The 144179-nt window shown below is 44.6% G+C and overlaps 2 long non-coding RNA genes across 2 annotated transcripts; one reads left to right on the top strand and one right to left on the bottom strand.

Moving 5' to 3' along the window:
* Positions 1 to 26812: 26812 nt before the first annotated feature.
* LOC307203057 lies at positions 26813 to 31680 on the bottom strand. Its single transcript, XR_013833114.1, has 2 exons — positions 31563 to 31680; positions 26813 to 27160 (listed from the first exon to the last, which is right to left on the bottom strand). It is a non-coding gene; the product is annotated as an uncharacterized lncRNA (long non-coding RNA).
* On the top strand, positions 29699 to 90937 carry LOC307203058. The gene is made up of 3 exons (XR_013833115.1): positions 29699 to 29834; positions 71346 to 71462; positions 90804 to 90937. It is a non-coding gene; the product is annotated as an uncharacterized lncRNA (long non-coding RNA).
* The last annotated feature ends 53242 nt before the right edge of the window (positions 90938 to 144179 follow it).

Below are 144179 nucleotides of genomic sequence, written 5' to 3' on the forward strand. Positions count from 1 at the left end.
AGATGAATTAATTATTGTAGTGGTCTTCTCTTCCTTTTGTGGCATTTTTGTAGGCACAGCTCTAGGCTTTAAAGCGCAGTTTGAGCAGTTTTGTGTGTGTGTGTGTGTGTGTGTGTGTGTCCCACACTTTCTCTGGGAAAGCCAGTGTTTTACTGCTGAACTGGAGCAAATGGCAATCAAATTTTCCATGGATTGCTGTTTGCTCCAATTCAGCAGTCAAACAAATTGAAATCATAGTGTTTTCTCTCTCCCATTTCTGTTTAGAAAAGGGTTCTCTCAGGAAGAGAGGTGCAGTGAGAACAAACTGTGATTCTCCCCCACTTTCTATAAAGAAGTTCTTTTGAAAAAGCAACCTAGCACAATAGCCTCAGGGATTATTTGAACTTTAATAGGTTTCTTACCCAGCGGTGCGGGGTCCTTGTCTCCCCAACTTTCAAACTCATTGCCCACAAAAAAAGAAAACAAATTAAGAGAGGAAACAGCAGATTTCTGTTTTCCCTTCCCAAAATGGTAAAGTCTGTTCTTGCAGGAAAACTGCTACACCTATCTTTCTGACATTTGACAGACTTGCAGAATCGATCAACCTCCACATTTAATCTGCCTGAAATTTGAAAAGCTTGGGTCGGCCAATTGGTGTTAAAGAAGGATAGAACTTTCTTTATGTATGCCACAACAGCAGCAAGAATACTTATTGCAAAGTACTGGAAGACACAAGATCTACCCACCCAGGAAGAATGGCAGATGAAGGTGATGGACTATATGGAACTGGCGGAAATGACTGGCAGAATCCGAGACCAAGGAGAAGAGTTGGTGGAAGAAGATTGGAAGAAACTGAAAGTTTATTTACAGAAACATTGTAAAATTAAGGAATGTTAGAAGGATGTTGGAATGAAGCTATGTGGTTTTAGCAGAAATGATATAAAGGATTAAGTAAAAATGGATAGTTAATTGGTGAAAGAAGAGAGTGTAAAATTACAGTATGTTAAGATAAATTATTAGGATAAAATCAAAGATGGAAAGGATTTGCTGAAATATCTAATTGCACTAGAATACAAAAAAGGGAGGTGTGAGGAGGTCAAGGAAACAAGCAAATGAAAAATAAGTTATGGGAAGGTTTGATTTGTTTTTTTCTTTTTCTTTTTTCTTTTTTCTTTTTTTCTTAATTGTTTGTATTTTTCTGGGTTTTTTTTATTCATGGTGATGTATTGTCTTGTTTTTTCTTGCTTAATTTAGTGTTTTCTTTTTGTAATTTTTAAAACTGGTATAAATATTATTTTTTAAAAAAAAGAAATTTGAAAAGCTTGATCTTCTCTTGAAGGCGCCTTTGCCTGCAAATTTCATTCACTTGTGTGAAAACAATAGACTCTCCATTATAGTCAATGGGAGTTAAACAGAGCTTTGGATTTAGTAGAACAGGTTTGGACCCAAATAATGAATTCAATTTGAGTGACACAGAGCGGATCTGAAACAGATTGGGCTGCTTCCGAACACTACAGATATAAGGAAAATCTTGTGGTTGCTGTACAATCTTAACAAATACTCTCTTAGTTCCATATCCAGGTCAAAAGCCAGACTGGAATGACCCACAAAACCAACACCATCCAGATGTCCCCATAGCTGCAGCATGACCTATCTCCTCTTTTGCTCTTTCCAGGCAAAAGCCTTCTTCTATTACCAAGGCTATTTCCACAGTATGCATTAGATCAACCTCAGGAGCCTGACAGCAAATGGATTTCCCAGTTCCGAAAGTGGCTTTCGGCTCCGCAATGACTTGCTAATTCTGTATTGGGTAAGAAATTTTGTATTTGCAGGGGTGGAAATTGTTTTTGATTTTCCCCTCTCCTTACTCTACTCATAAATCAAAATTGGCTGAGGGACTTTGCTCAGTCTTAAGGTCAAAAGGGGAATAATTCAGAAAGTTTGCAAGGGAGCAGACGGGAGCTATAATGGAAAAATTGCTGCGAAGCCCATAGATATGGTTGAAAATATATTGCCATTTTGGAGCTTGATGTCTGACAAGAGGCAATGCAACACAAATAGTAGCATCGCCTATAGGTAATACTGTAGGTTTGGGGAAGACTTGGTGTAGAGGTGGAGGAGTTGAATGGTGGGACCTGGGTAGGGGTAGAAGCATTTCCAGGGGAGATCTGGTGACCCTTTCCCAGCCACATCTCCTCCTGGACAACCTTCTGGGACCACATGCCAGTGGTGGTTCAGCCAAGAAGCAAAAGTGTGTAGAGTAACAGTTTTGTGTTTTTACATCAAACAGGTTTGAGGCTGAGCTGGAAATATCAGTAGGTCTCCATTGCAAAGAGGGGGCGATGCTGATGGAGTCTCCTTGCACGTGAAAACATCCTCTATTTGAAGGGCTGCCTGGTCCAAGCCCAGTTTAAAGAGAAAACAGAGCAGGCGTCTTGATGCTGGCCACCAGCAGTGGCCATCTGCATAACAGACAGAGCAGGAACACTGGTCTCTTGGACATTTCCACTGACTATGGTGAGATGTACTGTATAGTATAGGGATCAGTGCTATTTTTCTTCAAAAAGTGGTACCAGAACTCACTAATAATAATAATTTATTATTTATACCCCGCCCATCTGGCTGGGCTTCCCCAGCCACTCTGGGCGGCTTCCAAAAAAATATTAAAATACTGTAATACATCAAACATTAAAAGCTTCCCTAAACAGGGCTGCCTTCAGATGTCTTCTAAAAGTCTGGTAGTTGTTCTCTTTGACATCTGGTGGGAGGGCTTTCCACAGGGAGGGCGCCACTACTGAGAAGGCCCTCTGCCTGGTTCCCTGTAACTTGGCTTCTCGCAGTAAGGGAACCGCCAAAAGGCCCTCGGTGCTGGATCTCAGTGTCTGGGTAGAACGATGCTCCTTCAGGTATACTGGACCAAGGCTGTTTAGGGCTTTAAAGGTCAGCACCAACACTTTGAGTTGTGCTCGGAAACGTACTGGGAGCCAATGTAGGTCATTCAAGAACGGTGTTATATGGTCTCGGCGGCCGCCCCCAATCACCAGTCTAGCTGCCGCGTTCTGGATTAGTTGTAGTTTCCGGGTCACCTTCAAAGGTAGCCCCACGTAGAGCACATTGCAGTTGTCCAAGCGGGAGATAACCAGAGCATGCACCACTCTGGCGAGACAGTCTGCGGGCAGATAGGGTCTCAGCCTACGTACCAGATGGAGCTGGTAGACAGCTGCCCTGGACACAGAATTGACCTGTGCTTCCATGGACAGCTGTGAGTCCAAAATGACTCCCAGGCTGCGCATCTGGTCCTTGGTCCTTCAGGGGCACAGTTACCCCATTCAGTTCTCTTATAATGGCAGTGGTGCCCACCTGAGAGATGCCATAACTGAGTTCTGGTGAGTTCTGGCTGAAAGGAAGCCCTGATCGTGATTATGTCTGATTTTAAATCTCTGTGTGTATATTAGCACATGTAAATCTGTCCTCTTTTGCCCTTCTTTTTGCTGTGGGGTGGTTGGTGAATAAGTAGCAATTCTCCAAACCCTTCCTGCCTTGCGAGATATGATGCTTTTTGTTGGGTTGTTGCTATTCAAGTCGCAGAATCACTTTTCAGAAGGGGAAGCTTCTGCAGACTATGGAGAGTGTTATCCCAGCATTGTGAAAACCTGGGTCTTGCTATTGATATAAATAGGACTCCCCCCCCCCCCCCCCAGTTCTGGCTCCTCTCAGGTGGGCACCATTGCCATAATAATTATATATATATATATATATATATATATATATATATATATATCACACCCTCCCCAGCCAAGACCAGGCTCAGGGCAGCTAACACCCAATATTAAAACAAATTGATTGAAATACAACTTAAAAGCAAGATTAAAATACAACATTAAATCATTAAAATACAGCCTCATTTCAATGGAAACTAAAATCAAAAACTTTTTGGGGGATGAAAACGTCAAGTCTTCACCAAGGCTAACTTATAAGAGAACAAGGGAACTGTTCCACATCATTTTTTCCTAGAAATATTATGGATAAATTAAGTGAGCCCACTTTGCCATGTGACTAGATCTGGTTCAGTCCTCTCCAGGTAGAGTTGGGAGAGATTCCTGCCTAGAACCCTGGAGAGTTGCTGCCAGCCAGAGAACACAATGCTAAGTTAGATGGGACAATGGTTTGACTCCGTGTCAGATGGCTTCCAGTGTTCACAGTCCTTGCTATAACATGTTCTCAGAAGTAAGTTTCACTATGTTTAATGAGGCTTATTGCTGGTTAAGTGGGCATAGGATTGCAGCCCTAGACACTTCTCCATTTTACAGCGAAATGATGGGAGTTAAGAACCAGCTGTCTCCCCCCTAGCCCCACGCTCATCTCATCTCATCTCCATAACTGCCCAAGATGTCCCTTTTACAACCAGGCAGGTGAATGTCGGATCTTTAATGCAACACGTAAGTGACAGTGGCTGCGGCTAAATTACAACGACCCCTCTTGAAAGGCACAACGTGCTTTCTTTTTTTATTACGGCTACTGTAGAGTTTAAGATGAACTTTTAAAAAGCAGGTAACACTCGTGGCAAACCTCCTCCCCCAACCACCCAAAAAGCTCTCTGCTTAAACTGTTTTTGTGTTTAATGTCATCATGCCCGAAGGACTGGACTTGGGTAAATGTTAACATTAATATGGGATGGCATGCTAGATAAATAAAATTTATGAATGTCATGATGGCTACTTGGAGAAATGGCTTTGGAGAGGATTAGAAACTGATGTGGCGGGCACGTTAATCAGGAGCTACCGATCGCAACAGCCAGGAACATAATCTCCACATTCAGGAATGCCAGCTGTTGGAGGCAAATGGCAAGGGATTGGCAGGAAGAGCATAAGAAGAGTCCTTGATGGATCATGCCAAAGGCCTATCTAGTCTAACATCCTTTTCTCACTCTGGCCAGTCTGCATGTGAAGCCTCCAAACAGGACCTAAGCACAGGTGCACTCTCCTTACTTGCAAATCCCACAGCTTGGGAACCTCTGTCTTGCTGAATTTCAGGCACCATTCAGGGACTGATTAGATGAGGAGGAGTAGTAGAAGCTGGCTGACTCCCAAGGAAAGAACTGTGATGTCCTGGGACTCGGGCTCGGACTCGGAGCCAGAGGAGTCTCAGTCCGCACCGGATCCTTTGCCTCAGGCAGCAGCTGAACCAAGTCTGGGGCCTGATCCTGAAGAGGCCCAGTCTTCACAGGTTCCCCTCCAACAAGCACCAGCTGGGCCAGTCAGGGGCCTGTGCCTACCCTGGCTCCAGATGCGGGGATTACCTCGTTGCCTTCAGCCGGGCCATCACTTACAGCTGCTCTGTTACCAGATGGGTCAGGAGAGGCTGAGGCGGCCTCTGGGTCTAGCAACCCACCGACTTCTCCTGAGCTGCGGAGACTGAGGTCGGAGAGACCAGGGTACTCGCAGGAGCAGTGCTTGCCTTCGGGCGAGACAGGGAGGTGAGTCGCCGGGGAAATCAGGACTGGCCGTTACCCTGATAAAAGGCTGCTGGACCCTGCCCCAGGTTGTGGGAGCAACATTGCTGTTTGCCAGAACATACCTGTGATCCTGTGCCTGACTGACTCCTTCTGGAACCCTTGGATTTGGGACCAGAACTGGAGCATATTACTCGGGTTACCCCCGGGCCCAGCACAAGAACAGAGGATAGGATTTGGATCCTGTTCCCTGGTGGTGGGAAATTGGCCACACCCCAGAGGAGGGGGAAGAACTGGGAAGTACTGGAGGCTGGGAGCTTGCGGGATAGGGGAGAGGAGGAAGCCGGCAGGTGCCCCATCTCAGAGCAAGGACAGGAACCAGGCTTGGCAGTTCTACCGTTACACAGAATAAAAATCCAAACATCCATAATTTAAGATAAAACAATACTGTTGAAATATAAACACCCATAATTTCAATATGCAAATAAAACAACCTCATTAAAACAACACAGCAGGAGAGTCAGGTTGAGAGAGCAAGGGAACGCCTGTGTAAACAGGTGAATCTTCAAACGTTGCGAATATTCAGCACCCTTCGGGGGATGGAGGAATCTGTCAGTTCCATTTTCTCTCAGCTTTCATTTTTTCAGTCTTGTTCAATTTGCCCCATTTCCACACCAGTTTGTGAAGATAAAAAATCGAGTGCACATGATTTTTTTTTTACTAATTTCCATGTGTGTTGCTCCTAATATTTTTGTACACAATTTTGCAAAATATACTTTTTTGGAAGCACTTTTCCCTAATAGAATGCATTTTTTGTACGTTATTTTCACCAATGTATGCATTTTTATCGACAATTTCTTGTAATATATGGATTTTTGCACACATTTTGAGGTTGAAGAAACGTATCATAAAATTCAGAAAAGTGCAAATTTCGAAAGGTAGCTGTTTTTCAGTTTGTGTATTGGTTTAGTCAGTGGAAATTACCGTATTTTTTGCCCTATAGGGTGCACTGTCCCATAGGGCGCACCTAGTGTTTTTTTTTTTTGGGGGGGGGGAAATAAAGGAAAAAAAATACCCCCCCCCAGGCACGGGGCTGGGGTGGGGGAAGCCCGAGCTTCCCCTGACCCCAGCCCCCAGAACAGGCTGCTATCCGCAAGCCTAGGGAGCCTGGCGGGAACTCCCTCCGGTCTCCCCAGGCTTGCGGATATCTGCCTGAAGCCCGGGGTGCGCTGCTCAGCGCGTCCCAGGCTTCAGGATGCAGGCTGCTAACTGTAAGCCGGGGGAGCCCGGGGGGAACTCTCCAGGCTTCAGTGAAAGCCTGCATTCACCCCATAGGACGCACACACATGTCCCCTTCATTTTTGGAGGGGAAAAAGTGCATCCTATAGGGCAAAAAATACGGTAGGTAGGTTCTCATAAAAAGACAAACGTAATGAATTCTGTTCTCTGGCTGTTCCCAGCACCTTTACTAAACTCTAATTTTCATGACTAAGAACATAAGAATAGGAGAGAAGATTTATAGAGGACTAAGCATGTAGGGGAAGGTTTGCACCCTCCTTTTGTTGCTTGGTCTGCTCTTTTGGTTAGCAAGAGTGTGTCTGTGTTTTTTGCTCATCATTTTGTTTGACCTTTATGATATCTGCCTGTGCTGATAACTGTGTGTGGTGACAATTCCCCACTGTAAGGGTAGTGGGCCTGTTTGGATGGCCTTCCCATGGAGACTAATGGAAACTGATGTCTTCCTGAATGCTCTGGAGTGGAGCTCTTTCTCCAGTGGAGAAAGCTGGCAATCCTGTTGAAGCCTCACTGTGGAACAGCAAGCAATAGTCAGTTGACACAATCGCTTCTGAGCATCCTCTCTGATGCTGTGGGGCCCAAGCAGCACCTTGATATTCTGGGCACCTCTGGGCTGTGAAGCAAGCTGGATGTCAGGGATGTGGCTGAATCAAATGCCTGGGAAGAGTCTGACTCTGGCAATGAAGGAATGCCAGTACAGAGGGAGCCAGAGTCTGACTCTGGAGACGAGGGAATGCAATCACAGGCAGAGCAGGAGTGGGTCAGTCATCAAGAGTTCCCAGATTCAGAACTGCAAAGCTTGCAGGCAGAGGGAGAGGAGGAGATAGATGGCATTGAGGGAGTTGCTATGCAACCAGGAGGGAGGCAGCATTTAGAGGGCTCTTCTTTTGAGAGAGAGGTGGGGGAGTCCGCCCACCTCCCCGAACCAGAAGAGCTGAAAAGGTTAAAATGCAACGGAAGTGCAAGAGAGGAAGGACTGGACTTTGGCACCCTTCGTGCTGCGAAAGGGGCGGAGACTCAGAGTGACCAACTCATAGCTAAGAGTGGCAGGCTCGGAGCCGCTCTCTGGATGTTAATGGTAAATAAACGTACCATAAAACTGCCAGATACTCATTAATTCTTATTGGAGCTTGCTTGCCTGCCTGAGATCATTACACTGGATGGAAACTAGAGCGCAAGTGGTAAAAGTCTCTCTCTGAAGCTAACCAAATGTTGGTTAGAAAATAATAATAATAATAATAATAATAATTCCCCAGCCACTCTGGGTGGCTTCCAACCAAATATTAAAATACAGTAATACATCAAACATTGAAAGCTTCCCTAAACAGGGCTGCCTTCAGATGTCTTCTAAAAGTTTGGTAGTTGTTGTTCTTTTTGGCATCTGGTGGGAGGGCGTTCCACAGGGTGGGCGCCATTACTGAGAAGGCCTTCTGCCTGGTTCCCTGTAACTTGGCTTCTTGCAGTGAGGGAACCGCCAGAAGGCCCTCAGAGCTGGACCGTAGAATGATGGGGGTGGAGACGCTCCTTCAGGTATACTGGACCGAGGCCATTTAGGACTTTAAAGGTCAGCACCAACACTTTGAATTGTGTTCAGAAATGTACTGGGAGCCAATGTAGGTCTTTCAAGACCGGTGTTATGTGGTCTCGGCGGCCGCTCCCAGTGGAAGTGAGTGCTGAAAAGGAGGCTTATTTTGCAGCTTGGATTGAATCCTCTAGTATCCACCTGGCAGAGTTATTTAAGAGATTCTGGTGCTTACGGGCTCCCATGGGGGACGGGGGGACGGACTCTGGAGCATCCGAAGACCCACTATAATCAACTGGCTACACACTTTGAGGATAAATTCACTCAATTTCAAAGTGTTCTTGGCACTGCACTTGCTGTAGCTCAGGTTAGATAAATATATTTTGTATGAATGGCCCTCTGTAAGAAAATCCAAACCATTGATTAGAGCAATTCTTGTGTAAATGCTTTGTAATTTATGCGATAAACACAGTGATTGTGTGGATGTTTTAAGGAAACAAAGCTACATTTCTCATGCGAGGTGGCGGCAATGATAGATCTGTACAGTACTGGCAGCACGGAGAAGTTTTCCAGAATGAGGTCTGTGTGCAGCTAACACAGGAATTTGTTCAGGCTTAGTTGGGTGTTCTGGTTGGAAATGTCAACACCAACAAAGAGTAATGGTTGGATGTGTTGGGGGGGGGGCAGAGAAATGAACACATCAGCTACCATATGGCCAACGCATTGCTCCGAGTTGTGAGTTGGGATTAATCCTTCCTGAACTACAATGCAAACACAGACAAGAGATGCTCTCGGAAGGAAAAAAAAAGAGACAGAAGGAAAAAAAGGGCTTGATCACAGAGCCACAAATAGACAGGCTCAAAAGCTCAGCCAGCATTTTGGCTCTCATAAGTGTGGCCTGTTGGCTTTCTCTGAGCTTGTGCTGCTGTCTTGTTTAATATTCTCATGCCAGCAATGCCAGATGCAATTAACCTGATATGTATCATTTAGGTGCCTTGCCAAGCTTTCCTCCATTAGCAAGTGTCAGACGTGGAAAGGTCACTACAGAATGCTATTCAAAAAAGAAAACAAGCAATGCTGAGGCAAATATCGGGGAGCTGGAGGTGTAATATGTGGAAGCAGGTAGGCAAAAACTAGGTTGGAAGGACTCTATCATCTATCTATCTATCTATCTATCTATCTATCTATCTATCTATCATCTATCATCTATCTATCATCTATCTATCTATCTATCATCTATCTATCTATCTATATCTATCTATCTATCTATCTATCTATCTATCTATCTATCTATCTATCTATCATCTATCTATCTATCTAATCTATCATCTATCTATATCTATCATATACCTACCTATCTATCTATCTGGAGCTGGAGGTGTAATTGGTGGAAGCAGGTAGGCAAAAGCTAGGTTGGCAGGTCTATCTATATCATGGGTAGGCAAACTAAGGCCTGGGGGCTGGATCTGGCCCAATCACCTTCTAAATCCAGCCTGTGGATGGTCCAGGAATCAGCGTGTTTTTACATGAGTAGAATGTGCCCTTTTATTTAAAATGTATCTCTGGGTTATTTGTGGGGCATAGGAATTCATTCATTCCCCCCCCCCAATATAGTCCAGCCCCCCACAAGGTCTGAGGGACAGTGGACCAGCCCTCTGCTGAAAACGTTTGCTGACCCCTGATCTATATCTATATCTATCTATCTATCTATCTATCTATCTATCTATCTATCTATCTATCTATCTATCTCTATCTCTATCTATCTATCTATCTATCTATCTATCATCTATCTATCTATCTATCTATCTATCTATCTATCTATCATCTATCTATCTATCTATCTATCTATCTATCTATCTATCATCTATCTGTCTATCATCATCTATCTGTATCTATCTATATCTATCTATCTATCTATCTATCTATCTATCTATCTATCTATCTATCTATCATCTATCTATCTATCTATCATCTATCTATCTATCTATCTATCTATCTATCTATCTATCTATCTATCTATCATCTATCATCTATCTATCTATCATCTATCTATCTATCTATCTATCTATCTATCTATCTATCTATCTATCTATCTATCTATCATCTATCTATCTATCCAGTCTGATGTAGTGGTTAGAGTGGTGGACCAGCACTGGAGAGACCCAAGTTCAGATCCCTACCCATTCATGAAGCTTGGACCCATCACTACGGGCTCATCCACACTTCCCTATGATTTCTAGTCATGGGTGGGGAGCGGGCAGTCCTGTGATCTAAACCACTGAGCCTCTTGGGCTTGCTGATCGGAAGGTCGGTGGTTTGAATCCCGTGATGGGGTGAGCTCTCGTTGCTCTGTCCCAGCTCCTGCCAACCTTGCAGTTCAAAAGCACACCAGTGCAAGTAGATAAATAGGTACCGCTGCGGCGGGAATGTAAACGGCATTTGTGTGCCCTTTGGTTTCTGTCGCGGTGTCCCATTGTGCCAGAAGCTGTTTAGTCCTGCTGGCCACATGACCTGGAAAGCTGTCTGTGGACAAATGCCAGCTCCCTCAGCCTGAAAGCAAGATGAGCGTTACAACCCCATAGTTGCTTTTGGGGTCCTTTACCTTTTACCTTTTCTAGTCATGGCTCTGAGAGGTTCTTTTGTCCTGCTGCTTCCCCTGGGAAAACCTACTGTTTCCACCTGAATTGGAACAAATGTCCATCAGGCTTATTGCAGATGGATGTTTGTTTTGATTCAGCAGTAAACTGCAGGTTTTCCTGGGGGAAAGGACAGGAGAAAATGAAAACCTCTTGGCCCCATGACTAGACATCATGGGCAAACAATAAATCATGGGACAAACAAAGAAATCATGTGACAAACAGAAGTGTGGATGAGTGCTATGCCTCAGTTTAATTTATCTCACAGTTTTGTTTGAAGGTAAAAATGGGGGAGAACCATCACTTAATGCTTAGCTGCTTGGAGGAACCATGGGAGATGAAATAAATTCATATCTTTGCATTTCTATTCTCATTCTTAAGGTTTATGTGCAGCTTCACATGTCTGAGCCTTGAATGAACTATATTTCTTAGTGTTTAGAAAAAGTGCTGACTTGTTTGCAGAAAGCTTGTGTGGAGGTTAGACTATATTCTGGTTTAACTGAGCACTCATCACGATTGGTTTATGGGGTAGTCATATGACAATGAACCTGTTAAGTTGTGGGTGAACATATCAGACGACACAGCGATTCTTCAAACAGCTCTTGTTTATTCACAGGCCAGAACAGAACAGAACAGAACTGAAGGGTTCAGCCAGCCTGCTTATATAGAGCTCCAGTACAACGTAACTGTAACAATTTTCTAAAACTATCCAATCACTGAACGTCACTTTCGATCCCTTATTTGCATAACTATCTACAGTATCCCCTTGCTGGCCCAGGGTGAGAACTTCAGTACATAACAGAACCTTCATCGTAATTTGCTTGCAGGGTGAATAGACATCTTCCTATTTCATCTCACACTTTTCAGCGCATTTCCCAGTTACTTTCCTAACCACAAAAACTTACTTTAAAAAATCAAAGAAGTTGATTTGTTGAGGGTAGGGTGACAGAGTGCTGTAACCCACTTTAGGTGTGCAAACCAAATTTCTGATATGAATGCCCTTCTTACAAAACAGTGACAGCCTGGAGACCCACTTCCTTCAAAAATGGCACACCAGACTTGGTCCTTTGAGAGGCGCTGTTGTTTATTCTGCTGAATGAGGCATTGGACACCAGTCCTAAGGTCCTTTCCTGATGGCTCCAGGGTTGTGCCTTTGAGAATCTATGGCTCCTCCCTAAAGAATTAGCTTTGGTGGGATTATCAGGCCCCTTTGAACCCAAGAATTGCACGTCTCCAGGCTGTGTTCCCGCTGGCAATCGGATCGACTTCAAACAGTTCTGCCACGCTGAGCTCCAAAAGCAGGACAAATCCTTCTGTTCGCTCTCGTCTTGGTTTCTCCCCCTTTTATGCTTTGTACCTCATCTCAGAAGATTTAACAGCCACCAGGTTTTTGGCTTTCATGCCTGTGTGAAGGTGAGGGAACAGGCACGCTCGTCTCCAAGATGAATAAAGACTCCGAATGGAAATGGTGGCGGAGGGAGGAAAAAGGGAGAAAATGAGCAAAACAGGCGAGGAAAGAGGAGCAATGGGGGGAGACGTGATTGCTTAATTACACTCTGAACTTTTATCTGCAGAGCCTTGGATCGCACCCTAATGAAAGCAAATGGCATGCAGAGAGGCATGGTGCAGATGGAGACCCAGTACAAACAGTTCTGGGCAAGTGATTGCAAGGATGTGTGTGTGTGTGTGTGTGTGTGTGTGTGTAAACTTTTCTAGGGTGTGCATGGGAAAAGGTAAGGATTTCCAGAGCTTCAGAAAGAACGTGTGAAATTCTGGTAGTAACAGCTTACAATGGTCATTGGAACGTGGGCTGCATTCCCATGACAGGGTCAGTGTGGCATCAGGATGAGAGTGTTAGTCAATATGGCAGACCAGGGTTCAAATCCCCCACTCAGCCATGAAGCTTACTGGGTGACGTATGACCCGTCGCTCACTTTCTGTCTAACACTGAGGGTTGTTTTGAGGATAAAATGGGAATGCAGAGAATTCTGTATGCCATCTCAAGCTCCTTGGAGTAAATGTGGGCTAGAGATGTAATGAATGAATGAATATAAATAATAAACAATATATTCCATTTTCACAGTGTTAATTCTCACATTATCTTTGGGGTTTCCACGCAATGGAAAAGCCATTTCCAGGACTTTAGTGACCATCTACATCAGTTCTGAGAATTTGCTGTGTGAAAGGTATGATCTGAAAGATGCGGGAGGCTGAAGTTCAATAATAATAATAATAATAATAATAATAATAATAATAATAAATTACTTATACCCCACCCATCTGGCTGGGTTTCCCCAGCCACTCTGGGTGGCTTCCAACAAAATATTAAAATACAATAGTCCTTCAGATCTCCTAAAAGTCTAGTAGTTGTCTTTTCCTTTGACATCTGGTGGGAGGGTGTTCCACAGGGCGGGTGCCACTACCGAGAAGGCCCTCTGCTTGGTTCCCTGTAACTTGGCTTCTCATAGTGAGGGAACTGCCAGAAGGCCCTCAGCACTGGACCGCAGTGTAATAATAATAATAATAATAATAATAATAATAATAATAATAATACATATAGAAATAAAAAAATAAGGCTCAAACTTGATTATTGTTTCTGAACTGATTAATGTGTGCTATAAACTTTAATACAAATTAAGTGCAGTGTGCAGCATAAAAAGTCAGAAAGAGTATAACCCTGGGCTTATGATTGTTTATAAATGATAATGAAGGAATTGAGGGGATGCCTATCGCATTTGCAGATGACACCAAGCTGTAACTAATTCCACAGAAGACATAACCAGGATGCAAGATGAATTTAACAGATTGAAGAATCGGGTCCAAACTAAGAAAATGAAATTCAGTAGAGGCAAATGCAAGCTTCTGCACTTGGGCAGTAATAAATGGCTGCACAGATATAAGATATCTTGCCAGCAGTACATGGGAAAAGGATCTAGGGATCTTGGTGGACCACAAGCTTAACATGAGTCAACAGTGTGATGCAGCAGCAAAACCAGCTAATGCTATTCTGGGCTGAATCAACAGAAGTTTGGTGTCCCGATTAAGGGGAGGAATAGCATCGCTCTGTTCTGCCTTGGTTAGACCACACCTGGCGTACTGTGTCCTTCTTAGATATTGACAAGAAGGATATTGAAAAGCTGGAACATGTGCAGAGGAGGGTGACCAAGATGATCAAGGGTTTGGAAACCAAGCCTTGTGAGGAACTGTTGGGGGACCTGGGTATGTTTAGCCTAGAAAAGAGGAGACTGAGAGGAGACATCAGAGCCATCTTCAAATATCTGAAGGGCTGTCCCATGGAAGATGGAGCAAGCTTGTTTTCTTCTGCTCCGGAAGACAGGATCTGAACCAACGTATTCGAGTTGCAAGAAAGGAGATTCTGATTAAACACCAGGAAGAATTTTCTGGCAGTAAGAGCTACTTATGCAACATCCCCCAAAAGAGGCCTGTTTGTATATAATGTGCATGTGCTGATCTATAGTGGATATATGCAGATTTAGAAAGAACAATGATCTTTGAAGTTGAAATATGGGGGGCGGGGAGGAGAGACTTTGTCCGGATGACCTTTGTGCCCAGGTGTTAACTGTGGATGGGCTGCTTCATGGCCCCTGCTGTGGGGCTGTTTAGAAGTGTCTTTGAGAAAGAAACGAGATGCTACACCAGTGCTTTTGTCTCTAGAAAAAACGGTGCTGTTACTCTGGGTGTTTGCCCTGGGCCCAAAATTTCCTCGGGGCCAAGAAAAGAATTACATGTAAAACAATTACATGTTTTACTGGAACTTCATTAAGATCTTTGTATATAGTATATAGTTCTTACTGTCAGGAGCTCGTCCTACTCTCGAGTAGGACCCTGGCAGAGACACATGCCCAACTGGCATGTTCCAGGAGTACCTCCTTCAGGTCAGGACCTCGTCCTACTCTTGAGTAAGACCCTGGTAGAGACACATGCCCGACTGGCATGTTCCCTCCCTCCTGGTCAATCATTCGGGAGCTTCAAAAGCTTTCTTCGGCCTGAACATCACAGTGACTGATGCCAACAGACATCGGCACACTTAGGGATCCACAGAGTCTGCGCAGTTTGCGTGACAGACCTCAGCAACTCAGCATTTTGGCTAATCTACTGTATTTACTTTATTTACATATAAACACACACAGAGCACTGCAACATGGCTCCCTCTCTCTCTAGCATCAGATAGCAAAGAGAAAAAGAACAAAGGACAATAGTCCCACTTCACAGAACACAGTAGCACAAATGTCCTGTCTCCATCACGTCCCATTCTGTGGAGTCAAAACATACACCGTAATATGATAGACAACAATCCCATGACTGCAGTCACGGAGCAGGAATTCTAACAGTGTAACCCCATCAAGAGCAGGCCATCTGGTCTAGGAACCAGAGAACAAAGGAAGAGCCCTGCTGGATCAGGCCAAAGGCCCACCCTGTCCAGTATCCTATTCTCACAGGGCCCAGCCAGTTGCCCATGACAAGCCTCAAGTTAGGAGCTGAACGCGACATCTCTCTTCCCGTCTGTGATTCCCTGCAGCTGATATTCAAAGACAACAATCCCATGACTGCAATCACGGAGTAGGAATTCTAACAATTAAATGACTTGCTGCAACACCAGACCTTTTTCTGTACTCTCAGCACCTGACTGTGCATGCTTATTTTCACCACAGGGTCACACCATCCAGCAATCTGCCGGGAAACAGGCTCATGCCTCTAGTGTTTTTTCTTTTTCTTTTTAAAGAAAAAAAGTGCAGGTACTCACCATGAAGTTGTTACAGTAACTGCCACATTTTTAACTTTTTGGGGGGAAGCTGCCGGTACTGTGTACCCTTGCGTACCCCCAGAAAAAAGCACTGTGCTACACCGGTAGGAATTTGATCGTTGGGGCCAACACAAGGAACTTGGGGGTCCGTGTGGGGCTGCCCCAGATGCTGCCTATTGGGGACTGCACTTGGAGCATCTCAGTATTCTTTCTCTGGACTGGGCTTGCCTATCCAGGCTAGCAAATGGGGGCCTTCCTGGACAGGTAAAGGTAAAGGAACCCCTGACCACTAGGACCAGTCACGGACGACTCTGGGATGGCGGCTCTCATCTTGCTTTACTGGTCGAGAGAGCCAGCGTACAGCTTCCAGGTCATGTGGCCAGCATGACTAAGCTGCTTCTGGCGAACCAGAGCAGCACATGGAAACGCCATTTACCTTCCCGCTGGAGTGGTACCTATTTATCTACTTGCACTTCGTGCTTCCGAACTGCTAGGTTAGCAGGAGCAGGGACCGAGCAATGGGAGCTTACCCCGTTGTGGGGATTCGAACTGCCGACCTTCTGATCAGCAAGCCCTGGGCTCTGTGGTTTAACCCACAGCGCCACCCGCGTCCATCCTGGACAGGTAGTGCTGCATAAAAGCTTCCTGTTGAGGCTGGGGCTTGGCCTGAACAACAAAGCTTCCTTGGCTCTTATGTGTTTCTGTTTGCTCCTTGGTGTGGACTCCAGAGCTCTTGCCCCTGGCTCACCTCTGACAGCTGCTGAGGGCTTAGTCTTGGCCGTTCTCTGTTTTTTCTCCATTGCCTTATATGATCTTTATGTGCAGCTGGTATATCTGATATTTAACTTGCCAGGAAAAAGGGGTCCTGTCCCCCCCCAAGTTTTTAAAATGACAGCCAGCTAGCAAGGGAATAAATCAAGCTAACTAGTAACATGCAGGACCCTCTTCTGCATTCATCTCCACCTGCTGTAGAAATGTTTCGCCTCTTACTTAGCCAGATACAAATTAAAAGCAACAACAATCCAGCCTCCCTGTATCAGTTCACTCGGCTGAATTCTGCAGACTGTTGAGAGAGAATTACATTTTGTAGCCGTTGTGTCTTCTAATTGAGATGTCTAAATCGCTTCGAGCATCCTCAGTTGAAAACCAATTAATACATATCGCACTCAAAACAGCCCTTTTTGTTAAGGCTCAATTAAGGGAGATATAATGAGGCCATCCCAGGTGAAACTCCTGGCACATGTTGTGTGTTCTCCATTTTGAATGATAGCTGTGACGTGCAGGCCGGCTTTGAACTAGTTTTTTGTCTGTCACTCACGCCCGCAAAAAACCCTATAGGCGCAGGCATAAATGAGAACTTGATTGACTTTTTTAAAGCTGCCTTAAATAAGAGATGAAGTTTAGTTAACTTCCTTATGGGCATGGGAAAGCGATGATTTACCTTTGCAATGCTTCCCATGTCCGTAGTCCTAGCAGACTTCGCTGAGATATTAGCAGTCGCTGCTTTGGAATCATTCTGACCCCTACACAGTGGTTTCCGGCAACCACAGATGTATTTAATTTTTAATTACTGGTGTGGCAATTTTTGTTTCTGGCTTAGGAGTGTACTGAGCTGAATTGAGGATCTTCTTCTTCTTCTTCTGATTTCTTTGGCGATCACTCATAGCTGAGTAAGATTGTCTTCCATAAACACGGTTTTAACAATGAGTCCATAAGTGACACTGGAGGCCAATTCTGGATCCACACGTCCTTCCACAGTGGGGACATAGGTTTCCGGACGGGAGTTGATCACGGTCTGGATTTGCCAAGTGTGCCTTCCTCCTAGCACGTTTCTCCCTTGCGTCCTGAGTTCGAGTGTCTTCAAAACCCACGACACCTTTGGTCAAGGCTGTTCTCCAACTGGAGCGCTCGCAGGCCAGTGGTTCCCAGTTGTCAGTGTTTATACTACATTTTTTTAGATTTGCCTTGAGAGAGTCTTTAAACCTCTTTTGTTGACCACCAGCATTACACTTTCCATTTCTAAGTTCGGAATAGAGTAGTTGCTTTGGAAGACGATCATCAGGCATCCGCACAACATGACCAGTCCAACAAAGTTGATGTTGAAGAATAATTGCTTCAACACTGGTGATCTTTGCTTCTTCCAGTACATTGGCATTAGTTTGCCTGTCTTCCCAACTGATGTGTAAATTTTTTCGGAGTGTATTGAGCTGAACTGAGGATTATTCACGTGATCTGTCACTTAGTTCATTTAGGAAATCATTTCTGGCTTCGCATTTCCAGCTCATTTCTTCACAATATGTTATAGCAAAATACCTGTGGCAGAGGCACAGAGTGCGAGTGGTGCAGTGGCACCGGGTGCGTAGCCGAGGAGGGCACCTTCTGAGCGCTTGCCTAGCTTCTGGAAGGTTGTGTGAGGGCTCTGGCAGGGTCCTAAGTCCCCCTGCCTCCTTCCCAAAGCTGGCCAAGTGCTTACCAGACTTTGGGGACGAGGGAGGCTGAAAAAGGTTCCCTACCTATGAGCTAAAATCATGAAGCTGTCTTCAGCCTGACCAGCAAAAAAGCAACCGCTCCGTGGTGAAATGCCACTTCAACTGCTATTTACTAGGCAGTCACCTCCATCTCTCTGGTGATGTGCACAATAGACAGGAGCAATTAAGTGATACTTTGCTGAAATGCTCCACAGACACTGGCTGCAGCTGCTGATAGCTTGTATGCAAAAGAATGGCATTTTGAGCCACTTTCGAGAATGGTATTGCTTTACATCTTGCATTATGTATCATATTTGCGGCGCATAATTCTGTGGCAATAATGCCAGGCGCACAGAGCCTTGAATTGAATGGCACTTTGCTTTTTTGGGGAGTGGGTGGGGAGAGGCATAGTCAAGATGGGAAGAATGCTCCATGCAGAAGATAATGGTCCTGATGATACCCTCTCTTTCAACAAGCAGCTGCATCATCATGATGTTATTTAATGTCATATATATGATGAGCAGTATAGCATCTGGGACTCTCCTGACTGTAAAATTGTGATTTTTTCCCCCTCTCTTCTGTGCTTGCTGAATTTCACAACTGTTGAGGGACATGCTTCTCTTTCGCGGCAAAGTCCTTGGGGTTGAATACAGCCCCCCAACCAAGCCTCTCTACCTGCCCTCCAGGACTCACCCAAGTGCATAGCCCCTCCTCAGCCAGTGTTAGGCTTCGGGGAATTCTATCCCTCCCTCTGGTGGCAGCAAGAAGCAAAAAACAAAAATGAAGAAGAGTTCTTACTAATGAGTTTATTCAATCATCACAGCGAGAGACAAGGAATGCAGTCTGCCTTCTGTTAATGGTGTTGTTCCAGCCGAGCTCCTTGCCCCTCCCTTCCTAGCAACAGCACTTCCCCTCACGGTAGCCGCCAGGGGTTAATTGTCTCTGAGTCCTTTGCTCTTGCTCTCTCAATGGACGCTGAGTTCTGGGAGAAGGGGGCTCAGAAATACTCTCCAGTGATAATGTGTCAGCTGGCTGCTCTGTCTCTGTCTCCCCCCTCCCAACACCTCCCAACTCTTCTTTGAGAGCCAGTGTGGTGTAGTGGTTAAGAGTGGTAGACTCATAATCTGGTGAACCGGGTTCGCGTCTCCACTCCTCCACATGCAGCTGCTGGGTGACCTTGGGCTAGTCACACTTCTGTGAAGTCTCTCAGTCCCACGCATCTCACAGAGTGTTTGTTGTGGGGGAGGAAGGGAAAGGAGAATATTAGCCACTTTGAGACTCCTTTGGGTAGTGATAAAGTGGGATATCAAATCCAAACTCTTCTTCTTCTTCTTCTGTTCACCTCTCTCTGAGCTGTGACCTTCCTCAGACCACTGCTGTAATTCAATATTGCCTTCCTCTTCTCTGGAAGCAACAGAAGAAGGGCGGGTGATCTCCCTCATTCCTCCTCAATCTCATCACCTTCAGACCAGTCCCTGACAACCAGTGATAAAGCCAGGGCAGTGTAGCAGTTAGTGCTGGTAGAGGGTTCAAGTCCCCACTCAGCCATGAAGCTCACTGGGTGACCAAGGGCCAGTCACTTACTCTCAGCCTTGTGAGGATAAAATGGGCAGGAGAACTATGCATGCTACGTTGAGCTCCTAGGGGGAAAGCTGGGATTTAGATATAGTGAATAAGCAAACAAATAAGCTACACATCCTCCTGGCTCTGCTTCATGTCCTACTTGAATGCTTTTGCCTGGCTGGAATGCAGCCTTGAATTCTGATCATGCCTCTTGCTTCCCGGGATGGAGGATAGAGAAAGGTGTGTGTGTGTGTGTGTGTGTGTGTGTGTGTAGAAACCAGCCTATAGTATAAATGTAACATTTGCATTAATTGCTGCACCCACTATTGTCTCTAGCCCCACCCACCACTTGTGCAAGGTCACCCAGAGGAGTATACAACCTTCAGCCTGAAAAAAAAGAAGAAAAAGTTTCCTATGGAGACCCGGTACCTACAATTCACAAGAAAAGGGATGCTGTAATTCAGAAAGGTCTGAGTCTGAAATCCTCTACCCTGATAGGCTCACTGCACACAATGGGCATGTCAGTAGCTAAGCAGTAGTCAAATCATGGGTGTGGCTCTTGCTGGATGACACCACTTTGCACCATGAAGAAAGAATCATCTGAGACATCATCTTATGTATTACTGTTATTAAATTTATATGCCCCCTAATATTTATCACATTTATATCCCACTTCACTTTTAGAGTTGCTACAGTGGAATCCCTGATGTGGACATTGTGCAGTGTAAAAATGAATTTGCTCTTCACCTCAATAATGAGTTTCAAAGCTTTGCTTGAAACAGAATTTAAATAGTAACAAAATAAACATTGGCAAAAAATAAGTAACACATTCCTCTTAAACAAACAAGCAATGTGTTCTTGTCATAGTTAAGTCCATAAAACAGTTGAATAAATTTCCTCTCTCTGGTCCCAGAGAGAGATCCTAAGCAACTTGCTTCTTTATCATCTCAGAGCTTAGCTTCTGCTTCTGGCTTCATTGCTGACAAAGACTTAGGTCTCAGGTTTCATCTTCTTGCTGTGAGAGATCTGTAGCTCAGGTAATGACTCATCATTTAAGCTAAAGATTGAAAGAGAAACATCCAACCTTTTCTGCCGCATTTGCCAGAATGAAACCTCCTGTGCCTAATGCAAACTTCTCTTTGCAAAATGTTTTCAAACACTATGTGTACAAACATTATATCTTTTGTGTATTAAACTTTTATCTTTAACACTTTCAAGGGGGTGTACATTTTCCCCTCCTCATTTTATCTTTACAAAAAACTTATGGGGTGTTAGGCAGAAAGACTTCAACTTTTCCAAGGTCAACCTGTGAGCTTCATGGCTAAATGGGGATTCAAACTCCTGACCTCCCATATCCTAGTTCAACAGGCTAATCACTACCCCCACACTGCCAAAGCAGGCTTCTAAGAAGTTCAGAAGCATAAAAGCCCATTGCATACACATTAAAATACACATAATTAAAATACACAGTAGAACAATCTCATCAAAACAAGAGTAGGGAAATTGATCTGTCAGTCACATTGATGCCATAGTCATAGTTGTTTTGCCAGCATGCTCTCCTTTTCTTTGGGGCACAATATGAAGTAGCCTGCAGATTTTGAGTCATTATCCTTCAGATGTTTTGCTTCTTCACATAAGGGTAAGGAGGTCTAGATTTTTGTAAACATGCCACAGTATTTAACTAGTGGTTGGTAGAGGTAAGGACACCTGCAAAAATTGAATTCTGGGAATTCCAATGGGAACTTACCTGAGCTACACCTGCTGGACCAAATTGCAGATTGGAATGCAATTTTCCTTTGGTTTTTACACGTCTCCAAATATTGTGATACAGTTATTAGCTTAAAAAGCACTGTCTAAAATGATAAAATATGTTTAGAAATGCATTGAGATTAAATATTATTTAAAGACATAATTGTGATGAAATATAGATTTGAAAATAAATTCTTCTGCTGATTTTTTTTAACAAAAAAAAAAAAAAGCAGAATAATATAGAACCAGTCGCAGGAATGAAAAAGTGTAAAACAAACATAAGCTGGAAACAAACTGCTCTGTGTATCCCTAAAACAGGAGTATTTTGAGGTGGTTTAATTTCTCAACACATTTTTTGTTTCAAATATTTCGCTTTCTATTCCTTTGAATTGCACTCCTATTATTTTCCAACTTGTTTTCTTCCTCACAATTGATTTCAAACGTAGATCCAGGCGGCCGTCTGTTCTTGGCGCCGTCTGTGTTTTCCATCCAAATGTCATGACATTTTCAGGCGCTCTGCTACCTGCCCTACTCCTTGAGGGCATCAGATCTGAGAAATTTCAGATCAATAGAAGAAAGGGCCCTAGTTTTAGAGGTCCTGTTTTATACATGTCAATTTCACTGCACACACACACTCCCCTGCCTTTCTGTGACCTGTACAGGCTGTTCCAGAACAGCTTCAAATTTTCATTCCTATAAAAAAAAAGAAAAATTGAGAAGCAATGTGGTGCCATGGATAGGGTATTATACCAGGACTGGGAAGATCCTTCTTCTAATCCATGATGAACCATGGAACTCATCATTGTTATTTCAGCCTAGCCTACCTCATAAGGTTGTTGTGTGGACAAAAGGTGGAGGCTATGTGTGGAAAATTCTGTACCTCACCTTGAGCTTCTTGGAGGAAAGATGGCCTACAAATGTAATCAATCAATCAATCAATCAATCAATCAATCAAAATGTGTTGGCCTTCCCCAAAAGTGACACTGCATTTTCACACATGGGTCCACAATGGCCTTTGTGATTTTTGCAACTGTGGGATTTTCCAAATGGTCAGCTTGCAGACCAGCACAGAGGTGGGCAACCTGCAGCCCTAGGAAGATAGGTGACCCTTGGCTTAAATCCACAGATCATGAGATAAAAGATCAGAGAATTGAAAGATGCTCCTCAGCAAAACTCCAGAAGCTGCCTTATACTGAATCATATCATTGGTCTATCTAGTTTGGTATCATCTACACCAGGGTTTCCCAATGTTGGGTCGCCAGTTGTTTTTGGACTACAGTTCCCATCATCCCTGACCACTGGTCCTGTTAGTGAGGGATGATGGGAGTTGTAGTCCAACAACATCTAGAACCTCAAGTTTGGGAAACCCTGATCTACACTGATTGGCAATGGCTCCCCAGGATTTAAGAGAGGAGACTCTCACAGCCCTACCTGGAGATCTGGAGAACCTGGGACCTTCTACATGCAATGGAGATGCTCCATGACTGGACATCTGCTATGCCCAACCTCTTGCCCAACCAGATGTTGGCTGGGTGATGATGCTGGACTGTTGTTCATATAATAATGGCATTTCTTTTTCTCTCTCCAGTCGGTGCAGTTCATATAATTCTGAAGACATCCTGCGCACAACAAGTTGCCCCTCCTTTTCTTTCATTCCCTTCCCCACTCAGATCTGCAATCGCTATTCAAAACAACCCTTGTTCCTTTATGTGGGACACTTATCTGTAGCTCCAAATATGTGATTTTTTAAACTTCAGAAACAGGAAACCACAGATATTCATTTCATCTCTCCGTCTCGGGGCCTTTAGAGACTTGCACAACCGGGAGCTGCATATCCAAATACATGTTAGTATTCTGCTCATGCCAGCATCTTCCCCAAGGATAAAACCACAAGAAATGAAATGTTGCAAATGGCCCATATTCTTGCTAAAGGAGCAATGGTATAGATCCTGCGTTTGTTGATTCTCTCTCTCTCTCTCTGTCACACACACACACACACACACACAGTTTTTGAGACACAACCCAGTGGCCTTTTATTTAACTGGTTGATTCTACCTCTCGTAAGAAGAGTTATTTGTCAAATGCATGCAGCTTCTTTCCAAAGACCTTTCACTTAAAGCACATGAGAAAGCTTGACAGTATTCTTCTTCTTCTTCTTTAAATTCCATCTGCTCCTTCTTCATTTAAATATGGCGGCTGTTAATGTGATATGCCATGTATATTGTAATTGGAACGTCCAAAGTGCATCATTAAAACCATAATTTTTATAACTTTTTAATGTAGCACTTAAAGACATAAGAAGCTTTTCACAAAATGATAAAATGAGCAAGTTCACTTCCCCGTATTACCGATGGGTTACTGAGATCCAATTTAAGCACTGCCCTTGCAGACTCCCTTTTCTCCTGTGACAGCACAGGGGTGGGGTTGTAGCTGACCTCACTTTAGAAGGAGGCAGGATAATGCACAATATCTGCAGGCACCCATTATGTCTATACCCAGGCCATCAGTGGGCAAAGTCATGAGTGTATAAAGACAGAGTCTCAAAGCTGCTTAGTTTGCACTCCCTGAAACAATACATGAAGAAGAAGAAGAAGAAGAAGAAGAAGAAGAAGAAGAAGAAGAAGAAGAGAAGAGTTTGGATTTGGTATCCCGCTTTATCACTACCCTAAGGAGTCTCAAAGCGGCTAACATTCTCCTTTCCCTTCCTCCCCCACAACAAACACTCTGTGAGGTGAGTGGGGCTGAGAGACTTCAAAGAAGTGTGACTAGCCCAAGGTCACCCAGCAGCTGCATGTGGAGGGGCGGGGAAGCGAACCCGGTTCACCAGATTACGAGTCCACCACTCTTAACCACTACACCACAAGGCTCAGTTACACCTCAAAATTCACACTACTCCAAATGTTGCAACACAGTCTTCCAACCCTGCTGAGATATATTACGGGAAAGTGTGCATAAATATGAAGAGATTAGTGAAAATGAAATACGAAAATGCATCATACCAGTGGAAACTGCTTGCATGGTCACCCTGGATTTGCCATGACCAAAGGGTACACCAGCTATCAGAAGGCTGGATGATACTAGCTCAGAGGCATTCAGAACACCAAACTGCCATGGAAATTCTGGAAACTGGTCAGCCGTATATGCTTTGCTGCTGGACGCCAAATGAGGGATTAGATGCGGGCAGGGAGTGAATAGCTGAGGAAATTCTATCCGCTGGGCTGTAAATAAGAAGAAATGACTGTGGAGTATTCCAGCAGCCACCTCCTGAGCTCTTTCCTCCATTCAGACTGCTGAGAGGCTTTTAAAAGCCCACCACCATCCTGAGAAGGCACTTGGTATTTCCCTTTTTGTCTGGCACGGGGAGCAGGCGGGGAAAAGCTTTTGAAACTTCTCAGCAGCCGGAAAGATTTAAGTGGGCATCCTGGTGGCGAGAGTAATTTTAGCTCCCCTGATTATAATTGGCAGAAGGATGAAAAATGCTCTTTAAAAAACGAGGTTCAATGGCCCAAGCCTATTTGACTGATATTTAATGAGATGTCCACTGGATCTTACAATAAGTGACTAATTGTTAATTATAGACTTGCCAAAGGTGATCTTTTACTGCAGCTCTGCAAAACTGAGCTTGGAGAGTCCAGTTTAGCAGCCTTTCTAATGCCGCTGGGAAAAGAAAAGGCTGCGAGGAGGAAAGAAGCACAGAGGTTCTTATTTATTCTCAAAAATCTTCATGCCTCGGCACAAATGCAAAGGAGCTTCCCCCCTCCTGGACTAGCTGGGTCTATTGAGTGACTCTGCAGTTCTGAGGCCACAAAGTGTTCAATTCCTAAAGCTGGTGGAAGGCTGGTTGAAGAGTCGAGGGAAGCAGGGTGTCACTTAGCTGTCACTCAGGTTAAGGACCTCCTGGTCTCTTATATCTCTGCCTAGCAGAGGGGGACGCAGGTGGTGCTGTGGTCTAAACCACAGAGCCTAGGGTTTGCCAATCGGAAGGTTGGCGGTTCGAATCCCCACGATGGGGTGAGCGCCCGTTGCTCAGTCCCTGCTCCTGTCAGCCTAGCAGTTCGAAAGCACATCAAAGTGCAAGTAGATAAATAGGTACCGCTCCGGCAGGAAGGTAAACAGTGTTTCTGTGTGCTGCTCTGGTTCACCAGAAGCGGCTTAGTCATGCTGGCCACATGACCTGGAAGCTGTCTGTGGACAAACGCCGTCTCCCTTGGCCTATAGAGCGAGATGAGCGCGCAACCCCAGAGTCATCCACGACTGGACCTAATGGTCAGGGGTACCTTTACCTTTTAGCAGGAATTTTAATGCTTTTATGATGGCTTTTTATTGTTTTGATTCTCTGTATGGTACATTTTTCTGCACACCGCTTAGAAATCATTGTTATTGATTAGCTTTATTAGATTTATATACCGCCCTTCATCAAGAGATCTCAGGGCAGTTCACAAAATCAATCCAGACTAAATAATCTGGAGTCCCAGATCAGATTCCCAAGCACTCTTGTAAAACTGCGCCACACTGCTGTACAAAAAGGCAACCCATCAAGGCTCCCATTTTACAGATGACAGGCACTCCGAGGGGGGAGTTCTGAGGAAGGGGAGAAGGTCCACCCCAGGTACCATTCCAAAGGGGTGTGTGTGACAAAATGCCGACCCCCAATCAGCTGCACCCCCTGGGACATGCGCCATGCCCCGTTATGTACACCGTGCACCACACCCCCTGGGATGCATGCCATGCCCCCTGGGACGAACTCCGCTCTGGGTACCAGAGCAGGTTGCTTCGCCTCTGCTGAGATCAATAGACCTAAGTAGTAAGGGACAACAAAACTGTTGCCTGAGCGATCACCTCAATTTATTGAGAGAGCACAGCAGCCGCATCAGAGCCCAGGAGGTCTCTGGCTGGAAGAGACAAGCCATTGCCCTGACTCAAGGCAATGCAGACAAACAGATATATTGTGCTTGTCCATATAATCCTGTTTTGTAACACTTGCTGCTGACAACAGGTACTACTATGCCATAAGATCCATTGTCTTGTGGTATGTACAGTTATTTATTGTTTGATATTATTTTTGCTGTAAAATGTGTGAGATCATGATATTGTATTTATTTGCATTACTTAGTGCTTTAACTATCAATGAAGCCTAGGATGGCGAAACAAGGCCAATATTCCGGAAATCCTTGTCTAGACTCTGTGAAAGGATTTTGTGGAACTGTAACAAACCTTTCATGTGGATTGTTTGGACTTTATGAACAGACAGGTGGAATAGACACCATTACACAGATGGACCTTATGCATGAAATTGACTAGAGAATGATCTGATGCACTGGGTCTTCTGCTTTGTTCATTTGTTGAACTTTATGAGTTACTTCTGTTGAAATTTACAATCAATGAATAGTATACCTTATTTATTTAAGAACACAGCCAGTTACATCTTGTGTGTTTATTGGCGATGCTTTATGTGACCATAGGTTGGTTTGCTGTTGTTCTCTTTTCCTGCAAGCACCAGCCTACAGCCACCCCAGGCAGCACTCACTGTGAGAGCCAGAGAGCGTGAGAGGTTCAGCTGCATGGTCCAGTCCAGGGCCCCACATCGCATGAAACCAGCGAGCTGTGGGCATGTGCGCAATTTCAGTGAAAGAAACACATTGGCAACCTGGCACTGCTGTTTCCTCCTTGTGTATCATCATGCGTTGGCCGTTCATCATTCATGCTAACGATTAAGCAGTATATAAATGCCTGAAATAAAGAAAATAAATAGCAATAAATTTGCAGAGGAGGCCAGCTGGCAAGGAAGGTACTCAGCACCACTGCAGCTGCCCCCCTGCCCCTTGGTATCCCAGACAAAAGCACCCCAGGGGCAGAAATCCACTAGTGCTGTTGTATCGGTGCATGGTAGGAATGGGAACCTCCTTGTGCCGGGGGCAGCTGGTGAGTTGCACATATATATTGAATTTTGCAATAATAATAATAATTTATTATTTGTACCCCGCCCATCTGGCTGGGTCTCCCCAGCCACTCTGGGCGGCTTCCATAAAACCCAAAAATACACTAAAATATCACAGATTAAAAACTTCCCTGAACAGGGCTGCCTTAAGATGTCTTCTGAATGTCAGGTAGTTATTTATTGCTTTGACATCTGATGGGAGGGCGTTCCACAGGGCAGGCGCCACGACCAAGAAGGCCCTCTGCCTGGTTCCCTGTAGCTTTGCTTCTCGCAATGAGGGAACCGCCAGAAGGCCCTCGGCACTGGACCTCAGCGTCCGGGCAGAACGATGGAGGTGGAGACGCTCCTTCAGGTATACTGGGCCGAGGCCGTTTAGGGCTTTAAAGGTCAACACCAGCACTTTGAATTGTGCTTGGAAACGTACTGGGAGCCAATGTAGGTCTTTCAAGACCGGTGTTATGTGGTCTCGGCGGCCGCCCCCAGTCACCAGTCTAGCTGCCGCATTCTGGATTAGTTGTAGTTTCCGAGTCACCTTCAAAGGTAGCCCCACGTAGAGCGCATTGCAGTAGTCCAAGCGGGAGATAACTAGAGCATGCACCACTCTGGTGAGACAGTCCGCAGGCAGGTAGGGTCTCAGCCTGCGTACCAGGTGGAGTTGGTAGACAGCTGCCCTGGATACAGAATTGACCTGCGCCTCCATGGACAGCTGTGAGTCCAAAATGACTCCCAGGCTGCGCACCTGGTCCTTCAGGGGCACAGTTACCCTATTCAGGACCAGGGAGTCCTCCACACCAGCCCGCCCCCTGTCCCCCAAAAACAGTACTTCTGTCTTGTCAGGATTCAACCTCAATCCATTAGCCGCCATCCATCCTCCAACCGCCTCCAGGCACTCACACAGGACCTTCACCGCCTTCACTGGTTCTGATCTGAAAGAGAGGTAGAGCTGGGTATCATCTGCATATTGATGAACACCCAGTCCAACCCCCCTGATGATTCTCCCAGCAGTTTCATATAGACGTTAAAAAGCATGGGGGAGAGGACGGAACCTTGAGGCACCCCACAAGTGAGGGCCCAGGGGTCTGAACACTCATCCCCCCCCCACTTTCTGAACACGGCCCAGGAGGAAGGAGCGGAACCACTGTATGACAGTGCCCCCAGCTCCCAGCCCCTCTAGACGGTCCAGAAGGATGTTATGGTTGATTGTATCAAAGGCCGCTGAGAGATCCAGCAGAACTAGGAAACAACTCTCACCTTTGTCCCTAGCTCACCGGAGATCATCAACCAGCGCGACCAAGGCAGTTTCAGTCCCATGATGAGGCCTGAATCCCGATTGGAAGGGATCCAAATGGTCCGCATCCTCCAGGCGTGCCTGGAGTTGTTCAGCAATGTAGGAACGTGGGTGGAGCTGTGGGTTAAACCACAGAGCCTAGGATTTGCCAGTCAGAAGGTCGGCGGTTCGAATCCCCTTGACGGAGGTGAGCTCCCATTGCTTGGTCCCTGCTCCTGCCAACCTAGCAGTTCGAAAGCACGTCAAAGTGCAAGTAGATAAATAGGTACCACTCCAGTGGGGAGGTAAACGGCATTTCCGTGCGCTGCTCTGGTTCGCCAGAAGCGGCTTAGTCATGCTGGCCACATGACCCAGAAGCTGTACGCCGGCTCCCTCGGCCAATAAAGCGAGATGAGCGCCGCAACCCCAGAGTCGGCCACGCCTGGACCTAATGGTCAGGGGTCCCTTTACCTTTACCTTATGCAATTAGTTTGTGTAGGGTCCCACTTTTTTAATTATACAACTCTTTGGCTGGCAAGGGCTATTGGGTAAGCAATAAAGATTTTTTTATTCAGCCTTCAGGGGATTTCAAACTGTTGCATTCTGCTAACACAGCCCTCCCCCAAGAGAATCCTCCACTGTGCAATCCCTGGGGACAGAGCTATAATCTCCAGGGTTTAACATTCAATCCCTCTTTCCCAGGGAACTCTGGGAATTGTAGTCCTATCAGGGGAATAGGGTGTCTCCTAACTGTCAGCACCCTTAATGAACTAAAATCCCCAGTATTTTGGGGGGAAGCCACTGCTGATTATAGTGACAGGATACTGCTTGAAAAGTATAGTGCAGAAGGAGATCACAACTCTTCTCAGTATCTGAATACAGAGAGAGGAAATCTTTGTAGAGGACTCAAGTGTGCTTCAGTCTCTTTGGTTTAACCTTCCCTCTAATACTCAGCTCTCTTTTGTCTCCTGTAGCTTTATTTAATTCTCTTTCTCCCTCTTCCCAATTCCTCGCTTCCTTTATCACTGTTCCTGTTCCCTTCCTCTAGGCCTTCGCCCCTTCAGCTCCAAAGAAAACGATGAAAGAACGAATGAGACACCAGCAAGGCAGGCGTCAAACATTGGCGTGCGGTTTTCCCATCCAGAAGAGGACACAAAGAAGATGAACTTGACTTCTTGGACTCCCGTCACTGTGGGCTTGTATGTATTTAGAATTTAATTTCTCATTACAGAAGCAAATGCTCAGTTAATTATTCATAGGGCCACCTGCCTCCCTCCCCTCTACATTTTGCATTTGAATGTCCTTTCCAAGGATTAAAGATGCATGGCTTCCTTTAGCATCTTAATCCAGTTAAATACAATAGTCAGCAATAATTGTTTTCCAGGATATTGTTCTTGGTTTGTTCATTGGCTGGTGCCGCAGGCTTTCATGGAGGCTATATATATATATTTCCCCTGAAGTTTGAGAGGTTCTATTTAGGAATATAGGAAGCTCCAACTGGAGCGCTCTCAGGCCAGTGTTTCCCAGTTGTCGGTGTTTATACCACATATTTTTAGATTGGCCTTGAAAGAGTCTTTATATGCTTTCCATTTTTAAGTTCGGATTAGAGTAGTTGCTTTGGAAGATGATAATCAGGCATCCGCACAACATGACCAGTCCAACTAAGTTGAAGGTGCCATTGGCTTTGAAGACGCTCAAACTCAGGACGAAAGGGAGAAATGAGCTAAGAGGAAGGCATTCTTGGCAAACCCTCACCATGATCAACTCCTGTCTGGAAACCTATGTCCCCACTGTGGAAGGACGTGTGGATCCAGAACTGGCCTCCAGAGTCACTTACAGACTCACTGTAAAAACAGTGTTTATGGAAGAGAATCTTACTTCGCTAGTAGTGATTGCCAAAGAAGAAGAATAGGAAGCTGCCTTATACTGAGAGTCAAACCACTGACCCATCTAGCTCAGTACTGTCTACACAAGACTGGCAGTGGCTTTCCAGGGTTTAAGACCGAAGTCTCTCCCAGCCCTACCTAGAGATTGAACCTGAGACCTTCGGCATCCACCTTCATTCCTACGTAATCTGATATACCATTGGACTTACTCCTAGAGGGATGCTTCAGTTAATTAAGGCTGCAACCTTATAGGGTGTGTGTGGGATGTTAGGGGAGGGGTAGTACCTCTGGTGAGGTACATGTCATTCTCTTTTTGGGATTGTTTGTCCACCCTGCCCTCATCTCCTACCTGTGGCTCCTAGAAGCTGTCAGCGTGTAACAACGGCCACCCCCCGCCCCCGCAAGAATTGGCTAAACCAGGTGAGGGTAACCGACAGGTTTGGTAAGTTCAAAATGGGTTTACTCACAAACTCTCCAAAGGTCAGATTTATGTGCTTTTCCATACAGCATTCAGAAGAAGTGCACAGGCAGTAAAACTTTACAGTGGTGAAAGTTACTGAATTATTGGTATAGGAGCTCTAGAGGGCTTGTAAGAGCCATGTGGTCCTTCCCAAAGTGAGCTAAGCCTGGCAGGACTCTATGGTGTTAACCCCTTTAGACTTAAGTATGTTACTTGTATGTGGCTGGTTATCCCACAATAACTACTCCATTATTACATAACAACAGTAAGCAGTCCATACAGTAGAACATTGGAAGCTGGCTTATACTAAGTCAGGCCCAAAGGCCCACCTAGATCAGTTTCCAACATTTGGCAGTGGTACTCCCGGGTTTCAGGTGGAAGATCGTCTCTGTCCAACCTGGAGATGCCAGGGATTGGACTTGGGACCTTCTGCACACTTGCGGTATGGATACTTGTCTGAAAACAATGCATCTTGCATAGTTGCAGATGAGATGCACAGTTGCTCAAACAGCTGCATCTCTTACAGGAGGTCATTCCAGAGACCTATATAAAAAAAGCAGCTCTTCCTGTGACTTCACTACCTTCACTGAAACAGTAAGAAGCAGGACTCTTGAAGATGATCCCGAGAGGAAGACGCGCCGCCTTGTAAGCATTTCACACACCAAGGAACCCCAGCAAACGAGCCATGTGTCTCTTCTGAAACAAAGAACATTCCCTTAAAAAAATAAGGGACATCTGGCAATTTCTACTTGGCAGTAAAAGTTACCACATTGTGACAGCAGAGCATCAATCAGCGGCGACTGACTAATGATGTGATTATTCACATTCAGTTATTGATAGGCGTGCTTAGTGCACAGAAGGAACGAGGCTCGAGGAGAATGATAAGCAGTGGCAGAGGGACATGGCACAGGAAAAGGTGCGCAGGATGAAAACTATGGAAGCTGTGGAAGATAAGGGGTGTGGAACATCAGACCACAAAGAGCAGGAGGAAGAACAAGAGTATGCCTTCCATCAGGAGTTGTGAACAGATGGCTAGGTCTAACCTGCCCTCTCCACCTCAAGCATTTTGAGGTGCTCTGCTAAGGGTTGCAAGGGAAGTGGAGAAAGCAAATAGGCCACACCGGGTGAGGCAAGCAGGTGAAGTCCAGACAAAGTCAACGCAGGGCTATTTAAGCCAAGGAGGGTGGAATCTTTTCCACCCCAAGGATTGCATTCATTCATTTTTAAGCAATCTTCCAAGGACTACATGCCAGTAGTGAGGAGGGAGCGGGGCAGAGGGAAAAGTAGACCGAGCAACAAATCAAAATCTTATCTTTGTCTCTACATATAACCCTCACCCAGACAAACAAGAGTTCAAGGACACATTCCACCCAGGCAAAAGCACTTGGATTATGAAGCAAGGCTGGTGAGGGGAGGATAACGAAGCCTGGAGGGCCACATTTGGGTGCTGGGCCTGAGATTTCCCATCGATAATCCAGGCAGATGGGCCCTACTGGCTAGGGCTTGGAAGATGCAGTCTCAGTCAGGGGCTAGGCATGTCTGAGGCATTATGTAGGCAGACAATTCCCTTCTGCAGTATGCCTATCTCCCTGAGGAGCTGGCTGTGTTCCCTTCACAGAGTTACTATTCCCAGAGTTCCCTGAGAAGAGGGATTTGTTGTTGAAGCACTCTGGAAAATGTAGCTCTGTGAGGGGAACAGGGGTCTCCTAAGAACTCTTGGTACTAGGGGTAGTGCATTCTGCTTTCAGGCCTGAGTGTTAGGAATGTCCTACTCACGTGTGGGACCCTGGCAGAGACACATGCCCGGCTGGCATGTTCTCTCCCTCCTGGTCGATCATCCGGGAGCTTCAAAAGCTTTCTCCAGCCCAAACATCTCAGCGACTGATACCAAGAGGCATTAGCACACTTAGGATCCTGCAGAGTATTAGCAGTTCGCGTACAGAACTCAGTAGCACAGCATTTTGGCTAATCTACTTTATTTACATATAATACACTCGGAGCATTCTGACTTAGCTCCTTCCTCTTTCTCATCAGACAGCAAAGAGAAAGAAACAAAGGACAAAAGTTCTACATTCCGGAACACAGTAACATAAACACCCTGTCTCCATCACTTCTCACTATGTGGAATGAAAGCATACACCGTCATGTGATAGACAACAATCCCATGACTGCAAACATGGAGCAGGAATCCTAACACTGGGATGCTGTCCAACACTGCCACTACCACCCTTACCTGGGTTGTGTGGCAGCACCTGCAAAGCACAAAATTTGAATATGCTCATTTATGTCTTAATGCAAATTGACTTCAGCTGCATCAAAGGTGCTAATTCCAATAGATAATTACAGCTTGTCATCAGCCTCCCAGGCCCAACTAGCTTGGGAGGCTCTTGTTGCCAGCTGGGAATACAGTGAACATCATTAACTACCCATGGCGTCATCACTCGCAAGACTCTCTCTCTCTCAGAGCCAGTGTGGTGTAGTGGTTAAGAGCGGTAGTCTCGTAATCTGGGGAACTGGGTTCGCGTCTCCGCTCCTCCACATGCAGCTGCTGGGTGACCTTGGGCTAGTCACACTTCTCTGAAGTCTCTCAGCCCCACTCACCTCACAAAGTGTTTGTTGTGGGGGAGGAAGGGAAAGGAGAATGTGAGCCGCTTTGAGACTCCTTAAAGGGAGTGAAAGGCAGGATATCAAATCCAAACTCTTCTTCTTCTTCTTCTTCCTGTGAGACTGGTGTTCTTGGAAGTGCAGTGCACCCCAAACTGCGGTGTAGGACTTCTCCCAATGATGGAGGTGGCACCCAGTGTCAGTTTACATTTCTTAGTACAGAAAAATTTGATCTGATGGGTAGAGATCTTTCCTGTTCTGCTTAGTTCAAGAGGGTTCTGGAAGGTTTCTTTCTATGTGAAAGAAACAGGCAGAAGGTTTTTGATGCTTGGGTTATTCCTTCTGGGAAGCTGGTTTAAACTGGTTCTGTTATCTTTCTGACAAGGTCATGCTGACTGTAATAGTCGGGCCAGGAGGAGCCTGGGTTTCACTTACTTTCTCTTTCTATCTCTTTCTTCTGGTGTGGTCTGTTCTGTATGCTTAATGTTAAGGTTTAGTCTATAAGTATTATAAGTTAAGCTAAGTCTGCTGCAACTGGATCTTTTATGGACTGTGCCAATCCTGAATGTATTCGATTTGTGACCATTACTCTCATTCGCCTTCAGTAGCAGTAAAGCTCTGCTGGATGAGGAACAATTGCCTCTGGCGTATTTTTGGGAACTCTGCAACATATTTAAGTTTTTTCCTCCTCTGGACAACACCTAGTTTTCAGTGATAAGACAGAGAACCCTTCCTCCTGCATTCCAGCCTCCCCTCCTGGTGTGGCGTTGACCCCTGTTGCTAAGGAATCTGTCCTCTGTGTGGATGGGGAATGCCAAAGACCTGGGAGGACCATCTCGCACTTCCTGGCCTCTTTGCGCTATGGGGCAGGGTCTCCATCCTGCCTCTCAGGTCACCCCACCAACTGCATTCTCTGCATCCTCCTCCTTTTCATCACCTGCCAGCAACTGCAATCTTAGCCCTGAGCCTGTGAGGCAGATTAGTGAGAATCCGGAAGCAGCTGCAGGAAAGAGTGCTTTGCTTTGACAGATCTAATTTATTTGTTGAAAATCTGAAAGTGGGAACCTGCTTTGCCAGGAAATTCCTCCAGGTGATATTTTTTAAATGCAGAGCCTGCCTCTAAATGGTGCGATGACTGAATTGGTGTTAGAAACCTGAAGAACACGAACATGGTTCTCCCAGGACAACTGAAGCAAGCAAGCAAACAAATTAATTGTTTAAGTGCTTTACAAATCTCTCCATGCAAACTGTTGAGACAATGTAAACATCTACCTCCCTCTCCTTGAAGTTTTACAGGCAATTAATTTAATTGGTTATGGCTGGTCTCATAGCTTCTATTATGAACAAGAGCTATTCATTGCAAAGGTCAAGGGTAGTCTTGCAGTATATTAGCTGTAATTCTCTGAGGCATAATTTAGTTATTTATGTTGTAAGTTGATGTGCTTTGAGGTTCCTTCGCTATTGCTCTTTGCTACCCTTATACAGGATTATAGATATGTTACAACATTGCACACTGCAATGCATTGCTTATCTAAGGTTGGTTATTCTCATATTAACCAGACCTGCTATTGAAATCTTCATTAAGAAGATCTGTCCAGAGCTCACACCACCACCTTATGAACTAAGGTGGGTGGCAATGAGAGACAAGCATCTTCTCAGTCATGATTCATTGTTTGTGATACTTCTAATGTCCCTCTGGTTCACTTTTTGATGGCTTCCAGACACCACTTGAAAATAGGGATGAGTGGATCAGTCACTTTCTGGGCCTGGTAAAATTCACATTTATTTATTTATACATAAATCAGTTCCATACCATTCTCACTTTAAAGTGCTTTTGGGTAGGGTTCCCCCCCCCCCCAGCTGAGAACTATATTGCAAAATTCAGGGAAAGTGTGAAATCTGAAGGATAATTATGTTTGGATCTGTGTATTCGTCCAGGAGGTGGCGAATCAGGTTGCTTTGCTTAAAACCATTGTTTTTGAATTTATTGTAAAAAACGATCCCTCCCCCATGCCCCCAGAGTGGCTTAACCATCAATCTAACTTCCAGGGGGCCTTGGAAATTTTAGATGTGTGAGGGGAATGGGATGTCTGAAAAACTCCATACTTTTCTTTCTTTATTATTTTTTTGTTACATTTCTATACCACCCTTTCTTCCGAGTATGTGTATGTTATGCCACACTGGCTCTTAACAGATTAGAATTCCTGGGATCCTTTGGGAGAAACCATGACTGTTTAAAGTGGTATGGTGCTCCTGCCCACCTATGACTCCTATAAATGTATTTTTGACCACCACCTAGGGACGCGGGTGGCGCTGTGGGTTAAACCACAGAGCCTAGGACTTGCCGATAAGAAGGTCAGCGGTTCAAATCCCCACGACGGGGGTGAGCTCCCCCGTCTTCTGCCAGCCTAGCAGTTCGAAAGCACGTCCAAGTGCAAGTAGATAAATAGGTACCACTCCGGCGGGAAGGTAAATGGCATTTCCGTGTGCTGCTCTGCTTCGCCGGAAGTGGCTTAGTCATGCTGGTCATGTGACCCGGAAGCTGTACGCTGGCTCCCTCGGCCAATAAAGTGAGATGAGTGCCGCAACCCCAGAGTCAGCCATGACTGGACCTAATGGTCAGGGGTCCCTTTACCTGTACCTTTAGGGACTAGGGCAGCATGAACTGGCTGGACGAGGGGTATAGCCAAGACTGGGACACACTAGGGCTACGTCCTAGGCCAGTGATAGTAAACCTTTTAGAGACCAAGTACCCAAACTACAACCCAAAACCTACTTATTTACCGCAAAGTGCCAACACGGCAATTTAACCTGAATACTGAGGTTTTAGTTTAGAAAAAGCAACAACTCATACATTAACATCTTTTGTCTTAAAAGAAAAACACAATAACAGAGCTTTCAGTGATACAAACAACTTTTTTTTTGGAAAGGTAAAAGTTTGCATTTGGCATGCTTTTGAACAATTAATGTGATTTTTGCTGTTGTACGCATGCTGATAATTTGTCTAACATTGCTGAACTCAAGCCAGCTTCCTCCCAAGTAGGAACAACAAACTAGCGGGTGGCCCTGGCGCATCAAAAGTCGAGGCCTGGACAGAGCGGCAGTTTCCCAGCACGAGCCCTCCTCTCCTCCTCCCAGCATGGCCTCGAGGGTGAAAATGGTGCCCTAGCAGTGCTGGGACCATGCTGGAAGCTGCCAGGAGCCTCCTGCAGTGCTGGAGCACCAGTTTCACCCCCTAGCTATGGCCCGGCTAGGGCAACAGCGCACGTGCCCACAGAGAGGGCTCTGAGTGCCCTCTCTGGCACGAGTGCCATAGGTTCACCACCACTGTCCTAGGTCTTAGCCTGATCCTTTTATTCTCCCTCCCAAAGTGCTGACTCCACCCCTCTCTGACTTGCTGTCATTTTAGCCAATCAGAGAGAGGCTCCAGCCCACTGGTGGAATTCTCAGGCACTGCATCACCAGACTCCAGTATCACATGCCACTGTAAACATATGGTATAGATGGGACAGGGTGGCGCCGTGGTCTAAACCACTGAGCGTCTTAGGCTTGCCAATCGGAAGGTCGGCAGTTTGAATCCGCGCGACCGGGTAAGCTTCTGCCAACCTAGGAGTTCGAAAGCACGTAAGTAGATAAGCGTAAAATTGATAAATTGATAAATTGATAAATTGATAAATTGATAAATTGATAAATTGATAAATTGATAAATTGATAAATTGATAAATTGATAAATTGATAAATTGATACTGCTGCGATGGGAAGGTAAATGGCATTTCCATGATGTGGCGTTTGCCCGTTCTTTCGGAAATGTCTGTACAGGGAGAGAGAAAGGGTGAATAGGTAGACCAATAGAAAAGCTCAGAGGCGGAGGCTACCTGTTTTTAAAAGGCTTAGCCAGAGGTTTAGACAGTTGGGAAAAAGCAGCTGGAAGACAGATGGAAATAGAGAGACAGTTAGTGCAGTTGGTTCTTGTGTGAGGGGAGGTAGAAGAGTGGGACTGAGTTAGAGACAGGATAAAATAAGACTAAGAGGGTAAAGGGTAACAGCATTTCAAATGCATTTAAAGTTTATTTGTGTTTGCAATAAACTCCAATCTTCGTTGTTAACTTGAGAACCCGACTGAGACTAAGTGTTTTACCGGGGAGAACCTGATTGGTGGCAGCGGATTAGTGGTGTACGGGTCAATAGTCCATGAAACGACCGGGGGCTCCGTACAAACGCCACACATGTGCTCCGGCTTCCATCACGGTGTTCTGTTGTGCCAGAAGCGGTTTAGTCATGCTGGCCACATGACATGGAAAGCTGTCTGTGGGCAAACGTCGGTTCCCTCGGCCTGAAAGTGTGATGAGCGCCGCAACCCCATAGAACCACTTCCGCCCTGCAGAGGAGGTGGGATTGAGGATGTCACGGCCCCAGCCCCCACGCAATTGGAGGAATCCCCGGCCGTGTCACCCCCTGGCCAGCCAATTGGCTGGCTTTGGGGGTGTGGCCCGCCCAATTTAAACACAGGAACAGCCGGGGATCTCCCTCTTTTCCCACCTACCAGCTGTTCCTGTCCCCCCCGCCCTTTAAGCTTTTCGTTCCTTGACCTTGCTATGGACCTCTGTTGGTCGCCATTAAGGGGCCTGGTAGGAATTTTTCCACTTGGCAAATTGGCACCGGCCACTTGGTTTTTGCCTGCCTCGTAGCAAATCATCACAACTTTCTTAGTATTGGCGGTTAGGCATTGGTAGTGGTATTGTTATGTAGATGGAAGGGGGGAGGAAGCACCATCACCTCCCCCGCATATTGAAGGGTACTCCGATAAAGGATTCTGGGGGGTGTGGCCCTGTCTAAAGCCTATGGAGGTGAGGGCCTAAGGCAGGCCCCTGAGGGGTGACCCCGGGGAGTTCCTAGTTGATGTGCATCAGCAGGACTTTCCCTATTGGTGGTTAACCCTTCCTGGACTTCAAGCAAACTGGCTGAAGCTGGATAGTCTGTTAGGACCAATGCCTAAGCCAATAACGCTCATCACCTGTAACCAATATAGTTGTGGCCATATTTAGCCCATTAACCTTAAATATCTGTGTCATGTGTCTTTATTTCCACTGGGGGGGGGGCACGGGAACTTGCCACACAACCACCTTTGAATGGACTTAACCGTCCAGGGGTCCTTTACCTTTTTACCTTTTGTGGTATAGATGAGGCCTTAGTCCTCAAGCACCCCTAAAAAATTAAGCCCCATTGAACAAAGTGGGATTTATTTTTGAGTAGACATGAATAGGTTTGCACTGAAAGTCTGGAATGCTAAACACAGTGGAGTGTAAGCCCTATTGGATATAGTGGGGCTGCTGAGTAAATAAGCATAATATTGTAAGAGTTATATCCGGCCTCGAAGAATGCTGTTGGTGGCTAGTAGCTATGCTGGCTATCTTCTACCTGCACTGTCTGAGGCAATATGACTCTGGATACCACTTGGGTAGGGTTCTGTTCCATTAAGGACCTGCTTTGGGGCTTCTCATAGGTCTCACCGCTGTGAGAAGAGGATGTTAGACTGCATGGGCCATTGTTTTGCCCAAGCAAGCTCTTCTTATGATCAGTCCGCCCTAATGAATTCTCTCTGCAATGCACTTCCATTGAAACACTGGGTATAGGCCTCTATTAGCTGTTCTGTTCAATGTCAGGTGCAGTTCTTTAATACTGCTTGATACTCCATTAACAGCGTACAACTGTGAGGTTTTCAGAGTCTGCCAATATACTTCTCTTGTGCTGCAACCAGCTGTTGAGGCAGGATTTGAACAATTTAGATTTTTCCTTGTTGTTCACAGACTAAGGAAGTGCATAAACCATTTTAGCAGGAGTTCTGCTAACAAGCAACAGCTGCCAAGGTAATGAGTGTGTTTAAATAACCAGATTGATGTAGGAGGGGCTCTCTGTCGACAGAGAAAGGAAATGGGGAGGGGGAAAGTAAAAAAACAAAAACGCCATGGAGCTTGACAGAGTTGCTGGTATGTGGTATAATGCATAGGAAAGACCACCTTATCAACATGAGGGCTCATTTAAGAAATGTTCAGTTTGGTGGAAAACAACTTGCTTCGTTTGCCTGTTTTTGGTGCATGCTTTTAATTGAAATGGATATAATTTGAGTTATTGTGTGAAAGAACTGGATACTTATGAAAGGTATAGGGGGCTGAAAAGCTAAGGCTCTGCCTACCTAGGTTGAAGTTAAGAGTGGGGGAAATCTGTCAGTTTCAGTTGCTTGTTTTTCCAAACCACAGAGCCTGGGACTTGCCGATCAGGTCGGTGGTTTGAATCCCCACGACGAGGTGAGCTCCCGTTGCTCGGTCCCTGCTCCTGCCAACCTAGCAGTTCGAAAGCACGTCAAAGTGCAAGTAGATAAATAGGTACCGCTCTGGAGGGAAGGTAAATGGTTTTTCTGTGTGCTGCTCTGGTTTGCCAGAAGCGGCTTAGTCATGCTGGCCACATGACCTGGAAGCTGTATGCCGGCTCCCTCGGCCAATAAAGCGAGATGAGCGCTGCAACCCCAGAGTCGGCTATGACTGGACCTATTGGTCAGGGGTCACTTTACCTTTACCTTTGCAACAACACAGAGTGCCCCCCCATACCCCATGTGCTACTTTGCTGCCCTCACATGTAGTGGAAGATCCCTATTTGCCTCTTTCCATCAGAGAAATGTTGGACAGCATGGAGTTATGCAACTCCCGAACCAAGGAGATACGTAACTATACAGCTTTTAAAAGATTTTCTTTTGGTAATCATAGGGGCAGAACTACCCAAACTGTACAAAAAATTATTCATGTATGCCACTACAGCAGCAGGAATTTTACTTGCCCCAAAATGGAAAGAAGACGAAGTCCCAGCAAACGACGAATGGATGCAAAAACTTGCGGAATATGCAGAAATGGAAAAACTTACCGGAAAAATAAGAAACCAAGAGAACAAACTTTTGGTAAAAGAAGGGAAATGGTTCACTAAATATTTACAAGCTGTAAACAGATAAGAAAATTGGCAGGATTATTGTAATAACCTGCAGTTTTATAAGGGTATATATTTAAAGTAGATGGATAAATGAGCAAATTAAGTTAATTTGGATATGCAGAAAACATTACAATAAATTTAAGGAACCATAGAAAGAGGGGGAAGGAAGTCAAGTTTTGAAATGCTAAAGTGATTGTAAAATTATTGAAATGTATAAAATTGAAAATCATAAATAAAAATAAAATAAACAAAAGTAAAAGATTTCCGAAGGCAGCTCAGCCCTGTATAGGGAAGTTTTTTAATGTTTCATGTTTCATTAAGTTTTTATATATGTTGGAAGCTGCCCAGAGTGGCTGGGGCATCCCACTCAAATGGGCAGGGTATAAATACCATTATTATTATTATTATTGAATTGGGCATCAGAGAAATGTTGGAGGTTATGGAAAAGCTTCCCCCTGCTTTAACTGGGGGTTATAAATAACAATTGGGACTAGTGGGGGGTTAGCACCCCAATGCTGCTACAGTGAGCTTTTATAGTTAAAAGAAAGGAGAAAGTTTTTTGTTGTTGTTACCATTTTATTAGATTTATTACCTGCCCTTCATCAGCAAGTCCCAGGATGGGTTGCAACAATTTAAAATTCATATTTAAGAGCAGCTCAGACAAATGCATAAAATGCAATCTAATTTTATTATACAATTGAAAATGAGTGACTATTTCGTGTCCCTTCTCCCAGTCCCTTTGCCATTACTGGCTATAACACGGGGAGGTGTGGGCTAGTTCGTTGCTTATGGGTTGAGAACATCGCCTACATCGTCTCTGAAAGTGAAAGAGTGAGAGAATTGTTTCCAGAAAAACTGAAATTTTGAAATGTCCCTAACACAGTGTTTGAAACTCCCATTGTTTTAGGCGCATTTCACGAGAGGGAATTTCATTATACCAGTTCAGCCTACCTGAAGGAGCGTCTCCACCTCCATCGTTCTGCCTGGACACTGAGGTCCAGCGCCGAGGGCCTTCTGGCGGTTCCCTCATTGCGAGAAGCAAAGCTACAGGGAACCAGGCAGAGGGCCTTCTTGGTAGTGGCGCCTGCCCTGTGGAACGCCCTCCCACCAGATGTCAAAGAGAAAAATAAGTACCAAACTTTTAGAAGACATCTGAAGGCAGCCCTGCTTAGGGAAGCTTTTAATGTTTAATAGCTATTGTATTTTAGTGTTTTGTTGGAAGCCGCCCAGAGTGGCTGGGGAAACCCAGCCAGATGGGCAGGGTATAAATAATAATAATAATAATAATAATAATAATAATAATAATAATAATTAGCGTGAGCCATTTCTGAGCTCTGGGTGCAGAACTGCACCTAAAATTTCAGATTAAAACTGCAGAGTGGAAGGAAAGGAGAAGCTTTTTCTGCCTCCCCACTTCCAGCTACTCTCTGAAGACTGGAGAACAGACACTCTTAAGAATATTAGGGGGGTAGGCAGGGGAAGGGCTATACCACATGAAAAATGAACATGAATTTTGGCTGCAGTTCATTCATTTTCAGCTTTGTATTCTTGTTATAAAGAAGCGCACCTAGACATTCTGTTGTTGTGCCCATAACCTAGGTTTAGGGTGACATTTAGCTCCTAGCTTTCATATCTCAGTTTCTAACACTGCCCTAATGGGAGTAGATCCTTGCTCTGAGTCCCTGTGACTCAAGTTGTACAGTCATACCTTGGGATAAATACGCTTCAGGATAAGTATTTTCAGGTTGCGCTCCGCGGCGACCCGAAAGTAACGGAGTGCATTACTTCCGGGTTTTGCTGTTCACACATGCGCAGACGGTTGAAATTACATCACACGCATGCGTGGAAGCGGCAAATGTGACCCACGCACAGATGCGCAGTCACGTCTTACGTTCTGTTCAGGATGCGAACGGGGCTCCAGAACGGATCCCGTTTGCATCCCGAGGTACTACTGTATTCCAAAGATGGGAAGCCTGAGGCCCTCCAATATGTTGGTGCACTACAACTCCCATCAGCCCCAACCAGCAGAGCAAATGCTCAGGAATGGTGGGAGTTGTATTCTAACAACTTTTGGAGGCCTGCAGGTTCTCAACACCTCCCTGATTCCAATCTGATTTCAAATGCATGATGACTTGGGAAGGGAGCCGAAGATGATTGTGAAGAGAAACTCTGATATGGGATAGATTACTTTTCTTCTGCTAAGGCTGCTGCTACATAACTAGATTTTTTTTTTATATAAAAAAGGAGGGAGAGTTTCAGAATAATGTCTCTGTAAACTGTAATTTAGATAGTTGCAAGCTGTGTCCTGCAATCAGCAAAATTATAGGCACACAATTACTGTTTTCTTTATTAAAGTTTCAATTTTAATGTACTGTGGAAAAACTAATCATTTCCTGTGAATAGCATCACCCACTTTACCCAAAAACTATTTGTGTTGAGTCAAAATTAAAATGTGCGCTGTTCTTCAGGCTTCTGGTTTGACAGTGTTGAGGGGGGGGGGGGAAAGGGCTGATTTGTTTTATTTTTATCCAGCCTTTCCTCCAAGAGGTTGAGAGCGCCATGTGTGGTCCCCTCCCTCATTTTATTCTTGCAGCAACTGTGTGAGGTAGGTTTGGCTGAAAGAGCATGATTGCTGAATAGAAATGTGAACCTTGGTCTCCAGAGTAATAGTATATCCACTACAACACACCGACTCTCAGAATGGCAGGCTCTTTTAAGGGGATCAGTATTTTGGGATCTCAGGGAGATGTAGAAGGAATGGAACAAATCAGCCAGTGTAATATTTTCCCCTGACTTTACTTGGCCTGACACAGGTCATTTTCTTCCACTTTGTGATGGCCTGGGACTCGGGCTCAGGCTTGGGCCCAGAGGAGTCTCAGTCGGCACCGGATCCTTTGCCTCAGGCAGCATCTGAACCAAGTATGGGGCCTAATTCTGAAGAGCCCCACTCTGCACAGGTTCCCCTGTAACAAGCACCAGCTGGGCTGAGTCAGGAGCCTGAGCCTGCCCTGGCTCCAGATGCAGGGATTACCTCGTTGCCTCCAGCTGGGCAATCACTTACAGCTGCTCCACTACCAGTTGGGTCAGGAGAGGCTGAGGCAGCCTCTAGGTCTAGTAACTCACTGAAATATCCTGAGCAGCAGAGACTGAGGTCTGAGAGAAGGAGAGACCTGAGTACTCGCAGGAGTGCTCACCTTCGGGCGAGACAGGGAGGTGAGTCACCGGGGGATCAGGACCGGCTGTTACCCCAACAAAGATAAATGGCTGTCGGACCCCACCCTAGGTTGCGGGAGCAACATTGCTGTTTGCTAGAACCTGCCTGAGACCCTGTGCTTGACCTAGCCTGGTTTCCTGCCTTGTGTCCTGCCTTGGCCCTGTCGGACTGACTCCTCATTTAATCCTTGGATTCGGGACCGGACCTGGACCACATTGCTTGGGTTAACCCCCGGGCCCAGCACACACTTCTTCTTTCCATTGGTTTGGGTTCTACTCTCTGGAGCAGCAGCAAACAAGCTTGCTCCATCTCCCATGTGATAACCCTTAAAATATTTGAGGAGGCAGCCATCTTCAAATATGGGAATCTAAAAGTGTAAGAGCCTGTTGGATCAGCCTAGTGGCCTATCTAGTCCAGTATTCTATTCTCCCAGGATTTGAGCACAAAAGCACTCTGGTTTCTAGTAGAGGCAGTTTTAAGGTGGCGCAGCCAATAAGGTTGCACTGTGTGCCACACTGCAGGGTTCCCCAGAACAATGCTGTAGAATGAAGTGTGAGAGGTGAATTTTAGCCTCATACAGGGCACCACTATTTGAAAGCCCAAAGTCCACTGCTGTTTCCAGCGACTGGTATTCAGAAGCATTAGTGCTTCCGACTGTGGAGGCAGAACAGACATCATGGCTAATAGTTGCAGGTAGGTAGCCGTGTTGGTCTGCCATAGTTGAAACAAAATAAAAAAAAATCCTTCCAGTAGCACCAGTCGGTCTCTAAGGTGCTACTGGAAGGAATTTTTTTATTTTGTTTTGATCATGGCTAATAGGCACTACTAGACCTTTCCTCCATGAATTTGTCTAGTCGTCTTTTGAGATTAGCCCCACCCAATGGACCAGAATGTGGTCTAAACCTCCCTTTAAATCCATATCAGCGAAAAGAAAAGAACTCACTCTGAAACTCACTTACAGATGGTACCTAACACCACAGAAACTGGACCTAATACGTCCAGGAACCTCACCCAAATACTGGAGAGTTTGCAACTCCACAGGCACATACCTCCACATGTGGTGGGAATGTCCCCAAATTCAACAATTCTGGACAGCAATCATACAACAAATATGCAAAATAACCAAGCAAGTATTAGAAGTCGCCCCAGAACTGGCCCTACTAAACAACTTCCAAGATAATAATGCCCACTCACATCATAAAGAGCTCACAACCCACCTGCTCTCAGCAGCCAGAAGCATCATAGCCAGACACTGGAGAGACCTGTCAGGAGTAAGCATGGACCAATGGTATCAAACAGTATGAGAAACAGCCTTATTAGGAAAACTAACCAATAAAGTGAAACTGACACAGGGACAAAGGGAAAAAGATGTCTTCACCCTGGTATGGTTCCGCTTTATCACATACACAGCCTAACAAGATAACAAGAATCTGCTGACAGCATACGAATCAATATGCCTAACCTGATCCAAAAACACACACGCACCCCACTCTCACACAAAAACAAACCTCACTACGGCCAACCAAATACAACCAACCACACACTAGGCTTCTCCCCAACTTCTTTCACTACCAAGGAAATACAACAAGCGAATAGTAAGAGAACCCACACAAGTGACGCTGACACAAAACAACCACACATACACTAAGTAGAAGTATTGCCATCCCACCCCCACCCCACTCACCATTCCCCCTCCCCCTCTTTACCCCTCTTTTCTTCCTAACCTAATACTGTATGTAATGCTAATGTCTCACGACAAATGAAACTGATCTGTAGAAAATGCAATTTGAAAAAAGAGACAATGCACGTATTTTTGTAAACTAAGAAAACTTTAATTAAAAAAAATATATTTTTTAAAAATCCATCTAGATTGGTGGCCCTCGCTGCCTTCTGCGAAAGTGAGTTCCACAGTTTAACTATGCCCTGCTTGGTGAAGCGCTTCCTTTTATCTGGCCTGAATCTTTTAAAGTTCACCTTCATTGGTTGAAATGCAACTCCCTTGCTGGGTTTGGTCGCTATTAAAAACAACAGCTTCCTTGTTCATCTACTGCAACACCTCCTTCCAAAAAAACGGATTCATTTCTTAATGCATTTAATTTTCCAAGTGGATAGAGGGGCTTTCCACTCACTTGTTTGCTTTAAAGAGAATCAACACTGTTGACAACATAATTGGTGGTAATTGTAGTACTGTGTCAGTTTTAATAAACTGCCCAACTGGAAAAAAAAAATGTTTTACAGATACAGCCATTTCCTGCATGTCGTAAATGAAGCCTTCTATATCCTTCAATACCAGCCTCTTAAGACCACTGCTTAAAAAAAGAAACCCCTACTGCGCTGCATATATGTATGTGCGTGTTCCCTGCCCCCACCTTGTTAATAATAGAGCTGTCATATCTAATAAAATATGAAACAACCATCCAGGGAAATAACACAAGTGATAGATAGCACAGGGCTGATTTGCTGGGCCGAGCGAGCACAGAAGCTCAGTGGCTCAGAATGGGATCATAGAATTGTAGAGCTGGAAGGGATCCCAAAGGCCATCTAGTCGAACCCCCTGCAATGCAGGAATCTCAGCTAAAGCACCCATGGCAGATGGCCATCCAACCTCTGCTTAAAAACCTCCAAGGAAGGAGAGACCACATTCTCCCGAATGAACAGCGGAAGAAGGTTCTTCCTGACTGGAATCTCCTTTATTGTAACTTCAAGCCATTGGTTCAAGTCCTCCAGAGCAGGAGAAAACAAGCTTGTTCCATCCTCCATGTGACAGCCCTTGAGATATTTGAAGATGCCTTTCAGTCTCTTTTCCAGGCTCAACATACCCAGCTCCTTCAACCGTTCCTCATAAGGCTTGGCTTCTGGAGACCCTTGATTGTCTTAGCTGCCCTCCTCTGCATGTGTTCTAGCTTATCATTTAACTTTGGGAAGGTTTAGGGGCTTCACAGGCAGTGATGATGCCTGACCCCTTGGATATCTGTTCAACAGCCATGAGTCAAATGGAGATTAAGTTGTGCTCCAGCAGAAGTTGCCTTTGATTATTCAGTCAATGGGCTTTCCTTACACCTAAGACCTGATAGATCAGTAGCAGCAGCAGTTGGGTGTGTGTCACACACGGCTAACCACTGTGGTGCCCTTCAGATGTTGCTGGACTACAACTCCCACTAGCTACAGCCAACAGGCACAATGATCAGGGGTGATGGGAGTTGTAGTCTAACAACATCTGAAGGGCACCACATTGGCTGATCAAAGGCAGCACTACTGTATTTTTTGCTCTATAAGACTCACTTTTTCCCTTCTAAAAAGTAAGGGGAAATGTGTGTGCGTCTTATGGGGCAAATGCAGGCTGCGCAGCTATCCCAGAAGCCACAACAGCAAGAGGGATTGCTGCTTTCACTGCACAGTGATCCCTCTTGCTGTTCTGGCTTATGAGATTCAAAATATTTTTTTTCTTGTTTTCCCCTTATAAAACTAGGTGCGTCTTGTGGTCTGGTGCGTCTTATAGAGTGAATAATACGGTATGTTTTGGACAACTGAGTAGCAACAGAAGGTGAATTCCGATGGGTCCGTTTCACTAGGCCGACGCAATGAGCATTGCCACAGCATTGCCTCAAAATGCAAACTTTCTTTTTGCCAGGACAGGATCTAGCTCTGAAAGCAGCTGAACTACAAATTGTCAGATTACAAATTGACTTAGCTCAGTACCCTCTACTCTGACTAATAGTGAATGTTAAGAGTTGCAGATGCAATTTTTTCCAAGCCCTGCCCATCGATGCCAGGGACTGATCCTGGAACCTTCTGCATGCAAAGCTTCTGCTCCTAGCACCAAACTGCAACCTTCCTATGGTCCACTGGAGTTCTCTAAGGACAGTGCCAATTGGCTAGTGCCTGAGATGCCATGAAGCCCCACACATCCACAGAGCCAGTTTGCAACTTCTAAATAGTGTGTGTGTACGTGTGTGTGTGTGTGTGTGTGTGTTTAGCAGTAGTGACCAAACTCGGCCCTCTAGCTGTTTTGGGACTACGTTTCCCATCATCCCTGACCACTGGTCCTGTTAGCTAGGGAAGATGGGAGTTGTAGTCCCAAAACAGCTGGAGGGCCAAGTTTGGCCACCACTGGTTTAAAGCTAGTGAATGAATGATTAAATGAAAAAATATCAGGATAAGCCGAGATATTCCAAAAGCCCCAATGGTGACCCATTTCAGATCACCTTTCAGACCAACATTGGCTCCCAGTACGTTTCCGAGCACAATTCAAAGTGTTGGTGCTTACCTTTAAAGCCCTAAACGGCCTCGGTCCAGTATACCTGAAGGAGCGTCTCCACCTCCATCGTTCTGCCCGGACACTGAGGTCCAGCGCCGAGGGCCTTCTGGTGGTTCCCTCACTGCGAGAAGCCAAGTTACAGGGAACCAGGCAGAGGGCCTTCTTGGTAGTGGCGCCTGCCCTGTGGAACGCCCTCCCACCAGATGTCAAAGAGAAAAATAACTACCAAACTTTTAAAAGACATCTGAAGGCAGCCCTGTTTAGGGAAGTTTTTAATATTTAATGTTGTACTGTTTTTAACACTTGATTGGAAGCCGCACAGAGTGGCTGGGGAAACCCAGCCAGATGGGCGGGGTATAAATAATAAATTATCATCATCATCATCATCATCATCATCATCACATCACAGGATGGAGATGCAGTGGATGAGAACAGAGAGAAAAGGCCTGCTTGGTAGTGGCACCCAGACTGTGGAATGATTTCCAAGAGAGGCTAGCTTGGCACCTAGCATGATGCTATTTTGGTGTCAATAAAATACCTTATTTATTTCCCTCCTTTTTTATTTTTTAAAAAATGCTCTTATGCTGCTTTCTGCATTTTACGTGTTCATTTTATTTCTGCCTACTGCTTTCATGATGCTTTCTATACTGTGGTCTTTTGCTGTTTTCCTTATCTTGTTTTATTGCAATTTTAACTTTCTGTAAGCAACCCTGGGCACCAGTTAAAGGGAGAGGCATAAATCCCGAAGTAAATCAAGAGCCAAGAATTCGCTTTTTTTTTTTTTCTGTGCTGCTGCTTGTGGTTCATGTTTATGGTCGGTGGCAGCAGGGGAAGGGCTGTAGCCCAGTTGTATAGCATCAGCCCTGCATGCAGGAGATCGCGAGTTCAATCCCCGGCATCTCCAGGTAAGCCTGGGAAAAGAATCCTGTCTGAAATTCTGGAGGGCTGCTGCTAATCAATTGTCTGACCTCTGTAAGACAGCTTTCTATGTTCCTTGAAAGGAAAAGGAGGACTCGGTGTTGCTAAGGACAGAAATGCCGTCAGAGCCTCTGGTGCAATGGAGGACCTTCTCTACAGTATCTGTGGCATAATTGTCCATCCTATTTCTTCTTCCTTTCCCAGCTCCTATCTTTATAATTAGACCCTTGAGGAAGGATCATTACTCAGTGGCACGAGGTGTTTCTGAATGACTTCCTTTTGACTAGAGTTGCCAGGGACTGAACTGGGGAGGTGGGTCTTCTGCATGCTATGCATGAACTCTGCCGCTGAGCTTTGGTCCTGCTCAACCAGAATCAGAACATGCTTCTGAACCTACTGCCAGTCAGTTTAACTGAGTGACTGAATTGCAGCATGATAAAATAAGGGATAGTGATGTATGGAAGTGAAAGCTGGACCATAAAGAAAGCTGATCGCCGAAGAGTTGATGCTTTTGAATTGTGGTGCTGGAGAAGGCTCTTGAGAGTCCCATGGACTGCAAGAAGATCAAACCTATCCATTCTGAAGGAAATCAGCCCTGAGTGCTCACTGGAAGGACAGATCCTAAAGCTGAGGCTCCAATACTTTGGCCACCTCATGAGAAGAGAAGACTCCCTGGAAAAGACCCTGATGTTGGGAAAGATGGAGGGCACAAGGAGAAGGGGATGACAGAGGATGAGATGGTTGGACAGTGTTCTCGAAGCTACCAGCATGAGTTTGACAAAACTGCAGGAGGCAGTGGAAGACAGGAGTGCCTGGCGTGCTCTGGTCCATGGGGTCACAAAGAGTCGGACACTACTAAACGACTAAACAACAACAACAACAAAATAAGGCAGTCCCTCCCCACCCAAAGGTTAAAATTCCATAAACCACCATGTCCTCACTAGGGATAGAAGAACAATTTTGACTACCCAAGCTTCCCATTCCAATCTTAAATCCAGTTCTTCACATTACTGGAGCAGTTCGCATCATGAAAAAAAATATCCTGCATTTTAGTGTGATTTTCTTCCAATAAACACATTTCTTTTCGTTTTGACTAATGTGCATATTTCTGAAAGCAATTTCTCCTAATGCAGCCTTTCTGAACCTGGGGTTGCCAGATGGTTTTGGACCAGAACTCCCATTATCCCTGACTACTGGTCCTGCTAGCTAGGGATGATGGGAGTTGTAGTCCATCTGGGGACCCAAGGTTGAGAATGGCTGTCCTAATGTGATGCATTTTAGTTTTTTATTTCCACTAATGCCTTCATTTGAATGCACACTTATTACCTAATATGTACATGTATGTGAACATTGTCTGGTTGGAGAACTGCACATCAAGATTCATAGAATCATAGAATCATAGAATCATAGAATCATAGAATCATAGAGTTGGAAGAGACCACAAGGGCCATCGAGTCCAACCCCCTGCCAAGCAGGAAACACCATCAGAGCACTCCTGACATATGGTTGTCAAGCCTCTGCTTAAAGACCTCCAAAGAAGGAGACTCCACCACACTCCTTGGCAACAAATTCCACTGTCAAACAGCTCTTACTGTCAGGAAGTTCTTCCTAATGTTTAGGTGGAATCTTCTTTCTTGTAGTTTGGAACCATTGCTCCGTGTCCGCTTCTCTGGAGCAGCAGAGATAAGTGAGAAATTCGAAGGATTGGCTGTGTTTCAGCTAGGGTTGCCATATTTTAAAAAGTATAAACCAGGACACCCCAAAAGTTGTTGAGTTTTTTAAATGAATGAATATTGGGACAAGAGCCACATTTCAGAAATTCCTCGCGGACATCACTTCCGCCTTTGAAATTCCAGTAATCTCCAGGAAAATTCCGACATATGGCAGTCCTAGTTCCAGTTCTTGTATCATTTTGGAAATGGAGAATTTGATACATCTCCCTCATCCCTATTCCTCACTTCCTTTGCAATCCTAACAATGCTTTCCTACTCAGAAGTAGGAAAGGTAAAGGGGACCCCTGGACAGCTAAGTCCAGTCTTAGGCGACTATGAGCACTCATCTCACTTTCAGCCCGAGGGAGCTGGCATTTGTCCACAGACAGCTTTCCAGGTCATGTGGTCAGCAGGACTAAACTGCTTCTGGCACAATGGAACACCATGACGGAAACTAGAGCACACAGAAGTGGTGTTTACTTTCCTACCACAGCAGTACCTAGTTATCTACTTGTACTGACATGCTTTCGAATTGCTAGGTTGGCAGAAGCTGGGACAGAGCAATGGGAGCTCACTCCACCGCATGGATTCGAACCGCCGACCTTCCAATCAGCAAACCGAAGAGGCTCAGTGGTTTAGACCACAGCGCCACCCACTTCCATACACAGAAGTAAGCCTCATTAACTAATTCCCAGGAAAGTGAATTCATCTTGCAGAGCTCTTGTTAGATTAAACCATTTGCAAACAGGCATTGCTTTAGTACATTACTGAACCCCTCGCACAGCTTCAACTCCGCCTGTTTCTGGGTTTACTTCAGGAATTCTTCATCTTGTACTGGCAAGATGTGAACTGCTGCATTGCAGGCTGGGCTGCCTGAGGCTCCTGGTAAGTGATGTCAGATCTTGGGGCTTCAGAGCTTCCACCTCCAAACCCACCAGACATGGCATGCCCATGAGTGTGCCCCATAGTGGAGCCCACAGCCACATAGGGATGGCCATCTGCCCGGGGGCAGGAGAAACCACTGCAGAGGCAGGGGCAGGAATGGGGGTCTAAGCAGACGTCATAGGAGGTGCACCGCTGGCAGGGGGGACCATCTGAGACGTCCTGCTCCTGCTTTCCCTCAGCATGGTGGCAATAACAGGAAGGTGAGTTAGGATTGCGGCTGTAGGTTACCTTGAAATGATTATATTATTGTGCGACCAATTGTCAGGCTTCGGGGAATTGGCTTCCTCCCTCCGTGGCAGTAGATAAGAAGATCAAAGAAATGAACATTTTACCAGTTAGAAACTTTTAAAATCCCAGCAAGAGAACAGAGAACACTTGTCCTAGAAATGGCAATGCTCCCAGTTAAGGATTACACCCCTCCATCCCTATTAATCTACATCACTGCTATGTCTTGTAATCTGAGCTTGTACCCTCTGCGCTTGTTGGGACTTTGCCTACATGCAGCTTCCCACAGAAGCAATTAAGGAGTTGGCCGAAGGCCAGGAAAACTGAGCAGAGGGAGTTATTCTGCCTAGAGAGATGGAACCTTGGATACAAGGTCACCCATAAAGGCATGATGACTCATGACTTTCCTGCGTGTGTGTTGGTTGGTTGGTCAGTGGTTGTTTGAGAGTTAGTTGGAGTTTGTTCAAAGAGAGTTACGATCCGAGCCTGTATCCTGTACAGTGGTACCCCGGGTTACATACGCTTCAGGTTGCAGACTCAGCTAACCCAGAAATAGTACCTCGGGTTAAGAACTTTGCTTCAGGATGAGAACAGAAATCGTGCAGCGGCAGTGCAGTGGCAGCAGGAGGCCCCATTAGCTAAAGTGGTGCTTCAGGTTAAGAACAGTTTCAGGTTAAGAACGGACCTCCGGAACAAATTAAGCGCTTAACCTGAGGTACCACTGTAGCAGCGTCTTGTTCCTGCTTCATCCTGCCAGCTTGCAACCGACTGCATCTGGACAGTCTGTGTATGCTCTGCAATATTCAACAGCATGTTCTGTTCTGAGACTTTCTGAGCTCTTTGTGACTTTGGGGGGATTGGAGGAATGCTGTCCAACGACTGCGAATCTGTTACCCCTCTCTCTTCCAGTGTTTCTTCTCCCAGCTGTTCCCCATCCAGTATTTCCCAGCTTCTGCCTTCTGAACTAGGCCCCTCTGCAAAGCACTATTCCAAATCTATACTGCCCTCCTGCTCCTGGGAAGATTCAGGAGCAGGAGCAGGGGGAGGGGTGGCCCCCACCATTCCTCCTCTGTGCAGCCCTCCTCAGCACGGTCTCTTACACCAATACATCAAAGAGTCTATCCTGGGAAGAGCTTTAAAATACATATTTTGCACCAAATTCTGCACCAACAAAACAGAAGTAATCCTTTATAAATAATGCCAGTTTGCCCCTGCAAGTGCATCAGTCTATTGAACAAATAAGTCCACTTGCATAAACATTCACCTAATAGCTGATCTATCCTCTCCACCCAACAGTCTGGTTGGCCAGTAGATTATGACTTTTTTTACTATTGACAATCTAGCAAAACTTGCCAGCTAAGAGTGCATATGGTACAAGATCACAGGTTCCAAGTACAGTTTTATCACAAATGCTAAGGTAAAGGTAAAGGTACCCCTGCCCGTACGGGCCAGTCTTGACAGACTCTGGGGTTGTGCGCCCATCTCACTTAAGAGGCCAGGGGCCAGCGCTGTCCGGAGACACTTCCGGGTCACGTGGCCAGCGTGACATCGCTGCTCTGGCAAGCCAGAGCCGCACACGGAAACGCCGTTTACCTTCCCGCTGGTAAGCGGTCCCTATTTATCTACTTGTACCCGGAGGTGCTTTCGAACTGCTAGGTTGGCAGGCGCTGGGACCGAGCAGCGGGAGCGCACCCCGCCGCAGGGATTCGAACCGCCGACCTTTCGATCGGCAAGTCCTAGGCGCTGAGGCTTTAACCCACAGCGCCACCTGCGTCCCATATCACAAATGCTAATGATCCAATTATCCAGCATATGAAAACGCCAAGATCCAATAAGCATAAAGTAAAAAGGTCCTATTGATTTGCAACTTTCCCCAAGATAATGGTCGACAGCATTTATTTACCCGCTATGCATGGAAGTGCAAGGGGGGAAAATTAACAGGTTAACAGCCTGTTGGGTGCAGTACGGTACACAATTATACCGAACATAATTGTTGCCATATATCATACAATATGCATTCAGTTCCTCTGGAGGGCATGTTTCTAAATCAGTGCTGGAATGATGCTTTCAAATCAAACTTTCAAGAGCATTGGATGAGCAGATGGCCTGTCAGATGTACGTTGGATGCGGAGCTGGGACAAATAATCTTTATTAAAACTGAGTACCTATAATAGACTGTCGGGCACTTTTTCATGTTGGGTTTTTCCTCTCTCATCCTGAAATGGTTTTTATGATTGTTAATGCACAGAACTTGCAGTGCTTGCCTGCTCAATAGCAGGAGCTAAGAGACTTGTGGGGGCTGCTGGGCTTAGATGTGGGAGTGCTCAGCTGTGTAGGACATGGCGGGCTCTGCTGCGGTGGAGGCATCCAAGCAGAAGATGGATGGCTAGCAATCAGGGATGCTGTAGCTCAGGGATGGGGAACCTGTCACCCTGCAGATGCCTCTGGATTGTGACTCTTCTCATCCTTGATCATTGTCCATGTTGTCTGGTGCTGATGGCATAACCTCCAACATCATGCATCCCAAAACTAGGAAGCACACCTTTCTGTCCATGCTCCTGTGTGAGATCACAGAGCCCAAAAGATGTGTTTTTTCAGAGCTGTGTTCACACGGTGCCCAAAAATGCATGCTTTGGGGCACCATGAGAGATTGAAGCCCTGAAAAAATCTCTTTTTTTTAGGGGGGAAATGTGCTTTTATCTGGGTGAGAACTTAGTATGAAATCACGTGAGATCACAGCACCCAAAATGGCTGCCGTGCTCTCATGTGAGAAAGCAGGATGTCCTATATTTTCCAGGATACTTGTGGGGCATGTGATGGGAGTTGGAGCCCAACAGCATCTAAAGGGCCACAGCTTCCCCTTCTGGGCTGTAGGCTTTTGCTCCTTCTCCTCAGTTGTCGCCACCTGTCAGGGGACTGTCAGGGAACTGCCATCGGAAAGGCAGGAGGTGGAGGGGCTCTCAGAAGTCAGGAGAGACTCAGCAGCGGAGGAAGGCACCAGCAGGGGGAGAGTGGGAGATCAGAGAGAGAGAGAGACGAAGGAATGGCTCAGGGAGTCTTCCAGCGATAACAGCGGAGAAGTCTCAGGTCCTCCCATAGGTACACCCACTCCTCGCCGGAAACTGTCGCGCCGAGAATCCAGACGACGCGTTTCCGTCAAGGAGCTTTTATGCTGGAGTAGATTCCGTAAACGCCCACTGTCGGAACCTGCCAGCGACTAAGGGAGCCATGCTTAAGGGCTCCGCTAAAGACAGAGTCTTGCTAAGCTGAGCAAACTCTGAGGGACTAAGCTTTTACGCACAAGCAGCTCATCATCCCATCACACCACCCAAAATAGTGGAGCAAACGTCAGTTCCCACTGGGACTGATGCCAGCATCCATTTGATTTAGATCTATCACTTGGCCATGTGTCTTGAGTATTCACCGCCATTTTAATTTACCAGTAATGGCTCTGGGAATGGCTGCTGGTGCAGCTGTTTCATTCAGTGCTTTTCTTATGCCATGTGCCATCCTGCAGCTATTCAGGAAGCACAATCAGATCCATTGTAAAATTGCAAATTATATTGAACATTCTCCAGTTTTTTCTTTCCTTCTTAAGGTAACTGCTATGATCCACTTACCATCATAACTTTCTTTAGAAGCCAGTGCAAGGCACGTCATTCCAGAGGACAGGAATATAGTGTCCAACAGGAGGTAAAGAATGGGAGGCACCGGTGGTGATGCTTGGTGGAAGGGTAAGCATCACAGATGTGCAGGAGTTTCATCTGGTTTCATCGGTAAATTGCTGGGATATGGGACCTGTAGTTTGAAGTGCTGTTCAGAATTCCTAGTGCCGGGCTGAAGAAGGGGGTTCCAGGGAGGCATGACAGGAGAATTCAATTACATTTGCATTTAAAGGTGGACATGTTGTTGTTGTTGTTTAGTCGTTTAGTCGTGTCCGACTCTTCGTGACCCCATGGACCAGAGAACGCCAGGCACTCCTGTCCTCCACTGCCCCCCGCAGCTTGGTCAGACTCATGCTGGTAACCTCGAAAACACTATCCAACCATCTCGTCCTCTGTCGCCCCCTTCTCCTTGTGCCCTCCATCTTTCCCAACATCAGGGTCTTCTCCAGGGAGTCTTCTCTTCTCATGAGGTGGCCAAAGTACTGGAGCCTCAGCTTCACAATCTATCCTTCCAGTGAGCACTCAGGGCTGATTTCCTTCAGAATGGAGAGGTTTGATCTTCTTGCAGTCCATAGGACTCTCAAGAGTCTCCTCCAGCACCATAATTCAAAAGCATCAATTCTTCGGCGATCAGCCTTCTTTATGATCCAGCTCTCACTTCCATACATCACTACTGGGAAAACCATAGCTTTAACTATACGGACCTTTGTTGGCAAGGTGATGTCTCTACTTCTCAAGATGCTGTCTAGGCCTGTCACTGCCCTTCTCCCAAGAAGCAGGCGTCTTTTAATTTCGTGGCTGCTGTCACCATCTGCAGAGATCATGGAGCCCAAGAAAGTAAAATCTCTCACTGCCTCCATTTCTTCCCCTTCTATTTGCCAGGAGGTGATGGGACCAGTAGCCATGATCTTCGTTTTTTTGATGTTGAGCTTCAGACCATATTTTGCACTCTCCTCTTTCACCCTCAATAAAAGGTTCTTTAATTCCTCCTCACTTTCTGCCATCAAGGTTGTGTCATCTGCATATCTGAGGTTGTTGATATTTCTTCCGGCAATCTTAATTCCGGCTAGGGATTCATCCAGCCCAGCCTTTCGCATGATGAATTCTGCATATAAGTTAAATAAGCAGGGAGACAAAATGCAGCCTTGTCGTACTCCTTTCCCAATTTTGAACCAATCAGTTGTTCCATATCCAGTTCTAACTGTAGCTTCTTGTCCCACATAGAGATTTCTCAGGAGACAGATGAGGTGATCAGGCACTCCCATTTCTTTAAGAACTTGCCATAGTTTGCCATGGTCGACACAGTCAAAGGCTTTTGCATAGTCAATGAAGCAGAAGGTGGACATACCAGATTATAATAAATAATAATATTTTTTTATTTATACCCCGCCCTTCCCGGTTCAGAAAACCAGGCTCAGGGTGGCTAACAACAAATTTAAAACACTTAATTGATGCAACAAAAAACAGCATAAAATACAGTATGAAAAGTAAATAACAGTAATTTCAGAATTCAAAAATCAATTCAGGGGGAAAATCCATCCAATAAACTTTAAATGATCACCAGGGCTAGCTGGCTAAATTAGTCCTTTTTGGGCCAGCGAGGAGACCAGGGGAGAATTAGCTGTGGGATCCCAGAGCGGGTAATCTTCATAAAAAGGGGAGGGGGAGGGAAGGAAGGGGAATAAGAGATCAGGCAAAGTTCAAATTGAAAGCCAGGTGGAATAGCTCTGTCTTATAGGCCCAGCGGAAGGAAGTTAAATCCTGAAGGGCCCTAGTCTCATGGGACAGAGCATTCCACCAGGTCAGAGCCATCACTGAGAAGGCCCTGGCCCTGGTGGAGATAATCTGACTTCCTTAGGGCCCGGGACCTCTAAACTGTGATTATTCATGGACCCTAAGGTCCTCTGTGGGGCATAGCAGGAGAGGTGGTCCCATAAATACGAGGGCCCTAAGCTTTCTGAAACAATACGTGAACTAGGACACAGCCACCCCTGCAAATTCTCCAAATTTCACAGTGCAATTCTCCAGCCAAGTACAAAAATGCATATAAAAGGCTAAACCATATATTAGTGAAAATAGCATTGAAATGCATTCTGCTGGCGGAAATCACTTTGCAAAAATCTGTATATTATGCAAAATTGCCTACAAGCTTCTGTGTACAGTGGTACCTTGGCTCTTGAACTTAATCCATTCCAGGAGTCCGTTCGGCTCCCGAAACCATTCAAAAACCAAGGCATGGCTTCTGATTGGCTGCAGGAGCTTCCTGCACTCAAGCAGAAGCTGCATCAGATGTTTGGCTTCTGAAAAACGTTTGCAAACTGGAATGCTTCTGGGTTTGCGGCGTTCAGGAGCCGATTTGTTCAACAGCTAAGCCGTTCGAGAACCAAGGTACCACTGTATTAGGATGATGTGTGTGTGGTGTGGGGAGCTAAGCAATGGAGAAATGTGGAGAACTGAATGTAAGATGAGAGGGAAGAGAGAGAAAATTGACAGTTTCACCCTCTCTTCTCTTGAGCAATAGGGTGCAAGTTTCCCAAGCTGCTGGATAGCCTGGACTATGGCAAGAGATTCATCCTGTCTGGTAGACGCCTGTATTGATCCTTCTCCTCCTTCTCCTCCTCCTCCTTCAGAGGGAGAAAGGTGGTCTACCAGTGAGGAGAAGCCTCTCCCCCTGAACTGTCATGCCAACACTGCCTTGAGTTCATATCTCAGTGGAGCCCTGGCTCCACCGAGTGGACTTTTTCAACCCCTGCTGCCCAAATTGAGCTGTCAAGAAAGCGAATGAGATAAAAAGGATTATGGATGGTGAAGGTTTTGTGCATTTTCACACATAGCACTGAAAGCACCCTGAAGTGCCTCTCCCACTGTTTTCATAAATGCTGTTAATGTAGTGTGGAAAGGGGAAGGGGGAGCCATTTTGAAATGAGAAGCGCATTCTAGCCAACATAGCTTTTTAACATTCATATTACAGAGTCAGGAAAAGCAAAGAAAGCACTCTGAGTTTTATGAGTGGAGCTTTATGAGCCCAAAGGGAATGGATTCTCACTGTGAAATGAGCTTTTACTGGGATCGATCGAGAAACCCCCCATCTTGACTTACATAATCCATGTAACAAGCTTGTGTGAATAGACGGAGCCATAATCAGCGACCGTTTCCTCCAGTGCCATTATTTTAATTCTAGCAAGCAGGTGGAGGTTAAGTTCACTCTATTGTTCTATGATACGATTAATTCCTTTCAGATTATCTTTCTGGGGCAATGCATGGACCATGCAATTCAGCTCTACACATGACAATGAACGAAAAAGCTCTTTCTAACCCATCCATATTTTTCCAGAACAGATGTCAGGGCTTAGCTGAGGAGTCACCCATATTTGGGGACACATTTTGGATTTTATTTATTTCATTTCATTTCATAAAATTTATATACCACTTGAGATATATATATATATATATATATATATATATATATATATACACCGTATTTTTCGCTCTATAACACGCACCCGACCATAACACGCACATAGTTTTTAGAGGAGGAAAAGAAGAAAATTCTAAACGAAACAGTGAATGTATGATTTTTGTGGTTCATGCTGTGGCCACAGACATGTGATCTGACGGTGAATTTGGGATGACCCAGTGCAAAAATCCTGAGGATCCATGTGGATCCGTGCTTTGTAACCACATTTTAAGTGGGGAGGGAAGGAAAAGCACTGAAGGGACAAGGAGCACACGTGGGGAGTGTGGAGAAGGTTGCTGCTAATAATGCAGAAGAGTGGTATAAGGGGAGAAGGCTCCTCTCCTCTCCCGCTTTGCTCCTTCTCTCCCACCTCCCCGGCTTAGCGAGCTGAAAAACTTTGCTGCTATTTAGCTAGCTGAGTGGGGAGGAGAGAGGGACAGAGAGCACTGTTGCTTTAAAGGAGCCAACCAGACAGGAGCCGCTTACATTAGTGTAAGCGGCTCCTCTCCTCTCCCGCTTTGCTCCTTTAAAGCAAGCCGGCTCTCTGTCCCTCTCTCCTCCCCACTCAGTGGCTCTTCTCCTGCTTTGCTGTTTCAAAGCGAGCCACCGAGGAGGGAAGGAAGGGGGACCATGGATCCTCTGCTCACGACTGCAGCAGATCCCCCCACCATCTGCAGGCATTCGCTCCATAACACGCACAGATATTTCCCCTTACTTTCTAGGAGGAAAAAAGTGAGTGTTATGGAGCAAAAAATACGGTGTGTGTGTGTGTGTGTGTGTGTGTATATATATATATATATATATATATATATATATAAAATATTCCTCAAAGTGGTTTACAAAAGGAATAAAACTCTAACATTATCAGTAAAAAAAAGTTACAAACAGCTATTTAAAATATTAAAATGCTCATTGAAATAAACAATAGGCTAAAAATTGATAAAAGGCAAAGGCAAAACCAGGGGGCAAGATCAAGAAGCCATCAAAGAGTTAGGGGCAAGAACAAAGTTTTTGAACAAGTCAGGAGACAGGACTGAAGAAGAAGCTCAACCCAGTGGCATAGCATGGGGGAAGGCATAGCGGTGGTTGTCCCAGGCGCAAAATTCTTAAGGGTGTAAAATTCCTACCCTTGGTGCTGCCTCAATACAGCTGTGTGGTGTAGTGGTTAAGAGCGGTGGACTCGTAATCTGGTGAACCGGGTTCGCTTCCCCTCTCCTCTACATGCAGCTGCTGGGTGACCTTGGGCTAGTCACACTTCTCTGAAGTCTCTCAGCCCCACTCACCTCACAGAGTGTTTGTTGTGGGGGAGGAAGGGAGAGGAGATTGTGAGCCGCTTTGAGACTCCTTAAGGGGAGTGAAAGGTGGGATATCAAGTCCAAACTCCAACTCCTCCTCCTCTTCTGTTGCTGGGCTCCACTGAAAATGGCTTCTCCATATGAACCAGAAAGTGACCTCTGCAGACCATGGAGCAGCTCTTCTTCTCTTATCTCTGTGGCTGTGATCTCCTGAGTGATGCAGACACTGTTAGGCAATTGAATGCGCATGTGTACTCCGTCCATTTCCCTCACTCTGCGTGCCCCTCATATAAACAAAGCCATAGCAAAGACGAAAGATGCAGGTAAACATGCAGGGAGGCCCTGAGCGAGGAAAAATGGATGGGGGTCACACACATGCACTACTGTGCTTGAGAGCAGCCATGAGGCCTGTAAGACAGAGCAGCCCTGCCTTGGAGACCACTTCTTGGGTGGTGGAGAGGCACCCCTCTGGCCGCTCCTCTTAACACCTTCCAAGCACAGCACACAGTCCACAATCCAATTCTTGCCTTGCCCTGGCCACTGGCAACCCACGATATGCCACTGGCTCAACTTCATAGGAAGTCCTGCTTGGGCACACTGAGTCATGCTCAAGGTGTGTGGGCAGATGTGCTAGCAGTTTTACTGCAGCACCATTGGCCTGGTTACTTTTTCTCTTCTGATAAGGTCGTTGCCTAGATACCTAATTGTAGCCTCTGCTTGTTACACGGCTTAATTTCTATGCATGTGTAAAGCTAAGACCTGTGGACTCTTATTGTTGTGCCTGCTGTTGCTGTGACCAAGTACAAACTGCCTAAAACATATTGAGTGCTACGGCTAATTGAAGAAAACCCAGTAACAACCCCTGCCCCACATTCTTCCCTCACTGAGTGAAAAAAAGCGGACTTCTGCAAAAGGCTACAGTTGTAAATCTCAGCTGGGGTTTGTACAGTAACCTAAAATCTCTCCCACCCTCATTGCACCAGTCCCGAAGTTGACAAGCATTCTGAATGCTTAACAGGCAAAAATGTTCATGCTGGCTGGCAACATCGAGTCCTCCTGCAGCTGTAGTGTATGGTTTTCGGCTGCTGATAATTTTCTACGTTCCCTTTGTCAACAAACCCGGAAGAGATGAGTCATAAAGGAAAGGAAGCATTACACAGATAGTAACAAATGTCGCATTTTCATGTAGGGTTGTTCTGCGCCCGCCTACCTTCAAGTCTCCGCAGTGTTTTGCAGTTTAAAATCCATATTGTAATGTAAGATTTTTATTAAGGCTCTCAAGGAAGGAGAGATGGGAAACAAGAACAAAATCCCGCACTGCGCCTTTACAAACTGGCTTGCCCCCTCCCCCAGGAAGTGTACAGAGACATGCAGAAATTACTTATATAATTCCTAGCTCTCCCCATCCTTCATACACAAAATACTTGTATTAATGATGACAAATCTGTCACTTTCTGCTCCTCTCTGGCCCCATCTGCCCTATATGTTTAAGGCATGTCCAACTTTCAAGAGACTAGATTCAGGTAGGTAGGCGTGTTGGTCTGGCGCAGTCTAAATAAATAAATAAAAATAGTCCAGTAGCTCCTTAGAGACCAACTAAGTTTGTTCCAGGTACAGTGGTACCTCGGGTTACATATGCTTCAGGTTACATACGCTTTAGGTTACAGACTCTGCTAACCCAGAAATATTACCTTGGGTTAAGAACTTTGCTTCAGGATGAGAACAGAAATCGTGCTCCTGCAGCGCGGCAGCAGCAGGAGGCCCCACTAGCTAAAGTGGTGCTTCAGGTTAGGAACAGTTTCAGGTTAAGAACGGACCTCCGGAATGAATTAAGTACTTAACCCGAGGTACCACTGTATAAGCTTTCATGTGCATGCACACTTCTTCAGATACTTCAAGAGACTGCAAACTACTTCCACTATAAAACTGGCAGGGATTATGTTTCTTTAGGGGCGTTTGGAGCCTTTTTCATGTTCTCTTCTGTGCAACCTTCTGAGGGCCATATGCCAGTGGTGGGAGTGGCCAGAGGCAAAAGTGGGTGGAGCAATAAATGTTACCTTTGTAGAGTTTGGTAATTTCTACCCAAGCAAGTAAGAGGCATGATTAGAGTTCAATGCTCCAGCACTGAAGGATGTTATGATGTAGGGCTGGGGAGGGCTGTGGCCTGGCGATAGGTTGTGTGGCCTGGGGAAGACCTGGAGAAAGTCAGACAGAGAAGTCTAGAGGCCCACATTTGGTGCCCACACAAGGTTCTCGACGCATTGATACAGATTCTGAAATGGACAACAGTGATGGTCATTATTGATGCATCTTCGCACCATGAAGGCGTAGGCTGCATTATGGCATATTTCATCTGAATTCATCTTGTTGTCTTTGCCTGGTTCCCTGGGCAAAATGGGAACTTAAATTCTCTGGAGTCCTCTGGGCAAGCGTTGACATAAATATGCAATGGTTTCCAATTGTTTAGCACTAATTAGCTTGATTAATTTTGGAGAGGTTCTGTTTCCCATTAAAGGGTGTCTCTCTTGGTTAATTACAGCAAGAATGGACCAAGGAGGGTAAATTAATGTGATCGGCATGGAAAATAAATAAGAAATGGTACACAGTGCATCTCTCAGCAAGGCCAGAGTTTTCTTAAGAGACCAGGAAGTTCAAGGGAGAATGGTCCACTTTGATTTGTTTATATGCAAATCTGTTTTCTTAATTGGCTCTGATTTTCAAAACACACTTTTTGCAGATTTTCGCTCTTTTTTTAACACACCAGGACAAGACGCTTAAACAAATCTGGATTATGCTGTGTACCATTGGGGCCAATAGGGCACTGCCCCACCAACCTCAGCCGGCCCCCATTTGCTTGCCTTCTTACAACTATCCTGGCTACTAGTTTCCTCCTCTTCAACTTCTGCGTTGCCATTGTGGAACTCAGCTGGGAGGGAGATGGGGACAAGAGCAGAATAAGTTGCCTCTGCCTGTCATTGGCTCTGGTACTGCCTGTCATTGGTTATAGCTCCCCCTGCTGTTGACCTCCCTGCCTTCTACCCTACTGATCCCAATGAATGTCCACAATTACTGTTTGAATTCCTCCTCCCCCTTAATTTGTTGCTTCTGTTCTAAATCAGGAAAAGTCTGCTCAATATTGCGGCCAGTGATAACGCCGCAGTAAACATCAGAAATGCCTTTATAAATATGATCTAAGAATTTAATTGCCTCCTTTGTACTTTAATCTTATCTTCACACATTGAAGCCATGCGCATTGTATATTTCTGAACCCCAAAGGACAGCTTTTCATATGGCATTGTGGAGTAGGGCATTATCACTCGGAACCTGACAGGCCTGGAATGCTTTTCTGTCAGCCGATGGGCTAGGAAGTTTGTTATTAATTATGGAAAAGGCATACATACATAAAAAAGGAGGTGGTTTGCACAAGGCAGTTCTGAATCCTGAATTATAATTAAATTGGGGCTGTGTGGCAGGGGCGGGGAGAAAAAGCCTGATTTGCCATGAATCAAAAACAAAGTGTAGTTACCCTGTAAGGTAGCAATACACAATCTGCACCACACACATTTTCAAAGCTCTAAGTTCCCCCAAAAGCAAAGCTGCAAATTAGTAAAGAGGGACCATTTCTGGATTGAAGTAGATGCAATTTTAAATGTGTACATGCATTTAACATCTCTAGGCATCCCATCTCCACCCAGTGATGGTGGGAATCAGGGCTGCAAAAACGACACATGGGGAGGTGTGTGCGTGTTGAAATAATTTATTTGATTTTCAAAAAACATAAACATGCAACAAAACCAATTCCAAATCTAATTATTAAGATTACTCTGAATTGCCTGACTTCCCCCCATCCCTTCCATGGATCCTATTAATCCTATTTTCAACTGCATATCAATACTTCTCCATATTTTTTTTTTTTAACTTCCTAGGTATTCTATACATTCTGTTAATTACAAGTGTGTTTAAATCCTGCTAATGTTTTAACCTGCTTACAATAATTTTGTATGTACATTGTAAACGTTTCCCATTATTTTAACAAATTCTTATCTTCTTGGTTCCTGAGCTTCCCAGTTAGTTTTGCCATTTCAGCATAGTCCATCCATTTGGTTTGCCATTCTTCCCTGGTCGGGATTGTCTCTTCTTTCCATCTCTGAGCTAGTAGGGTGTGTGTGTGTGTGTGTGTGTCAACCCTTCCTTCTTTTGCAGTGGTCCTGATGAATACCACCCTTAAGGAAGGAAAGTTTGGAGCTCCCATGTGTGATTTGGAGCCCTGATAGTGCAGGGCTTCTGATGATTTGTTGTTTGTTGTTGTTTAGTCATTTAGTCGTGTCCGACTCTTCGTGACCCTATGACCAGAGCACGCCAGGCACTCCTGTCTTCCACTGCCTCCTGTATTTGGTCAAACTCATGCTGGTAGCTTCAAGAACACTGTCCAACCATCTCGTCCTCTGTTGTCCCCTTCTCCTTGTGCCCTCCATCTTTCCCAACATCAGGGTCTTTTCCAGGGAGTCTTCTCTTCTCATGAGGTGGCCAAAGTATTGGAGCCTCAGCTTCATGATCTGTCCTTCCAGTGAGCACTCAGGGCTGATTTCCTTCAGAATGGATAGGTTTGATCTTCTTGCAGTCCATGGGACTCTCTAGAGTCTCCTCCAGCACCAGAATTCAAAACCATCAATTCTTCGGTGATCAGCCTTCTTTATGGTCCAGTTCTCACTCCCATACATCACTACTGGGAAACCATAGCTTTAACTATATGGACCTTCTGATGATAAGAACACACAAAGAGCCTGCTGGATCAGGCCAATGGCCCATCAAACTCAGCATCCTGTTTCCACAGTGGCCAACAAGACACCTGTGAGAAACCTTCAAGCAGGACCAAAGCATGAGAGTGCTCTGTCCTCCTGTCCTTTCCAGCAACTTGTGTTCAGAAGCATCACTGTCACCAAGAGCATCGTCATATTTGGCTAGTAGCCATTGAAAGCCTTATCCTCCATGAATTTGTCCAATCCACATTTGAAGCCAGTTTCTAAAGCCTCTTTTAATGATGATGTGAAGAAGCCAATGCATATTCAGATGAGCACATGTGGGGTCCAACTTCAGATTTTCCACGCAATGTGCAGAAGCTGAGACAGCAGAGATATCTGGAACAGCAATACTGCGCATTGCATCAAAAAGCAGGAGGGTTTCTGATGAGGCCTGATATCACCTTGGTACAAGAGGAGGAAGGTGCTAGCTGGATCTCGGTGGATTCAGGCATCATCCCTGAAAATGTCAGTATTGCTGCCACCAGAACATCAATGGTCAGATGAAATCAGAGGCCAAAAGAGTTCTGCCTAGTACTGTGAAACTTCTGAGTATACCTGCATGCTTTCTGTTTCTTGACATTAGCAATGCTAGAAAGCACAAAGGTGGGTATCTTTCTTCCTGTGGAAGAATGACTGTCCTTTCAATCTCCTGATATCTTTTGAAGAACCTTCTCTTAAGGAACAGGCTCAGTACAGCTCAAGATCAGGCTTGCCACTATCAATGCATGCCAGTGGCCTTTCTCGAAGATTGACAGTTGTTAACAAATCCTCCTGCTCTGAATGTCTGAGTCATGCAGCTAGAAGGCAAACAAGGCAGATATATTACTCTTTCCTAGGCAAAGGAGGTCAGCTAAGGTTGATTTTGTGAGCTGAATATGGATGGGTTCAGTGAACCCTGAAACAAGCCTTTGAATTGATCCTTGATCGCTGTCGAAATTTGGACTGATTACACACGAACTTTTTCTGCCTGTATACATAAAAATATAAGGTTGTTGTCATGCCACAGTTTGTGTGGCTGCATCTCCCCACTCTGTTAATGTGGCTGCAGTGAGGTTTAATGGAGGTGGGAGGTTTAATGGAGGTGGGAGGTGCTTCACTGAGTGGTTTGAAAAACTGCTCTTTGAAGCACCTGTCTCCTCTGTTAAACTGCTCTGCAGCAGTGGTTAACAGAGGGAGCTAGGTGCTTCACAAACTACTCTGTGAAGTACCCCACCCCAGTTAAATGCAGCTGTGGGAATCAAAAAACTGCTCTCTTAAGAGCCACCCCCTCATTTAAAAGAGGGTGAGGATTGTGGCAAGCTGGGAGGAGGTTAGGGTGAGTTGGGAGGTGATAGGTGAAATCTAAAGGGAGGAGCGTTTGGCAAAGCAGTTGGTGTATGGGGTGGGGTGTTTATGAATGGAGTGAGATGGGGCAGAAGCCCCCAGTTTCCTATATGGAGGCAGGGAGTGAAATGTAAGGTGCTTCTAGACTGTCACTATCTTGTAGAAGAAGTTCAAGTGCACACTGGAAGTTGAGCTTTGTGCAATTAAAGTAGATTAAAGTATTCTGTTACCCTAGGGCAACAAATCCAGTTGGGTTTGTTTGTTTGTTTAAATGACATTTTGCAGTTAGGAAAGTGATGGGGAATAAATGCAGAACCACTGCTGTGCTTTTTAAATTATACACAAGGGAACAAGAGTACAAAGGAAATGCCAAACACAGATCTAGCACATAGTGACAAATTGCAAAGATACTGTATGCTAAAACATGGGGAAAGAACAGAAGACAAAAGATGCTGAAATTAATTGGGGAAATTGGGGAAACAATTAGAATATAGAAAGTTAACTGAGACGCTGCTTCCTTATAAGATTGCTAGAGATGAAATAAAGAAATGGATCCCAACTCTCTCTCTCTCTCTCTCTCTCTCTCTCTCTCTCTCCCTTCACTCACCCACACAGCATCATAGAAAGAAGGATAGACAGTTTGCTGCCATAAATGATATTTTTTATCTAAATTGTTTGGGGTTTAAATATCTATAGGTGGGTGGGTGTTTGCATGCATGTGTATGTATAACTCTATAATAATTCTAAATAACTACAGAAATGACATTAATAATAACATTCTTTAAAAAATGGAAAGTGCTAAAAAAAGATGGGTGCAGGTGTTTATGTATATATGAATGTATGCGTCCATAACGGGGAAATGCCTTGAAAAGAGTGGGGTGAATGCAAGTTTCACAGCAAGATGTGTACATATTCTGTAAACAGATCAGAACTAATGCTCAGCAAAGTTTGGATGTAATCTAACCTCCCCTTAAGCCTTGTGCAAGCAAATCAGGAAGTGTGCTCAATGATAAACTGGTTGCCTGGAGGAGCTCTAAAAATCATGGAAGCACATGCTACTGGTGCACTCAACCAACTCCTACCTTCCTGCCTTCTTCATTCCATCCGGTCCAGGAGGTGGCACTGACTGTTGACTTCCTCCTCCTTAGTCTCAGTGTTTACCTTGTAATCCTTAGCAGGGAGGAGGATGGGGACAAAACTAGAAGTACTTGGCTCTGCCTATCATTGGCTCTAGCGCCACCTACTGTTGGACTCCCCATTTTCCACCCTACCAATCCCCATGGAAACCAGCCACTACCGTACAGCCTCTAAGGAGGAAACAGTGACAAGGGTATTTAAAGGATTGGCAAGGAATGAACTCATATCTGCTGAGTGCATATTTATTTGGGTGGGACTTTTTTAAAAAGGTTGATGGTTAAATTTATTTTGTTACTGGTAACTAATTCTGCTTTAGAATTACATTGTAAGCCAAGGGACAGATAATTCTGTGAGTTTCCCCTTCTCTTAGTTTCTTATTTTTCCAAGTTTAGTTCTATACATTTTCACATCAGTTTGCATTTTTTTTTAAAGTCCCTGTGAGAATTTGTTAGCCTTTAAGCATGCCTAATATCCACACTTTTGCATGGGATTTTGCCTAATACACACATTATAGCAAACAATTCCCCCATATGCAATGCTTTTGTGTGTGTTCAATTTTCATTAATGTATGCATGTTTGCCCAAATATATACCTCTTTATTCACACTAGATTGGAGAACGGCAGTCCAGTTTTGAAGGCTAGCTAAGTTTTGGTTCGTGTATTCTTTCTTTCAGGAAGTGTGAATTGGGTGGGTTCCTACTGCAATGCTCTTCTGCCAAAAGGGACAGAAGTTCTTTTTGCATTCAAACAAGGCAACAAAGCACAATGGGTCTGTTCTTTACTAAACAGGTTTTATTAATAGGCTGTGTTATTAATAGGTTGTGTCAAAGCAAAGGAGAGCAAAGGCAGAGGACTTATATCTCTTCCTTTGGCTGCTGGGAACTCCTCTGAATGGACATGGATATGTCTCTGTAGAACCAGTGTGCAGCTCCATGCCAGCTGCATTAAAGTTCTGACTGACAGAGGTGTTCTTGGGATTTATAGGGTTACATGTATCACACCACTGGCTTGACAACATTTATATTAAGACTAGCAGGTGTGTCCTATCCAATGTGCCATTGTGGGACTCTGTTAAGGCTTATCTGGAGATTAAAATTCCACACATCTCAGTGTTTAATTAACTGTGAGAGAATGATATTGCCTAGAGAAACAAGACAGAAAGAGAATTAACTACTTAAAGGCTACACAATCCACAGGAACTTGAAGCATGGTTGCGTACCTCCTAAACCCCTTCAAAAATCATGGTCTTCCATGATTTGCCAATACAAATGTGAACCGAGCCAAATTCCTCCCCCATCTCCTGAAGAGCGAAGTGGTGGAAAAGTGGGACACAAATATTTCAAATGAATAAAAAAATAACAACAGGAGCCTTGACAGAAGGCACATTCTCATGATATGTCTAAAGGAAATACCATATTTTTTCGCCCCATAAGACGCACCTGACCATAAGACGCACCTAGTTTTTAGGGGGGGAATGCAAGGAAAAAAATATTCTTTAAACGGAGCGCTGAGCAGAGCGTGTATGCATCCCAGGCTCTGCTCAGTGCTCCCTTTCACGAGCCATGTGGTGCATGTGTGTGGCGCTTGCAGGCTTTTCCCTGAGGAGGGAGAAGGGCAGCCCATGTCACCCAAATACATTATTGAAACCTTCTAAATCCAAGATGTCTGTGTTTTCAAGAAGCAGCCATTCTTTCAGCCAACAAAATGCAGCTGATTCATAGTAAAGTTTAAGGTCTGGCGTATTTGTGGTATGATAAGGTCAAAGCACATAAAGCGTTTAAAAATCATATTGTTAGGAAAGCATTGTTTAATGTTTGGACAAGATATAAGGACTTACTTGAAAATAAAACCCCAAGGTGGCTGTCACTGATGGAAGCGAAGGCTCAGAAAAAGCTCAATATGGAGGCCAAATGGCCGAAATATTGGGAAATTTTGGAACAAGAGGGAGATAAATTAAAATTGCAGAGCTTTGAAAAACTAAAAAACAAAGTGCGAGATTGGCTTCATTATTATCAAATAATGGAGGCATATAATTTGGATAAGAAAATTGGCTTCCAGGTGGAAAAATAAAAATTAGAAACAGAACTGTTAGATCCCAAAACTAAGATTTTGTCAAGAATGTATAACTTGCTGTTGAAATGGAGCACTCAAGATGAAATGGTGAAATCTGCTATGATTAAATGGGCTCAAGATGTTGAACACAACATTATGTTGGCTGACTGGGAACAGTTATGGACCACAGGTATGAAGTTCACGGCATGTAATGCCTTAAGAGAGAATATTATGAAAATGATATACAGGTGGTACATGACACCAGTCAAGCTTGCTAAAATATATCATTTGTCTGATAATAAATGTTGGAAATGTAAAGAGACTGAAGGAACATTCTTTCACCTTTGGTGGACATGCCCAAAGATTAAGGCTTTCTGGGAGATGATCTATAATGAAATGAAAAAGGTATTTAAATATACTTTCCTGAAGAAACCAGAGGCCTTTCTCCTGGGCATGGTCGGCCAATTGGTGCTAAAGAAGGATAGAAATTTTTTTATGTATGCTACAACAGCAGCAAGGATACTTATTGCAAAGTATTGGAAGACACAAGATCTACCCACCCGGGAAGAATGGCAGATGAAGGTGATGGATTACATGGAACTGGCGGAAATGACTGGCAGAATCCGAGACCAGGGAGAAGAGTCGGTAGAAGAAGATTGGAAGAAATTTAAAGTCTATCTACAGAAACATTGTAAAATTAAGGAATGTTAGAAGGATGCTGGAATGAAGCTATGTGGTTTTAGCAGTAATGTTATAAAGGATTAAGTAAAAATGGATTGTTAACAGGTCAGAATGTAAAGTTACAATATATTAAGATAAATTAGTAAGATAAAAACAAAGAAGGAAAAGATTTGCTGAAACAACTAATGAACTAGAATACAAAAAAGGGAGGTGTGAGGAGGTCAAGGAAACAAGCAAATGATAGATAAGATATGGAAAGATGGATTTGTTCTTAATTGTTTTTTTTCTTCTGTATTTTGTATTTTCTGTTTTCCTTTTTCTTTCTTTTTTATTCTTGTAACTTTTTGAAACACCAATAAATATTATTTTTTTAAAAAAAGAGAAGGGCAGCCCATGACTGATGGGTTGCCCTTCTTCCTCCTCAGGAAAAAGCCCCCAAGAGCCGCACACACGCTCTGCGCTTCTCTTTAAAGGGAGCATGGCTCTTGCGGGCTTTTCCGGGAGGTGGGGAAAGGGACAGAGCTAGGGACAGAGTTAGGGGGCACAAATTACTTGCCTTGCCCCGGGTTAGGGGGCGCAAATTACTTGCCTTGCCCCGGGTTAGGGGGCGCAAATTACTTGCCTTGCCCCGGGTGCTGACAACCCACGCTACGCCGTTGGCGGGCAGGTGGGAGTTGAAAATTATTATTTCCCCTTCCAATCTCCATATAGATTTTCTAATCTTACTCCTCCACTGGGGAAATCTAAGAACTTTTATCAATTACCCCAATAATCAATTCATCAAGACACTCTTGCTTGCCACCCTGTTGTTCTCGGTTTCAACTGAATTATTTTGACATTCTTAAAGCAAACCTAGAAATGTCTCCCTATCAGGGAAAGCAAAAGCAAGAAAGAGCAACGTAGTAAATAAGACATGGAGAGAGATTTGTGAAACGCCAAGTGGTTCAAGGGAAAGACAGGTGACACGTTTCTCATTTCCTCCTGTCCCATCTCAATATACTTTAGCAAGTGAACCATATTTTTGCCATCAGCAGTCTCCATCTAAAGGCAGCAGCATGCTCTGATCAGTGATCCTTTTTTCTGCTTTTTATTGTGTAGAGCTCAAAGAAGAAAAACAAGAGAGAGAACCAAGGATTTCTTCTAAGGAGGCATCGTCCAGAGTACACTCCTCTTGGAATTGGCTTATTGGTTAAAGAAATCAACACCTTTTATCAGGTTTGTATTCTGGGAGGGAGTAGTGATCTATGGAAGTGAGAGCTGGACTATAAAGAAGGCTGATCGCTGAAGAATTGATGCTTTTGAATTATGGTGCTGGAGGAGACTCTTGAGAGTCCCATGGACTGCAAGAAGATCAAACCTCTCCATTCCTAAGGAAATCAGCCCTGAGTGCTCACTGGAAGGACAGATCCTGAAGCTGAGGCTCCAATACTTTGGCCACCTCATGAGAAGAGAAGGCTCCCTGGAAAAAACCCTGATGTTGGGAAAGATGGAGGGCACAAGGAGAAGGGGACGACAGAGGACGAGATGGCTGGATAGTGTTCTCGAAGCTACCAGCATGAGTTTGACCACACTGCGGGAGGCAATGGAAGACAGGAGTGCCTGGTGTGCTCTGGTTCATGGGGTCATGAAGAGTCGGGCACGACTAAATGACTAAACAAGAACAACAATTCTGGGAGGGATTCTATCAATGGATCTATTCACACATACACATGAACCCGTATTTTTATACCCCTGTGCACAAAAGTACGAATTTTGAAATCTTTAATCTGGAGATGTTTGCAGGTCACTGCAGTTATTGCACAGCTTTACTGCCATTATAGAAACATCAGTGGTGACTTGCTCACTTGCTGACATCTCTATAATTAAGATATATATTAACACAAAAGGATGGGCTTTGGGAATATAATGGCTTGAAGCTTCAGTGCAGAAATATAGCAAGATGGTTAGTTCTTACATGTTGTACAGGCCGCTGATTGTGGACCATAAGCTGATTCTTAAACAGCACAGAGATAAAAATAGATGGAGGCAGAAAGATTGCCCAAAGGAACTAGGGAAGATTCAGTGGAAGCCTAAACACACAAGGAGGAAGGGGGGGGGGAAAGCTCAAATGCAAATGAAGTCTGTTTGGACTACATGAGGGTTGAGAGACAGCAAGATTAGGGAGATAAGAGAGGCAAATATCAGATAAAGAAGAGAGGTGATAATAATTGCCAATCCCAAGGGAGGACAAAGAAAAGTGATTTCCTGAGTTTCCTCATGAGCTGTGGTGACCTGGTTGCATCTGTGTTTCTGCTAGTGATTCAGTAGATTTGGGTGGAGATTCTTTACACTCAGTGGAGACAGTTAACTGCCTCTACTTTCTGAAAGAATACCTGATAGGCTCAGGTAAGGATGAGATGATCGACTCCATTTTGTTTTCAGGGGTCATCATTCTTGATAGGTAAATCCATTCAGGAGGACAAACCTTTCAGATGACTTATCTGCATTTGTTTACATACCCCCATCTACCTCTTACCAGAACCCTCTGTATTGTATTTCCTGGGTCTTTTCTCCTGAATCACCTCCCCAAGCGCACCTACTTCGATTTTATCCAAGCCACTTTCCAAGTCCTTCATTTTAACCTCCTCTCATTGGTCAGCATGCCAGCTCATCTAAACACATTTTGAGATCCCCCACAAGCCTCTTTTAAGACCGAGTTTTAGCATCAGTTGCTTGCACATTACCCTGGCCTTCTGAACAACCTCTCCAAAAACATATTTAAGTCTCCACTGCGCTGTATACACAAAGATTGGCCTGAGCTCAACACTTGAAACCCAACTTTTCTATCATCCCCACCCCAGCGCACCATTTCAGGGGTGCTTTGGCCAGCAGTAAGAGAGGTAAACTTTGCAACCTTGGTTCATTTTAGTTGTCCTTTTCTTATCCTTCTTTTGCTCAATGATGTGCATTCTGAGAAGGAGCCACAAAGACCAGCACACAATATTTGAAAAGTCAAGACACTGTGGGTTTATATAATAGCATGATGCTACTTGCTGTTTTATTATTTTCCTTCCTTATAATTCCTAGCATTGACTTTGCCTTCTTTATGTTGAAAACACACCAAGTTGACATTTTAGAGGTTCTAGAAACACAGGATGCAGAAGGCTAAATTTGGCAAGTTATTATTGCCTTACTTCCCCCCCCCCCCTTACTTGAGGGCATGAAGATCTGTCCCTTTATAATACATCCGAAACATTATCCAGTATCCATCTTCAGTGAGGGTGTCTGTCACAGAATGTGCAAAGGAGGGGGAGTGAGAGTTGTGGCAAGGCATGTTGTGGAGAGAGTACCAGGGGCCAGAGAAAGCTAGAGAGAGTGGAATAAAGGGCCACATTCAGCCCTTTAGCTTGAGGTTACCTGCCTCTGAAAATGTGAAAGAAGGAAGATGATTTCACATCCTCTTTCACCCCTGACCCCCCTTGTAATGATCAGTTGAAAGTTTGACTTTTTTCTTTAACTTTCCCACTTGTCGCTACTGTGCTATCAGTACACCATATGTGTACTGTTTTGCTCTCATAATGTCGGCTGGTTAATGCAGGGTGTTTTAAAATCAGCCGTCTCTTTCAGCTGGCAGCCTGATTGCAATCACAAAGGAGTCAAGAGTTCTCCATCCCTTCCCTCCCCACTGGCGCCCCTGCTCCCCACATCCCGCATTAACAGTTTAAGGCAGCAATCCTCTGCTCACTTACCTGGGTGTAAGCCCCAATCAACTTAGTGGAACTTACTTCCGAGTAGACAATTGTGCTGAAAAATTTCTGGTTGAGATCTTGACCTGAAGAGCTTGGATTCACCATACACTTCTTTACAGAGAGGTGGGTCCTGCCTCTGATCAGGGCTAGCAGTGTTCGAATGGGCACCATTAGCTCTCCCTTTTGAAGCAGTTCAATCTGTATGGTAACACATCCTCATCTCATGTTGAACGCAGTTGTAACGTAGCTAAAGCAACTAGCCATGATAGCTGTATTCTGCCTCCATGGCTGGAGGCAATAATGTTTCTGAATACCAGCTGTTGACAACCACGGGAGAGGAGAATGTTCTTGTGCTTGGGTCCTATTTTGGGGTGGTCCACAGTCATCTGCTTGGCCACTGTGATAACAGGATAACAGGATAACAGATGGGCCACAGTCATCTACTTGGCCACTGTGATAACAGGATAACAGGATAACAGATGGGCCACTTGCCTGATCCCGAATGCTCTTCTTATGTTTTTTTTTTTTTTTAAAATATTTATTAAGATTTTCCAAATACAAAAATGCAAAAGTAATAAACAATATAACATATATCATAACATATTATCAAAACTTCTTTGGACTCCCTCATGTCTCCCGCTCCCACTTGCATCATTACAAAACTTTTTCCAGCAATTTATCAACTTATTTACATTCTTAAGTCTTATTCATTTAATTTAGTCTGATAATTCTCCAAAAAAATTTATATTTTCCTCAATCTCATTTATCATCCAAATTACGTCTAATTTAGTGGTGCTCAATTGTTTATGATCTGGCATCCTTCTTAACATTCAAACCAAATTACAGTGTTTTTGTAAATAAATCCTGAATTTCTTCCAGTCTTCTTCAACCCTCTCCTCTCCCAGGTCTCGGATTCTGCCGGTCATCTCTGCCAATTCCATATAGTCTATCAGTTGCATCTGCCATTCTTCCAGTGTGGGTAGATCTTGGGTTTTCCAATGCTTGGCGATGAGTATCCTTGCTGCCGTTGTTGCATACAGGAAAAAAGTTCTGTCCTTCTTTATCACCCTCTGGCCGACAATACCCAGGAGGAAGGCCTCTGGTTTCTTAGGGAAAGTATACTTAAATACCTTTTTCAGCTCATTATATATCATTTCCCAGAAAGCCTTCACTCTAGGGCAAGTCCACCAGAGGTGAAAGAATGTTCCTTCAGCTTCTTTACACTTCCAACATTTATTATCAGACACATGGTATATCTTTGCAAGCTTGACTGGGGTCATGTACCACCTGTATATCATTTTCATTACATTTTCCTTCAAAGCATTACATGCAGTGAAGTTCAACCCAGTGGTCCATAACCTTTCCCAGTCTTCAAACATAATATTATACCCAATATCCTGTGCCCACTTTATCATAGCCGATTTAACCATTTCATCTTGTGTGTTCCATTTTAACAGCAAGTTATACATTCTTGAAAGTACCTTAGTCTTAGGTTCTAACAATTCTGTTTCCAATTTCGATTTATCCACCTGGAACCCTAACTTTTTGTCATTTTTAAAAACTTCTTTAATCTGAGCGTAGTGTAACCAGTCTCACACTTTATCCTTCATTTTCTCCAAACTCTGCAATTTCCAGTTGTCTCCATCTTTTTCTAGTATTTCCCCATATTTTGGCCATTTGGCCTCCATATTGGGTCTTTTTCGGGCCTTAGCTTCCAGAGGTGATAGCCACCTTGGAGTTTTATTTTCCAATAAGTCTTTATATTTTGTCCAGACATTAAACACTGCCTTTCTGACAATATGGTTCTTAAAGGCCTTATTGATCTTAACCTTGTCATACCATAAGTATGCATGCCAACCAAAAGCATTGTTGAAATCTTCCAAATCCAGTACGTCAGTGTCCTCGAGAAGTAGCCAGTCTTTTAGCCAGCAGAAAGCTGCGGCCTCATAGTACAACTTTAGGTCTGGCAGGGCAAAGCCCCCTCTTTCTTTCACATCGGTTAGTATCTTAAACTTAATTCTGGGCTTTTTGCCCTGCCAGACAAACTTAGATATATCTCTCTGCCACTTCCGGAAGCACTCCGTCTTGTCCACAATCTGTAGTGTTTGAAACAAAAACAACATTTTTGGCAATACATTCATCTTGATAGCAGCAATTCGGCCTAACAAAGAAAGTTTCAATTTTGTCCAACTGTCTAAATCTCTCTTAATTTCTGACCAACATTTTTCATAATTGTCCTTAAATAAATTCAGATTTTTTGCTGTTATGTTTACCCCTAGGTACTTTACTTTTTTAACCACATTTAATTCTGTCTCTCTCTGAAACCGTTCCGACTCTGTATCTGTCAAATTTTTCCCCAATACCTTGGTTTTCTGTTTGTTTAATTTAAATCCCGCCACCCGACCAAAGTCTTGAATCAATTGTAATGCTCTTTTTGTACTAGATTCTGGCTCCTGCAAGGTCAAGACTAGGTCATCTGCAAAAGCTTTAAGTATATTGTTTCGCTCCGACCTGAATTCCTTCCACCAACCGGTCCCCTCTAATCATATTCAAGAGCACCTCCAGAACCGAAATAAATAACAGAGGGGAAATAGGGCAGCCTTGTCGTGTTCCTTTTTCAATTTTAAACTCTTCTGTAACCACATTGTTAACTATCAATTTAGCCTTTTGTTCTGAATATATTGCATCAATCCCATTCTCAAAACCCCGTCCCACTCCCATTTCTTTTAAGTTTCCCTTCATAAATTTCCAGGAAATATTGTCAAAGGCCTTCTCTGCGTCTATAAAGATTAACACTGCTTTTGTATTTATATCTGTTTGCAAAAGTTCCAAAATGTCAATAATGTTCCTTGTGTTAGCAAACAAGTGTCTACCTGGGAGAAAGCCCGCCTGGTCCTTATGAATTACTTCGTTTAAAACTTTTTTAAATCTACTTGCCAGAATATCTGCAAATATTTTGTAATCCACATTTAAAAGAGAGATGGGACGATAGTTCTTAAGTTGTGTCTTATCAGCTTCCGATTTTGGTATCAATGTGATGAAAGCTTCTTTCCACGATTCTGGCGCCCTCCTTCCCTCCATAATTTCATTGCTAACCTCCATCAGTGGTTGTATCAGGTAGTCTTTTAGTGTCTTATAATACTTGGAGGTCAGCCCATCTGGTCCTGGAGATTTGCCCAGTTTCATGTTCTGAATGGCTTGTTCAATCTCTTGTCGTGTTATTTTACAGTTCAGGATTGATCTATTTTCTTGTGACAATTTTGATAGTCCATTTTTCCCCAAAAATTGTTTAATCTCAATCTCATTTTGCGGCCCTTGAGTATATAATTTTTTGAAATATCTTTGGAAGCACTTTCTAATATCCGCAGGGTTCTGGATGTTTCTTTCTTCAATCTCTAAATTTGCAACTGTATTTAATTTTTGTCTCCTCTTCAACTGCCAAGCTAGCAGTTTTCCACATTTATTCGCCGATTCAAAAGTTTTTTGTTTCATTAATTTAATCTTCCACTCTATTTCCTGGTTTATCAATTTAGAATATTGTGCTTGATGAAATTTAATTTCTCTCAACGTCGGCTGTGACTTCGGATTTAATCTTAGCTTCTTTTCTAGTTCTTTAATTTTCTCCAAAATTTTATCTTTCCTCTCATTTTGTGTCCTTTTCTTTACAGCATTCTGTTGTATCAAGAACCCCCTCATCACTGCCTTGCTTGCGTCCCAGATAATTCTTTTTTCCACCGTAGTGTTCATGTTTATCTCAAAATAGTCCTTTAAAGCTTTTTGGGCCTTCTTGATAATCTCCTGATCTCTAAACAGGTTGTCATTCATCTTCCATCTAAAGGAGCCGGTTGGTATTAATGTCATATCCATCTTTACTGCGTTGTGGTCGGAGCAGGTCTTTGGGCAGATTTCCACCTTCTTGACCTTGGGTGCCAGACCTCTAGATATCCATATTTGGTCGATTCTTGTCCAAGTCAGTTGGGCTTCAGAGAAGAATGTTCCCTCTCTTCCCAAGGGGTTCTTCGTTCTCCAAATGTCAATCAAGTCCATATTGTCAGTCATTTCAAAAAAAGTCTTTGGTAGTCTGGCTCTTCTTATGTTTTTAAGGCTTAAGTTGAATGTGAACTTACCTGGAAGTAGGGATGGGTGGGGGGGAATGGGCTTTGGTTTGCATTTTAATGAGAAACTACTTAATTTGCACTTTTTGAATCATTGTGTGAATCAAAATACAGCCACACTTTGAAACTCATATTTCACCAAATTTTGTGACGCGGTTCTCTGGCCAAACAATGTATACAGAAAAGTGAATGTTATGGGAAACGTGTGTATAAAAAAATGCATTCATACAAATATTCACTATGTTAGGGCAAATTGCTTGCAAAAATCACATTGAAATGCCGATGAACTTTTGAAAAATGCAAATTGCTGCAGAAATGTGGAGAGCTGGACTTAAGATGGAAAAAAAATGGGAAACCAAAAGAAATAAAAATGACAGATCACAGGGAGTTGCACTAGATGACTTTCTGGGTCCCTTCCAACTCTGCAATTTTATGTTTCTATGATTCATCCTTAAAGGTAAAGGTAAAGGGACCCCTGACCATTAGGTCTAGACGTGACCAACTCTGGGGTTGTGGTGCTCATCTCGCTTTATTGGCTGAGGGAGCCAGCGTACAGCTTCTGGGTCATGTGGCCAGCATGACTAAGCCACTTTTGGCGAACCAGGGCAGCGCACTGAAACGCCGTTTACCTTCCCGCCGGAGCGGTACCTATTTATCTACTTGCACTTCGACGTGCTTTCAAACTGCTAAGTTGGCAGGAGCAGGGACCGAGCAACGGGAGCTCACCCCATCGCAGTGCTTTGAACCGCCGACCCTCTGATTGGCAAGTCCTAGGCTCTGTGGTTTAACCCACAGCGCCACCCGCACCCCTACAATTTTATGTTTCTATGATTCATCCTTACCTCACAGTAAACTCCATTGAATTAAGCAGGATAACCTTTCTCATAAAACATGCATGGGATTGGGCTGCAAATGAACATGGGGGAATTTTTGTTTGTTTCGCTTCCCAGTGGGGAATCCTGCCCATCAGAAAAACTGCCTGCAATGCTGATGGCAATATCAGTTTGGCTTTGTCATCCTCTGTTTGTAAAAACAAAAGGCTAAGATGTGAGCTGCTGAGGGAGTACTATTGGATCTCGTCTTCAGACAGGTTGTCTTGATATCAGCTGGATATCAAAAGACAGCTCAAGGGAGCTTGCATTGGGATTCTGGGTATGCCACAACTGACCTATTGATAAGCAGGAAACTACAGCTATTTCTGTTTGTTTTGCTTGCTTCATAGCATGCAGACAAAAGTACAAATATTGACTCAAAAGTGAAAGGGGGGGAAAAGCCATCTGTGGCCAGGCCTTTTCTCTCTTTTCTTTGGGGAGACTGTGTGCAATCATGAAGAGAAAAATTGAGTAAGCGCCTTTCTCCCCCTGGTAAAAGATAGAGACATTGGACAGTAACCAGGGGACCATCTGCTTCATTTCTTCATTCATCATTAGGCACGACTGTGAATCCAACACCAGTAGACAATGAGGCATGGAGAAGCCATTTGCAATAGCCAGTTGATGGAAAGTATTTCAAGGGCAAGGTTCTAGGAGAAAACATTGGAGACGAGTCAGACCAAAATCCTTGTGTTGCTTACAGAGCCATTTCTGGATCCATAGAACCGCACCGCAGAAAAGTAAACAGGGAAGCTGAAACAAGGAAAAAATGGATAGGAAGACAACTTTAAGCATCATCATCATCACCATCATCATCATCAGTGCTTTTTCTAAAAAATTGTTTAGGGGTTCTCTCATTTTGACTCAAGAAAATCACCATTTTATAGTTCAAATCAGGAAAAATAAACACAAATGGACAAAAGTTCAAAGATTCACAAAACATTTAGAGGCATGTGTACTCCTGCATCCCCCCAGAAAAAAACACTGATGATAATAATAATATAATTTATTATTTATACCCTGCCCATCTGGCTGGGTTTCCCCAGCCACTCTGAGCAGCTCCCAACAGAATATTAAAACCACTATAAAACGTTAAAAACTTCCCTAAACAAGACTGCCTTCAGATGTCTTCTAAAAATCAGATAGTTGTTCATTTCCTTGCCATCTGATGGTAGGGCATTCCACAGGGTGGGCGCCACCCTCGAAAAGGACCTCTGCCTGGTTCTCTGTAACCTCACTTCTTGCAGTGAAGGAACTGTCAGAAGGCCCTCGGAGCTGGACCTCAGTGTCCGGGCTGAACAATGGGGGTGGAGAGGTATACTGGGCTGAGATCATTTAGGGCTTTCAAGGTCAGCACCAACACTTTGAATTGTGCTTGGAAACATCCAGGGAGCCAATGTAGGTCTTCCAGTACCAGTGTTATATGGTCTCGACAGCCACTCCAAGTCACCAGTCTAGCTGCCACATGCTGGATTAATTGTAATTAAATTTATATACTGCCCTTCATTTGAAGACCATAGGGTGTTTTACAGTAGACAGGGGTCAGCAAACTTTTTCAGCAGGGGGCCAGTCCACTGTCTCTCAGACCATGTGGGGGGGGGACTATATTTTGAGGGGGGGGAAATGAAACTGTCATTTTGGGGAAGGATATCTACAATTAAAATGAATGTGCTTCCAAAGATATTATTTTTATTTCAGACTATCCCCATAATTAAGGGGAATAGAATTTTTAAAGAGTGGCAAAGCGGATTTCAAGATATATTTGGCAGGGCAAAAAGCCAAGAAGTCAATTTAAGTTGCTAACAAATATAAAAGAAAGAGGAGGCTTTGCCCTGCCAGATTTGAAATTGTACTATGAGGCATCATGTCTTTGCTGGTTGAAAGAGTGGATTAAACTAGAAAATAATGAATTGCTGGATTTAGAGGGGTTTGATAATAGATTTGGATGGCATGCGTACCTATGGCACGAGAAAAAGAGAGTCCATAAAGGTTTTGAGAACCACATCTTCCGAGGTCCTTTAATTGAGGTATGGGATAGGTATAAAAACCTATTAGAACCTAGAACGCCACGTTGGCTATCACCTCTAGAAGTTATGAGCGTAAAGAAAATTAATATGAGAAGTAAGTGGATAACATATGGTCAATTATTATTTAAAGAAGGAGAAAAATGGAAAATAAAACCATATGAGCAGGTTAAAGAACATGGATATGACTGGTTGCACTACTTCCAAACAAATGAGATGTTTAAGAAAGATGGTAAAGAACGAGGTTTTGCGGACAAGGATTCTAAATTTCAAAGTGAAATTATAGATAATGATGGTAAAAATCTATCCAAAATGTATAAACTGTTGTTAGAATGGAATTTGAAAGATGAAGAAGTTAAATCGGTAATGATTCGTTGGGCCAGAGATGTGGGTCATAATATACAATTTGAGGACTGGGAAAAATTATGGAAGGAGGGTTTAAAATTTACTGCTTGTATGACGTTAAAAGAGAATGTGATGAAAATGTTCTATAGATGGTATATGACACCGGCAAAATTAGCAAAAATGTATAAGACATGCAATAAGTGTTGGAAATGTAAAAATAAAGAAGGTACTTTTTATCACATGTGGTGGGAATGTAAGAAAGTGAAAGACTTCTGGGAAAAGATATACAATGAACTGAAGAAGATTCTAAAATATACATTTACAAAGAAACCAGAAGTCTTTCTATTAGGAATAGTAGGAAATGAGATAAAAAGGAAAGACTGTAAATTTTTTCAATATGCAATTACAGCCGCAAGAGTGTTACTGGCCCAGAAATGGAAACAACAAGAAATACCGACCGTGGAAGAGTGGAGAATGAAACTGTTAGATTACGCAGAGCTAGATAAATTGACAGGGAAGATTAGATACTTAAGAGACCAAAAGTTCATCGAGGACTGGGGGAAATTTGTGGAATATCTGGAATATATAAGTGAGGGACAGATGACGCTTAAGGGATTTAAAGAAGCACTGTGAAAAAGTAAGAAGTATTGTCTAAAGGGAATAGGAAAAAAGAGATAAACAATGTCAATATAAATTTGAGAAATGTGTAATTAAAATTATAACTATGGATGATTTACGGAACAGCTGAGGGAAGTCCAAAAGAGAAATATGTTGTGAAAAACGATGTGAAATTAATGTATTTTGTTTTGTTTTATTTATTGATGTTAATTAATAAAAATTTATATGCAAAATATATATATATATATATATATATATTTTGAGGTGGGGGGGATGAATGAATCCCTATGCCCCACGAATAACCCAGAGATGCATTTTAAATAAAAAGACACATTCTACTTTAGAAGGCAATTGGGCTGGATCTGGCCCCTGGGCCTTAGTTTGCCTAGCCATGCAGTAAAAAGGTAAAGGGACCCCTGACCATTAGGTCTAGTCGTGACCGACTCTGGGGTTGTGGCGCTCATCTTGCTTTATTGGCCGAGGGAGCCGGCGTACAGCTTCCGGGTCATGTGGCCAGCATGACTAAGCTGCTTCTGGCGAACCAGAGCAGCGCACGGAAACGCCGTTTACCTTCCCACCAGAGCGGTACCTATTTATCTACTTGCACTTTGTTGTGCTTCTGAACTGCTAGGTTGGCAGGAGCAGGGACCGAGCAACGGGAGCTCACCCCGTCGTGGGGATTTGTACCGCCGACCTTCTGATCGGCAAGTCCTAGGCTCTGTGGTTTAACCCACAGTGCCACCCACGTCCCATTAGCCATGCAGTAGAACATTGCAAAATACATAACATAATGGCGGCAAGAACAACAACACCTCCTCACCACGGATACAATGAAAAGGTAATAGATTGTTTAATCAACCAAAGGTTTGTCTGAAGAGGAATGTCTTCACATGGTGCCTAAATATATGCAGAGGTGTTTGAGAGTTTGTTGGAAATGTGTGTGAAGGGGCATGGGGAGGGAAGGTTTCAGCTCAGCTCCAGGTACAGGGAATTTGAGTCTATCAGCTGCAGTTTTGCAGCTGAATCTCGCTCTGAGTCCTGGCATCTTGCAGATGACCCTGCTAGAGAGACATTTCTGAGTCTGCATTCCCCATTTATCAAATAATGGCAAGACGGACCTACCTCACTGGTCTGTTGTGAAGATTAATGAGATAACGAAATCTTCTCTTGAGCCTCAGGGATAGGCTTGCCCCATACATTTAAATAACAGATGCACTTTGTGTGGGAAAGTGACTTTCACCGTGCTTTCTCCCCCCTCCCTCTCTTTTACCCCAAATACCAGAGAGAGAAAGTGAGCTGAAAAATCTGCCGCTTAAATCAAACAGCCCTCACACCTTTGGGTGTTTCTAATATGCATGTCATGTTTGAAAAATGTCAGCGGTTGGGGGGGGGGAAGGGGGGAGACGGAATAATTCTTGCTGCACATTTGTCTGAAGTGCATAATTGCTGCATTTGACATGTATGAATGCACTTTCATTATGGTGTCAAGAGGACACTTTGTACCTGGAAAAGGAGTAAGTGATTTGAGAATGGCAAATAAAATAGTAAGCATTTTGCTTAAATAAAGTTTATTACAGCTTTGGGGAAAGAGATAATTATAAAGCATTCACTGGCTTGTTTTTCCTCTGATTGAGGCTTTAAAATGTCATTTAAGAAGATTAAGGTATTCAAGACTCGCAGCCTTGCTGAGGTGGGTAACCTGGAGCAAAGTTGCCCCTGGACAGCCCTGTCTCTTCCACTCACTGGCATTCATTCTTCTTCCAGGCATGTCCAAAGTCTGTTTCGGGGGCCTAATCCGGCCCGCTGGTCAGTTTAATCCGGCCCCTGTGGCAGTTTATTTCCTTGAATCAAATCACCCCAAAAACCCCTCAAAAAAGCTCAGCAACTTTGTTTGGCCCTTTGGTCGGCCCTCACGGACCTTCACTTCATCAAATCTGGCCCTCTTTGAAAAAAGTTTGGACACCACCCATGCCAGTTCTGGGGATGTTGTTTTCTTGGGAGGGCAGGGGCTTTGAACAAGATGGTCTAAAAATGCCACCCCTCTCTCTGTGTGCGCCCACCTCTTCCTAACCGCTTCCTCGTTTTTCTTGCTTCTACTTCTGTGCCCAGTCCCAGAACTAAAAGGCTCTTGCTACTTTTCACTTCTTTACTGCACCACTGGTTCCATCAGTTGTTGTTATTGTTGTTAAATAAGTTTATATACTGCCCTATACCCGGAGGTCTCAGGGCAGGTCACAGAAAGGATCACAACATATATAATCAAAATAAAAACAACAACGCAATAACACTCCCCCAGAAAAGAGCCATATTTCAAAAGGGTATAGGATGTCAAACAGATCAACCAAAGGCCTGGTTCAAAAGGTACGTTTTTGCCTGGCTCCTAAAGGTGTGTAATGAAGGCACCAGGCAAACTTCCCTGGGGAGAGCATTCCACAGATGGGGAGCCACTGCAGAGAAGGCCCCGTTCTCGTGTTGACACCCTCCAGACCTCTCGAGGAAGGGCACACGAAGGAGGGCCTCAGAAGATGATCTCAGGGTCTGGGGTAGGTTCATATGGAAAGAGGTGGTCCTTGAGGTATGGCAGTCCTGAGCCATTTAAGGCTTTATAAGTCAAAACCAGCACTTTGAATTAGGCCCAGAAGCTAATTGGTAGTCAGTGCAGTTGGACCATGATCGGTGTAATATGCTCAAACTGTCTTGTTCAGGTGAATTCTGCGCTAGCTGAAGTTTTCGAATCATCTTCAGAAGCAGCCCTATGTATAACGCATTGCAGTAATCTAACCTTGAAGTTACAAGAGCATAGACAACAGTAGTTATCCTATCCCTGGGCCACCAGCCGAAGCTGATGCAAGGTACCCTGGGCCACTGAGGCCACCTGAGCCTCAAGTGACAGCAAAGGTTCCAGAAGTATCCCACGAACCTGCTCCTTCAGGTCAGGAGCTTGTCCTACTCTTGAGTAGCACCCTGGTAGAGAAACATGCCCGACTGGCATGTTCTCTCCCTCCTGGTTGATCGTTCGGGAGCTTCAAAAGCTTTCTTCAGCCTGAACATCACAGCGACTGATGCCAACAGACATCGGCACACCTAGGGATCTGCAGAGTATTCGCAGCTTGCATAACAGAACTCAGCAACTCAGCATTTTGGCTAATCTACTTTATTTACATATAAACACACACGGAGCACTGCAGCATGGCTCCCTCTCTCTCTAGCATCAGATAGCAAATAGAAAAAGAACAAAGGACAATAGTCCCACTTCACAGAACACAGTAGCACAAATGTCCTGTCTCCATCATGTCCCACTCTGTGGAGTCAAAACATGCACCGTAATGTGATAGACAACAATCCCATGACTGCAGTCACGGAGCAGGAATTCTAACAGTGTAACCCCATCAAGAGCAGGCCATCTGGTCTAGGAGCCAAAGAACAAAGGAAGAGCCCTGCTGGATCAGGCCAAAGGCCCACCCTGTCCAGTATCCTATTCTCACAGGGCCCAGCCAGTTGCCCATGAGAAGCCTCAAGTTAGGAGCTGAATGCTACATCCCTCTTCTTGTCTGTGATTCCCTGCAGCTGATATTCAGAGGCACAACCCCTCTGAAAGTGGAGATAGAACATAGTCATGAGGGCTAGTAGCCGATAATAGCCCTTTCCTTCATGAATTTGCCTTAGTTGATAGTTTAAGTATGTGCTGTGTCATGGAGTACAGTGGTACCTCGGGTTAAGTACTTAATTTGTTCCGGAGGTCTGTACTTAACCTGAAACTGTTCTTAACCTGAAGCACCACTTTAGCTAATGGGGCCTCCTGCTGCCGTCGTGCCGCCGGAACACGATTTCTGTTCTCATCCTGAAGCAAAGTTCTTAACCTGAAGCACTATTTCTGGATTAGCGGAGTCTGTAACCTGAAGCGTATGTAACCTGAAGCGTATGTAACCTGAAGCATATGTAACCCGAGCTACCACTGTATTTCCTTTTGTCTGTCCTGCACCTTCCAAGATTCAGCTTCATTGAATGCTCACGAGTTCTCCTATTATCAGAGAAGGAGAATATCACCTCTCCCCCCAGTTTATACACACCTAGTTTTATACCCCCCCCCTTTTAGTTGTCTTTTCTCCCAACTTAAAAGCTCCAAATGTGGTCATCTTTCCTCAGAGGAAAGCTGTTCCATTCCCTTGATCATTTTGGTCGCCCTGCTCCAAACAGAACAGGAGCAGAGATGGCATTGCATTTAGTTATTCCTTGACGCAGAATGCAGATCTTGGCAAGTTGTCACGCTCACCGTAAGCTCCAAACGAGCCTTTCTTTGCCGGCCATTGTATGCCCCTTTCCTCTCCCCTGCGCAGGGGACTTTTGATTCCGTCTTTTTTGTTGTTGTTGCTAGTATGAGGTTTTTCAGCACTTTTCGTCCTGCTGCTCTGCTTGAAAGAACGACTGCTCTCAGCCTACTTTACTGCCAGGACAAAAGGAACCTGGAAGGGACATCCTGCTTAAAAAAGTAGGCTGGCCATTGTCAACAGTAATTCATAATGTAATTCCAGTCATTTTGCCGGAGCTTAAAAAGTAGGGTAAACCCACATTGTCTCAGTGGGGATGCAATTTGGGGCAGGAGGGTGGAAAAAAAAGGGGGGGATAAAAGAGTAAAGAAAACAAGAAGCAGAGATGGGAAAGGAGCTTCAAGAAACCTGAAAATGAATCCCACTTTCCTCTGGTCTGGGAACTTTCCAAAACAAGTCGTGTTGCATCACTTGTTGTTGTTTAGTCGTGTCCGACTCTTCGTGACCCCCTGGACCAGAGCAAGCCAGGCCCTCCTGTCTTCCACTGCCTCCCACAGTTTGGTCAAACTCATGCTGGTAGCTTCGAGAACACTGTCCAACCATCTCATCCTCTGTCGTCCCCTTGTGCCCTCCATCTTTCCCAACATCAGGGTCTTTTACAGGGAGTCTTCTCTTCTCATGAGGTGGCCAAAGTATTTGAGCCTGAGCTTCAGGATCTGTCCTTCCAGTGAGCACTCAGGGCTGATTTCCTTCAGAATGGAGAGGTTTGATCTTCTTGTAGTCCATGGGACTCTCAAGAGTCTCCTCCAGCACCATAATTCAAAAGCATCAATTCTTCGCCGATCAGCCTTCTTTATGGTCCAGCTCTCACTTCCATACATCACTACTGGGAAAACCATAGCTTTAACTATACGGGCCTTTGCTGGCAAGGTGATGTCTCTGCTTTTAAAGATGCTGTCTAGGTTTGTCATTGCTTTTCTCCCAAGAAGCAGGCGTCTTTTAATTTTGTGACTGCTGTCACCATCTATAGTGATCCTGGAGCCCAAGAAAGTAAAATCTCTCACTGCTTGCATTTCTTCCCCTTCTATTTGCCAGGAGGTAATGGGCCCAGGGGCCATGATCTTAGTTTTTTTGATGTTGCACCACTAGGAATGTGAAATTTTGGGAGTGCAGCAGGATCTTTAATGCACGCTTAACAACAACAACAACAACCACTCCCCAGCTGGCTGGGTTTCCCCAACTACTGTTGGCACAGGTTGACCAGGCAAGCTAAAGTACAATCAAATTTGATTAAGCTACCACAGCTTAGTGGCTAAAGAGTCTGAGCTATGAATCATAGGAACAAAGAAATCTGTCTTATATTGAGTCAGCCCAAAGGGTCCATCCAGCTCATTACTGAATGGTGGTTGCTCTTCAGAGATTCAGACAAGAGGACATTCCCAGTTCTACCTGGAGATGCCAGGGATTGCACCAGGAACTGTCTGCATGCAAAGCCGATGCTCTGCCAGTTTACCACTGAATTGTGGTCCTCCTTCCCAAGACTCAAGCTATACCAAGCGGTCTCCCTTATCTTAAAAGCAGAAATGCCATTTAAGTGAGACAGTGACTGGGGAGCAGGTGGAGAGTCACCTATTTCAGATAACAAATGATTGCTTCCCCAAAGCACTCGTCTCTTCAGATAATTCATTTCTTCCACCCAGTGTGACTATTGTTATCCTTCTGACAATTGTTTGTTTGTCTGTTTGTTTAATTTATTTTAAGGAGGCTCTCAAGGTGGCTTGCGGAAAAGGGATAAAACAGAATTCCTATACAAGATACAAAAAAAAAACAAAACAGCAGGTGTAACATTTTAAAATGCAGCACCACACTTGTATTTATTTAAACAGTGAACAGGAGCCATTTAATACCAGCAGTGATATAAAAACTGTACAAAGCTCTGCATGCGAATTTAACACAGCATGGAATATATGAGTTCTCAAAGCCTATTTAAAATCCACTCTGGAGAGACCAAACATGTGAGGAAGTTCCACAGACAGGGGGACAGCTCTGAAAAGGCCTTGTCTCCTGTGCTGTCAATATTATAAATTTGTATGAGACTGATCACATAGGAACATTTGTATTGGATCAGATGATCCTTTATATCACCTGCCCCCAGACCATTAAGATTCCCAGCTTCAGGGGCACAGTGGTGGAATTTGTCTACCATGAGTTAAAATTGGAGGTGTGGTTATATTCCCAAAGACATATTTTTAGGTTCTGTAAAGTAAATCATGACCCATTCTCTGTGTTTTTGGATCAAATGGTGCTGGAGGAGACTCTTGAGAGTCTCATGGACTGCAAGAAGATCAGATCTATCTATTCTTCAGGAAATCAGCCCTGAGTGCTCACTGAAAGGACAGATCCTGAAGCTCAGGCTCCAATACTTTGGCCACCTCATGAGAAGAGAAGACTCCCTGTAAAAGACCCTGGTGTTGGGAAAGATGGAGGGCACAAGGAGAAGGGGACAGCAGAGGACGAGATGGTTGGACAGTGTTCTCAAAGCTACCAGCATGAGTTTGACCAAACTGCAGGAGGCAGTGGAAGACAGGAGTGCTTGGCGTGCTCTGGTCCATGGAGTCACGAAGAGTCGGGCATGACTAAACGACCAAACAACAACAATGGATGCCTCAGCTGATCAGATAACACATATGTTTCCTCAATCTTCCCAGCAAACTATAAAGGTAAAGGTAAAGGTACCCCTGCCCGTACGGGCCAGTCTTGACAGACTCTAGGGTTGTGCGCTCATCTCACTCTATAGGCCGGGAGCCAGCGCTGTCCGCAGACACTTCCGGGTCACAACGCCAGTGTGACAAACTGCATCTGGCGAGCCAGCGCAGCACACGGAACGCCGTTTACCTTCCCGCTGGTAAGCGGTCCCTATTTATCTACTTGCACCCGGGGGTGCTTTCAAACTGCTAGGTTGGCAGGCGCTGGGACCGGACGACAGGAGTGCACCCCGCCGCGGGGATTCGAACCGCCGACCATGCGATCGGCAAGTCCTAGGTGCTGAGGTTTTACCCACAGTGCCACCCGTGTCTCTATCCCAGCAAACTATAATACTGCATTATTTGAAATTTGTAGCATCACATGCTCTCATTGTGTGGGCTTTTAGATATATGCTTCTGCCAACTGTCTTCATGGAAATTCTGACACAAGTGATATTCCTAGAATTAAAGGTTGGTAAATGAATTCTTGAACAGTGTAGCTGCCACAGACATCTATTCATCTGAGCTACTTCAGAAGAGATGCCTCCCACTGACTGAGCCACTTGGAGTCAAGGGCTCTCCTTGCCCTCCTTGCTTGCTTGCCAGAGTAGTATTAAAACACTTAGCCTCTATACTTTAGTACTGATGCTTGTTGGTGCTTCCCTCCCCTTCCTCTTGCCTTCCCCAAAGATCACTGTGGAGAATCTTTGCAGATTTGGGGGCTCCAACATAATGCTCATATTTCTCTCTCCCAACTCCCTCATTTAACATTCAGAGTTCCTTCAGATTCCTTCTTATTGTGTATTCATTTGTGCTCTTTATGCTAGCAGGGTGGTTAGATGCAATCTTACTTTCAATACTATATGCGCCTGAAAAGATTTTGGGGTGGACGTGCTGCTTTGTTTCTGATCAGTGCATTTCCCATAGCTTCCTGATTGTCAGGAGTCCGGGTTCCCATCTTGATAACACAGCAAGCGTAGTTAATTAAAAAGGAAGATGTATTGCAAAAAACAAACAGAGTTCACCGGACGGCTCTAAGAAGCCGCCAACCTCATCAGTCATGATGACCCTTCTGAAGACTGCTTCCTGCAAGACCAGAAGCAGCTGAACTTTCGCTTCTGACGTCTCTTATTTTGCTTCCTGTCTTGGAGCCCTCCCATTCGCCGAGACCTTGGACTGAGAGGTTCAGCTCCCACCTCTTCCCCATTCTCTGAGGGGCTGTCTCTTAGCTCTTTCCCACCTGATGATCTACTTCTTTCTCTGTTCGCAGCATTTTGCACTTCTCAAGAGCGTTGTCAGGGTTCTGGCTCACTCTCAGTCATTCCCTTATCAATCTGCATTCCAAAGGGCTGGGGAGTTGGCATTTGCCGGTGCTCATCCTGCCTGGCAGTTAAACTGCTCTGTTCCTGGCTGCTTCCTTCAACTGGCTGCAAACCTTCCCTGGGGGCTGGCTCATTCATGACACTGATGAAATCCTGCAACTTTTTATACCACATAGGAACATCAGAAGAGCCTGCTGGATCAGACCAAACCGCCGCCCCTCCCAGCTAATTCAGCATCTTGTTCTCACAGTGGCCATGCAAATGGCTGTGGAAAACCAAGCAGGGGCCTGAGCAAAAGAATATTCTCCCCTCCTGTGGTTTCCAGCTACTGACATTCAGAAGCAGCTAGTAGCCACTGAGAGCCTTATCCGCACATGAATTTGTCCAATACGCTTTTAAGGCCATCTTTGGTGGTGGCCGTCACTGCCTCCTGTTGGATTGAATTATATAGTTTAATTATGCACCACTACAAATGTTCCAGGTTATTTATTTATTTTTGTCCCTTTCTGTTGTGTTCTAGTGCAAAAGTGTCCCTCCATAGGGCAACAATGTGTTACCATTGGGAAAGCGGAAAGATTTGTGGATGTTCCAGTAACACACTAACCGTGCTGATGATGTGCTGCCGGAAACATCTGCCAAAAAAAAAAAAAAAAAAAAGGAAAGAGAAAAAGAAAAAGAAGGCATGATGGAGAAGCGCAACAACAGGGAAAAGCTAGACATAACATTTTACGATGACAGGAAGAAACACCACGGGCAGAATAATTGCAACACACAGGAAGCACAAGGATATAGTTTGAGTGCCTCACTTGCAGTTCTATAAATCACTTAATGTGTCAACACACAAACAGAAGTTTTTAATATTGCAGTTGTTGTACAAGGGATTATTTTGATCAGAATGTAATTGAAATTAATAGGATTTTGGAATGCAGAAATAAAGAAATAAATTTTCAAACAAACACTCCTTTCCATTTCCTCTGCTTTTCCTTCCAGCACCAATAGTTAGTTGGTGTTCTATGTCTACTAAGCAGTACATATCAACCTGTTCATGGTTTTCTGTCCATTTGGACCCCACCCCCCAAAGTTAAGGGCTGGACAACTTGTAGCCAGCTCCAGCTGCAATAAATAAATTAATTTCTCCTTTGTTGTCAATGGGCAGCTTTGCATTCTGTCTCTGGAATCTGTCTAAAAATAGCTTCTCACTATGAATGACATGGGATGCGGGTGGCGCTGTGGGTTAAACCACAGAGCCTAGGACTTGCTGATCAGAAGGTCAGTGGTTCGGATCCCCACGATGGGGTGAGCTCCCATTGCTCGGTCCCTGCTCCTGCCAACCTTGCATTTCAAAAGCATGTTCAAGTGCAAATAGATAAATAGGTACCGCTCCGGTGGTAATAAATTTTGGAATGCAGAAATAAAGCCTCTTGGGCTTGCTGATTAGAAGGTCAGCAGCTCGAATTCCTGCAATGGGGTGAGCTCCCGTTGCTCTGTCCCAGCTCCTGCCAACCTAGCAGTTTGAAAGCATGCCAGTGAAAGTAGATAAATAGGTACCGCTGTGGCGGGAAGGTAAACGGCGTTTCTGTGCACTTTGGTTTCCATCACGGTGTCCCATTGTGCCAGAAGCTGTTTAGTCCTGCTGGCCACATGACCCGGAAAGCTGTCTGTGGACAAACGCCGGCTCCCTTGGCCTGAAAGCTAGATGAGTGCTGCAACCCCACAGTCACCTTTGACTGCACTTAACCGTCCAGGGGTCCTTTACCTTTTACCTTACTGTCCAGCAGAATTGCTTGCCAAGTGACAGAAAGCAGGTGGAGAAGGTAGCTTTGGGGAGAGAGGAGCCAGAGAGGTGGAGAATGAAAACAGGGACAGAGGCAGAGATGGGAATGGGAATAGGGACAGAGACAGGAATATAGAGATGGAGACTGGAGGGAAAGGAAGCAGAAGACCAAAGACAGAGACAAAGAGGGAGACTGGGAAGAAGAGAGATTTTTAAAAAGTGCATAGTGTGAGACAGAGAATGATGGTACAGGGAAGCTTGTGAGAATCTTTCCTCCAGAACTGGAGGAAAAGGGATAGAAGGAATTGGCAAGGAAGGTCTGGGGTACAGGAAACCCCCAGTAATGGGCTTAAAGGAGTTGGGGATGGATTCCATAATGCAGGGAACCTAAACTGAATTAGGGCTGCAAGAGTGTAGCAGGAAATACTTAACTGAGGAAATAAAACACACTGACAGATGGGGTCAATGCTGATCAGGGTACCCAGGCTTGTGAGAGCAAAGGGGATCACTAGATGGTCTCTGAAAGCAAGGGACACTGAGGTTCTGACAATCCTTGGGACTCATAGCGAGGGTAGGACATGACAGACGCTTATTCCCAAGAAACTGGCTATTGGGTTGCGGCCTAATTGCAGTATTTTAAATTTAGAATTAATTCATATTTTGAATTCTAAAGCTTTCTGATTGTATTGAAAGGGACTACTTCAGACTTCCATTCTCCTTCTGGAGCCACACATTAGAGAATGATCAGCGCCGCAATCATCTTTTTTTGGGTGTGTGTGTGTGAGAGAGAGACACTCATCATTAAACATAGAACATTCTGATATGGTAATACATTAAGGGTCTTTCTTGAGGAGGCTGAGGCAAGGTAATGTGAGCACTTGAACATTAACTTCCTTTGTATTCATCCTGTACATCTTACAAGGATCCTTGTGCATTATATTGCAGTATAAATTTCATTCCCGATATAAAACACTGAAGATGCAGAGCTGGTGTTCGCCCCAACTTTCCCTGGCATTGTGAGGATTAAATTAAGCAAGCGCTGCAATGGCATTGCATTTATTGTCTGTTTGCTCAGGAGGTTGCAGAGGGAGGGCAATGAAATAAAATAGCAAATGCAATGGAAGCTCATTGATATTCTAATGCTGCTGGTGGTATTGTAAATGCTAGGAAGGATATGAAAGGATTCCATTGACATCGTAATAGTGCCCATAGTTAAGAATAAAGGCCCATTTCAAGTTTCCATCTATCGACATGATAATGTGCTTTGTGGGGAAACATTTTATTGAGAGGGAACTGTAGGGCGCATTACAAATGGGACTCGCAGGCATGCAGAGCTCCTATCCAGTGTTCCAGCCAGCCAGTCATCCACGCCCTTCTTCATGACACTCCATTCCATTCCTCTTACCCTGAATTTCTGACCTGATCCCCCATCACCATTACCAGGAGATACTTAGTATCAGTGCTTTTTTCTGGGGGGAAAGGTGAGGGAACTCACCACGAAGTTTGTTTATTACGGGCCCAGTCACAGTGCCACCCCCCACATTTAGCAGTGGCTAAATGTAAAATGTAATTAATAAACTCAAGCAGACAATCATCTGGATTAGAAATGGCCACAACTTTTTTGATTACAGATACAGATGGATTTTTGGCTCAGGCATTGTGTGCATATCTGTTTCAGCTCCCCCTAGACAAAAAAAAATCATTATTATTTAATTTTTAGAAGTTCCCTCAAGTTCCTGCTAAAAAATATGCCAGGCTCTAGTTGGGTGTTTGGGTAGGCCACCCACTCACCTGGCATATGACAGGTCACAGATACAATGTTGCTGTTTCTTTTCTTTTGTTTCCTTTTGATTTGTTGTCTTCTTAATTGGACTAAGGTCGGACTCCATTTTTACCTATTGTGCTCTGTCCTATACAGTGGAACCTCAGTTTTCGAACTTAATCCATTCTGGAAGACCGTTCAGCTTCTGAAAAATTTGAAAACTGAGGATCAACGGGCTGGCTGCAAAGTCAGTGGAAAAAGAAAAAGAAAAAAATTGGCTCGAAAGCTCTCTGGCTTCTGAAAAATTGTTCAAAAACCAGAGAAGTTACTTCTGGGTTTTCGGCGCTCGGGGGCCAAAACATTCCAAAACAGAGGCGTTCGGGAACCAAGGTTTAACTGTAGATGGCTGTATTAGGAATGCAAGAATAAAGTGTTTGCCACAAGCATTCGTAGGGAGAATAAGATGAAAGGAACACACAGGACACTGGAAACCTAACAACTGTTTTACACTGAGTCAGACCACCCACCTCAGCATTGTTTACACTGACTGGTAGAGGCTTTCCAGTATTTCAGGCAGGGTACATTCATCACCTGGGGATTAAAACTTGGACCTTCTGCATGCAAAACAGATACTCTTCCACTTAGCTATGACCCTTCCATAATATCAAGGGGACCAGAGGCTTCCCAGAGAAAATGCTTGCAAAACACCAGCTCAAAAGGAGGGAGGCAGGAAGCCTACCCTGGGTCCATGAACTTTTGAAAATGGATATAGTCTACCACAGAGGGATGGAGAGCATGTTTAGATGGTCTTGGACTCCAGTTTCCATCAGCCCCAGCCAGATGGCCAATGGTCAGGGATGATGGGAATTGAAGTCCAGAACATCTGGAGGGCTACAGGTTCCTTCCGACGGCTGTAGATATTCTTCATCTGGGGACCAGACGGTGCTAAGGCTGCTTTATTAGAAATGAAATAGTCATGATGGAGGGGAAATGACTGTAACATGAGCTATTAGTTTGATGACGGCACGTGTGCCTGTCTGTGGACTGACTTAATTGTCTGTCTCCTTATTAGCCTCTACTCCATGTTATGAATGTATGAGGAAATTGAATGCGGCAGAGTTCTACCAGTTGCTTTCTAGCTAATGAGAAAAGATGGCATCATTGCCCTTCTCTCTTCCCACCCCCCAGACATCAAGAATAGCTGCATATGAAAGAAAAGTAAAGATGGAATTCTTTGATGGTGAAAAGAGAATAAACTAGCATTATGCTGTTTGCCAGCAGGAGAGGCTGGTGGATTTTCCCGGATGACATGACTCTTATTTGTTTGCTTCCTCTCAAAATAAGGAGTCGCTAAGATGCATAGCAAAATTCAGACCGATGTGACCACAATCTGATCAGGGGTTATGGAGATGGAAGAGTGCTGTTTTGTTTTGTTTTCACTTTTGAAATGTTAATGTTGGTTCCACACACAAAGTAGAAGTCTCTTTCACGATCAAGGAAGTACGGGAATATCAGCCCAGGCTCGATCTGCGTGCCTGCGAACACCGTCAGGAGATTGAAACATGAGCACAGTCCATTCCTGTTATTAATTCCTGAAGCGGGGAAGCAATGTGTCAATTAAATGCAGGGAGGCTCAAAGATGATGTGGAGCGGTTAAAGCTTAGATGGTGTACAAACAAACACCACTCTCTGGAACAATATTAACACTTCAGACAGCAGCCAGAGGGTTTGTGCCATCTCTTTTGTCCAAAGGTTCCAGCAGATTGAAAGGAAGACTGATGAAATTATTCATCTGTGGACAGAGGAGGGGGCAAAGAAGCAAGGCACGTGTATGTTTAGTAATTACAAATATATATTCTACAGAGAGTGGTGACAGTGTGGCGAACTGTTCTGGTGTGAACAAGCTCACTTTTCCAGGGTGAACTTGCCCCTCCTCTCCCACTGAGCTCCACCCATTCAGAAGAGTAGGGAAGTCAAAGCCAGATGAAGCAGAAGGTAAGTCTAGACAAGCAAGGTCAAGCAAAGCAGAGGCCACAGGCCAAAAGAAGAATGGTAAAGTGAGTTAGAGTCTGAGAGGAGTCTAAGCTGGAAGACAAGGCAGGCTTGACACTTGGCTCAACAGCCAACAAACCCAGACTGAGCCTTTAGCAGGGTTGGGGTAGAAATTAAATTCAGTTCACATTTAAAAAGTGAACCTACCAGATCCACACTTTCTGAAACAATATGGAAGTAGAAATACAGCGAGCCGCCACAACCAGCACTTCACTGAATTTTGCTGTGCAGTTTCCCAGCCAAGTAATGTGTACGCGAAATGCATCTATTATGTTACGATATGGATGCAATGCAGCTGCAAAGTGCTAGCTAGAAAAGTAAACATGATGGGAATGTTGGGACTGCCCGTGGGAATCAGAGGGACAATCAATTCACAGTGCGAAGCATCGGAATTAGCTCAGAGTGTAATATGAGCCCTTCCGTTTGTTCCTGTCCAGGAAGTGTTTGTCTTTAGACTGCTGGAGCTTGAAGAGAGCAGTCATGTTTTTTGTAATGCTGCAAAGACAGAAATAAAGGCATGTAAATACGTTTCTGTCTATCTCTTTCCCCTGCCAGGGGGCAGGAAAGAGGGGTGTGTTCTTCTCACGCTGAGAAGGATCGCCTATCGAGACCTCACCTGGATCTTGCTGGGGAATGCAGCCAGGGAGGTCAACAGGAGATCAAGCCGGGTGCCTGGGAGAGTTGCCAGTTTCTCCTGATATGGGCTTGATTTCCGACATCTATTAGGATAAAGTTTTTGTGTCCATTCCATTTTTTTTTTAGCAGTTTAGTGACTTCCTTGAACCATTGTTGGCATCTGTCTGTCTAGGGAGACAATGGAGGAGTATGCCTTCAGGAGTAAAGTTACAGTGCCTGTGGCGGCTATAGAGATTGATACAGGAGAGACATGTTTTGTTGCAGATGGGGCACATGAAGGCATCCAGTTTTACTGCTACAGGTGCATGATGTCATTTCTTCTCTCTGCTCTTCTCCCAGCAGGCATTCCTCCTCTGGTCACTGCTGTGGATACCAGATCTGACTATCTGCACGCACCGTGGTCACCTGCATGGGATTCCCACATGGCAGGGTTAATGTTGCCAGACTTCATGTCATGTTTGCAGACATTTTTGTAATGCAGAGTTGGTCTGCCAGCAGGCCTAGTGCCTGAAGTCAGCTCCCCGGAGAGCACGTCCTTGGGGATCCTGCCTTCCTCCATTTTCTCTACATGAAGAAGAAGAAGAGTTTGGATTTGATATCCCGCTTTATCACTACCCTAAGGAGTCTCAAAGCGGCTAACATTCTCCATTCCCTTCCTCCCCCACAACAAACACTCTGTGAGGTGAGTGGGGCTGAGAGACTTCAGAGAAGTGTGACTAGCCCAAGGTCACCCAGCAGCTGCATGTGGAGGAGCGGGGAAGCGAACCCGGTTCACCAGATTACGAGCCCACCGCTTTTAACCACTACACCACACTGGCTCTCATGACCAAGTCAGCACAGACATTGCTGAGAAAGAAGTGCAAATATGCTGGGCAGCACATATGGAAGGCATCAAGGCCCCTTTCCTGGCGGGCAGTGGCGTAGCATGGGGGGTGCAGGGGGGGCTGGCCGCACCGGGCGCAACATCTGGGGGTTAGGGTTAGGGGGCACAAATACACAGGTTAGGGGGCGCAAATTACTTGCCTTGCCCCGGGTGCTGACAACCCATGCTACACCACTGCTGGTGGGTGTAAGTTGCCCATGATTCAATTCCATAAAGCAGCGTATAAGCCTGGTAGACCTTCACCTTGGTATTGGTTATGAGTATCATATTCTCCCATACACTTTTGACGAGACAAGTCATTGCCTTAGCTGCCTTGCCAACACATTTGTCCAGCTCAGCATTGATGGTTATGGTGGAGCCCAAAATCATTGACCACCTCAAGTGAGTGGTCACCAGTGCTGATGTGTGGAGTGCTGATGGTGAGGGTGAGCTCCATACAGGCTTGGGCAAAATGGTTGATGAGTCTCTGTTGAGTTTCCTCAGAGTGCACTGCCAAGGCTGCATCATCTGCAAGCAGCATATCTTGGATAAGAACCCACCACGCTTTTTTCTTGGTGTGAAGAGGTTGCACAGACCCTCACCACATCTTGAATGGAAGCACACACTGTCTTCAGTCGAGCTTAAGGCAAAGGATCTTAGCACTGTAGAACTGGAAGGGACCATGAAAGTCTTCAACACCCTGCAATGCAGCAATCTATTGTCCAATGTAGGGCTCAGACTCACAACCCTGAGATTAAATATCTCATGCTCCACCAACTGAGCTATCAACGTCATTCAAGACCTGCCTGCTTCTGTCTTTGGAATTTCCACCTCTCCTTTCAGAATCTCCAAGCACCGTTGGAAAAATAATGGTTATTGAAGAGGATCCGTGTCACAAAAGGGACTGAAATGGCAACCTGTACTTCAAAGCCAGAGGAGCTGATGTTTATATATTCTCATTGCGTTGTGGACAGCAAGATGTGTTCATTTGAATATTACTAGCGCTGTAAAGGGATTTGGGGGCTACCTTGAGCTACGATTGTCTCCATCGGAAATGAATGACAGTGCTTATCTGGCTCCCTGTTAACTCCCCCCCCCCTCCGTGGTTTATGGAAGTAGAATTACACAGAGGTAGCCTAAGCTAATGCTAAGAATTCTTCAATGGGATTTATATCCGCTAATTGGATGTTGAAAGTTGCTTCCATAGCAACCAAATTAAGATCCACAGGAGAGTAAAAGGGAAGATAAGGGAGAAAACAAAGATCCGTGTGTAAAGGCCCCCTTATGAGCAGCAAAGCTTTTGTTGTAAGCAATTGTAGATTGCCACGATAGAACTTCCAAGTTGGTGGAAAGAATTAAGAATTATACTGATATCAAGTGGCCTCTTTTGTGAGAGCGTCCTTGCCTAAGTTTAAGAGCACATCTTGTCATGTCAAGCATTAAGTCATTCTGATTATTTTTTTTACACAGAAAAAGGTATTTCAATATTGAATCTATTATAATGTACTGTTAAATAGTCACAGATATTGAAGTTCATAAATAGGAAGGCACTGAGGGGCTTTCACGTTGGTTGTTAATTAGTGGAATGCCAGTCAGTAAATTATTCTTCCCCACAAAGGATACAAAGCAATTATATTATTTTGAAAAAGAATCTATTAGCTTTGCGTTAAACTGACCACGTTCAGAAACCATTCAGAGTCAATGCTTACTAATATTTATGTGGAGACTGAGAGCAGCAACTCAGCGTGGGTTACGGGAACTGTCCACATTATGAATGTGCAGCAGTTGCAAAATATGCTCCTATCCTTTGTAAGTGACTTGAATCAAAGAATCATAGAGTCGGAAGGGACCCTGAGGATCTAGTCCAACTCCCTGCAGTGCAGGAATATGCAGCTGTCCCTTACAGGGATCGAACCTGCAACTTTGGCATTATCAGCATCATGCTCTAATCGACTGTGCTATCCAGCTGACTCAACCTGTTTGTTCCTGTCAGGAGCCCATCCTACTCTCGAGTAGGATTCTGGCAGAGACACGTGCCCGACTGGCATTTTCTCTCCCTCCTGGTCAATCGTTCAGGAGCTTCAGAAGCTTTCTTCAGCCCAAACATCACAGCGACCGATGCCAACAGACACCGGCACACTTAGGGATCCGCAGAGTCTTGGCAGCTTGCGTAACAGACCTCAGCAACTCAGCATTTTGGCTAATCTACTTTCTTTACATATAAACACACACATATAAACACAACATGGCTCCCTCTCTCTCTAGCATCGACACCAAAGAGAAAGAACAAAGAACAATAGTTCCACTTCACGGAACACAGTAACACAAACATCCTGTCTCCGTCACTTCCCACTCTGTGGAGTCAAAACATACACCGTCATGTGATAGACAACAATCCCATGACTGCAATCATGGAGCAGGAATTCTAACAGTTCCTTCTCACTTTTATTCCCGAAGTGGACGTAAAGCAAGAGTGAGGAGCCTCAGGTCCGGGGCCTGAATGTGGCCCTTCAGGTCTCTCTGCCTGGCCCTTGGGATCCTACCCAGGCCACACACCTCAATGGCCTTGCTCTGCACCCTCCTCTAGTGCTTTTGTCTGGCAGAACTTCTCCTTGAACTGGGATAACACCTCTTGCTTGCTGGAATGGAGGGTGGTGGACATAGCAAGATCGCTGATGGGAATCTAGAGTAGTATCCTCTTCTCAGTGTTCTCAGGTCAGTGTTGGTGCTGACCTTTAAACCCTAAATGGCCTTGGCCCAGTATACCTGAAGGAACATCTCCATCGCCATCGTCCAGCCCACACACTGAGATCCAGCTCCAAGGGCCTTCTGGCGGTTCCCTCACTGTGATAAGTGAGGTTACAGACAACCAGGCAGAGGGCCTTCTCGGTAGTGGTGCCCGCCCTGTGGAATGCCCTCCCATCAGATGTCAAGGAAATAAACCACTATTTGACTTTTAGAAGACATCTGAAGGCAGCCCTGTTTAGGGAAGTTTTTAATGTTTGATGTTTTATTGTGTTTTCAATATTCTGTTGTGAGCCGCCCAGAGTGATGGGGAAACCCAGCCAGATGGGCGGGGTATAAATAATAAGTTGTTGTTGTTGTTGTTGTTTCCCTGAAGGCTTCTGACTGCACAGATGTTCTTGTGGCAGGACCTTAACCAGACCCTGCACTATCCTATAAAGAACTGCTGGACAGCTACCTGAGGACACAATGGTAGCAGCAAAGTAAGATGCCTCACCTAACTCTAAGACTTGCACCACCGACACTCCAGTCATTGTCCAATATGCTTCCTCATCCCAAGCGCCACCAAAAACCAATGGACATTCCAGGTTCCACAGTACTAGAGAAGATGCATGGAAGCAAATTGCTTGATGGACCTCTGTATCTTGCTCTTCCAAAGCAAGCCTTGTCAGGACCTCCAGCTATGCTAACAAGAAAATCCCCCAGAACATCAAATACCATTTACCAGTAACAAAAAAACAGATTGAGATTTCTGACCTGCAACATGAGCCAAGCTCATGATGTACTGAGACAGCCCCAGGGTTAACATGGTGGCCATGAAATCCTCGTTTAGACCAGACAAGGAATGTTAGTCTGCCAGGACAATCACCCTTGAGTTCTCCAACACAACCACTGAGGCAACCTTTGCCAGCTCAGGCAGGAGAGTTGGGTGGCGGGGTGAGTGGTACATCAATAAGATCCCTTTTCTGTCTCTTGTGATCTAGCACCAGGCATGGATCCTTGCATCTGGCTCCTGGCTGGATTGGTTTCCTGGGGAGATAAATAAAATCAAGACCTAATTCATCTAAATGCAAATCACTCTTTGCAGTATCGGTTCAAATTGCTCCGCCGTCCTTTCCCTGAGAAAATGCCCAATTAATATATATCCCTATCAAAGCATGAAGGAGGAACATCCAGAGTTTTGATTCCTTATCCCACTTAAAATTCTCCAGATAATATCCGCTTATTTAATTTTAAAAGAGCTGTCGATGCAGCTTCACAGATCTCTCCCCACCCTTCAGATCTGTAAGTATCTGTGAAAGAAGACTTACGTTAATCATGCTGTTAGTGAAAAAAAAGGATTTAAATTTTAATCCTTTGCTATTACATAAGTCAAGGAACAGCCTTGAAACTCAAATCTGCTAAGTAGATTACAGAACAGACTAAGTACAGAATGTACACGGGGGTGGAGGTGGAAACACCCTATTTGTGTGTGTGTGTGTGTGTGTGTGTGAGAGAGAGAGAGAGAGAGAGAGAGAGAGAGAGAGATCCCATTCTTTCTTTATTATTCATTCATTTTATTAATCTGAGACTTCACTATTTTGGGAATGAATCTGGTGCTCAGTCACCCAAATATACCTCTGCTTCATTTTAATAACACTTTAAGAAGCCTGTTTAAGGCTATAAGCTGCTGATTTCATGTTGTGGTGTTGTATTATGTCATGCTGTGGCAGTGGCGTAGCGTGGGTTATCAGCACCTGGGGCAAGGCAAGTAATTTGCGCCCCCTAACCCATGGATTTGCGCCCCCTAACCGTGGATTTCCCTAACCCCCAGATGTTGCGCCCCGTGCGGCCGGCCCCCCCTGCACCCCCCACGCTACGCCACTGTGTTGTGGTGTTGTGCAACAGTGCAGTAGCAAGTTCAGAAGTGTGGGTCCTTTCATGATAGTCACACATTTGACCTGAACAAGCTGAACTATTCTTATGTTCTTGGCCTTTCCCTGAAGCGTAACTTTGGAGACATCCACACCATACATTAAAAGTGCGTTCAATGCACATTTAAAGCAAATAGAATCGTAGAGGAGGAAGAGACAATGAGGGTTATTTACTTCCCTCAAGGAATCCTGGGAACTGGGGTTCCCCACCTCACCCCACCTCAGAGCTTCAATTCCCAGTACCCCAAGATACTTTGGGGGAGGTCACATGCTATAAATGCACACTGAATGTGCCTTTAATGTATGGTGTGGACCTGCCTCCAATCATTTTATGGAATATTAACTATACAGTCCTAGTAGACAGGATTTGGTTGCTAGGACTCTGAATCTTTTGTATTGTATCTCATTTTAATATTATTGTGCACCACTCAAAGGGGATTAGACAAACACATGGAAGATATCAGTGGCTATATAATAATAATGATAATAATTTATTATTTATACCCCGCCCATCTGGCTGGGTTTCCCCAGCCACTCTGGGCGGCTTCCAACCGAATATTAAAAACATTACAGTGTCAGACATTACTTCCCTAAACAGGGCTGCCTTCAGTTGTCTTTTAAAAGTAAAATAGTTGTTCATTGCCTTGACAACTGCTAGGAGGGCGTTCCACAGGGCGGGCGCCACCACCAAGAAGGCCCTCTGCCTGGTTCCCTGTAACTTGGCTTCTCGCAGTGATGGAACTGCCAGAAGGCCCTTAGTGCTGGACCTCAGTGTCTGGGCTGGATGATGGGGGTGGAGACGCTCCTTCAGGTATATAGGAGCGAGACTGTTTAGGGCTTTCAAAGTCAGCACCAACACTTTGAATTGTGCTTGGAAACATACTGGGAGCCAATAAAGATCTTTCAGGACCAGTGTCATATAGTCTCGGCGGCCACTCCCAGTCACCAGTCTAGCTGCTGCATTCTGGATTAATTGCAGTTTCTGAGTCACATTCAAAGGTAGCCCCACGTAGAGCGCATTGCAGTAGTCCAGGCGGGAGATAACTAGAGCATGCACCACTCTGGTGAGACAGTCTGCGGGCAGGTAGGGTCTCAGCCTGCGTACCAGATGGAACTGATAAACAGCTGCCCTGGACACAGAATTGACCTGCGCCTTCATGGACAGCTGTGAGTCCAAAAGGACTCCCGGTTCTTCAGGGGCACAGTTACCCCATTCAGGATCAGTCATGATGGCTATAACATCCAGTATTATGCCTCTGCATGTCATTTACCAGGGATCAGGGTGGGAAAGGACACCTGTCTTGCTTGTCAGCATCCTTTGGGCATCTGGCTTGCAACTTTGAGGACAGACTGCTGGACTAGATGGGCTTCTGGACTGAGCCATCAGGCCCCTTCTTATTTTTGGAGAATTCTTGAAAACTGCCATTGAGGGCAGTGCCTCTTGAAGCGTGAGTTACAATTTTTCAAAACAACAGAGAAACTCAAATGTGTTTAACTGAAAGGGAAGAATGAAGGGCTTCTGGTGCAGAATGTTATGGAAAAGTTCTGATGTTCTCCTTGACTTGTTTCTTTGACACACGGCGAACTCTGTGACTCCCATCACACAGCCCTGTCATGTAGTCTGAGCCGATGCTTTGGGGAAATGCTTGAAATGTTTGACAGGGTCTGTCTCCCATTAGCTCCTGCACCTCTGGCGATGGAAATATTTGAGCTATTTGCAAAATTTACTTGGAAACTTGGGCTGCATCGCTCTCCAAGCAGTTCCTTAGGAAGCCAGTGCCACAATCAGGATAGGGAAGATAAGCACAGTCATGGAGCTCCTTTTCGGCAAAGCTAAGGATAGAAAATGCTACCTGAACCACCCTAGAAACAATAGATACCCTATGGGTTGTACCCAACAAAGTCACACAATAACTTCCACATATGCAACAGAACTTCCTCTTCCTCTACCCTACTGCACTCTCCAAATCTGCTGCAAAGGGTCAGAGGAACCCACACAGTGGATTTGAGGGAGGGGCAGGCTCCAGGGGGCCCATGGGTGGAGAGGGGGTGAATATATATTCTGTTGTGTGAGCAGAAGTCCAGTTGATACCCAAAGTGAACATGATTTTTAAAGCTGTTTTGAGTGTCTTTTTGGGTTATGAATCGGAATATAAGTATTCACCACATATAAACAAAACAGAGGGGCGCAGGTTAAGTAAGCAGCGACAGAGTCATAGTGTGCTGTTGTGTCCATCATATGTTATGATACCAGTATACCTGAAGGAGCGTTTCCACCCCAATCGTTCAGCCCGGACACTGAGGTCCAGCACTGAGGGCCTTCTGGCAGTTCCCTCACAGTGAGAAGTGAGGTTGCAGGGAACCAGGCAGAGGGCCTTCTTGGTAGCAGTGCCTGCCCTGTGGAATGCCCTCTCATCAGATGTGAAAGAAATAAACAACTATCTGACTTTTAGAAGACATCTGAAGGCAGCCCTGTTTAGGGACGTTTTTAATGTTTGATTCTATTTTTAATATTCTGTTGGGAGCTGCCCAGAGAGGCTAGGGAGACCCATCTAGATTGGCAGGGTATAATCAATCAATCAAGTATTTAAAATAAATAAATAAATAAATAAATAAATAAATAAATAAATAAATAAATAAATAAAAATGTATAACCAATTCTTCACACATTTGTAGAGGAACAACATTAAAATACGAAACAAACATTTCATTTAAATGCAACTAAATACATATCTATTTATATCTATATAATTCAATTCATAAAATTTATATACTGCTTGATTGTAAAAAGAAAAGCCTCAAGGTGGTTTACAGAAAGAATAAAGCAACAGCTTCATTAGTAAAAAGAATTAAAGGATTCAGAAAATTGAAACCACTAAATTTTAGTGATGCAAATTTTCCTGTTTCCCTGAACAGAAGGAGAAGGGAAGCCCTCTGCAAGTTTTTCTCTCTGAATATTCTCCATCATTTTTGTGTGGGGACCACTATTCCTTTGTGTAATGGGGTTGCTTGTGCGTAAGCCGCAAACTGCTCCAGGCTGGGTTGTCTGGCTAAAACCTTTCCCTGGCTGGACAGCCCTTACACCGTGGCTGTCTCAATCACTGGCAGAATCCGTCAGTGGGCGTTTCCTGAACTTCTTCCAACATAAAAGTTCTTTGACACCAAGTCTCCGCCTAGCCTCCCTGCGCGGAAGCTTTCTGCGCAGAGTGGGCATGCCCAGCGGAGGTCCTGTGCTCTCCCCGCTGGTCTCGCTGGAAGAGTCTCGGAGCCCTCCCTCCGAAGCCCTCTCAGCTTCCCCTTTCTTCCTGGCGTCACACTTATTTCCTTCCCCAGCAGAAGCTCTCCCTCTCTCCTTGCTGGTTCCCTCTCCGGCGTCATTGGGGAGCCTTACCTCCACCCTTGGCTCCAATGGCAGTTCCCTGAGGTAGAGCCAGTGTGGTGTAGTGGTTAAGAGCGGTAGTCTTGTAATCTGGGGAACCGGGTTTGAGTCTCCGCTCCTCCACATGCAGCTGCTGGGTGACCTTGGGCCAGTCACACTTCTCTGAAGTCTCTCAGCCCCACTTACCTCACAGAATGTTTGTTGTGGGGGAGGAAGGGAAAGGAGAATGTTAGCCGCTTTGAGACTCCTGAAGGGGAGTGAAAGGCGGGATATCAAATCCAAACTCTTCCTGACACTTTGCATCAGTGCTCCTCAGTTTGGGGTGCACTGCAGGAATGCAAGATTGCAGCCAGGCTGCTAACACAGTTGCTGCCACTTTCAGCAGTAGCCACTCCACACAAAAAATAAATAAATAAAGGGGTGGGACAGAACCTGCTGAGACATTGAGTATGTGCAGCTTTTGGAATTAGTGTGTTGGCTACAAGCCAAGTTAGCAACATCAAAAGCAACACGATGGCCAGAAACAATACAATTTGAAAAACTTTATAGGAATAATTCAAAACATCAAAACTAACAAACCGAAGTCTCTGAAAGTCCTTAAATGAACCACAGTGCCAGACTTTACCCAGTGGAGAACAAGCTGTGAAGCTTTGTATAATCAGCAAATGTCCAATTCTGATGTCCAACTCTGAACTCTGCTGAACAGTGTTTCCGGATAACAACTACTGTTTTGTTGAATTCTTCATCAGCCAATTAGTTCAACACTCATAAGTAGAAAGATTTGTAATTTCTTCATTAACTGAAAATAAAATATTCAAACGATGACCTGCACATGCGTAAGAACTTCAAATAGCGTAGAAGTTATAACTGTAACATAAAAAAGTTACATACCCAATCATTTTTGAATAGATATAATGTACATGAGAATGAAAAATACTCTGGAACAGTGCTCATGCGATTATGTAGTCACATTTACTCAGTGTCGTAGCATGGGGGGTGCAGGGGGGGCCGGCCGCACCGGGCGCAACATCTGGGGGTTAGGGTTAGGGGTAGGGTTAGGGGGGGCAAATCCATGGGTTAGGGGGTGCAAATTACTTGCCTTGCCCCGGGTGCTGACAACCCACGCTACGCCACTGCATTTACTAACAACATTTTTTGAAAAATATATATAGCCAACCCCAGGTGATACTAATAACAAGGAGACCGAGTTTAAAGACACAATACAAAGTAACAGCAAAGATACAGATAATCAAATAAAAAATCTGAGGTCCAATTCAGAGTTAAGTCCCCCTAAACATAAAAATAAAACGGGTTTCTTGCTGATGTAACTGTCACTCATAATCTTTTCTGATACCAATTGTCTTCTGATTCACCCATAAAACTGTTGTTGCTTTTGATATTGCTGACTCATATTTTGCAACACAGGGGTTTGTTTGTTTACTCATTACAAGCCAAGTTAAACAGAGTATGTGAGAAATTCTGCTTGGAGACAGGAAAGTCTAGCAACAGGTGGTGATTGGCTAAGTTCTCCCTTATAAGCAGTATGACACGGCAGTTTGGTTGTTGGAGTGTTGAGTTTGGAATAGGAGTTTGACTCTTGTCTGTGTATATAGTAACTTGTACAAAGCTGTGCTTTATTCTGCTGTATATAATAAAACTAAACAAAAAACAAGTTACTAGTCAGAAAGTTCTGTTCCTGTTCGTCGTCCTGGAATTCACTGATTTGGCAGCTGGTAGCAAGAGTTATTTCCTGGCCACCTAGCAGTACGGAAGCACGTCAAAGTGCAAGTAGATAAATAGGTACCTCTCTGGTGGGAAGGTAAACAGCGTTTTCATGCGCTGCTCTGGTTCGCCAGAAGCGGCTTAGTCATGCTGGCCACATGACCCGGAAGCTGTACACTGGCTCCCTCAGCCAATAAAGCGAGATGAGCGTCGCAACCCCAGAGTTGGCCACGAGTGGACCTAATAGTCAGGGGCCCCTTTACCTTTACCTAGCAAGAGTTATGGTTATGATCCATCAACAGAAACTAGCTTACTATCACAGTGAATGTTGAACCACATCCCTGAGAAAATGTTGGAAGATTTTGATGAAACAGTTCCCACAATTTCTCTGCCCACAACTAGGGTGGAGAATTGCACACAGATCCAATTCCCCCTTTTGCACACAGATCCAATTCCCCCTGCCTTTTGATCTCTGGAGCTTTCTAATGAATGAAAGCTTGGATCCAGATTTGGCAGCTATAGCCTAAGTGTATGTGTGCATAAAATATGAATCATGTCTGTGAAAGGGTTGTTTGCAGATGCTTATGTCGCCCAGATGCCATTTCCAAAATATTTGGCCACAGGGAATGCATCTCCTTCTCCAGAAGGATAATTAATTCCCAGGCAGCCTGATGGAAGGTGCTCTGAATCGGGGGCTGATTCCTCTTTAAATGTATATTAGGATAGATTTACGAGATGGAATCGGGTGTGGTGAGAATGACCCACACTCTGACTAAATGGAAAGGCTGAAGCGTCTGTCTGCCATGGATATACTAAATCAACAGACTCATCATGAACTCGCATTAGTGGCCTTAATTGCATCTTCAACTTGCATTCCAGAAAACAAAATAGAGAAGACTCCCTGACATATATAAAAAGATATACGATGTGATGCATGAAAAAAAAGCACATTATCTTAATTCTCGGCTTTAGTGCATGAATCAAGTTGCCAGAAAGAGTTCTGATCGAGCTACCGCACTGGGGTGAGATTGCATTTCCATCCAGCTCCCTCTTCAAACAGGGGGTGTTTAGCTGTTGTCCTTGTTGACTGGCTAGGGACGCGGGTGGCGCTGTGGGTAAAACCTCAGTGCCTAGGGCTTGCCGATTGCATGGTCGGCGGTTCGAATCCCTGCGGCGGGGTGAGCTCCCGTCGTTCGGTCCCAGCTCCTGTCCACCTAGCAGTTCGAAAGCACACTTAAGTGCAAGTAGATAAATAGGTACCGCTTTATAGCGGGAAGGTAAACGGCGTTTCCGTGTGCTGCTCTGGTGCCGGTTTGCCGGAGCAGCTTCGTCACGCTAGCCACGTGACCCGGAAGTGTCTGCGGACAGCGCTGGCTCCCGGCCTCTAGAGTGAGATGAGCGCACAACCCCAGAGTCTGTCAAGACTGGCCCGTACGGGCAGGGGTACCTTTACCTTTACCTTTACCTTTGTTGACTGGCTACACAGAGAGGGGCAATCTGAATCAGGACTGTAGGTTTTGCAGAGAATTGACGGAACCTCTTGGGTCCTGACCAAGACTGGCTCTCTTGCCAATGATATTTCCCCTTGGTGCCTTTGGTTCTATAGGCAGATTTTCCTCCCAGCAGCTACACCTGGATTGAGTCTCTGGCATGGACAAAGAGTTCACATGCAAAAATCAGATTTTAAAAATCAGGTGTGGGTCCTCTTCTCATTAGGAACAGGAAGCTGTAGCCCTCCAGAGGTTGTAAGGCTACAACTCCTGTCATCCCCAAATGACTGGGCAGGCTAGCTGGGAGTCCAGCGATATTTGGACCCCACTGGTTCCCCAATCCTGCTTAAGATCTTCCGTTGTGAAAAATCCAAGCAAACATTTCATGCTTCAGGCTTCCTTATTATCCTTATCTTCCTTCAGTAACACTTCGGCATCTCATGGTCCAATGACCATCCCTTGTTGATTTCCCTCTGGCAACGCATTTACATATTTTTTATTGTTAATAAAAAAAATCCCCTTTGCCAAAATATTGCTATTTTTTTGGTAGCAATATTATTATTTTTTGCTTACTTGCTTGTCTTCTTGTTAACTTTAAATTTGTTTAGCCAGTGTTTGTGCTCCTTTTTATTTCGCTCATTTGAACAAAGCCTTCTTGCCTTTTAGCACTTCCTTGGCGCTGCTCATTAACCATGTCGGCGTCCTCTTGGAATGATTTGTATCTTTCCTAATCTGTGGTGTGCATTTTAAGTCCATTTGCTTTGTCAGGTTGTTTATGCCAGTCTCGAAGATATTTAAAAGCTGACAACCTAGTCTACCCATTAATCTTTTCTCAAAGCCAAGTGATATAGTCTGTAATTTTATGGATAAATGTACAACGAGTGGGAGGCAAACTTGGATGGACATTTCCCCCCTCTCTTTCCCGCTATATACAGTCCTGACCTATCTCTCCCCCCAGCTACCTGCACTGATTTTCTGCTTCTGGGCAAATGGTTGCCATTAGAAAATATTCTGGCCTGTGGAACTTGACAGAGGGGGTATGAAGATTTATCTTTAAATAAAATTACCCGGACCTTAATGCCAGCATCTTATTTATGGATGCTTTTTTGGCTCTTGAATGGCTTATTTGAAATGGGTTTTTCAGTCATTTGGTCACCGAAAAGTAATTGTGCATTGCTGTAGACAGCAAGCTGTTTGCCTTAATGAGCAATCAAACCATATCGCTGAATGGGGAATAGCATGACTTTGACATCCATGCAATGCACACTGGCAGCGGGTGTAGTGCAAATGCACAGATTTCGCTCTGCTGTGCATTCGTCGGCTGAACTCCCTGTCCATCTCGCCATCTGCGGAAATATCGGGCACCTGTTTGTAATGATAAAATCGGAAGCAGTAGCATGCGGATGGAACAAACAGGTCAGGCAAAGCCACCAGCCACCAAATCCAAACATAAGCTCTGTCATGCCCTTGTGCAGTTCCCTAGGATGGTGATTTACTGGGCAACTCTGCTCTATTCCCATAGTGCGTAACTGTGTGACCAGACAGTAGGTTAGGGATGGCTCTCACTGCTATTTTACAGCATCAAAGCTGGTTTGGCAGGGAAATCTGTGGCCCTCCAGATGTTGTGGGACTCCAATGTCCATCAGGACAATCCAGCAAGCGATGGTGAGGGTTGGAGTCCAACAGCCCTACCATATATATATTTTACAATTTTGAATACTCATTTAAACATCCTTAAATTATCAATGACTTCCCTTCTTCTGTTTGTTGTTGTTTAGTCGTGTCCGACTCTTTATGACCCCATGGACCAGAGCACGCCAGGCACTCCTGTCTTCCACTGCCTCCCGCACTTTGGTCAAACTCATGCTGGTAGCTTTGAGAACACTGTCCAACCATCTCGTCCTCTGTCGTCTCCTTCTCCTTGTGCCCTCCATCTTTCCCAACACCAGGGTCTTTTCTAGGGAGTCTTCTCTTCTCATGGCCAAAGTATTGGAGTCTCAGCTTCAGGATCTGTCCTCTTAGTGAGCACTCAGGGCTGATTTCCTTCAGAATGGATAGGTTTGATCATCTTGCAGTCCATGGACTCTCAAGAGTCTCCTCCAGCACTGTAGTTCAAAACCATCAATTCTTTGGCGATCAGCCTTCTTTATGGTCCAGCTCTCACTTCCATACATCACTACTGGTGATGTATTTATTTATTTATTTACATTGCTGAATTTATCTTAATGCTTCCAACATTTTCAAGTGCGCACAATTCCACCTCCCCATATATTCAATAAACATTTTCCAATCATCTTTAAATGAACATTCTTCTTGTTCTCTTATTCTATATGTAAGGACCACAAGCTGCACATTTTCCATCAGTTGAAGTTGCCAATCTTCTTTGGTTGGGATCTCGCTTGTTTTCCATTTTTGGGCTAACAAAACACGGGCCGCTGTGGTGTCATACATAAAGAACCTTTTTTGAAACCATGGGGAATTTCAATCTGAAGTATCCCCAACAAAAAAGGGCTCTGGTTTTTTTTGAAAAAGTACTTTTAAACTCTCCCCCCCCCCAATTCATTATGGTTTATTTCCCAATACTCTTTCACCCTTTTACAGGTCCTACCAACAGCCCTACTTTAATGGCACAGGAACTGGGGCAGAACATTGGAAGCTGCCTGAAACCAGGTCAGAGTGTGGGTTGCATCCAATGCAATTCTAAGTTATGTAGCAGTATATTTGTTCTACTGGTGAAGTGTGTTGCACAAGTGGAACAACACACTGTGCTTGAGAATGCACGAGGAGGTTGCTGGTGACTTTGTGGTGTGGTAGATTGCACAGTCTGTGTGGGAATGTTCAGGGAGGCAGGAGAGGACATATTGTTTATTAATATCCTTCCTAACTTGCACTAGCAAGTTCTATAACTTAGCAGAGTTTTAACATTCCCCTTTGTAAACGCACAGCAGATAGCTGGTTGCAGGCTTGTTTAAGCTTCTCAGATTCCTGGTAAGATCCCTTTATTTTCCTCTTAAAAGAATAAACATGCCACAATCTTATTTAAGATATATAAAAGTAGTTTACTCACATCACCAGTTCACAGTTGGATCCCTGAAGGCAGGCTTAGTTACAAATATGGAGACACGTGAGCCTACCCCATATGGAGATAGTCCCTTTGTCCTTTGTTGGCTGAAAGCTGAAAGCCAGCAGAGCATCTCTAGCTAAAAAGCTGCTCCAACAAAGAGAGGAAGTCAAAGAAAGAGATGGCTGCATGCCTTGTGCTTTTGTTACCTGCACAGGTAAGGTCATGCCCACCTCTAGTCACTTGCAAGAGGAAGTATGTCCCAGCCCAGGAGGAAACAGGAAGTTTTCGACTGGCTGGTCCAAACATCCCCTTGCATGTCTACTCTAGGAATAATAATAATAATAATAATAATAATAATAATAATAATAATAATAATTTATTTATACCCCGCCCATCTGGCTGGGCCTCCCCAGCCACTCTGGGCTGCTTCCATAGAAACCAAAAATACAGTAAAATATCACACGTTAAAAACTTCCCTGAACAGGGCTGCCTTAAGATGTCTTCTGAATGTCAGGTAGTTGTTTATCGCTTTGACATCTGCTGGAAGGGCGTTCCACAGGGCGGGCGCCACTACCGAGAAGGTCCTCTGCCTGGTTCCCTGTAGCTTTGATTCTCGCAATGAGGGAACCGCCAGAAGGCCCTCAGCGCTGGACCTCAGCGTCCAGGCAGAATGATGGGGGTGGAGACGCTCCTTCAGGTATACTGGACCGAGGCAGTTTCCAGGAAAACAAGGATTGTTGTACTTGACTGCTACTTATGTATTACATCCCACAGTTTGTTGGCCAACGGGTTTTGGCTAGAGCAACTGTTGTATTGAATTCCTCTGCAGTGTGAAATTAAAACTCACCCATTCCCTAGCACTAATGGACAGAGTACATTAAATACAGCGCTACGTATGCATCTAGCGCAGGGCTGCTTACTGTGACTGGCAGTGAGTCCTCAGCATTTCAGAGGCTGCATCTGCACTATACATTTAAAGCAGTATCATACCATTTTAAGTAGTCCAGACTTCCCACTAAGAATCCTGGAAACTGCAGCTAAGGGTGTTGAGAACTGTCAGGAGACCCCTATTCCCGCTACAATTTCCAGAGCTCTCTAAAAACAGGAATCAATTGTTTAACTACTCCAAGGAAGTGTAGCTCTGCAAGAGGAACGGGGCTTTCCTAACAACTCTCAGCACCCTTAACAAACTACAGTTCCCAGAATTTGTGTGTGGGGGGGGGGGAGGAAGCTTTGTCTGTTAAAGTGGTGTCATGGTGCTTTAAATACACAACACAGATGGGACCTTCGGCTTCCCTGTGCCTTGCTTCTTCCTTGTGATTTCGGGCTTCGTATACGAGACGTTGCGTGCAGCCTCTGTCCTTGATGCAAATTCTCTAGTCAATTATTGGGAAAAAAAGTGTCAGTTTAGTTTATGAAATTTTAAACCACTCTTTGATTTATGCACTCTCAGTGGTGATCATCCCTGCGGAATTTCAATACTAAGTTTGTCGACAAATTTCTGTCTTGATGCTCAAAGGGAAGGACTGAAAATGACAACTTGATTTTCACTTCTTGGGCTGGCCTGCTCCGTCGAGGGGACCAAATGAATTGCTTCCACTGCAGCTAAACAAAAGTGACAAGGAGAGGGGTGTGTGTCAATGGGATCATTCCTAGCTGTATTAGTAGGCATCCCTTTTATGAAATTAGATGGGGGGGGGATTGAAATCTCCAGAGGACAATGGCAATGTAACATCCATTTATGTTTGAGCAAGGCCATGGTGCTGCGAGAGAAGGGAAGGTCTGCAGGCAAGTAGGGAGCGACTATCAGAATCATAGAACTGTAGAGTTAGAAGGGATCCAAAAGATGATCTAGCCCGCAAACTGCAATGCAGGAATCACAGATGATGATGATGATGATGATGATGGTGATGATGATTTTATTATTTATATGCTGCCCATTTGATTGGGTTGCCCCAGCCACTCTGAGCAGCTCCCAACAGAATATTAAAAACATCAGGGGGGCCACTAGGTGGCGCATCGGAAGATGGCTGACAATAACATCTCTCCGACCCACACGAGGTAATTTGGAGGCTATGATGGGGGTAATTAGCCTCCTTACCCCCCCCAGGATTATGGGGGGGATGGCCCTTGCCTGCTGTGCCCTATACCACCCCCGAATTTGTGGGGGTGGGGGCACTAGGCACAAAGCCCTCCTGTGGGATTTTCGGCACTCCTCGACGCCGTCCCCGATTCGCGCCGCTGGTTGCAATGATCTTTAAAAGAAATAATTTGGACATGATTAATTGCACATACATCAAGGAAAAAGGGGAGTAAATACTGCTGACAGAAGAGATCTCTGATAACAAGACAACAATAAAATACGAGAAGAACGTCAAGATACGGTAATGACTGAGGGGGGAGGGGGGAAAAACCTGCCTCTACCTTTTTATGTGATTTAACAAGAATCCCCCTCCCCTAATGAGTCAGAAATTAAGGACTTAAGCTGTGGATTTAAGGCTGTGTGGAGATAAACTTTCGATCCAAAGCAATGTTTCAAGATGAAGCTGGAAAGCTAAGAGTTTTGGAGTGACGCAGTCAGGAAAAAATGCCGTCCGCCATTTTGTGAGGCATTGTGGGAGCTCTTGGGTCTGGGAGGAGAAAGAGAGAAATAGAGTTGTTTACATATCGTGAATCAACTCCTCGGTGGGACTTAAGAGCGACAAATGCCAAAATTTACAATGGATAAAGTGATGTTATCTACGAAGGAGATATATGGAAACCATCTGGACTTAGTGAAGGAACGGGAAATCCACACAGGATTATTACACTTGCTATCGGCTTAAGGAGATTAACAGAAGAGATCGTAAAGGAAAAAGAGAAACTATACGAACAAGATATGATGTGGCAACACCAAGATAAGACTGGATAGAATTATGAACTTTGTTTGGACTGATTGGGACTGATTTGGACATTAACGCAGTAATAAGAAGATGATCTGAATTCCCCTTTGGATCTTGAAGTATGGGTTCCCCCAACAAAATTTAAAAATTTGGCTTTGTAATTCGGAATTTATATGATGTGATTTAATTTGATGTGATTGGCCAGTTAATAAAAATTATTTTTTTTTAAAAAAAAGAATATTAAAAACATCAAACATCAAACATTAAAACCTTTCCAATACAGGGCTGTCTTCTAAAAGTCTTCTAAAAGTCAGATAGTTGTTCATTTCTGTGACATCTGATGGGAGGGCGTTCCACAGGCTGATGGGAGGGCGTCACTACTGAGAAAGCCCTTTGCCTGGGTCCCTGTAACTTTGCTTCTTGAAGTGAAGGAACCACCAGAAGGCCCTTGGAGCTGGACCTCAGTATCTGGGCTGAACAGTGGGGGCACTCCTTCAGGTATATAGGGCTGAGGTTGTTTACGGCTTTAATGGTCAACACTAACACTTTGAATTGTGCTTGGAAATGTACTCCGAGTCAGTGTAGAGTCTTTAGAACCGTTGCTACTGTATATGGTCCCAGCAGCTGTTCCCAGTAACCGGTATAGCTGCTGCATTCTGGATTAGGTGTAGTTTTCGAATCACCTTCAAAGGTGGCCCCATGTAGAGCGCATTGTGGTGGTCCAAGCAGAATTACTAAGAAGTTGGGACGTGGGTGGTGCTGTGGGTTAAACCACAGAGCCTAGGACTGCCGATCAGAAGGTCGGCAGTTGAAATCCCCATGACGAGGTGAGCTCCCATTGCTTGGTCCCAGCTCCTGCCAACCTAGCAGTTCAAAAGCATGTCAAAGTGCAAGTAGATAAATAGGTACCGCTTCAGAGGGAAGGTAAACGACATTTCCCTGCGCTGCTCTGGTTCGCTAGAAGTGGCTTAGTAATGCTGGCCACATGACCTGGAAGTTGCACACTGGCTCCCTTGGCCAATAAAGTGAGATGAGTGCCTCAACCACAGAGTCGGTCACGACTGGACCTAATGGTTAGGGGTCCCTTTACCTTTACCTTTTTACACATAGAAAATGAAGGCTCCTTAAGCAAGGGAGCTGTAGAAAGTTACCTTTTGCCAAAATCAAAACATTCACCCATCTATTTCAATATTGCCTACACTAGGTGTCTTCATCCTTTTCAGACCCAAAGCAACTTCAAGGTTCTTGCTCTCCCTACTTAGGGTTTTTGAACTTTAGCAACTGTCCTTCAGGTGGGGAGCCCTTCAGGTAGAGCACAACTTCAAACCATGGGCTGTTCTCTGAAAAGTTCACTCACCCTCCTTGGTGGGCACTGTTGCAGGTGCACTGTGATAAGTGAGGCTACAGGGAACCAGGCAGAGGGCCTTCTCAGTGGCGGCGCCCACCCTGTGGAACGCCCTCCCATCAGATGTCAAGGAAATGAACAACTATCTGACTTTTAGAAGACAACTGAAGGCAGCCCTGGTTAGGGAAGTTTTTAATGTTTGATGTTTTATTGTGTTTTTAATATTCTGTTGGGAGCCGCCCAGAGTGGCTAGGGAAACTCAGACAGATGGGTGGGGTATAAATAATAATAATAATAATAATAATAATAATAATAATAATAATAATAATTATTATTATATTGTTATCCTGCCCACTCACTCAATTGGCCAATCATGAGTGGGCAAGAGGGTGGGCCATTATTTTGTTTATTTCTTGGGCCGGTTATAACAATCTAAACACACACACACACACACACACACACACACACTATTACACAATATTGAAGACAGGTTAAGGTAAAGGTAAAGGTACCCCTGCCCATACGGGCCAGTCTTGACAGACTCTGGGGTTGTGCGCCCATCTCACTCAAGAGGCCAGGGGCCAGCGCTGTCCGGAGACACTTCTGGGTCACGTGGCCAGCGTGACATCGCTGCTCTGGCGAGCCAGAGCCGCACACGGAAACGCCGTTTACCTTCCCGCTGGTAAGCGGTCCCTATTTATCTACTTGCACCCGGAGGTGCTTTCGAACTGCTAGGTTGGCAGGCGCTGGGACCGAGCAGCGGGAGCGCACCCCGCCGCAGGGATTCGAACCGCCGACCTTTCGATCGGCAAGTTCTAGGCGCTGAAGCTTTAACCCACAGCGCCAAAGGTAAGATGGGTAATGTACATCTCAAGTTTCAGAAGCCAGGCTAAACAGGTACAAACATTCCTATGTTCGCCACAGATCTCTTGTGCCTTTGACAGAAGCTTCATGCTTTCGAGCCTACCTGCTGCTCCAGAATGGAGGATCATGGGACAAAACACCCTTAGCTTACCTCATGGGATAGTTGGATGACTAGTGAGAACAGTTTACAGCAAAGCACTACAGAAAGGATTTGACAGTTCGGTGGTTTGTTTATTTGCTTTTTGCTGCATGTGAGCCAATTCACTAGGCTTAGCCTCCACCCCACTGGAGATTTTGAAGAAGTAGGAGTTCTCTGGTGAGGGGATGGTTCTCAGTTTAAAGCCAAAAGGTAACCACTTAGTTCCCACTATTGATTTTTATTTAAAGGGAAGGCTGGCGGGTAATGCAAGGTTAAGTAGGTAAAGACACGGGCAGCTGGTCTTGTATATTTCCTACTGCCCAAGGTTAACTCAGGAGGCAGCAAGGAGGCTCAAAATAGGAACATGAAGAGAAGCCCCCCCCCCCACACACACCGGTGTATTTATGGGGATGCCTATTTGTAGGCTGCCCTCTTTCCTGACCGACGTGGCGGTTTTTTCACTTGCCCACCCAGTCCATTAGGGGAAGATCTACTGGGGGAGCAGGTGAGTTTGTGTATGGACCCTGCTATGGTTTACTCACTCACTGTAACTAAGGCCAGGGAAGAATTTTCTCCAGCAAGCAAATTGGCTGGCTTGCAGGTTTTTGCCTACCTCATAGCAACAGTCACAACTTTGGCAGATAAGGCATTGGGTTGGATCCTTAGTCACAGCTGTACCCCATTAGAGGCATCTAGGAGGCGTGGCTCTGTCTACATGGGGGCCAATGTGCCAATACACTTCTCCCAATGGCAGCCTGTGCAGCAAGGGGTCAATCCGACTGAGTTTCAATCAAACAGCATGTGGGTTGCCTGATGCTGGATAATTTGTTGTTGTTGTTGTTTAGTTGTTTAGTCATGTTTACTTCATGACCCCATGGACCAGAGCACGCCAGGCACTCCTGTCTTCCACTGCCTCCCGCAGTTTGGTCAAACTCATGCTGGTAGCTTTGAGAACACTGTCCAACCATCTCGTCCTCTGTCATCCCCTTCTCCTTGTGCCCTCCATCTTTCCCAACATCAGGTTCTTTTCCAGGGAGTCTTCTCTTCTCATGAGGTGGCCAAAGTATTGGAGCCTCAGCTTCACGATCTGTCCTTCTAGTGAGCACTCAGGGCTGATTTCCTTCAGAATGGAGAGGTTTGATCTTCTTGCAGTCCATGGGACTCTCAAGAGTCTCCTCCAGCACCATAATTCAAAAGCATCAATTCTTTGGCGATCAGCCTTCTTTATGGTCCAGCTCTCACTTCCATACATCACTACTGGGAAAACCACAGCTTTAACTATACGGACCTTTGTTGGCAAGGTGATGTCTCTGCTTTTTAGGATGCTGTCTAGGTTTGTCATTGCTTTTCTCCCAAGAAGCAGGTGTCTTTTAATTTTGTGACTGCTGTCACCATCTGCTGGATCCTGTACATGCCCAATTCCTTAACCAAACCTACACTTACCTGTAATCAATAAAGTTGTGGCCTAATTCATCCTAATATCAGTGTCCTGTGTCCATCATTTCAGCCCTCCCTGCAGCTCCCGCCAACGTCATGTGCCTGTGGTGGCAAATAAAATTTCTTCCCTTCCCCTTTAGGAAGAGCATGTAGAACTGAAACAAAGTCTCCCAGCGTCCTTCCTTTGACCAGTGTTTAGAGCTATCCATCTAGATACCCTTTTCCTGTCTCCTGTTGATGGCATTCTCTCCAGCTATCTCTTGATCAGACTATACAGCAGTTTCCTTACTTTGGTTGGGGGAAGAAAAACACCCTGTAGTACCAAGCCAGGATGCTGTTTCGAAATTATCCATTATTGGCAGGAAACTTGTTCCTTACTAAATGACCTTCTGTATGAGACAGTGCATCTTCCTACAATTCCTTTTAGTGAGCAGGAGGGTGAAAAGTCAACAAAAGGTTTAAAAGAGGTGATGCTTCAGTTGATCAAGTAATTCCTTTTTGTGTCACTCGGTTCACATGTAAATGTGAATCTACCCAATCCATACTTTCTGAAGCAATACACAAGCAGAAATACAGCCATTCTTCGAAATTCACATACCAATTACACCCCCCCACCCGCTTTGGAAGGTAAGGTGAAGGTAAGGGACCCCTGGATGGTTAAGTCCAGTCAAAGGCAACTACAGGGTTGGGGCACACACCTCACTTTCAGTCCAAGGTAGCCGGCATTTGTCCACAGACAGCCTTCCCAGTCATGTGGCCAGCATGAATGAACCACTTCAGGTGCAACGGAACACCGTGATGGAAACCAGAGTGCACGGAAACGCCGTTTACCTTCCTGCCGCAGCAGTACCTATTTATCTACTTGCACTGGCGTGCTTTCTAACTGCTAGGTGGGCAGGAACTGGGACAGAGCAATGGGAGCTCACTCCTTCGCGGGGATTCGATCGGCAAGCCCAAGAGACTCCTTGGTTTAGACCACAACGCCACCCACATCCCTTAAACTGTAGTACACACAGGTGTGTGTCTGTGTCATGAGCAAGCTGTTCTGCCGACCACTGACCTGAGCTGCTGTGGGGAACTACTGTGGCTCAAACGTGGAGCCTTTAGGTTTGGGCATGCCTGCCCCATGTGGTGAACCATGGAACTGCACATTGCAGCCTTTGTCTTCAGGCCCTAGACTGACCCTGCCCACCCCAGTTGACCATGGGGATCTTTTGGCCTTGCACAGGGCTCCGTGGTACCCAAGTCCACCACTGTCTCTGAAAGCTCTGGTAGCTGCTGCACCCATCTGGTTTGCCATGACCAGAGTGTCCACTCAGAAAGAGGGTTTCCTGTTGCACTTTAGCCTTGATTTGAGTGACAAGACCTTCCAGATTTCAGGAAATGTGGGGTATGACTACGATGTCACACGCTGCATCTGCACATGAAATAATCCCACAGTTGTTGTGATGATTTACACGCATCAAGTTGACTACCCAATTTGCAATCTGTTCTCTACTGATGTAATTTGGGTCATTAAAAACACAAACACACACACACCAAGCCGAATTCTAAGATGCTGAGGGGGCAGAGTCTTGTATAATGTAATAATTGTGATTCTGCTCCCATAAAGAAACACCAGATATTTGAGGAGGATTGCTTAATAAAACCAATGCAATTATAAGTTATTGTCTACTGGAACTAAGACTGTTTTGCATTACATTAATTTATTGTATTTGCTAATGTATTTCTTTCTTTGCTGCCTCTGCAGGCATAGATCACATTCTGGTTATTTTATGCAAGGGGTTCATTATCCTCTGCTTAATAACTCAAGGAGCCTAGGCATATTAGTAGCAAATATTTGTAATTCTCCAGCATAGCAAATGAAAATGTTTTCTTCCTAATAAACACGTTGCATTGTAAAAGTCGAAATGGAGAACATTGACAGGCCCAGGAACTCACAGCCAGAATTTATTAGTGCCTTCTTCCTTATTCCATTGGAAAATAACTGAGTAGCTTGCGGTTGATCTGATGACTGAAATGGGGGGAAATTGCACCCTACTCTTTGCCCAGTCTGGCACTGTATCTGGTTTCTTTCTTGGTGGGGTCTGGAGAGGGGAAGAAAAGTTTGCCTTGAGGGACAGATGAGACCCCTGGGCCGAGAGCACTCGCTTCTGTTATAAAGAAGTCACTTGGGTTGATTCCAAATTGATTTTGGTGTTAACCTGATCATTACAAGTTTGTACTGGGCAGTAGTGGCTGCTGTCCTTAGGGAATGATAGGTCGTAAGACTGGAAGAGCAATGCCCTGTTCTCCTTAATGGACCAGCCGACGTTGGTCTCGAGGCTTGAGTCATTTAGAATCATAGAATCATAGAATCATAGAGTTGGAAGAGACCACAAGGGCCATCGAGTCCAACCCCCTGCCAAGCAGGAAACACCATCAGAGCACTCCTGACATATGGTTGTCAAGCCTCTGCTTAAAGACCTCCAAAGAAGGAGACTCCACCACACTCCCTAGCAGCAAATTCCACTGTCGAACAGCTCTTACTGTCAGGAAGTTCTTCCTAATGTTTAGGTGGAATCTTTTTTCTTGTAGTTTGGAACCATTGCTCCGTGTCCGCTTCTCTGGAGCAGCAGAAAACAACCTTTCTCCCTCCTCTATGTGACATCCTTTTATATATTTGAACATGGCTATCATATCACCCCTTAACCTCCTCTTCTCCAGGCTAAACATGCCCAGCTCCCTTAGCCATTCCTCATAAGGCATCGTTTCCAGGCCTTTGACCATTTTGGTTGCCCTCCTCTGGACACGTTCCAGTTTGTCAGTGTCCTTCTTGAACTGTGGTGCCCAGTACTGGACACAGTACTCCAGGTGAGGTCTGACCAGAGCAGAATCCAGTGACACTATTACTTCCCTTGATCTAGATGCTATACTCCTATTGATGCAGCCCAGAATTGCATTAGCTTTTTTAGCTGCCGCGTCACACTGTTGGTTCATGTCAAGTTTGTGGTCAACCAGGACTCCTAGATCCTTTTCACATGTACTGCTCTCAAGCCAGGTGTCACCCATCTTGTATTTGTGCCTCTCATTTTTTTTGCCCAAGTGCAATACTTTACATTTCTCCCTGTTAAAATTCATCTTGTTTGTTTTGGCCCAGTTCTCTAATCTGTCAAGGTCGTTTTGAAGTGTGATCCTGTCCTCTGGGGTGTTAGCCACCCCTCCCAGTTTGGTGTCATCTGCAAATTTGATCAGGATGCCCTTGAGTCCATCATCCAAGTAAGAGAATCACAGAATCAGAGTTGGAAGGATCATCGAGTCCAACCCTCTCAATGCAGGAATATGCAGCTGACCCATATGGGGCGCGAACCTGCAACCTTGGCATTATCAGCACCATGCCCTAACCAGTTGAGCTGAGAATGGGTGGGTGGATTTCTGACATGGCTAGTGCTCCTGTTGAGATCCTGATCTCCCTATGAAATGGGTAGATAAAAATGGCTGATAACACAATTGCTTCTAAGTGCCCTTTCTGGCAGGGTGGGGCCTGCTTTCCAGGGGACTGTAGACCATGAAATAGACTGGATGATAGCTGAAGTGTGCGTGGCACAAGTCACATGAGAAACACAAGGAACAGCACATTATTACATCTGCTTTGTAGCAGTGATAGAGGCACTTTTCCACCCTCAAGACAGCCTTGAGTCACCATCTAATGTAGTTGTCCAGAATGGTGAATGGGCTTTTAAAATAGGATGGTGGGTGTGGGTTTATTGGAATATCTGTTGTGACAAGTTTGCTAGGCACTTTGTGGGTCAATTGTATTTGTGCTGGGCTTGACGCTGCTATTGGCACAGGTATTGATGAAGTGCCCAGAGCACCATCTTGTCAGGTTGTGTGGGATAGGAATGGGCTGCTGGGGGTTGCCAACCTTGCCCTATAAGTAAACCCCAATCTGCAACTTCAAGCAGTCTTAAGGTATCTTGGACTCAAGTTGTTAAGGGCTTTGTAAATTAATACAAGTACTTTGAACTTGACAGCCAGTGTAAGTTTTTAAGATACTGTTCAGGCAATGGGGAAGATTAGATGTCTATTGCCTGCCACAGAAAAAAAAATCAGCGAATCATTTCTGGAAGGCATGTGTAAAGAAGTTTTTGCTGAAATCAGTGAGCTACTGGCAAGCCGGCCATATGGTGCAACAGTGTACCAGAATATAAACTTAATTTATATTCATAATGTATGTTCCATTCTATCCACAGATCGTCACCATAAGCATTAAAACCATTCAAATGCAGTGCACTGCTCTTTGAAATCGGATGATGGGTGACAAATTAATATAGATATCAAAAGTCAAAGTATTTTCCTTACTTTTGAAACTTGCCAGCTGCATTTTGATGGCTCCCCAAAATTTGTGGCTATAGCCACCAGAGCATGAGAGTCATGCACAAAACAAATTAAAATAAATATTGCAAAATGGACTTGGCTGTAATTTTTGCATGCACGTGCGGGGTATGTTATTAGCTGGATATTAAATGTTATTTGGAAACATTATTCAGAATTGTCACCTTCCTTTCTTTCCTTTTCAGTAAAGGAAATGATGAAAACTATTCATGACACGATGAAGGAAGCTGCAGACCTCACCAGGAACATGGCAACTGGTATCAGAGTCTAGTCACACACCCACGGCACAGGATTTATGAATCCGGGGCTCGTCAACTGAGCGATGAAACAGGAAGCATCGTGGCGACATGACAGCTAGGGTCCTGTTGCATTCACAACGATGACTGGAACTTGTTTAAATGCAGCTAGCAAATGAGGTGTGAACATGAGTGCTTCGGTCTGCTGTTTAGATGATGGAGATACCGGTAGGAGATTGTGTGTCTTTAAGGTTCCAAGGAGTGCCTCCGCCAGCCCTTTCTGATAATACTGTTTAGGAAGGTAGACATGATTTGAATAGATGTAAGAACCAGTGTTGTGCAGTGGTCCAAGTGATGGACTAGGGATAGGGCAAGGGTGGAGAAACCTTTCCAGCCCAAGTGCTGGGGGCCATATGCCCATTTGGGGGCCCCATCTGGGGGCCACATGTCTGGAAGGGCCAGAGGGGCAAAAGTGGGTGGAGCAAAGAACGTGTTTGTTTGTTTATTAAATTCATATACTGCCCTATACCTGCAGGTCTCAGGGCAGTTACAACATAAAATCACAGTATAAAAACATAGGGTTGCCATACATCTGGAATTTCCTGGACAAACCCAGGATTCGGCCGTCAGGAACAGCATCCAAGCAGAAATCACCAAAATGTTTGGGAAAATCCAACCATATGGCAATCCATGTCGCAAGTGACGACTTTGGCGAATTCCAGAGAAAATGGCACAAATGAGATTTTGAAACAACAACATCAGCAGCAAGAACAACTTTTGTGTCCAGACTTTCGCTTTCTGAAATGGCATCCCTAAAAAAACATGAAATACATAATAGATACAAAAACAAGAACAACCAATAATCCCCCCTCCCCAATACATTTTAAAAGGGCATGGGATGTCAATCAGCCACAGGCCTGGTTAAAGAGGAACACTTCTGCCTGGCACCTAAAGGTGTATAATGAAGGCGCCAGCTGGACCTCCTTGGGGAGAGCATTCCACAAATGGGGAGCCACTGTAGAAAAGGCCTGTTCTCATGCTGCCACCCTCCAGACCTCCTGAGGAGGAGGCACACGAAGAAGGGCCTCAGAAGATGATCACAGGGTCTGGGTAGGTTCATATGGAAAGAGGCGGTTCTTGAGGTATTATGGTCCTGCAGTTCTTACCTTTGTACACTAGGCGAGTTTCTTTGCACTCACGGATCCCTCTCTGTTGTCCACCCAGGCAAGCAAGAAACTTGAGCAGAGCTTAAGGACACATTTCATCCAGGATAAAAAAGAGTCAAGAAAGGCACAAAGCAGGGCTGGTGAAGGTTGTGTCTCATGACAGGGTGTAGACAAGTTCTGACAGAGATGCCTGAAGGGTACATTTGGTCCCTTGGCCTGAGGCTCCCCATCCCTGGGAATTTTGCTACAACTGCAAAATTCAGAGAAGTGCGAATTCTACAAGATTCCGGAGTTCACATATTGATTTGGAAACTGAGAATCAGGTAGATTCACCTTTAAATGCAAACTGAATCAAATTTCTCTCCCATATGTAATGACAACGATCCTTTCTGGGGACCTGTCAGTTAGAAAGTCAAATAAAATTCACTGGTGTAGTCTTGACAACAGGTTTTGACATTATTGGCTGGTCTTGTTAGTTTTCCTGCTACAGTGGTACCTCGGGTTAAGAACTTAATTCGTTCTGAGGTATTGTCAAAAATGTACAAAATGTTATTGGAATGGCAAACAAAGGACGAAGAAGTTAAATCAGTTATGATACATTGGGCCAGGGATTTTGGTTATAATATACAGTTAGCAGATTGGGAGAAGGTATGGAAGGAAAATATGAAATTCACTGCATGCATGACGATAAAGGAAAATATTATGAAAATGGTATATAGATGGTATATCACTCCCGTAAAATTAGCAAAAATGTATAAGACATGTAACAAATGTTGGAAGTGTAAAGAGAGGGAAGGGACATTTTACCATATGTGGTGGGAGTGTAAGAAAGTAAAAGGCTTCTGGGAAATGATATATAATGAGTTGAAAAGGATGTTTAAATACACGTTTGTGAAGAAACCAGAAGCTTTCTTGTTAGGAATTACAGGAAGAGAAATTAATAGAAGTGATTATAAACTTTTTCAATATGCGGTGACTGCGGCAAGAATTTTAATGGCTCAAAAATGGAAACAAGAAGAATTACCAACATTGGAAGAATGGAGACGGAAATTGATGGACTTTGCTGAACTAGATAAACTGACAGGGAAAATTAGATACCAGAAAGATCACAAGTTCACACAGGTCTGGAGAAAGTTTACGATTTATCTGGAAAATATTTGTGATGAACAGACAACGCTAGTCGGATTTAAAGAGGCTTTGTGATGAGAAAGGGTATTTGCGAGAGGGTTAAGAGTTGTAAAGATTTTATTAACTGGCAATACAATTATAAAGGAAATGTGAAATAAATATAAAATTATGAGGATTGTGGAGGGAGCGGGGGGAAGTCCAAAAGAATTTGGCATTATAGTGTATGTGAATGTGTTATTTAAATTTGTAAAAGAAAATTTTTCTAAAAAATTAATAAAAAAAAAAGAACTTAATTCGTTCTGGCGGTCCGTTCTTAACCTGAAACTGTTCTTAACCTGAGGTACCACTTTAGCTAATAGGGCCTCCCACTGCTGCCGCGCCACCGGAGCACGATTTCTGTTCTTATCCTGAAGCAAAGTTCTTAACCTGAGGTACTATTTCTGGGTTAGCGGAGTCTGTAACCTGAAACGTCTGTAACCTGAAGTGTTTGTAACCCAAGGTACCACTGTACATGGTAAGTTTAATATCCCCTGAACCTCAATGGTGTCTAGTGTGCTTATTTGATGTGTAGGTTTAAATAAAGATGCACCGGTGAATTGTAGGGTGTTTTGGCATAAGAAACGACTGCTGTGTCCAGGAGTAGAAGATAACTGTCGGGGAAAGATGCCCACCCAGCCCTCATTTATTAGCTTTGATGGAGACCTACTTTGGGATAAAGTCGGAAGAGCAGATGATAACAGCAGGGAAGACAGTTAAGTCCATAACAGTAAAAGGTAGCAATTTCAAAGTTTCCCTTTGGCCGTGTAACAGAAACATTTATAACCCTGGCATTGTTTAAATGTGAAAACGGAATCATTAAGCTTTTGTTTATTGTTCACTCTCTATTAATGGGGTGCACCTGAAGGGCAATGGATGCATTTAAAAGCATAATGTTGAGACCCACCAAGACAGCTTGTCTCCTCTTTTTGCATTGCCTGTGAATCATTGTTCCACGGTGCCCATTCCTGTGTGTTGTTGCACTTAGGGGGCAAAAACAGAGAGGTTAATGTAGGGGCTTTATCCACTTCAATATGTGGGGCTGGTGCTGTTATAGGTACCACATAATATGCATCCCACCCTTGTAAGCAATTTGGTCGTTGGAACTCCCTGCCTATTGACAACTTCCACCCATCCCACGCAGCATGGCCAATGACCAGGAATGAGGAAGGCCACTGGCTCCCCAGCCCTTCTCTAGAGGGAGCCTAGGCTGTCTAACCACGAGGGAATAAACAAAGCTGGGTTTTTCATTGGCTTTCTGGTGCCATTCTTGGTAAGAATTTGAACTCTGGCCTGGCTTGATTGCAGTAAATTAATTAATTAATTAATTAATTAATTGTTTATTATTAATTAATTAATAATAATTTATTCATACCCCACCCATACCCAGCCACTCTGGGCGGCTCCCAAGATTAAAAACACGGTAAAAGATCAAACATTAAAAACTTCCCTGAATAGGGCTGCCTTCAGATGTCTCCTAAAATTCAGATAGTTGTTTATTTCCTTGACATCTTATGGGAGGGCATTCCACGGGGCGGGCGCCACTACTGAGAAGGCCCTCTGCCTGGTTTCCTGTAACCTAAGGTTACCGGTTTTTTTTTCCAAAGAATCCGGGGACATTTTTCAACTTCCTACTAAATAGATGGATTTTGTCAGGGGACTGATTTGTAAATCTGGGGACTCTCCCCCGGAAATGGAGACGCCTGGTAACCTTACTGTAACCTCACTTTTCGCAGGGAGGGAACCACCAGAAGGCCCTCAGAGCTGGACCTCAGTGTCCAGGCTGAATGATGGGGGTGGAGATGCTCCTTCAGGTATACTGAGCCGAGGTCATTTAGGGCTTTAAAGGTCAGCACCAACACTTTGAATTGTGCTCAGAAATGTACTGGGAACCAGTGTAGCTCTTTGTCAAACAAGTTCTTAGCTTTCTGGGTCAGCATTGGGTCATGGATCCTGGACAGGTGGGTTCTTGGCCAAACTCCAAATGCAATTGGGGTTACTTTAACCCCACACACCCCAGAACTCAGTGGGAGCAATTCTTTTAAAAGAAGAAAGAAATCACTCCCCAAACTGCTGCCTTTGGGATAAAAATGATATTGCGGGGAGTGTGGTGTTTCCATGAGACATCTAATTGCTTAATTATATTACAACATTTCTGGAAAATATATCCTTTCAGACAGTAATTAACATGGACAGCCAAGTCACTGCAGTCATTGGCAAACTGTGAGCTTCCTATATTCATTTTATCTAATTTTAATGGATCTGCGCTAGCTAAAACTCCATGGAGAGGGCTTAAGTATCTTCTTCTTAAATCTTTCCTTTGCAGTATCGCCCCGTGCAACACAATCCTGATTATTTTCCGAAATTCAGACACCACTTGAATCAATCAAATAATTCAGGTGTCAGTTCAGAAAATGAATGCTGTATAAACATCTGGTGCCTGAAGTCAGTGCGCTTATGGAATGAAACAGGTGCAGTCGTGTGGCAGATCACTAATACTGCCTCTGATGTAGATGCTACAGAAAGTGTGTAGACGTGCTGCTAAAGGGTTAGGATATCAGCAAGTGAAGACTGCAGTTCCATACATATGGACATCAACCCTATTAAGCTTGGTGCAAATTAACTCTGAGTTACAAAGGAGGATTTGGTCCCCAGTTCACTCTGCATTGAGGAGCAAGCACCCCTATTCTCCCTCTCCCTGCTAGGACCCATACCAAATGCAACTGCCAGATGACTGGCTTGGGTTCCATTTAGAACCTCTATTTCTATCACATAACCACCATTTTGAAACATCTGCATTGGTTGCTGATTCATTTCTGGGCCCAATTCAAGGTGATGTTGTTGTTTAGTCGTTTAGTCATGTCTGACTCTTCGTGACCCCATGCAGCAAAGCACGCCAGGCACTCCTGTCTTCCACTGCCTCCCACAGTTTGGTCAAACTCATGCTGGTAGCTTCGAGAACACTATCCAACCATCTTGTCCTCTGTCGTCCCCTTCTCCTTGTGCCCTCCATCTTTCCCAATATCAGGGTCTTTTCCAGGGAGTCTTCTCTTCTCATGAGGTGGCCAAAAATTCAAGGTGATAACAGTGGTTAAAGCATGGCCCAGAGATGGAAAAAAGATGAAGTTCCTACCACAGAAGAATGGCAGATGAAGTTAATGGACTCTACTGGAATGGCTAAAATGACCGGAAGAGTCAGAAATCAGGTAGATGATTTTTTTTTTATAAGGAATGGGGAAAATTTATAACAGTTAAAACCTTTAGTAGGATTGGAATATCACTTGTAGTTTAAGGCTGATTCTGGACATAAAGGGTAAAGGGTAAAGGGTATGGACTATCATAAAAGATGTGGGAGGAAATGATTAATAGTAGGACCCACAAAGGGGAGGATGGAAGTCCAGGAGAATCCTTAGAATCTTGTTTTTATGATATATGTCAAATTTTAAGTTGAAAAAACAAATAAATATTTTTTTTTGGGGGGGGGAGTGTTTAAAAGCCCTAAATGATTGTGGCGCTAAGTATCTTTCAGACCCCTTCCTTCCCTACAGGTCCTCTCAGGTGTTAAGATCAGTAGAAGGTAGTACCTCTGTCTTCAAAAGCTCTCTCTCTCTCTCTCTCTCTCTCTCTCTCTCTCTCTCTCTTTCTCTCTCTGTGTGTGTGTGTGGTTCTAAAGAGAACCCAAATCAATAGAAAGTAGATTCAAGAGGGGGAGAGGGAGGGAGAAGCATTTCTTAGGGACATAGGAAATTCCTTATACTGAGTCAGACCATTGAGCTATCTTGCTCAGGGTTGTCTACATTGACTGGCAGTAGCTTTCCATGGTTTCGGACAAGGGTCTCAACCAGTCCTACCTGGAGATACTGGGGATTGAGCATCAAACCACCTGCATTCAGAGCAAATACTCTGCCACTACACTATGGTCCCTTCTTCAGTTGTTTTGTGGAATTCACTGCTGGATGTTGTGGTGATGGGCAGTAGCTTAGATGGCTTTAGGAGGGGATTAGATAAATTCACTGGGGGGGGGGGAATCTATCAGTGCCTATTACAGGTGGCTATATGAAACCACCAGATTCTGAGGAGCAATTCTCCAGTTTCTGGAGAACACCTGAGGAAGAGGTCTATTTCTTTCATACATTGCTTGCGAGTTTCCTGGCATCATCTGGTTGACCATTGCACAAGCAGAATGCTGTGTTTATGGCTTTGTGGTATTTTAGTTGATTCTAAAATAAAGGCATTGCCAAACTCTGCGTTTCTTTCTGTTGCGGTGGGGATCGCGGGTGGTGTGAGCTTAAGTGGGGTTTTCAGCAGGTGCTGAGGCTCAAACAGGACCCTGGACAGCTCCAAGTGGAGATCTGGCTGGAGACTGGCAGACAATCAGGAAAGGCTCAAATGTTGCCAAACAGCAGCCTGGAACTCACCACTGATGCTTTCAATCTGGGGGGCTAGCTGTGCCTCTCAAATGAAGGTCTTCTGGACTGAATGAGGCCTTGCTCAATTTAGTATGTATTGGTTCTGGGTGCTGGTGGTGGGAAGGGGGAGAGAGAAACTGTGACTCTATTTCAGTTTTCATTCTGCATTCCTTTGGCTCCAAGGATGAGTATAATACAGGCATAGGCAAACTCAGTCCTCCAGATGTTTTGAGACTGAGACTACAATTCCCATCATCCCTGACCACTGGTCCTGTTAGCTAGGGATGATGGGAGTTGTAGTCCCAAAACATCTGGAAGGCCAAGTTCCCCTATGCCTGGTGTAATATGACCACCTCAGAGGTGATAAGTCAGAATGGTTGCTTATGGTTCTATATGGTCTAGAGGTGTCTGAAGAGTTGTCTGGGCCTGTGCTGAAAGCTTCTCCGACTTTGTCTTCTCGTAGAGATCATTTCCTGAATGCATGGAATCCAACCTATGGTTCACCTCATAATTTTGGAAAGAGTTCATCATTACTTTCCAATAGAAAATTCTTTGACGCAGTTCAAAACTCGAAGAGTAGCTATGGCGCGCTTCCCATAAATGTATTCGGCAATTTCTGAATGCTAGAAATTCTCCAGGGAAAGTGGACTGGGGATTGAATAATATGATTTCCTCCTCTGGCTGACTGCACAACACTTTCAAGGTTTCTGACACACTGCTTACATGAGGATCACATTAGAAGTTTATCTACTTGCATAAAAGTTTAATTACTTAGCATTTGAATGAATTATCATTGGTGAGTGTCAAGCATGCCCAGCTTAAAGAAATGTAATCAATCACATCAGCATGTTATTTTCTCAGCCACATGTGCAACAATACTTTGTTCTTAATTACACCCAGAACTGTAGCATGGAAAATTAATGACTAAGGGATTAGAATGGCTATAAATACACAGAAAATCTGATTGGCATACAGGGTTGATGATCTTCCTACTTGAACATAATTTAAGACTTATTATAGTGATGTCGTGATAATGTGTTTAACATTAATTCACATAGTTGGTAATGCTAATTGTAAATACAATGGTACCTCGAGTTACAAACGCCTCAGGTTACAAATGCCTCAGGATACAAACTCCACTAACTTGGAAGCATTACCTCGAATTGAGAACTTTGCCCCAGGAGGAGAATGGAAATCAAACCAACTCTCACCTTCTTTCCAGGGGAGGAGGGTGTGGTAAATTTGCCCCCACCCTTGAGGGAGAGGGAACGGCATTCTGTGAAAATGAGACCGTGACTGTAGAAACACACACACACACACACACACACACACACACACACACACACACACTGGCCAATATATGGAGCAACTGTTCCCATGCCAAAAACGTAAAATGATTATCTTGGTCTTTGTGAGCAGATTGTGATTGATATGACAGCTGAACAACCTTACAACTCGTACTCCTGCTTATTTTAGAAATGCACAAAATAACAGAGTGGTTGGAAATTAATTTTTGATGGCTTAAGGCAATCATTGGTAAGTGTGGTGGCAGGAGTGAGAAAGGTTACAAGTGGAGAAGATGAGATGAGAATATATGTGTAATTCTAGGTGGATTTCATTCCCAAACAAAACAGAGTGCATTACAGATATTTGCTTGTACATTTTATTTCTGAACATGTACAGTATTTTGTAGCAAAGGCTATGCATATTCCCTGTGTTGCTTGAAGCATGTTGCAATGATGAGAGTGTTGGAAAGAATAGGAATCAGGTGGAGGCTATATGGGTTCAGACTGTGACATAATTGCACTGAAAAAGAACCTTACTTACAAAGGAACATAGGCAGAAGCCTTATATGGAGTCAGGCCATTGGTCCATCCAACTCAGCATTACCTACACGGACTGGCAGAGATTCTCTGGGGTTTCACGCAAGGAGCATTCCCATATGTACTGGGAAATGTCAGAAATTGAACCTGGGATCTTCTGCATGCAAGGCAGATGCTGTACCATGGAGCGATGGCCATTCCTCTAAGATACACTAAGGTTCAGACACTGGTCCTGAGTCCATGCAGTCTAGCATTTGAGAATCTAGAAGAGATTCTGGAACATGTTTCTGGAGACTGGCATAATCAGGACAGGTAGCCTGGGTTCAGACCCAGCATCTCCACCTCTTGTCTCATTTGCATGCAGCATCCTACAAGGTCAACAGCTTCTGGCCACATTATAGAAGAGTTTGGATTTGATATCCCGCTTTATCACTACCCGAAGGAGTCTCAAAGTGGCTAACATTCTCCTTTCCCTTCCTCCCCCACAACAAACACTCTGTGAGGTGAGTGAGGCTGAGAGATTTCAGAGAAGTGTGACTAGCTCAAGGTCACCCAGCAGCTGCATATGGAGGAGTGGGGAAGTGAACCCGGTTCACCAGATTATGAGTCTACCACTCTTAACCACTATACCACACTGGTCTCTAGACCCTCCCAGGGTTTTTCACAGGGGCTGCCATAGATTCTTATTTCAACTGTGAGTAAACTGCTTCCATCCAAGCAGGGCTAAGCTTATAACATCAAGCAAGTTGTGCTTGCATTTGTTTTCTTTCCTCTCCCTCTACCCCTGCCACCTCAGTTTCCTTTTGTGTCATGACTTCTTAGATTTGTAAGCCTATAACCAGGGACTATTTTTTGTTGGTTTTTTAAGCCATTCTGGGAGCCTCTCCAACTGGAAAGCAAACCATAAATGCTTTAAATGAATGCATCAAGAAAACTACTAATATGCCAGCTATTACTTTTTAAATTTGCCTCAAATGGAGGTGCCTGTTCCTCATGTAACACAGAAAGTTGCATAAAACCCTGAGTGGTAGCATTCCTACTAGGAGGGGAACATATTTTTGCAGGTCTCCCTTGCTCTTCTATAAATGTCAAGCATTATTATTCTCACCCATAACTACTACACACGGCAGATCAATACGTGATCAGACCATGTCTGTGTGTGTTGTATCGAACTGCTCAGGACTTGCACATATGAAAAAATATATATTTTTCAAACTGAGCTTATTGGTGTCACCCATGGCTATGAAAAGAGTGAGACAGAAATTTCCATTACTATTAGAAATTCGTAAGGGAACATGGCCTGTGCTCAGTGTTTACAACTTCACGTCTGCCTGCCTGCCTGCTTGTTTTTAGTTTGATAAACTAGAGCAGTTGAACTAACTAAACTATGGCACTTACTACAACAGGAGGTAGTGTGGTTCACCTAAATGGCTTTAAAAGGGGATTAGACAAATTCATACAGGAGAGGGCTATCAATGGCTAATCCTATTCCCCTTGTTGTTGTTGTTTAGTCGTTTAGTCGTGTCTGACTCTTCGTGACCCCATGGACCAGAGCACACCAGGCACTCCTGTCTTCCACTGCCTCCTGCAGTTTGGTCATACTCATGCTGGTAGCTTCGAGAACACTATCCAGCCATCTCATCCTCTGTCGTCCCCTTCTCCTTGTGTCCTCCATCTTTCCAACATCAGTGTCTTTTCCAGGGAGTCTTCTCTTCTCATGAGGTGGCCAAAGTATTGGAGCCTCAGCTTCAGGATCTATCCTTCCAGTGAGCACTCAGGGCTGATTTCCTTCAGAATGGATAGGTTTGATCTTCTTGCAGTCCATGGGACTCTCAAGAGTCTCCTCCAGCACCATAATTCTATTCCCCTTAGAGAGCTACATCTGGCTGAGGGAATCCCTATGAAGAAGGACAAGTTGTTAAACCACTTTGGTATCAGATTTCTTCAAAGGTATGGTGTGAATGTGGCTTTATACTGATCTAGTTGTGCATAGTTAAGCTCCATACTTTATTATTGTATTACATGTATTGGTAAGGTAAAGGTAAAGGATCCCTGGACGGTTAAGCCCAGTCAAAGGTGACTATGGGGTTGTGGCGCTCACCTTGCTTTCAGGCTGAAGGAGCCTGCGTTTGTCCACAGACAGCTTTCTGGGTCATGTGGCCAGCATGACTAAACCACTTCTGGTGCAACGGGACACTGTGATGGAAGCCAGAGTGCATGGAAATGCCATTTACCTACCTGCCCCAGCGGTACCTATTTATCTATTGCACTGGCGTGCTTTTGAACTGCTAGGTTGGCAGGAGCTGGAACGGAGCAACGGGAGCTCACTCCGTTGCAGTGATTTGAACCGCCGACCTTCTGATCAGCAAGCCCAAGAGGCCCAATGGTTTAGACCATAATGCCAACTGAGTTTTTAATACCAGGGTGGCTCACTACTGGAGTATTCCTGTATCTTTAAATGGTGGGGTGGTGAACCTCAGCCTTGGGGGCTGAATACAGCCACACAAAGGCAGTGGCGTGTGGTGAAATTATCCATAGGGGAACAATTATGGCCAGAAGAACCAACAGGAATGGGGGATGAGGTCACATGTGTGAGCGTTGCACCTCCTTCCCTAAGCCAGGCAGAAGCTCACTTGGTTTTGGGAAGGAGGCACAAGGCTTTAATACTTTAACACTCTAATTTTTCAGGAACATTTAGGAGATTAGTCTGGTCTCCCTAGTCCACTGCCCACACACCACTGCCCACAGAACTCTCCATTTGGCCCTCAAGACTCTAATCAGGCCGTACAGCCTCGCCAGCCGAACCCCTCACCAGCCCTGCCTCATACCTTCCTTGTGTGTTTTTGCCTGGTTGGAATAGGTCTTTGAACTCTGCTTATGCTTGGTTATCTTGGTTGCATTGATTTTCATGCCTGGATGGAGGCTGGAGAGGGGTGTGTGATGAAATTAGCCTAATATTCGGGGGGGGGGGCAGAGAGAATGCTGCATTAATTGCTCAAGCCATTTTTGCTTGCAGGCTCCACCCTGAGTGTGCAGCCTATGAAAGGTTTCCCTCAAAAGTGCAAAAGCTTTCCCACTCTGGTTGAGTGTTTTCATAATTGATCCCTTCATTATGGACTACTTCGTATTACTAAGTAGGTTTCCTTCAGATGCCCTGTGCTGGCCAAGTGGGAAACTACCGAACACCAGCCCAACAGCAATTTTCCATTGCCTGAGCTCCAAGTCTGCAGAACTCTGCATGACATATTGGAAGACCGTGTGATTTTTCCATCCCTCAGGGAGGCTTGACCACGATGGATTATTATTTCCTTCTCTGCAGCACAGCGCAGTGATAGACCTTGCCTCGAATGATGAAACGCTGGGGGCTTGCCAAAATTTTTAAAGCGACATATGTGCATTTTCCACCAGGAAAGTTGATATTAGCTCATTAGCATCCTTCACAGCTGAAATAACACCGTGAGCCTCCATGAAGCGAACCATCCCAGGGGGCTAATTTTCTCCCACTGATTGGAGAGTGATGAAAATAAACAAGAAGAGGGTCAGCCCATTTTTAATTATAAATACAGCCCCACTGGTAGGAAGAAAGCTATCGTGGAGCAAATAACCATCATCCGAGTGTAATTCATAAGACTTTGATGCATGATGATAAACAGTCATTGCCAGGGATGATCAGGCTATGCCAGTCCTTCCAGAGTCCTTGATGGAGCAATCTGCATGGATACCCATCCTAGGAATCTTTTATTTTTTGCCTTTCCAAACAATGATTCAGCTTGCCTTGGGGGAAAAGCTAATCATTGTTGCTCATCCTCTTTCCCCCCATTGTTGGAGAATATGTCTTAATTGAACATTGTGCATGGTCCTGGTGGCCACATCTCAAGATGTTTTATTATTACTTCATAGCCAAGACTGTTTTACATCAAACAAGCTTGCATATAAAGAGAAATGAAGATACAGTACTAGATTTTCCTTGTTTAGGGAAGTTTTTAATGTGTGACATTTTAATGTATTTTAATCTTTGTTGGGAGCCACCCAGAGTGGCTGGGGAAACCTAGCCAGATGGACGGGGTACAAATAATAAATTATTATTATTATTAAGAAGTATATTATAGCAAAAGTATATTATAAATATAGAAGTATATTATAATAAAAAACAGAGACATCACTTTACCAACAAAGGTCCGTATAGTTAAAGCTATGGTTTTCCCAGTAGTGATGTATGGAAGTGAGAGCTGGACCATAAAGAAGGCTGATTGCCAAAGAATGGATACTTTTGAATTATGGTGCTGGAGGAGACTCTTGAGAGTCCCATGGACTGCAAGAAGATCAAACCTATACATTCTGAAGGAAATCAGTCCTGAGTGCTCACTGGAAGGACAGATCCTGAAGCTGAGGCTCCAATACTTTGGCCACCTCATGAGAACACTCCCTAGAAAAGACCCTGATGTTGGGAAAGATGGAGGGCACTAGGAGAAGGGGACAACAGAGGACGAGATGGTTGGATGGTGTTCTCAAGGCTACCAGCATGAGTTTGACCAAGCTGCGGGCAGCGGTGGAAGACAGGGCTGCCTGGTGTGCTCTGGTCCATGGGGTCACGAAGAGTCGGACACGACTAAATCACTAAACAACAACAATAACAACATATTATAGAAAAACGATCTGGGGGCTGGAGCAACTCCCTTATGAAGAAAGGAGTATTAAAGGGGGGGTCCACCTTGAATGATTTGGGGCTCTTACAATGGGTTGCAGGTAGTTTGGCTACAAGCAGAGGATGGAGGCAGGCAGACTGAATGCACCACTGCCTGCTTTCTCCTGTAACTGCATGTTTAATTAGAGTTTAAAATGCTGGTTAAGCATATGGCCAGGAGGAGAAGGAGAGGCACGTCTTCTTCTACCCACTGCCAGCCGCAAGACAGTGTAAATTCCCCAAATAAGTTTGGAGCCTGGATCATGATCTGGTCAGCCTCAAGTCATCCTACATCAGTTTGGAGTCGCTCTGAAGCACTCAGTTAGGCCCCAAATCAGACCGGGGGCCCATGCACAGCCCTGGTATAAAATGACTCATGATATAGAGCAGGCATGCAGAACCCTTTTCAGCCTGGGGCCACTTTACCTTCAAGATCCCTTTCTGAGGGCCACTTGCCAGTGGTGGTATCAGAGGCAAAAGTGGGCAGAGCGACAGATGTAAAATCTACCTTTGTACAGAGGGGTCTTTGTCCCCCCCCCCAATAAAAATATTTGAGGGGGCTGCTCTCCCAAGGCTGGTGGGCATTGCCGTTCAAATGGTGTCCGTGCTCCATGTCTTGTGATCAGTTATGGAGGGCAGATGTTAGGGACCGTGCTGAGGAGGGCTGCACTGAGGAAGATGTTGACATTTCCATTCCACCTTAAGGAGTAGACGTGTGGAACTGTTACATGTCACATGTCTCTTTACATTCCAGCACAGCTTGCTGGGAATTTCCACTGTGTATTGCTTTTAGCTGTTCTCTCTGAGACGACATGTTTCTTTGTCCTATTTATGATTAATAAATCTGTAGTTGTAGTATGCTTCCACAAGCCTCACACCTATTCTGTGTGCGCAGTTTGATCTGCTGAGAGTGTGCCCTGGCTGAGTAAGCTTGGGTCGCTGATTTACGTCGGAGCAGAGGTGATGGTCTCTGCCATGGGCTGGTGGATGGAAACGGCCTAGCTGGGGCTTGCCAGCTGGCCTCCTGGCCCTCTGCATGTCGACAGAAGAATGGTGGGAGCCACCCCCTCCCCCTGATCCGGATCCTGAATCTTCCCAGGAGCAGGGGGACAGCATAGATTTGGAACAGTGGTTTGCAGAGGGGCATAGTTCAGAAGGCAGAAGCTGGGAAATACTGGCTGGAGAGCAAACACTGGGAGAGAGAGGATTAACAGATTCACAGTCTCTAGATAGCATCCACCCCCCTTCTCCAAAGTCACAAAGAGCTCAGAAAGTGTCAGAATAGAAAGCACAGAGGGTATAAACTCAGATTACAAGAAGTAGGAGAGACGTACATTAATAGGGATGGTGGCGGGAGTGAACCTTAAGTGGGAGCACTGCCATTCCAGGGAAATGCTTTCTTTTGTCTCTTGCTGTGTTTATTAAAGATACTAACTGGTAAGACTTTCCTTTCATTTGATCTGCTTATTTACTGCCATGGGGGAAGCTGATTCACTGAAGCCTGACAGCAGGGCTTACTTGCCCCCCATATTTTATTCAAGTTGTCACCCCTGCAGTCATATACTCCTCTCTTTCCTCCATCCAGACTTATTCCAGTCAGGCAAAAACATTGGAGGGGCAACACTCGGCTAGTGAGGGGGTATGGCCTGGAGACAGAGCCACAAAGTGAGGTCCAGAAACCTGCATTTGGCCCCCAGGCCTGTAGATGAATTGGAGATAGAGTGGTTTCACTCTCTCACAATCCAAGAATCCATTCTCACCCTAATAGGAAGTTCAGGGCAGACAAAGGAAGCGCTGCTTCACACGGCCCAGAGCTGAAGTATGGCATCTGCTACCAAACGATGCAGTGATGGCGACCAAGGAAGACTGCTTTAAAAGGGACAAATTCATGGAGAATAAAGCAAAATGGCTGCAGCCAGGCCTGATGGTCTGCTTCGCAGCATGTATTCTATACCCCTCCTTTTTAAAAAAACACATTTTAATTCCCAGTCTATATGAGATGTATTTGCTGGGTGCTGTATAACTATCAGTGAATACATTTGTTTTTTAGGAGGCACAAAATAAACAGGCTTGCAGTTGGAGTTGTGGAGAAAAGCTCACCTGAACTAAACAGGTGCATGGAAGAGTGTTGAGATGAAGATCACACAGGCTCTGAAATAGATTGCCATTATTGCTCCCTGCTGTCTTTTTCATCTGGGCTCTTTTTTTTTAATGATCTGCACCTGTGGCCTGTAGACAATGGGTTTGATGGCATTGTGGAGAAAATGGCTTTCCAAGATCAAAGCTGTTGCTGATAGGAGTGGTTTGCCTTTGTTCTCTCCTGTGAACCCACATTTCATGTTGCTGTTGTTGTTGTTTTTGCTTCAGAACATCACCTCTCTGTGTTTGTTGGGCTGGATTATTGGTGATCTTTCAATGTCCCTTTGATGCGCCTTTCCGAGTTGTGTTCAGCAAGGGAGAGAAACATATAAAAGCTCAGCTAGATAATGTTTGCTACTGCTAGACAGAAGATAAGGAGAAAAAGCCAGGTTTTGTGCTGGGGCTGTGAGGGTGATGTTCACCAACATCTGGTCTCTTATGCAAAACTTTCCCTCTCTCCAAGGTATACCCCAAGATATATCCTGAAGAAAATGATGGTTAGACTGACCTAAGAACAAACTGAGAAGTGGGATAAACAGGGGAAAGGTACCACAATAAACTGAGATACTTAATGTGTCTGTTTCCTCTTGCTAGGGATGATCTGTAATTTTCAGTGCTTTCCATTTCACATTTTTCCTTTCAGTTCTCCACATTTTTGCAGCGATTTGTGGGCAGCAGGGGAGGCTGCAGAGCACTGGAGAAATGCTTGATGTAAAGAAAAACATAGGGTTGCATCAAATGTAGCACTAAGTTAAAGTTGAGATACTTGGTGTGCCGGCAGAACATCGTTGCACAAGGGTAAACACAGAAACATTGCCAAAGATTGTTGTGCAACAGCTTGCCCAACAATAATCAGCTGTCGTGCAAGAAATTCTGCTACGACAATTAGTTTTTCTAATTTGCTTTTGCATGCAAAGCAGCTAGCGCACTCTGCTACCCACTATTACAAGGACTAGTGTGCTAGTGGACAGAGAAAGGATATGGGCTGCAAACCTTAACTGTAGTTGCATTGCAATGGTAAGGTAAACTCAAATTCCCAAACCCACAGGAATTCTAAATTGCCCTGAGATTGAGGTGTTTTTTAAAAATGCAATCAGTTTTTGCAGGGCAAGAAAAATGTCTGAGAACTTGGAGTACAGATTTTGGCACAGCACTACATCAGTTTCTAAGGAAATATATCTGTAAAAAACAACAACAACAACTGAGTGTGATTTCTGACTTCTTCGTAACTGCTTGCCATAAATATTGCAACAAACAATAAAAACCAGGTGAACACAGTGAGATTCCACATCTATTTCCATTCTGATGTGAAAACCTACCCCTAGCAGAGCATGGCTTCAAAATGCCTGAAGCTCAAGGGTGGAGGGGAGAGTGAAGCTGCCTGTAATGGCAAGAAAGAACAACACAAGGGAAAAAACAGAAGAGGAAAAGGAGAGGGATGCTGGTAGAGCAACCGCTGTGCATGCAGAAAGTGCCATGTTCCTTCTCTGTTGTCTCGAGGCAGGACTGAGAGAGGTCTCTTTCTGAAAGTTTAAAGAGTCACTGCTAGTCACTATAGGCAATACTATAGGGACGTGGGTGGTGCTGTGGTCTGAACCACTGACTCTCTTGGACTTGCTGATCGGAAGGTCAGCTGTTCGAATCCACTTGATGGGCTGAGCTCCCGTTGCTCTGTCCCAGCTCCTGTCAACCGAGCAGTTTGAAAGCATGCCAGTGCAAGTAGATAAATAGGTATCACTGCGGCAGGAAGGTAAATGGCATTTCCATGTGCTCTGATTTCTGTCATGGTGTCCCATTGCACCAGAAGCGATTTAGTCATGCTGGCCACATGACCCAGAAAGCTGTCTATGGACAATCACAGCTCCCTCGGCCTGAAGCGAGATGAGCGCTGCACCCCATAGTCATCTTTGACTTGACTTCACCATCCAGGGGGTCCTTTACTTTACCTTACCTAGACAATACTGAGTTCATTTATTGTTTGTTTATTTGTAGAGCCATTACAAAGCAAGATCCACGAAAACAAAACAAAATGCATTGCATGGTTAAAATAATTATTAAAAACAGGTATTCTGTTAAATAGAAAATTGCTACAATGAAGAATTTAACTGATCACCCCCACTAACTGTTCTCATTAAAATTGCTGTCCTAAAGTTGACACAGGTCACCTTTTTAGAAATGTAAGGGGAACTGTCCCCTAATAAAGATAATCCAATACCCAATCATTGTAGCTGAGAGATTTAAATCTTGGAACAAGACTCCATAAATTAGGCAAACAAGTAAGTAGTGGAGTAAATCTTCTGCCCCATAACCGCAACATGGATAGACTCTCTCTTCATACGGAATCTGGTGATATTCAGCAGAGCACATAGACTAGGTTCTCAGAGCTGTAAAACCTTTTCTCTATTTAACATTTGTACTGCTGGTTACATCGTGAGGGTGAAGAGCTTGACTGAGTAAGTTGACATACAAGAGAGCGCATTTGGACAGGTGAACACGAGTGCAATCAGCACAGAAATCACTTTAAGATGCGCACCCTCCAACATTTCTCCAATGAAAATAGGGACATCCTATTCCATTATTATTATTATTATTATTATTATTATTATTATTATTACAGTGGTACCTCTGGTTGCGAACAGGATCCCTTCCGGAGGCCCGATCGCAACATGAAAAGCCCACAACCTGAAGCGCCGTATCTGCACAGGTGCGCGGCGCCATTTTGCGCATGTGCGCATGTGCGAAGCGCAATTTAGCACTTCTGCACATGCGTGAGTGGCGAAACCCGGAAGTAACCCTTTCTGGTACTTCCGGGTCGCTGCATGACGCAACCTGAAAAAACGTAACATGAAGCAAACGTAACATGAGGTATGACTGTATTATTATTATTATTATTATTATTATTATTATTATTACCTCGTTCATCTGACTAGCTTGCCCCAGCCACTTTGGATGGTTTCCAACATATATAAAAACATAATTAAACATTTTTTAAAAACTTCCCTATACAGGGCTGCCTTCAGATGTCTTCTAAAGGTTGTATGGTTACTTATCTCCTTGACTTGGGGGTTGCATAACTCCACACCCTCCAACATTTCTCCAAGGAAAATAAGGATTCCAAAGGAAAAGTGGGACATTCTGGGATCAAATCAGAAACCACAATGGCTTCTGTAAATCCCTGGAAAATAGGGACACATGGAGGGTCTGAAGATGTGAGATTCCACATAGCAAGATGTCACCTCCAAGTTTGATGAACTCAGAATGTTCAAAGAGAGTCCATACATAACAATAACTTGTAGTATTTCCTGACGGACCAATGGCCTGGCAGAGAATAAGGTCGCTTCCTACGTTCCAATAGTTATAGTTATAGTTATATTTTCTGTGTCCCAATGGCAGGGGTATCTGCTGCCAAACATGATGGGTAGGCCGGGACTTGGAGAGATTAACCTCTGACTTAATCCACCCACTCTCAAAATTCTGTTGCTTCTATAGGACCAACTCGATATATCTTGTGGTGGAAAAGTCAAACAGTCCTTCTCCCAAATATATAGCATTTAATTAAATCACAGGCAACTGGGTGTTCTGCGATGGTACCTAACATATGGGTTTCTGACTCAGCCTGCCCAAGGCTAGGGCTAGCCTTGTGCTCCTGCTTGTTTTCCGTCCAATCTGTCCCTATAAACTCTGGGCCAAGGGCATCTGCATGTTGATTCCCCTTGCCAGCTCTGGCTGAAGGTATCTGTACAGAATCCAAAAAGAGGGACACTCGCCGAAGCTCTCTGATCTAAGCATCTGTCAGCTCTCTCCATAAGGTGGGAGAAGATAAGATTTAAATGATTTCTCGTGGCTTTGAGGTGTCTCCTTGGTGAGCGTGGAGAAGAGAGAACAGGACTGAAGCTTTGTGCTCTGCATTCTGCAGCTGAGTCGGTTTTAATTTCTGGACAAATCATATGTGTGTTTGTTTTTAATTGGAAGCATTTGTCCGTCCTTAATTATGAATGATGCAATTTCCCAGGCTTTAATGGGCACATTCTCCAGCTGTGTGTGGGTTTGTTTTGCGGCACCGAGCGTTCAGTACAGCGCTAGCTCAGGCGAGAAATTCTGCACGATGGACCTGCTCCTGGCTGGCACGTTGAGGAAATTGTGGTCTCTCTCAAATGGAACAAAATGAGGTTTGCAGACCTTGCGCGACACCTTGGAAGGACTGCGTTAATTTGTGTGCACTTTTATTTGTGTCAGCTTTAGAGGTCAACCATACAGCTTGAAGACATTTTGCATGAATGATGTCGCATTATTTTTCAGGGATGTTAGAAGACCCTCTTTCCCATTCTGCTTTCTATATATTCATCACATACAACTGTTATCCTGGGGCAGCCACTCCAGCAGTAGGAGAGCTGAGAAGCAGAGCTCACCCCATTGGCTCTGCTGTGACAGGCCTGCCCCATCAGACTTCCTCTCCCCTCAACTGGCAAGGGGGAAGCCATTGCATCTGACTGGGTCAGTGGGAGAGAGTAGGCAGGGCTGGATTTAGGTCTGATGAGGCCCTAAGCTATTGAAGGTAATGGGGCCCTTTATATATCCAGCTGTCCTTTGTCAACAACAAATTGTTGCTGTTTTTGTGTTGAATATATGCTGTATGGACATTTCTGGACCTAATAGGTATCTAAAGCCATTTGCACATGCAGAATGTAGGCACCTTATATATAGAAATGAGCAAACCAGTGATATTTTAGGGTGCAGGCTAGCAGGAGGGGAACATTACTTATATCATAGGAGCCTACACAACACAAAGCAATGTTGCTGTATGTAGCTTTTATTTTATTTGTTTTCTATCTTATACAGTCATACCTTGGGATGAATACGCTTCAGGTTAAGCATTTTTGGGTTGTGCTCCATGGCGACCCAGAAATAACGGAACACATTACTTCCGGGTTTCGCCACTCGTGTATGCGCAGACGCTCAAAATGACGTCATGCGCATGCATGGAAGTGGCAAAACGCGACCCGTGCACATGCAGTCGTGTGTTATGTTCGCTTCTGGATGTGAACGGGGCTCCGGAATGGATCCTGTTTGCATCCAGAGGTACAACTGTATTTTGGAAATGAACATCCAGATTTCCCCCCCCCCTTTAAAGTTTTTGGGGGCCCCCAAGAGAGTGGGGCCCTAAGCTATAGCTTGTTAAGCTTATATGTAAATCCAGCACTGGAAGTAGTGCTCATCACAACTGGAGAGAGACCTTTTGGAATGTAATGTAAAAGTGTTGTCTAAAATGTCTAAAATATTATTGGAATGGGAGAAAAAGGCTGAGCAAGTAAAATCCTCAATGATACAGTGGGCAATAGACATTGGTCGTAATATAGACATGGAAGCATGGGAATGATTGTGGAATATAAAATTTACAGCTATGGTTATGGTCTAAGAGAAAATTATATGAAAATGATATATCATTGGTATCTAACACTGAGAAAACTGGTAAAAATGTATAAATCTAAATCAATCAAGTGTTGGAAATGTAAAGAGAAACAAGGGTCTTTTTATCATATGTGGTGGTCTTCTAGTAAGGTTAAAGCTTACTGGACTGGGAAATGATATATAATGAATTGAAAAGGATGTTCAAAATAACCTTTGTAAACAAACCAGAAGCTTTTTTGGGGAGAATAATAGGGGCAGAACTACCTAAATTGTGTAGAAATTTATTTATGTATGCTACTACAGTGGCATAGAAGGGGAAGAAATGGAGGCAGTGAGAGATTTTACTTTCTTGGGCTCCATGATCACTACAGATGGTGACAGCAGCCACGAAATTAAAAGACGCCTGCTTCTTGGGAGAAGGGCAAT

Source organism: Podarcis cretensis, assembly GCF_951804945.1.
Source record: "Podarcis cretensis genome assembly, chromosome: 14".
Lineage (NCBI taxonomy): Eukaryota > Metazoa > Chordata > Lepidosauria > Squamata > Lacertidae > Podarcis > Podarcis cretensis.